The following is a 144,179-nucleotide window of genomic DNA, read 5'->3' as shown; positions in this document are numbered from 1 at the left end:
CATTCCGGCTCCAATCACAGCACTGCAAAGGCCTTGCCTTCCTGACCCCCCAAATTACGCGTGAAAATAATATCAAAGCGTCCTCCCTTTGTGTCCGTCTGCGTGTGAGTGAGCAGAGAGGAATGGGTCACTCCACTCTGTGATACACATTGCATAAGGCTGGACAAGGAGTTCACAATGAGCTGAGAGTAAGCATGTCACCTTACTGTTTTAAAAAAACATAATTTAAACGTACTATGCAAATCACAAATGAAAAATATACTTCGTAAATGTAACCCCAATGCCAAACCCTCTTTTTTGGTGATAAATCGGTTTTTATAGCAAAAGTTGTATTGCATACAACTGTTTTTTTTTTTTTAAGGCATATTGTTTTCTTGATGAGGGCATTACTTTCTCAGTAAACACAACTACTAAAGTACTATACACAATATTTCCCTGGAAGTGAAGAACATGCTTTATTTTAATGGCTGAAAACATAAAAACAATCTCTGTCAATTATCAGTGACAACTGGTTTCTACCTCCCCGATAAATCCCTTATCATGGATAACAAATGAGGGTTGCACTTTTTGAGTCAGTAACAGGAACAAAGAAGACTGAAAGCTCCTGTGGAAAAGACCACGGGAAGTCACCAGAGTGTCCATCTTTCAGGAACCCTTCCAAATGAAAGAGATATGAGTCAGTAAGAGTTGAGTCTCACTCATGAAACGGTAAATGGTTTTGTGCAATTGGACACCTTCCTCAACTGCAGAGGAAGGAGAAAAAAAAACTTTGACCTCGACAGCAAACTTCTGTTACCGCCTTCCACTCTTACCCTGTGCTGTGAGAACACTGAATAAACAAAGCAATTAAAAATAAATCATATCAACTGTACATGAATTTCTGTACATGAGTTGCCATAGGAACACATTAACCTGCACTGATATTTCACCATATGCAAATTGTATTTCATTAGTCGGAAATCAAACCTATGACTGGGTCACGGTAAAAGAAAATATCAAAAGCCATGACATATTGCCTGTACACCAAAGATCATCAGAGAAAGGACACAGTGACATTGTGAACTAAGATAATACACTGTGGTGCAGCCCCAAATTAAAAAGGGAATTCTCTAATTTATTGACACCTAGTGGCTGGGATGTCTAACTGTCCACCTTGGCAGTGAGAGATGAAGAAGTGCATGAGCTCCACCTTGGAGAAAAAGGTAAAGTCCTCCCCCAAAACCATCCCTTCCCTTTGATTATAAAGCCCGTCCTGTGTGCACAGCATCTCTGCTGTAGCTACAGGTAGCTAAGTGACTGTAAGTGGCAAAAATAAATCAATGTGATGTACCTGTTCTGGGAGAGAAGAGGGAGAGAAGGGAGGGATGGAGAGGAAGAGGGGAGGGGGAGAGACAGAGAGAGAGGGAGGGAGGAGGGAAAGACAGAGAAACAAAATGGAGACAGCTCTCAGGTTCCAGCTCACTCTTTCTCACTTTCACATCCCATTATCTAATTACCTTCACATTTCCTCCCCATCAGTGCCATGACCTGGATTTGCACGGAGCACACCAGCGAGACCGGGAGGGGGCCGGCGAGAGGGGTCAGGGTGGGGGGGTGGGAGTGGGGGGGGCCATAAATCAGACGCCCCATTAGCACAAGAAAACTCTCCTCGCTGCTGTGCCAGAGCGGGGATTTATAAAGATGTCTCGACTGGAGAACACACTTGTGGACACCATAATAAATTCATGAGTGCACTGCCAAGGCAAACTACTCCACTACAGTACATGAGGGCCCACTGGTCCTTAATCTCACAGTGGGGCCCGGGGCCTGCCAGTAACGGCCGGGCGTTCAGGCCTACAGTTACACATTTTTCGTCAGCCATTCAATCCATTCAGTCTTTCCATGGCCTGTTCAAAAGGACGGGATTCTCTAACCACCCCCCTGCCACCCCCCACCCCCCCATTTTTTTTTTATTAATTAGGACTATAATGTGAGACTTTGTGAGTGTTTGCTCAACAAAATTTTCCTTCTGGAGTCCTCAGCACTGACATCGCAGCACTGTGCATTATGTATCGCTTAGTATTCTATGAGATTTTCAAATGTAATTTCAGATCTTTATATAATTGGAATTCAGTGTCAAAATTTTATTCTCATACTGGGAGCAAAGAATTTAACTATTACCCATAATTGACAGTAGTCACTGAAATTACCAGCGTATTTTGGTTACTGAAATAGAAAAAGTTAAATTTGACTGAAATGGTTATTCAAAAGGCAAGGCATACGTGCCTCTACACTAAATACCAAATTCCACCCAGCACATTTGTCCCTGTCTGTAAACAGGTCCACTATATAATATTTCTATCAACTAAGCTATTTCCCAGAGGGCTCCTCCAGTTTCAGTGCTTTACAAATAAATAAATAATGACAGCACCAGACTCAATGTAGCAGCAACAGTCAGCTGCCGGAGGTCCCAGAGCAGCCAGAGTCCTTAAACCGAATAATTTGCTTTCGCTCTGGCCTCAGTAAAGCCATTCAGCAAAAGATTATGGGCCTTTAAGTACCATCCAGGCCTGAAATGTGACTCTGGGGCTCGGGGGCTGTCAGAATTGAGAATGACTCTGGAGGGCAGGGGGGGGGGGGAGAGAAAGAGAGAGAGAGGGAGAGAGAGGGGGGAGAGAGAGAGAGAGAAGGAGGGAGAGAGAGACTGAGATTCTCCATCACATCCAGGGAGGGCCGCGAGGATAAATTCTCCACTCGCACATCTTACTGTCTTCCATCCCTCCGCCCTGGCTCCCCTCTTCCCTCCCTCCCGTTCTCTTTCTTCTCCGCTGAGCACAAGCCTTAGATGCTCCATCATCTCTGGAGTGGACCTCGGGGACCGCCGCTGCCCTCTCATCCCTCGTTCTCCTCCTTCCTTTCTCGCATCCCTCCGCCTCACCCAACTCTCACATTTTTCTTCCCCTGGTCCCCCAGCAGAGAGAAGGGCCCGCGACTCTCTCCGTGACCCAGAGGCAGAGAGGAGCGAACCGCCAATCTCCTCTTATCCTCATCGCCTCCCCCTTTCTCAACAACGCCACGGACAACGTTTTCAATAAGAGCATCTCATCTGATCCCATCGTTTCATTTCACGGGTTTGACAGACAGATTGACAGATCCTTCGTCGCGAGTCAGACTCGCAAAAGATAATCACTTCCGAGCGCTTCAAAAGACCACCTTTGAAATGACGATGATTGACAGGTTAAAAAGCCCTCGGTGTATAAACAAAGCGTGCCAAAAATGATTTTAATTCAACCGCTGCCTGTTTTTTTTTGCTAACAAGCCAAAGCATTACCTACCGCACTGCGCTTGACAATATCTGGTAATTATCCCACCATCTCTTGTGGGAAAGACCAAAAGATGAAACCCTCCTGAAATGACATCTGAACATCAATACACGTTACAAACCATCCGATGTGACAGTAAAAGCTGTATTGATTTTTTTTTTAGAAATACTCAAGGGGGCAATTTAAACTTACTACTTGAAACTTCTTCAGCCATTATGAATGACACATTTCACGACACATCCACATCAGCGTTTTAGTAGCCTGTCTCGGCTGCGTTAGGAACAATCACCGAGCCAGAATGAGAGAAGAAGAGAGACCTTCGCAGGGAAGGATCCTGTAACAACACCGCGAGAAACGTTTTCCTTTCCAGAGAAATCAGGATTATTCCTTTTGCTACAGCACGATTACGTGGCCCAAAGCAGGAACGTAATAAAATTAACTTTCTTAAACGTCGCAATGCTTATGTAATGTACAATCTGCTGTGCAGCTGTAACAGCCGACAGCGTGTTGTTCTTCCTCCCATGATTCCACTGTGAGGGAACGGCTCGCTGACCAAGCAGATACTTCAGGAGATATGTCAGCTAAGAGCAGGAAGGTCCTCGGCCTTTTTGAAGGTCAAAATTTACCTCTCAAACGACTGAAGGCTCCCGTTCATAAATGGGCCAGTTAAGCAGAAAGCAGCTAGCCTTTTTATTTCAATGCCAGGTCAGGTGCGGAGCCGAAAAACAAGGCCTGTACCCCCACTATAGCTCCCCCCCCGTATACTGGGATACTCAGCACTGAGAGAGAGTATCGATTAATCTATTGAGTTCCTTTATCGACCCTGCAGGGGGGAAAAGGGGCAGATTTTTCACTCTGTGCTGTAACTACCTCACATTATGCAAATGAGGTCGGGAGTGCTCAAATGGGCAAAAGTACATCGGCTAGGCGTGTCCTTCATCCGAACTCAGCGCGTTCCCGTACGCGCTTTCACTCTTCCCCCTTTCCAACAATATTCCTGAACGGCCTCTTTTTACTGTAACGGAATAACTGCAAAAGTTTGAAGTAAATATTTGTCTCAAATACTGATTTTCTTTCTTCAGTTCAATAAAATTAGGAACAATGTAGTCATATAGGCCTACCTTTAATGCCACAGGCTGAGAATCTTTTTCCAATCAGAAATACTTCATGTGGTGAAAGAATCAGGAATGTTTAGGAGGCAGAACATGATTTAATATAAATAAATGAAATATTCAATGTTATAAGTTACATTTTAAATACAGTACATAATTCCCATACATAAATAGTGGCAACATAGATTACTGAGGTAGCGCAAATAAGATAATAAGATAATTGTTTGAGAACGTGCTTGGCAAAGAGGCTATCGTGACCTCTAGCTGGTGCAGGACTGAAGTACAATGCAAGAAAAAAGGGGAGACAAATCGGTGACCCTAGTCATAAGTAAATAGCACAAAGACAGACATACTCCAGGAGCTAAGACTACACACGTCTCAATAGATACCATTAGTATAGAAGCTGTCAAGATGCATCCCACTATTAAAGGCAATATATCTCCCTCCTCTTCACAATTAATGACTGGAAACTTAATTTAAAAAATGCCTGCAATCAAAGTAAGACATATTCATCATCATAGTGTAATTGTCAAGCAAGGCAGCACAATTATTTTACAACACTGTGCTCCAGGACTGGTTTTGTGTAAATTTACCAATTTAGGTTTACTGGAGTAATTTCACTTAATATTACCCAAAAAACGATTAAATACAAGGCTTTAGCCTTTCAAATGAATAAGTCATTATTCAGGGGCATGTCAGTTCTACACACTTCAATGGGAACCCACCACTTGCCCAGGAGGGAAGAAGCCTTGGAGAGCTAGACTTCAAACGAAACCGCACCTTTTTTTTCCCCGAAGAGTAATAACACAGGGAAATGAAGGAAGAAGGGAATAACAGCCAGAAGGCATCGTCCAGAAAAATAAGGCAAATTCACTCTTGTTGACTAAATCAACAAACTGCCCACATTCTATTAGGAGACTGAAACAAGCGTTCTGCCTGAGAGAAACACTGCTCCTCCAATTAAAACCCCTTGGTACAGTACATCACAACACATACAAATCAGCCCTACAACACAATCTGAAAAGGGAAACATGAAAATGTACATGTTTTCATTTGTTTATTTTTATTTATTTTTTTAAGTCGGGACCGTACTAGTTTGCAGTTTAAAAAAATAAAATAAAACAAAAAACTGTGATTTTACAAGTTCAGCAAAGTCTCTCCTCCTGCAATCCCACGTGCAAAGCAGCCGGGAGGTGCTTGTTAAGCAGAGGGCGAAACTCTGGGAGCCACACTGATTCAAGCTTCCCAGGATATTGATTTAGCCCTCCGGATACACAGTGAGGCACACTTTGCTGGTGGGGGCCCTGGACCCCGGAATACCTGCCTGCGTCTGCATGGCATGCAGCAGGTGCCACGGGGCACGAACATCTGGGAGCTGAGCTGAAATGACATGTGACAACATGCGCACCGCGCACCATGCAATCCCACAATGCACCCCGAGTGCCATCTCCGCTCTGATCCAGGCAGCCACTGCTCCCCCAGCCCCTTGCCGCAGACGCGCGGGTCGGACCGACAGCCAGATAGATTCTCACACACTATTCGTGGGAAAGGGAGGGAGGATGGTATACGGTATCGAGAACTAAAAAATCAGACTTTGGCAAATCATGATTGCACAATTTTCATGACATTCGTATTCATAACAGCGTAAGAAGTTGTTTGACCCTCACACGACCCTTACGGCACTATAAACGTGAGCTTGGCAGAATGCAGCTTCTGAACATGTCAGTGTGTCAGAAAACAGCACACAGCACACAGCACACATCTCTGTGGGACAAATATTATATGTCCTTTTAAGTGGCTTAATACATTCCCATGACATCTTTCAAAAAATGTATTTCAATAATACTCACATGAAAAATACACACACACACAGCGTGAGAGAGGCAGAGAGACAAAGAGAGATAGAGAGAGATAGAGAGAGAGAGAGAGAAAGAGAGAGAGAGAGAGAGAGAGAGAGAGAGAGAGAAAGAGAGAGTGAGAGTGAGAGTGAGAGAGAGTGAGAGAGAGGGAGAGAGCAGGAGAGCTCTATATCAAGCTTATTTTTCCGCACTGCCCCTCGGGTTGTAATGGTACGCACACACACACGCACGCACGCACGCACGCACGCACACGCACATCAGCAATATGAATAAGAATATGACATTTTAATTTCCTATTCTGCCATAGGGAGTGAAGATGGAGTCAGAGTATATTGGCTTTCTCAAAACATTTTGACTCTTAAAACCTACGGCAGTTTTCAGGTTGTAAATACAGAGAGAGAAATCAATAGCAGCCAGTGATGAAGAGATAAAAACAGATAAATATGAAATACTGCCTTACAAAATGGTATAGATTTCCAATGAGATAAGACAACAGCCACTGCTTTGAAATACAAATATTAATTTATGAACATTGTCCTTCTTAAGCACAGCCCCCTATTGATTGCCTAAAACAAATTATTGATCATTGAATAGTTAATGCCGATAATGAATTCTTCGAGCCAAGAACTTAAGTACTACAGCAGTTTCAAGGCGTTCCTTTTTACTCAGGACTTTGGTGAGTAGGCATTGACTGACTAGAATTCCCAAATCGAATACAAAATTTTACAATGACAAAGTTAAAGAAGCAAACTTACACAGTGAATCTGCAGTCTGAATGAATAAATAATCTATATATACCCTTCACAGGAAAAAAAAAAGGAAATGCAGCAGACTTTCAATGCACTGAAAAATATGGAACCAGGGCTTCAAACAGGCAGCCCTTCTGGGTCCGGATGAAACACGCTCACAGAACAAATAAGACAGAAAGGAGTATGTTGTGCTTTAAATATGAAGAAACCTTTGTAAACAGAAAATCTGCATTCAGCACAAACTCTGGCAGGAAGAGACTGTTCTCTGTATAATAACCCTGGAGCAGGAAACATCACCTTGGTACTCTTGGTCCTTTTTTTTTCTGTAGGAGATTAAATCTTCACAAGGCAACCTCTTTGGCATGTATAAATGCGTGCTTCTGATAGGAGTCGGATAACTGGATGGAACAGCAGTGGAACAGGGGTTGACATAGTCTGAGCTGTATCTCCCGTGCTCTGGTAAATATCAGATGCACTTGGCACCACACATCTGCATCTGGAGGTGTGCTACAGTATTTGAAGGTTATTTAAATTGATCCTGAAGAAGGAGAGGAAGGAAGAAAAAAAAAAAAAACCTCCCAAAAGGAGTGACATCATTTATCACATTAAAAGGCCCAGAACAGGAAAAGGTTGCTGTTGGAATAGCATTAGAGGGCACCGTGCACAGCACTGGCTGGTGTTAAACAAAGTGCCAATCAATAGCTCATTTATTAGTGGCCCGCAATCAATGTACAGTCAACGGAGTGAGCCAATTAACGACATTGAACTGCTGGGGAAGAGGAGGAGCGGGCGGTGTTCTTTCCCCTGGTTTCTGTCTTCCTTCCTCAGAGTAGGGAAACATGCTTTGAGGGTTTTTTTTTTTCATTTTATCGCTGGATTCCCACAAAAGGCGTTCCCCAGGGGCTCATGCCGGGGGGGGGGGACACCCTGACAGAAAGCAGAGGCTCTCTCTATCTCCCAGCGGGAGCCGTGGGGGTCAGGACGGGACGACCCCCCTCCGCGCCTCCTAATGGTTTAAGGGTGACCCGCGTTGGGAAGGCAGAGAGGCCGAGCTTCTCTCCGCTCTCAGCCCGATGAGAGGGGTAATGAGGTTCCAGCGGCGCGCCCCTCTGGTCAGCGTCGCTACAGTGCGCAGGGGACTGGGGTGGGGGGGGTAGGGGGGACTGGGGGAGGTAAGCATCGGTACAGTGCGCAGTGGACTGGGGGGGCAGGGGGCAGGGGGAGGGGAGAGGGGAAGCATCGGTACAGTGCGCACGGGACTGGGGGGGGCAGGGGGGAGGGTCTGTGGGGGGGTCTGGGAAGAGGGACTGGGGAGGGGGGGACTGGGGGGGGGGGGTCTGGGAAGAGGGACTGGGGAGGGGGGGACTGGGGGGGCAGGGGAAGCAGGGTCTGGCACGCTTCCGTTTCGGAGGCCCGTTCACACCTCTCTCTCCTCGTTATCTTGAGCTCGCCCCTCTCCTCTCTTCCTCCTCTCCTCTCCCTGCTGTGCGAAACGGGGCCGCTCCAGGAGGACCAGGGACGTCTGCTTTGTGTCGCTTCGCTGGGGGCGGGGGGGGGGGGCGGGGGGGGGGGGGAGAACTTATCTGGGGTTATCGGAGCTCCGCGACACGGGAGCGGCTCTGACACAGAACCCACCGGGCCGGTGAAAGCTCACAGACCCCGCCGCAATCAGAAACAGGAAGCGTGATGTGGGACGCCAGGAAGTGACAGCACTTTGTGTGAAACAATAAGCCCTGGAGTGAGGAACCGCCCCGCCCCCCCCCCCCCCCCCCCCCCCCCCCCGCCCCCAGCCCCTCAGGGGGGGCCCAGGGCAGCACATGGCTTCTGTCTGAGCCCCCATCCAGTCGACGGCCCAAAAGCCCCCAAATCACTAGCAGAGACACAAACACAGTGTGGCAGATTCCCACTGGGCACTGCCAAACAAGACTCAGACAGAATTACTGCATCATTCAGGTGATGGGGAACTGCAACTGAAACCTGCACATTTCTTCTTTTTTTTTTGCTTTCTTGGTTCACCATCCCTGTGCATAAATACAAAATATTGAATCAAGGGCATTCCTTCTGCTGAAAGCTTGAAAAATAACTGTAACACCTGAGGCTGACACTGAAGTCTCCAATCAAGCAGCTTTAAACCCACTGAAAGAAAGGGCTCCAAACCTGGCCTATAAAAAGGAAGAATATGGTTTTCTAATCGGGACAAAATACGAAATGTTCTTCCATTCATTCACAGCATCTGATTTTTGTTGTTTATCGTCGCATACCGGATCTGGTAATGCAGCTGTTTTTCAATTCACAGAAAAACTATTTGGAAAGTTTAGCTTAGTTGCTACAGAATTTACCAAAGTTATAGTGGACACAAATTATAATTATAAGAAAGGAGTAACCTCAGGGAATTTGTTTTCTATGCTACAGTTGTTATAGGATTTCTGATTTGCAATAAAACATGTTGTTTTTCAGACAAAGTTACCTTGATTTGAACTCATCCAGCCGATGTCAAAACGCCTAATACTAACTGACATTGAGGTTTTCTGAGATTTACAGCAGTTGCTAACAGAATGAAAACTTGTTCACCATTTCATGAAAGTTTAACAGGGCCCGCCATTTATAGCTATGCTTTGATGAATTAAGAACAAGAATTATCAGGATTCCCATTTATTCTCAGATTTCAAGAAACAAGTCTTACCTTTCTACAGCATTAAAACTTCAACATGCTGCATGCCAATATTGCCAGGGTTGTCAGACACAGAGATGCTATGTATTCCCAAATTTGCCAAATGTAGCTCACCAACAAAACTAACCTTACATCTTTGGAAGAGGATCAGTGTTCACTTATTCATCTGGTGTCCGTCTTTTGGGGTTTTTAGTTCAGTGGTATTCGCCTACATATTAAATAAGACACGGAGTGCGTTCCAGACCAAAATTCAGTAATCTGACTTAACATCGATTCCCCCTTTTGACTGAAAACAACAGCGTTCACTGCCCAGGCTGTGGAGGACCATCACCGTACCAATTGCGGCTTTTTGAATTTCAAATGTAACTAAGTTTTCCATGGGCTGAGGCCATAAAGAACCATATCAGAGAAGCCAGTTTCAATAATCAAACAGGAGCCAGTCTAGACTTTAACACACACACACACACATGCACGCACACATACGCACGCACACACACACACACTGACACTGACACACACACACACACGCGCGCGCGAGCACACTCACAAAAAATAAAAAGGATAAACTCCTTTGGCGTTGGAGTTCTGTTCTCAATCAGCTTTCTTTGAGGCCTGCTAGACTCTCCACACCCAGCGGCCAGGCCGCTTAATCACACCCAGAGCTCGGTCTCTAACTCTACATGCGCACTCCAGGCTGACCAAACAGACACAGGGCCCACGCTGACTCAAGGCCCCGGCATAATGAGGAAGCTTCAGAGCGAATCAGGCACAGCGGGGCCCCAAAACCCCAGCCTAAGTGCTCAGATTAGAGGACAATGTTGTGGTCTAACACGCCACTCAGTTTGCAGTCACGTGAGCTGAGGTCAGGCGACCACAGCGCAGCGCGCCGCAGAACACAGCAAGTACACACAAGCCCCAGTGTGACGAATCAGAGAACCATCTCTCCGCAGTCAAGAGTCCCTCACAGTGCCAAGGGGGGAGAGGGGTTACCACCAGCCTACGTCTGCTCATAAAGTTCTTGTACATGAACTGTAAACTCAAATCAATGTATCGTATCAGCCAAATTAGATAATTATCTTCACAGTTCGTACGTGTAGTTTCAAAGCATTGTAAAGATCTGTTGCAAGAGGCAAGCACCGTTTAAAAAAATATATATATATATTTTTTTAAAACAAGTACCAGCATACCCTGCCTAATTTCCATTTTCTAGTTAAAGGCCAGAAAGAAAATCCTCAGAAATGACACGGAATTAGGCACTTTGAAGGTCATATGAGTATTATCTAAATCCACAATCAAGATAGATAAATCCTGCCCACTATGGATTAGTAATCTTTTGATTGCTTTCAATTATATGTAGCTATCACGGTTCCTTATTACAGAAGAAGAAGAGCTATTCTCACCCATGGGGTACTACCCAGTGCATTTCCATTCCTTAACTATACCCTACACATACCAGACAGATATATAGACAGGTGTCTATACTTATTATTAGCCTTCATTTCTCTACAGTGGAGAACACGAGGACACACTGACCAAAAATAGGCAGACAACTGAAGTAGAGAAAATCCTACTGGCCTGTGATTTGATCACTGTTTTCGCTTGTGCATATCCACCACAGGCACAAACCAGCAGCTCGAGAGCTTCAAATAACACACAAGAAGCCCATGTTTTCTCAAAGGTGTTCATGACACAAGGGACTTTCTCTTCAAAGTTAACATTAGGGCAGCAGTATTATGTCAACAATTTCTAGTAGCAGAGATATTTTGCCACTGGGAATTAAGGTGCAGGCCTGTTCAAAGACGTGTTTGAGTGTCTTTGCCAGTTTATTATCAGTGAGTCCATTTTCTCCTCCTCAGGGTAAACTGGACACTTGTTGAGGGATACTCATTCACGCAGTATCTTAGAGGAATGCGGTGACCCAAACGTTGCCCCCTGTCAATCACCATAAGCCCAGGCTCTAAAGACAAATGGCCACTAACCAGCAGCACTACTTATGTCTGACCTTACCCATGACTAACATCCAGAGCAGTCAAACACAGTATTGTGTTTCAAAGAAAATATGAGCAGACGATTGTTTTGATGTAGCCTTTCTAAATAAAGACCCCTGAGATCTGATTCAGTCTCATGCTTGTAAAAAGTAAAAGCCTGACATTCCCCAAGTGAAAAATTAACGCTAAAAATGTGAAGTTGAAACTGGTTTTCAAATCTGATGATGTCACCGGCAATGTGAATGAGGTCAACGTTCGCAGTGAAGCCATGTTTTCAGCTAGTTTACATTAACCAGCAACCCGAGCAATCAAAGGTCTATGATTTCACCTCTTATATTATTTAAAAAATCTTTGATGTTGGCAGCAATATAACATCTGCTTTTGAGTTTACCAGGTCGAAATGAGCTCGATTTTAGCCAGATCCGTATTTTTGTGAAAGGGCAAAATTACTTTCAGTTAGGCCTTGCAGCAGATAATGCTTGCGCTTTCAATGGAAATAAAAAATGAAACAAAATACCCACGTCAATGTGGCAATCTGTCAGTGAGTAATGCACAGGCTCAAGAGGATGAGAAATGCCTTTCAGGAGAGGGTGACACCAGCGTACTGTTGCATTTCATTACCGTAAACTGACACCCGCGTTTTGATGAGAATGAAATGAGCTGAACGTCTTCCTAAGGTTCAGTCCTCAAAAAGCATTCTATAAGAGGGGCACAGCATAAACTCAAATATTTTATTTTATTTTATGCACAAGAATTTGTGTCTGTCTCAATCCAACACAGGACATTTGGCATGACACCAGTGATAAGGTTCTGAATAGCCCATTTTGGGTCCCGATCCTGACTCTTTACCATCCTGCCAGTGAAGTGAGCAGCATGCCATGATCGGACCCGCCATCTTCTTAATCATCAGAACAAGGAGAATTCAAAAATATATTTTATCAGGTAAAAAAAAAGGTCTTGTTGACCGACATGAGTAAAGCCGAAGCCCATTAGCTTGGGAAAAGAGCAGAAACGTGAGGGTTTTCGTCCAAAGTCTGGCAACATAACATCATTAAGCGCTGGAACCTGACGTGACGGGAGAGGAGGTTTGAGGTCCCACAGCAGCTAAAAGGAGCCCGAACCCAAGGCGAATGCAGCGGGCACATACATACTCACAACCCATCTGGGTCGGATTTGCGGCCCGGCCAATCACAAGACCCCAAGTGTCTGCGCAGCAAATGAGGAACAGGAGCCTCCATAATTTAACTGTCATCGGCATAAATGCTTCAGCCAGCGAAAGGAACGCCAGGCTGCGGGCCTCTCCGAAAATCTACATACGGACAAGTTTTTGTCTGTTGCAAATTAAACTCGGCTGGCTGAGCTGCCCCAGGATCAAAGCGGCCAGGGGGCGGGTTTTCTTAAACCTGGAGAATAACTGCAGCAAAGTAGTCACGACCGCCAATTGGTCACTTTAATTGTCATTTGAAAGCCGGGCACAAACGCCATGGTGTGCCATAATCAAAGGTGAATCATTGTTTTGTTTTCTTTCCGCGGGGACGTGACTCTAATTTAGATCCTGGCACTACTTTTTTTAATTTTCATCAGTTGTGTTTGCCTATAGGAAAACCGGAGGGATTATAAGGGAAGAAAGGATACCAAGCTTTTCTATAAGGAACTTAAGTTTTCACTTTTATTACAGCGCGCAGTACATTACAGAGCAGTTCTTTGAAGTAATACCAGAAGTGCATCGCATTATCAGATCCAGCCCTTTATAGCAGAGGGGGGGAAGAAAATAAATAAATTTAAACCGAGCCTTTGACACATTTACAACACATGGCCAACATTCTGTATACATCACTCATGAATCCAGCACATCCCTCTCTTCTCTTCACCCGGTCAATCGATGAGTTCATGACACGCTCTGCCAAAATCCAAACGCAGAAATAAGAGTAAAAATAGGATAGGGTTTTATAAAAAAAATAAATACTTTTTTTTTTTTTTTTTTTTTTTTTAAAAAGGTCTGTAATTTGCTGCGTCTGATGCTGCTGTCAACCCGGTGAGGATTATTTTCCCCCTGACTGACTCCTGCCCTGGTGAGTAATCTCCCGAAAAGTTCTCATGAAGCCCTTCAAAACAATTTATGCAAACAAACATCAAGCGGAGTTATTTGTATTGGCACCACTTCTCACTTAACCGCCCCGCAACAAGGACCAGATGGGCTCCCCCTCCGCAAGCAGCCCCAGAGAGAGAGAGAGAGAGAGAGAGAGAGCAGGAGGCCTGGGCCCAGCGCAAGCGCTTCTTTCAATTAAGCAGAGATTACAGGCTCTCCCCCTCTTTATTTATTTCATTGTGTCCTTGTTTTATGTCACTACCCGCACCCCCCCTACACCCCACCCCACCCAACCCCACCCCACCCCACTGTACACCCCACACACTTAATTTGAGGACTGCCAATGACACGACAGACGAGGGTCAGACTTCGCAGTTGCCCAAGCTCCCGGCCCCCGTCCTTAAGCGGGACAGCTACCCTCGTTTTGGCAAACAGGAAAGGGGCAGCACGCGGGCTGAGATCGTGCGAAAGCCGTGCTCTGGGACAGCCTCAATTATGTCACCGGTCGTTCCCGCTCAGCACTTTGGGGAGGGCAGCAGTAGCCATGGAGATAAGGAAATCAACAAGATATTTTACACTGCCTTTGTCATTAGTCAATACAGAAATGGGGACACACTGTACATAGTAGTACTACTATTGGTCGGTACAATATTTACAAGAGGTAGTTAATTAGAAATCCACAGCTGGTAATGAGAAACTAGCTTCTATAAAATAGTGCAGTTGGAGGCCAGCAGCACGAGAGTACAAGACAACAGAAGGGATGAGATCTATAAATGTAAGAGCAATGATTTAGAAAAGACTGTCCACAAGCACAATGATTTCAAGAGAGACCGGGCAAAAATAATGAGTAAAATGCCGACACACACACACACACACACATATACACACAGACACACACACAGATGTTGATGGTAACTACATGCAAACAGTAATGCTGCTTATCCTTGCAATGGGTCTGGCAGGAGAGTAAGTCTCTGTGGCTCACTGCATTCCAGTGTGGCCCAGAGAGACTGGTGATGATGTGGGGATGATGGCAGTACTGGCTGCCAGACTCTTGGGAGGTTCAGCCCAGAGTCAACCGCCCTGAGGAGGACACACACACACAGACGCAGGCACACACACAAACACACAGACGCACACGCACACACAAACACACACAGACGCACACGCACACGCACACGCACACGCACACACACAGACGCACACGCACATACAGATGCAGGCGCACACACACACACACACACACACACACAGACACAGGCACACACACAAACACACAGACACACACACACGCAAACACACTTTCATGCACACACACAGACACACACGCACATACAGAAACACACGCACACATGCACGCATGCAGGCACACACACAGACACACAAGCATGCAGACACACACGCATTCACACAAACAGACACAGACACACGCAGACACACACGCACATATACACACACACACCCGCATGTACATACACACAAACACACACGCATGCAGATACACAAACGGACACACGCGGACACACAAGCACGCATACACACACATATACACACACAGCAGCTGTCTCCATCACCAGTGATTTCCCCAGGTTTCTGCCAACCCACTCTGACAAGCTACAAATCCCTGACACCACCACTGATGATAGCTTTACAGCACAGACTCCAAAGACTTCAGCCAGCTAACTTTTCTCAGTCTTATTTGCTCCATATTACCAATGTTCATATTGTGACAAGTAACTTAATACAAACTGTAATAAAAAATGGTGAGATACTGTTGCTGCTAGCGACAGTAGTTTAAAAACTGCTGTAATACCTTTGTTTTTTTTTTGTAAACATCAAATTGTCAATTGCCTGTATATTTTTATCTGCAGTCAGATATGGTTAGATATATTTACATTAATAAAAGTACAGCATTCAAAATGCAGCCGTATACTATGTTGTACCTCAGATTAAATACCTTAATGAGCACGTAACATCAGTCATGCAAACTCAGTGCAGCAGCATGTGAATTAACTCATTTATGCAGCTCCGAGCTAATGCTACCATCACCCCCCCCCCTCCAATTTGAGCTGCTGCATGAAAATGGCCCCCCCGATTCCAGATATCAGGGCCAAAACACAGCCACGCTGCATGTTCCCACACACTCAAATGCCACATCAGGAAATAACGCCTTCTCAGAATCCATGCCAAACAATGGGCGGGTTATCCGTTATACGCGACACGAGGTGGGTTTCTGTCCTCTGGAACGATAGCGCACGCATGTGAGGCGAACTGGCTATCACAGGAAATGTCTGTTTGTGGGTTTCTGGGAGTTAGCGTTACTGGCCCAGGCAAAAAAAGCAATGTCCTGGAAGACGCTCTGAAACTCTTGGTGGTCCCGCAGCACAGGGACACAGAGAGGGAACATCTCCGTGACGGGATCATGATGTCCGACTGGGTCGGAAAAGAGAATAGCCCGGTGGGTCCTGGGGGAAATGGGATTTTGGGAAAGGCCCTGTTGAGCAACTGAGAGGAAAGAAAACATTGTTTTCAGCAGCAAAAAAAGAATGCAAGAAAAAGAAAACCCCCCAGAACAGGAGCAATAACACTACACCTGTTCAGTCTCTCAGCGTTCTTTAGGATCTAGAATTTTCCTACTGCTTCTTGATGGTTATGTGCAGCTAAAAAGTCTAGGAATTATCCATTCTGACATTTTTGCTCTGCAATCTCATTTTAAAATGCTGGCAGACGGGCAGACAGAGAGACAAGCAGGTAGACGGACACTCATTGCCCATCAGTTTCTACCTTGATGGCACAAATCAAATTTGTAAAAAGTGGCTCAAAGACCAATCCAACAGAAGAAAACACCAGATCTGTATGAGCAGACAATAGTAAGTAAGAGTCTTTCTCATAATAGTAACTCATTTAATTTTAGGGGTACATCACTTTGTTGTTACCTACAAGTTACATACTGCAAGTAACCATGTAGCACACAAGCGAAGAAGAAATCATTTTCATTAAACTGAAAGGCGTGTGTTCCTCCCCGTACACAGCTTGGACTTAATACTTCCCAAGTTTCGGTCAATTTATTCACAAACTCGGAGGATTCTGTTTCAGACTTAATTGGGCACCGATGCGACCACCTTCATAATATTCCAGGTATTAAGACGGTTCTCATTAGAATAGTTATTACTTTCTTTCAATTTTGGATAATTTAACATACAGCCAAATCCTCACAAGCAATACGTCTCCCACAATGAATCCTCCGTAATAATTCTGGATCACCAGCACTGCAGATTCATTGGAATATATCAATCCACATTAATGAGATGTTCACCTCCATATTTCTGCACATCCCTTCCCCTCTCTCTCTCTCTTACCCTCTTCCTGTCTGTCTTTATTATTATTTCATAAAAGCCCTCTGATCTACTTTATGAAAAACCAGCAAACCTTCGTGAAATTCATTAAATCAGCATAAAAAATGTATTATATAAGTAAATTGCGCTTGCCACTACTATTCATACACTTGGCCTTTAAGCAAACCAGGGCTTCGTGTTGATTTAACCTTTTCAGAATCTGGGTTTTGGTATTCTTCTGGCTCTTAATGCGAGTGTGACAGAAACAGAGACGCAAGAGAAAAAACAGGAGCCTTTTTGCATGGCTGTGCAGTGCATCCTATATCACAATCAACAAGGCAATAACAGCACAATAGCATACAGGCTGCTTCCCATTACATTCCCAATGTTTCCCATTAAATTTGGAATTCCCATGAATTCCAATGTATACTGATTAATGCAAGTCCACCAATAATTGTCTTTTGGGTTTCCTTACTGTCTAAACCAAGAGAAAAGCAGGACACACTGTATAGCATGCTTTTTATTAGAGATTAAATTTGATCATTATATGAGCATGCAATCTTATGCTGTGGAACTGATTTGTTTGCCTAAGAACACTGCTGCTAATACTAGCCAGTAGAATGATTTTAGGGCCAAAGTAATGCTATTTTTATGATTACGTCCTGGAGTGCTTCAACGTGGTCAGGGGACACTGACAGCCTCGGCCCACATCCCCATGGGCAGTTTTGGGAATGTGGGGTGGGGGTGGGGTGGGGTGGGGGTGACATGTCACATGTCACATGTCACTCCATCAGCACACCGTTAGAATCAGATTGTTTTAACTGGTTTAAGCAGGCAGGGCCATATCATTGTACAGAAAATTAGACATTTTTTTTGGAGAAATCCTTGCTAAATAACATTTAAATCAGTGAATTTTGTTAAACATAAAAGATCTATACTATAACTGCATAAAATTTGTTGTCTGCGTAATTGAATTCTCTCGCTTCAAGTGGGGAGCTGGCTGAGAGCTCATGTTAATCAGCAGGACAGCTACTCTACTACAAGTTAATATATTGATATATTTATCTTCAAATGAATCATTTTGTATAATTTATTGAATAAATTAGTCTAATACTATTCTCATTTGCAGGAAATGATTTTGTAACCCATGTCCATAACATATTAGTTGATTGTGCGGTCAAGTATTTTGGTAATTTGTGCAACTTCTGTTCATTATATAGTGTATTGGCACATGTCTATCCTATTGACTATCTGGACTACTGACTATCTACACCATGAAAAGTTACAAATCATAATATTGAAGGTAAATTTGAAAGCAATCCTGTGCCAGTGGCAATTGGCTGGGAGTCCGTTTGGGACACTTCTAATTGGCTACATTCAGACAGGGTTTCCTCTGCCTCAAGTCTCCCTTGCGCCTCCTCTGGTTGGTTGTGTCCCTGCATTCGGCAGGAGCAACTGACACAGTCCCGCAGTGCACTAGCTGCAGGAGCTCTGCTGGCAAACTGCTGATAGCAAAACAATAAATCTTCTGCTGGTACACGTTGGGTTTTTCCACATTTGTGTGAAAAAAATGTGAACATTTGCCAACAGAAACTGCTGTGGGTGTATGTGGGAAAACATGGTGTACAGCTAATTTTTAGAATATGTAACATGCATGTTTTAGCACATATCGTGCAGAAAAAGACCAGTGAGTTGAACTAATGGTGACAGAGGTGCTCATGAAGTTTTTCCCATGTCAGAATTTCAAACAAGAACGTAGGCTCAAGCAAAGAGATGTGGGTCCTGCTCAATACATAAGCACCATTATGGAGTTTGCCTTTTTTTTTCAAAACACCAACACAGGACTTTCATGCATATGCCCACAATACAACTGACAGCATATCACACAATCAAAAAACACATTAACACACAAGGGTACCTTTGCATAGTTTAATATGCCAAGTTTAATAAATTCAAATCAAAGTTATTTACTTGACTGAACTCAGGATGAAAGTGGGTATTATAATGTTTTAGAGACTGAATGTCTACAGCTGCAACATTCACACAAACGGGAATACTTCATGGATGATACATGCTGTTCACAAGATGGGGCGAAAAGGACAAAAGCTACGCGGTAAAAGATACTCCACTGTAGTGTCACTTTATTAAATGTGAGGATATCACCTTTTAAAAGGAACAGAGAAACAGGTCAGTTAGCAAGGTTTGTCATAACAATTAGTGTTCACGCGAGTTCATGCAGAAAGACCTACAGTGGCTGCGACATATTAATAATACATGATTCTGTCCAGGAAACTTGGGCAGTCAATGCATCCCCTCGTGATAAAACTGTACATTAATATGCGTACAACTGGATATTTGAATCCCATTGTGTACTTAACTCTTATTTTTTTATCATATAATTTATTCTTCCTGAACATTGTACATGTGAAACATTACCTAAATGTTCAACTATAAAAAGTAACTAATGTAGAATATTTTAATAATTTCTTCATTTCAAATTTCATAATTTTGATGAAAATACAATTCAATTTGATTTATATGGAACATACAGGAATAAAATATCCTTCAAAGACACTATTGTGAATTATCTCTACACAAATCTTAATGTAAACACATATTATGCTGTGTCACCAATATGAACACATAATGTTGTTATAAATAAAATGGAACTGAGCTATACCACAATCACATTAGCATTTTATTCATAAGCTCTTTCCAGCACAGATATATACACACCATTTCATAATATTCAGTATCAATTTTCTGTGCATTATTCTGTCATGGGATTATAGAAAAGTGAGCTTTTGCTGCATTAGCCATTAGCATACCATTCATTTTAAACAGTCAGTTGGTAAATCATTTTTAAAACTAAAACAATCACAAAATAGTTATCCTGTGAGGGGAAGAATTAATGTCAGATTTTCAGGTAAATGGTTAAACTCAACCCCCCCTCACCCCGGCCCTCACCACCCGCCCCCCGCAAAAAATAAAAAATAAATACCGACAATATTTAGCAAGTTTTGCAGGGAGAATGGATGTTGAGTCGCAGCTACAGTGAGGCTTGTGGTGGCCATTTTAGGTCATCTTCAGATGTCAACAATCTACCCTCTAACCCCAGACACAAATACATCCACTCAGTCACTCAGTAACCGCAACCATTATTACTTCATGCTCTGGAAACAGTATTGTCCAAAGTTTGAATGTTCATGTGCCCTCCAATGGAATGGATATTTCCCAGGATGCATGAAATGATGTGGATCATAAGGAGAGTTGGGACCAGACAGAAATAAGAGTAAAGTTACTCTTTTTGCTCAAAGTGCTGTAATTTTTTTTTTTTTTTTTTTTTTTGAACCAAGTAGATAAAGACTTTGGTGCATCACTCTACTGATTTGGTACAGTCTTAACACCAGCTACTGAATAAACCATGAACCCACAAAATCAACTTGAAGATTTTTTTTTGTTGTTGTTTTTTTAGCTCACAGACGCCAGGCCCTATCCCCTCCTATGTAGCAGGCACTGTGATAAGGCCCCTCTGAATTAGTAGCAGGACTCGAAATTAAGGCTATGGTGTTGTTTTATTGTATTCACCTTACACTTCCACAGCTCTGATTTAAAAAAAGAAAAATAATAAAATATGTCATCAAACATATTTTTTTCTTAATGTGTTAGTATTTCATGTTTTTTTTTTGTGGTAATTACTCTTTTGGATATATAATTAATGTATCTAATGTATACGATGTTGCCAATGTTGTCACTCCGGGCATTTATGGAGGGGGAATGACGTCATTCGAGCGCAACTATAACTGAGGTATTACCACATACTGTACTGTTTGCTAGCGCCCCCCCCGTGATGGCCTGCAGAGATTTTGCATTCCCCCGCCCACCCCCCAGCCCCCACTCCCCACCCTGGCCCTCTAGTGAGGGAATGAGGCTTTTGAAGGTGGCGAGAGCCTCAGAATCGCACACACAATCTTTTCCTGCGGGATGAAACAAACATGTTCTGGCTTTAACCTGTTTGCTATAGCCTACCGGCGATACTTGGGCATGTCTTACGCCTCACAGCCGAAATCTGATGACTTGTAACTGATCGGATTCTGATCTAGCAGAGCTGTTTCATTGTTGTTTGCCACTGTTTTCCAATGCCAAACTACTACATGCATACATGTATAGACTTTTCTTTTTCTTGATTTGGCTCTGTACTCCACAGTTTTTTTTTTTTCCCAGATTTGTGATCAAACAATTCACATGTGGTTAAAGAGAAGATCCTCAGCTTTTTATTAAAGGGGATTATGAGGCTGAGAAATAAGAAAAAACAGTCAGAGACAGGCCAAATCTTAGGCTTACCAAAATCACCTGTTTGGAACATCATAAAGAAGAAAGAGAGCACTGGTGAGCTCAGTAATCACAAAGGGCATGGTAGGCCAAGGAAGACCTTTACAGTCGATGACAGGAGAATTCCCAACATAATGAAGAAAAACCCCCAAACACCAGTCCGACAGATCAGAAACACTCTTCAGGAGGCAGGCGCGGATGTGTCGGTGACCACTAACCGCAGAAGACTATACAAACAGAACAGCACGGGCTACAATTCAAGATGCAAACCGCCAGTTAGCCGCAAAAACAGGATGGGCAGGTTACAGTATTCTAAGAAGTACCTAAAAGAGCCTGCAGGGTTCTGGGAAAAAAGGTCCTGTGGACAGATGAGACCAAGATTCACTTGTATCAGAGATACTATCGTGGCAAGAAAAAAAAATGTGGAGGCTGAAAAGAAACTGTCCATGGTCCAAAGCTTGTCTTCACTGTTGATGTAACTGCTGGGGATGAGGTGGACCGGGAGGTTTTCAGCATGAATATGTGAAACTGTGTGATGCTATCAAACCAGTATAGGGTAAATTCCCTAAGGAATGTTTCCAGCATCTTGTTAAATCAACGCCAAGAAGAATTCAGGCTGTTCTGGAGACAATGAGGGGTCCTACCCGGTACCAGATAGGCGCACCTACTAGTGGCTTCTGTGTGTATTATATATACACACTTCAATACTGACAGAAAACGGTTCTAATTTTGTAGAGAGCATGGCTTTCTATTTAAATTTAAAAATCGGATTTATTCGACTATCTCTGACGCAGCCCTGCATGTCCCCTTATCCTCTCATCACACAGAGAAATGTTCCAGTACGTAAAAGGTCGTAAATAAGGTAAACCAAATGACAGATATAAAGATTGTGTTTGCGCAAAGTGGCAATTCGGGTGAAATAAAGTAAATATTTATAAAGTTATATGTGGGCGCCTTTCCAACATTCCGCCCACAAAGCACATTCCCGCTCAGAGAAAGAGAGCGATACACCCCTCCAAGTTTTTTTTTTTTTTGCTCTGTTGTACTGTGACCGATTGAGTATCAGCCGCCAAATGACACTGGCCTTCCAGGCATCGTGTAGCTTGCTACGTGTCATTACGTGTCATCAGCTGGAACAGGCACACTCGAGATCGGTGCGCTGCGACCATAGCTCACATTTCTATTACATTTTAATGAGCAACAAGAGGCCCACTGTGCAGTATATGATTGTAATCTCCTTAGTTTATCTTAAAACAGGATTTTATCCCGCAGCTCTCTGGCGCCACTCTAAGAGAAAGGCTGCAATCGCAGATGGGTCTCCAAAGATTTATCAGGCATCTAATCAAGGGTGAAGGCAACGAAACACTGGGCTCATTTCCTCGGTAATGCTAAAAATCTAGCCAAGAGGGGATACGTTCCACGCGGGAAGGGACGGAAACTAGTTGCAGATACTGCATGACAGTATACTCGGTGAATTGTTGTCCATTCCGAATTTATCATGGAGTATTTCATATTTTACTTTACTTTACTATATTTAGTGCTTTGTGTGTGTGTGGATTACACCAAATACATTTGTAGTGAAACTGATGATATCATTGAAAATATTGGAGCATCTTTAATGTCATTTTTGATTATCTGACAAAGTGATTCTCTATGATGCATTCCTGCAAATGCGCACTAAAACGCACCTCTCATTACACCCTTTTGAATAATCGCTCTAAACAACTTTCCATCTGCATTTACTTCTTCACTCATTCCTTGTTCGAATCGTTTCTCAAAATTTAATTCAGGGTGTGTTACTCCATGGTTAAACAAGGACACATTCATTTGTTAATTGATGCAATTACGCATTACTCGTTATGGACACGCCGGTCTCCAGGCAGACATCAATCATTCCTCTATTGACCTGCCAAACCATTTACACGCATTCCTGATGGGACAATTTCTGGCTTTAATAATGAAAAATGGGAACATCGTCATCATTAATTTGGGGCAAAGACCTCTGACCAGAGCGGTAGTCTTCACCACACATCCAGAGACGACGCTTTGGTGCTTTTTGTTGTTTATTCAACTTAGTTACTCTCGTCATCATAAACCCTCTGTGAAAATAGTGGGTCTGTTATTGCCTCACTGTACCTCCGCGTGACAATATAATTGCTGATTTAGACCCCTGCAGCTTTTCAACATTTTCGCCCAAACTAATGTTTGACATAGCCTATTTGCACACCAATTATTATTTTCGAACAACCTAGCTTTACGAACAGCAGATCAATCATAAAGTCTTAGTGAGTGGGTACAGCAGGACAATAGCATGAAATAGTTATTAAAGATGTTCTAAGAGCTGCAGTCGACATTCAGCAAAGCCTCGGGCATTTAGTTGCGATTATCCAGAAAGAAGCCAAGAAGAAAATCACATAAAGCAAACGGGACACGAGTGCGGAGCGCGCGTCTTAAGAAAACGTGATGTTAGATGTGATTGGTAAAGACATTATTCTAGACTTGCTGTCCTGCCATTCTGGGATTACTCTGACGTCACACTGATACCCTCGCATGGATGAATGCTAAAGAACTATAGAGGCACAAATAATAGCACAAGCAGACTCCATATCTTGCAAGACTTACGTTAACATTTAGCCCTCTTCAACTGTAAAGCACAATAACTTTGTGTGTACTTTATTTCCTTTAAAGTTATTTTATCATCATTTTTTTTTTCGAGGATTAAAAAAATAACAATATCTGCTGCCGTATACAGCTTCAAGACTCTCTCTCTCTCTCTCGCTTAAGTAGCCCACGATCATCTATTATTAAGTAAAAGGCCGTACGTTGAAATGTGGGCTAGAAGGTGCACTTGAAGTAGATTCGGTTACAATCGATCAGTGGGAAGAATATTGCTGATGATAACAAAGGAAGCGGTCATGTCATTTTCACAGTTTGGATATCCTTATAACGCAACTTCACAGGTAAGAATATACGCTTCAGTTCACCTGTCGATTTCCCCCCCAAGATGTTCAAGGCATTATCTATTATTTTGAGGAGTTTTATTTATTATTATTTTTTTTTGTAATGCTTCAGAAATTAGAATTTAGGATTGTTGCCAGTTCAAGGCTATTAAAAAAAAAATCAGGTTTGTTCCGTTTTTAAAACTGAACAGGTTCGCTCAATGAGTCATTCTGTGATCACTGTATTCATACAATAATGTGATGACAGAATGTTTATCCAAAACTATAAGATTGTCAGATTTATGCTACACATAACATCATTTAAATTATAGAATACACTTTGAAGAGCTCAGATTAAGTTCAACGTGATATGTAATAGGATAGCCTACACGACATTAATCTACTGAAGTAACGTTTGAAGCATGAGTATTGTCGATTTAAATGTCGTACGTCTATAAAATGTCTAAAATTCAAAACTTGATTATACGAGTCCTGCTGCGCAGATTTCCTTTGAGAATAGTAGTTTGCCGAACTCCATATAGCCTTTGTCAGAAAACTTTCCCGTCAAGTTCAAATCCACGCTTTTCTGTTTTCAGTCTATACTGAGCATATTAAAATATCAACATAATCAGAAAAATGCAAATCGTCACATTTAAAATAAAACGAATAAACAGTTTTCGTTCACTTTGGTTTATTCCACATTATTTTTTGTTACAAATAGAAATGGTATTCTGTATTTTACTTGTGAGTTACTTGGACGTTTAGGCAAATTTTTCCGTATTTATAAATAAGTTACTAATATGCCTACACACATCCTTTAACACACACGTTCATCTGTCCTGCAACTTACCTTCATGTCCTGTTTCTAATCTTTTTTTTTAACAATTTACGAGAACAATATGTGCGAATAACCTGTCTATCCAAAATTCTCTTCATCCAGTTTTTCGTGTCGGCAAACCCCAGTACGACTTGCTGCGATTCGATTTCCAGGTCGGTGTCTGACGCTTCCAGCGGTTCCCAAACTGCAGCCGCATTTTGCTGCCCTCCTTATGAGAACCGTCTCTTTGCGAGCACAAGGACGGAGCTTAATGCGGCTCTCGGCATGTACGGTTCGCCCTACGCAGCCGCGGCCGCCGCCAGCCAGAACTACGCCAACTACTTCCCGTACAGCACCGACCCCTCCGCTCTCTACTCCACACTGGTAAGTGCGCGATTTAATCTGATAAAACAAGCACTCAATCGATCGATCGCTGCTAGCTTGGTGTTTATCGATTCGTACCATTGTATTTGAACAGTTTTGTAGTTTATACAGGGCATGGGCAGAATTATACTTTAAATTAGACTCTTATTAATGACCTTCCCTGAGACGGGTTTTATTAACTTATCAGGCAATAGATAACAATTCAAACTCCACTGTAGTCATCGTTATTGCCTATTAATAAATTAAGAAGTAGCCTACAATATACGTGGAAAAGGAAGAATGGAGAACGTAAATTATAATGGCATTTTCATTGACCAGGGGTACAAAATATGTACATGATAAGAAAAAAGAAAAAAAGCTATTGAGATCCAAACATCAATGGCAACAGGGCTTTCCGAGAAGTTCCATAAAAATACAATGTTTAAATGCAGCAAATGTGAAACTGTTGGTTTGGAAAAAAAACTATATCATCACTTTAATTTACTGTCTGTAACTTCAAAGGCTTAAGACTACTGAATTCACGTTTTTCCACTCCCCTTGTTCTCCAGTCCACCCTAACTGATGGCATTATTGTTTTAGAACCCACAGTATGACATCAAGGATGGCGCTGGCAGTTTACACTCTGGAATCACTCAATCTGCTGCATATTACCCCTACGAACACTCCCTTGGGCAGTATCAATACGACAGGTATGCATCCCGCTACCTACTCACTGCTGAAAGAGGAGCGTATAGCTACTGGAGACAGACAGCTAATAAAACGTACAATGTGGACAATCACGCACGCCAGAAAAATGTAGCGTCATGTAGCTGAGTGTCCGTGATGTCATTTCCTGTTTGCAAAATAACATAAGGTATTAGCTGCACTGTAGAGATGTGTTGAGACTGATCAGTGAAAGGAATACAGTATACATTTTAAGATGCGCTGATGTGGAAAAAAAGGTACATTGTTGAATTTGCCCTCATAGGCATTGCATTCTATAATTCAGGTATGGCACTATGGACTTCAATAACTCAGCCAGGAGAAAAAATGCCACAAGAGAGACTACCAGCACTCTTAAGACATGGCTATACGAGCACCGGAAGAACCCGTACCCCACCAAAGGAGAGAAGATCATGCTGGCCATCATCACCAAAATGACCCTCACTCAAGTGTCCACCTGGTTCGCCAATGCCAGGAGAAGGCTAAAGAAGGAGAACAAGATGACCTGGTCCCCCAAGAACAAAGCAGGAGATGAAACAAAGGATGACATTGAGAAGAGCAACCAAGACAACAAAGGTAAAACAAATTTTACAGTTGTTCATATTTCAATATTCAGTAACATTATTCCATATCTCTCCCCCCCACCCCCCCCCCACCCCGATATATGTCCTTTTTTGGCTGGACCACAACAGCAGGGCCAGCCCTACAAACGTGAATGTCTGTGACTGAGTGAGTGAGTGAGTGAGTGATGAAGTTACACCATTGGGCGGCCAGATCACGTGTGTTAGGTCCAGCCATATACTACGTTTTAACCTGGTCCTGTTTGTCGATTTCTGGCAGATCCCAAAGACTGTAAGGAGGGAAAGGAACTTCAGCTGAGTGACTTGGAGGACATGGAGGATGACGACTGTGACAAACTGGACAGCGACAGTGACAAGGTCTCTCATGGAGAGCTGGCCCCTCACCGGTCCATGGCTGGGGAGCTTCAGAAGGCAGACTGCAACGGCAGGCTCGCCCCCCCTCTCAACAGCTTCCACGCTTTCGCCTGCAATAACAAGAGTGCGGAGGCACTGGCGTCGGACCTCTTGGACCCCGCGGCAACAAAACCTCCCACGGCCGTCGCGACGGGCACGCTGGCCCTGTCGCACTTCGAGGTGTCCGAAAAACCCCGGATCTGGTCGCTGGCACGCACCGCCGCCCCCGACGCCGTCCTGGGGGGCTCTCGTCTCGTCGCTCACGGCGAAGACTTTAGGACCGGGAACGCCAACACGGACTGCCGCCTGCAAGCGGCACGGCTCACGGTGGCCAGCAGGGGGCGGTGTGGCGAGCCGAGGCATTCGCAGGACACCGCGAATGTCCCCGGTGTGGACAACTCCTTCCAAGAGGAAGGCCCGCGGTCGCAAAACAAGGTCTACGGCTCCTCCAGCTTTTCCCACAAGCCTCTGCAACTGCACTGCTCCTCCTACCCCATGTTCTCTAACACGTGCCAGTATTCATCCACTGAAGGTTAGCCTCAGAGTTCAGACATATCAACACAATATCACCCACCACCAGCATTGTGTATTCTGTATTTGCGACTGTACTCATTTAATTTAGAAATTCATATTTTTAATGTACAATATTAGCTAGGACCTTTACGTGTCTCAGGATTTTTTTTAAAATTCTTGTTTCAAGCCAATTCCTTATCCAGAAAAAAAAAATCCATTTGGCTGTTTATATTTTGTTTGCTATTAATTTCATAAACAAACACATACGTTTTCTTTAGGAGATCTGCAAATATTAGGCTGCTGTGCACAAGAGTGTGTTCATTTGTGACTTTATAATGACTGGCATTCCTTTCCCCAGCACACTGTAGACAAAATGCATGCTTTAGATTGAACTGTTCTCCATGAGCACTCATTTACACAAAGATAATTGTTTGTAGTTCACCTGTACACCAGTTCATATATCACCCATTATACAGCACATTGGACGTGTGAAAGCTTAAGAATACAATTATTCACAGGATTCTCAAATGGCAGAAAACCTGAACCAGGCCGACCAGCCCTCAGTGACACATGTCTTACGCAGCAGGAAGACAAGGTCACGACCTTCAGACCAGCCATGGAAAGGTGAAGCAGGTAAGCCACTTACATGTGAACATATAGATACTCTCTCGCTCTCACTCCCTCTCTCACTTTCTCTCTCACTCTCTCATACACACACACTCACACCAGACATGACTGACACCCTGTTCATTTTTGTCCATCAAAGCAAATTCTATCCATTTGTTGTAATCCAATCAATGGGTTAATATAAGATCATTTAAAACATATCTTCATACCCTGTACACATGTAGGCTCAGGATAAAATATGAATGTGAATGTAGAACGAACACTTTATGGCTGACATAAACTGCATACGTCAATTGCCTGTAACTGGTAAAACATTGTGTACATTCAAAGCGATTATCATCCCACCGCAATATGCGAAACAAGAAATCATTCCATATTCATATTGAGTGATAGCGCCCAATAAATTTCGTTATCTTTTTGTTTTTATCAGGTTGGTGGAGGTACAGCCAATGACCACCGGGACATTTCAAACTTTATGCACTAAGGCCCTGAAATAGAGTCGAAGTTCCAACCGTTACGAATTATGCCGTTTTAAAAAAAAAAAGCCGCCTGGACAAACGCTTTCTATAAACTGTGGATACAGCCATACTTTTTGCACAATGTTCTTAACGATGACGATGTCTGTATGCAAGAAATACGAATGCAACGGACTGGGAAAGGGACAGAATTCATACGTATGCACTGGGCAATCCTATTTATTTATTGTTTGCGTGTTGTTCGTTTATTTATTCCTTTAACAACTCTTAAATCATGTGCCCTCTCACTGTAATGCTTTGTATTTTATTTTCACAAATACGTCTACGTGTTATTATAAGTTTTATGTTTGGTTTTAGAGAAGTATAGCTTATTGTATGTCGTTGTGTTTGCAGCAACTGGAATGGAATACTGATATTCCATATGTTGTTTCTGGGCATAAAAAACACGTTTTTCATTTTGGAGTCATTGTCGGTACGAATTTTTTGCTGTATGAAAAATTTTATAAGAATGATTTTTCAAAATTTGGGCTTCTGCTTCGTAATTTCCAGATCAACCAACCAACCCAAACAACAAATGAAAATAAGTTTTAACTCGAAACATAAAACGGGGTATTCGCACGAAGGACCATTATTAGTTTCCATTATTTTGTCAAGATAACTTTTTTGTCAATTAACTTTACAAGACGATGAAGAAAGAATACAGGATATCTCCATTGTCTTTATTTAGATGTTACGTTCTACATTATATTACTGCCCGGGGTAACAACGAGGAATATATGATACATAATAAACATTTCCATTTTGCACCACTGTATCGGCAACTTAATAGCCTAATTGCGGTGACTAAGATGTAGGCCTAATTTATAGATCAAACTGATGCCAATCATGGTGGTGGTTAATATGGGACAGTGTCCGTTATTGTGTGGTCATGCACCGTATATCCTAAATGTATTTATAAGTCTATGGGATTCTGATCAAAAGACTTAAACATAAACACAAAGCGAGTAAGACTAGGGATATTTAACAGCCCTCAAATTTAGAATCGATAGCCAATAAGTTTCGTCTAGGTTACAGGCTGCATGTTGTCTGTTTACAATAGATAGTAAAAGGGTCATGAACCTATCTGGGAAGAATTTTGATTGATATTTGTTTAAAATTGTTTAAAATTTTAAACAAATATCTGTTTAAAATTCCCCAGAAGCTCAGAATCATATTATATATCATCAAAAATTTAAATTAAATATCAGGATTGCGGGGTTCTTATTTTATCAGGTCGATATTGTCTAACCAGCATAAGCGGTTCTTTGAGATGCAATATTACGTAAAATAGCCTACGTCGAGGAGGAAAACGATAGGTAAATTATGCCAGCAAAATATAGGCCTACTTGTCGTTAGGTAGGCTATTATTTTATTTAGACTAGCATATGATCTATAGATGTTGTTCTGCCCTTTACCAAAATTTAGATAGTTTTACATCACAAGCCGTTTTGTTTTATTGTTCCTGTAAAACGTGAGCATTCAATTTGACAGAATAAGTGCATGACAACTTTTTTATTCTTGTTGTCTATAACGTACTATGGCCTACAGGCTGTGGGCATTAATGTGACGTGAATGCGATGTGAATTCTGGATTTCATACCAACATCCCTCTCCGAAAGGAAAGGCTTTCTTGTTTACAAAACATGACACAGTCTGCTGTAGGAGTGACCCCCACGGCTTAGAGGCAAAGAAATTAAGCTACCAAAAGATGAACATTATTTCAGATCGGATTGTCGGGATTAACTCTTGTAATAAGAGTATTATGTCTATTCAAAGGCGTTTCCCGATGGTCATCTTGTGGGATGGACCAGCGGGGGGCTGCAAACAAATACACGATAGAAAATCGGCTACCGTTTTACATCGAAGCAAGTCATTTAAGGATAATCATGACAGAAATGCAATACCGAATTGTGTTTTTATTTTTCGATCGCTTTCCTCTCTCTGGCCTAACACATACATTTTATTCTGCAAAGACGTCAGTTCTCCTGGATGTTTGTCCTTCTTAATAATTTTTTAAACATTAATAATTTACAAAAACACATACGTGCACCTGTGTATAGTCAATACACTAAAGATTGTGGAATAAGAAGGTAGGCCTAAGTCAATGATGTAGAACCTATGCCTAACATATGCCTAAACCCTATTTTTTTATGTGTACACACGGAGGTAATTATTTTATTAAGGTAAATTAAAACTACAAACTTATATTTCGCTGAATTTCACAGTTATGATTGCAAATGGGACTGACACCCACAAACCAGGTATGTGTGACTGGAACAATGTCTTCACATAATATCCTAGCAATTTTAATCAAATGCTTTCTTCCTTCCTGCATCTAGATGTGTAAAAACACATGGCATGTTTCTACATTTGAAATCACAGCATGTTTATAGCCTATAGTCAAGGCTATCTTTCAAATGTTAAAACAATGTAATTAATTTAATTAATTTAACTGAGTCTACATCCAGTTAATTCAGCTAGGCCAATCCTCATTTTAAGGGGAGGAAATGCTAGTAAAATTTCTGTTTGCTCGAGGAAATAAAAAAACAAAACAAATAAGGTCACATGTTGGGCATGTCCTAAAAGCTAATAACGTTTTATTTTATTTAAGTTCAACTGACAAAAATGTACGATTATCTATCTAGACCACTTCTGTGCAATCTGTCATACAAGCGAGATATGTTTTGCAAATCTCCCACAATATAATCTTTTTAGTCATATTTAGAATACAAATTTGATTAAAAACAGGAGCTGGAAATAATGGCAAATAACACTGAGAAGAATGTTATTTAGATCACAAAATTAATATTTAATTAAAATTTGGATTCACCCGGATTTGTAAAGTCATGAAGAATTGCTATTGTGGCACATTTAGCATGCAGCAGTGTTGACAAGCTAGAAACCCTCACTCATGATAATTAAGAAATTCCTAGACTTTTTAATAAATATCCTGTATTTTTTTTATAGACAACAGCTACCACAATATAAAATAAACTTTGCAACCATTCAACTGTGACTTTATCCGATGCTAATGGAACATATCCTCGGTCAGACTCGCAGTAAATCAAGCACTTACTCACAATAGGACATCTGTGTTGCTATCAGGACTCCTTGTCTAAACACGAGGATGTTCAGTCTGAATTAAATATTTAGAGGGAGCTTAATTAAAACTCAGGCTGTAAAGAAAAGCTGCCAAACATTATTGAAGGTAATGATGCATACAGAATGGGATTACCAGAGGAGCACAATACACCTGGGGGGACTGGGAGGAACGGTATGGGAGACGTGCCATCTTTCAGGGCTGCTCTTGGGCGGCTAAAAGATCAATTATAAACCGGCTTCTAGAATCGGCTCGCCAGCCTGCTAAACCAAGACTAAAAGGTGTAGGACTACAGGCTTGTAGCGCCCGACAAGAACCCATACGTTCATGCCTCATTTAAGGCTTGTATTAAACTTGAGGGCTTCTATGACTATCGGCACTGACATCTTACGGCAGGACTCTAAACTAAGACATACAATCCCAGCCATGAGCAACATTATGATGTAAAAACAATCAGTGCACCGTATATGCACAGCAAGCCAGAACATAATACTACCTCGTAATTTGTTTTTTTTAATTTGAAAAGGGGTCCATGCGTGCATAATCCCAAACCGACTTTGCATAATCTCTAATAGAAACATAACAAAGAAACTGCAAAGTAAACAAGCGCGCTGAAAGAGACGAGAGATATAGGGAAAGACTGAAACGCACTCATCAATAAACAGGTTGAGCCAAAGCTTTATTTGGGATTTGGCATTAAGAATAAAAAAAAAAAAGCCACTTGAACTCATCCAGTTTCTTATTAGGCTGAATTATCTTCTGCTGTGTGTGTAGAGAGGAGGCCTGCCCTGATGACCACATTACACAAAACTGATCCCCCAAGTGCGCAGTCAGAACTCCTGCTGTCAGGGCCTCTGTCTGGTCAGGAGAGCAAGCCTGTCTATGCTGGGGCCTTTTAAAGCCAGGATGCGACATCATACAACAGTAATTGCACACACAGAAGTCATTCAGACATACATTCAGCAAGCATGTTCCCTATGTCTGCTGAACTGGACCTTTATACTGAAAATTAGTTTCTTCCAAAATAAGTTATGAATGTGTAAGACATAAAGGAATGTTTATTTTTTCATACAGTGCCGTGAAAAATTATTTCCCAATTTCCTCTATTATTGCATATTTATTGCAATCTCCTCTATTATTGCACACTGATCAAGTTTCAGATCAAGCATGCTATGCCACAATCACAGGAAATACCAGATGAGATGAGAAAAAATGTTGAAATATATCAGTCAGGAAAGGGTTACAAAGCCATTTTTAAGGCTCTGGGACTCCACCGAACCACAGAGACAGCCATTATCTCCAAATGAAGAACACTTGGAACAGTGGTGAATCTTTCCAGGAATGGCCAGCCGGCCAAAACTTCTCCAAAAGCGCAGTGACAGCTTATCCAGGAAGTCACAAAAGATCCCAGAAGAACAACCAAAGAACTTCAGGCCACAGCTAAGGTCAGTATACATGACTCCACAATAAGAAAAAGACGGGGCAAAAATGGAATAATGAAGGAAACCGGGAAGGGGCAAATACTTTTCCATGGCACTGTACCTGTTATGATGTTCAAAAGTCTGTGATGTATAACAAGACAAAGCTCATTCATCAGATAATATATATATATGTATATATATATTCAAAAATATTTAATTCAATGAAAGTGCCACTGTACTGAAATGAATGCAGTGTCCTTGAGATTGCACATAATTCTGTTCCAGATTGATGACACAAAAGTACATTTTGCACTGGGACCATTATTGTGACTAATTACTGCTAATAAGGGCCATTATGAGAAACAACTCCGTACTCAAAGCTTCGCAAATGAGCCAAAATGGAGGTGCCAACTGATGTATCCCATGCTGAGCAAGGAAGTTTCAGAAACAAAGTCTTCACGACAATGGCTCGGAGTTCAAATGTTGACGACGGGGACAAACGTACACACTTCATTACATTTTGTCAAAGGGCACAATGAAATGTGTGTAGGGCATTGTTCCCGGGCTTGTCCCTATCCATGGAATTTCTGGTCACCCATGTCTCAACAAGGTCCTCACTAATGAACTTCCACAAAGATAATTATGGGATCCAAAGAGCAGCCACGGCGTTGATGAAAAGCGGGCTTTGTGTGACGGCTGGAGGGTGTGTGGTGACCCCTGGTACTTTCTGAGGCCTGGCTATGACCTGACCTGTTCATGACTACTGGGTGATGCCCCAGCAGAGGTTCAAAGCACCCAGACTGGCAAACTCCCCAGTCGCCTGGCCTGATCCTTATTTGGTGGATGGCAACAAAACAAAGATGGCTGAACTCATAACGCAAGACTGCCTGCTTCTCTGTTGCCATTGTCCTCAGAAGACCTAGTCCTTTTAAATATATCAGTTGCTACTCTGTAGGTGATAACACTAGTTTGTATTCATATGGTCTTCTGTTCCTATTAGTTACTCTTAAATATAGAGCCAACAAATATATCTATTTTCCAATGTGATCTGCTGATATAAGCCTATTATATAAATATCGATATCGGCATTTATTCCACTGATAAGACACAGATACAACAAATAAATTAAATTAAATTAAATTAAATTAAAACATGTTACAGTAATGTTGGCCACAGCACTTGAGGTTGCTTTCTGAATTTGTTTAGGCGTTGTGGTTTTCCCAGCAGGCGCTCTCTCTCTTAGCACATTTACCCCGAGACTCTTTATACTCTGTGGTTCTGCTGCAACTGCACCACTAGAAATCAAGGAAGTCAGCAGACCCGGTGGTGCCAACTGTCCAGTAAGTTCCTTTCCATGAAATGCTGTGCTTGTAAGCGAATAAAGAACAATTTCAACACTCGCTTGTGCTTCCCTGAAAAAGTAGCATGAAGTCCAGAAATTAGTGTAAATTCATGCAACCCTGACTCAAAGAATGACAACAAAGATGAATAAAAATGGCCGCCTCCATTCTGAATTACTGTGTAAAACACTCTCAGTTTGGTTTTTGACCACAAAAGACCACAAGAAGTCAAAGTGTCAATAACACTGCATGCCCTATATCTCACTTTTCCAAGAAAGCAAGTTAGCTACAACAATGCTAGAAAAGTTTGCTTGCTTGCTAGCTGCCTGTTGCCATTAGCTAACTTGGACACTTAGCTATCATTATTTATACTAATTATTGCTTTCAAGCACAGATAAAATATTGTTATGTCTCTGATTGTATCTGTAAGCTTGTCATATAAACATTGATTACTGGATCAGAAACAACTGGCAAAACCCCGGACAAGGCATTCAGCTTGCTCATGTTCCCATTGAAAAGGATCAAAGACAAATAGCTTAAACGCATTACAGCAACATTTGTCCATTACACTGTTTTCCTATCATGTTCATCTGGGGAAACCATGTGCATAGGCCTGTGACATACACAGTGATTACAATCACCGGTGTCATTTTAATACTCCCAAATAATCAGATTTGATCAGATTTAATGTTTTATTTCTTTCAGTATTTCCCTCGACTTTTTCTCAGTCAGCTCAGTTTCATGGCTGCTGCTCAACTTTAGATTAACTTTCAAGTAAGACATATAATATCACCATCTACCCACCGTCTCCCTGGGTAAAACCGTGCTCCTTTATCCTTACATCAGAATAAAACCCTCTCAGAATTAAATGAGCAAGAAACAGACACGGTACGCAATTCTGATAAGACCAGAGAAAGATGGGGAGGCTGACAGTACTCTTTCCTGCTGTCGGTTAAAAAAAAAAAGACTTTTAAAAAATATCTTAAAACATTTTTTATTCATAATCTAATACATTAATAATATTCATATTGGCTTTGTTTCCCTTTTATGGACCTCTGGTAATACCATGTTTTTTCTTTGGCACAAACTAACTTTTTTTATACTTTTCATCGAAGCATATAATTAAATGACAAAACTGAAATGCCAATCCAAAACAAAGTTAGTGTATCTAGAGTTGTGGTGTTATTTATGGGGATGCAGCACAGGCAACTAAGATTAAAACCTGAAAGGTGTGCTTCAAAATGTTCTAGGCCGCATTAATTCAGTATTAGGTCTGCACACCAAATAGGCTATAATTTGGTAAAGGGAGACAAGTATTTATTCAGTTCCGTGCAAACAAAAAAGGCACATATTAAAACTGCATGTCTTGTTGAGTTACAGGCTGTCAGATTTATCAAGTGGGCTGCAGTAAGCCAATCATATTGCAGCCATAGGATTCATTTCCCTGTTGATCAGTTGTTCAGTCAGGTGTACTGGGCCACCACTTTAGAATATGTATAATATAATCAGCATGGGGAAGTGCTTAACATGAGAGACAGTTCTGTTCCACATATTTAATGTTAGACATCACAAAATGAGGTTTGTTTGACTACGTATGTGGATTCAGATCCCCCCAACCCTCTGCTTAAATTTCACAATTTGGCAGACATCACTTTGGCTGGATTAGAACCCATAATGTGAATGAAATATTATTTATAACAGAAATGCAACTTCAACTTCACATTTAAGTCTATATGTTTATGATAACAAAATGCACTCAAAGCATGGAAAGCATGTTTGCTACTGTTCTGTCTAGACACCTGACAATCACTTACACAGGCCTATGTGTTGATATTTCATTTATGTGGAGCCACACACTACGGTCTACACATACTTCTTCAACGTGTTCCATGTAGGCAGAACACTTAGTCTCATTTCAGATTGTGAAATATACACTTGCAAACAGCATGTTCAGCAAGCCAACACTTTCTGTCTGTACTTCTTATCTACAAGATGAATTGCCATATTTTCACGTTTTCATGCAGTCAGACCGGTTGCACTGCAACACCGTGCTACGTGCTAACACAGCTTACGTACCGCGAAGAAAGAACTGAGAGAAAACGAAGAAGTTTATTAGAAGTAATGTTATGCTTCAGGGGGGTTGCATGCCAGTCACGACTTCTCCATTAAAGCTTCTGCTTGAGCAGAAGAGACATCAAAGTGGGGCAGTTGTGACACGTTCACATTCTGCAGAAGCGAGGCAAACACTGGAATGAAAGCCCCAAGGGTGACATGCAGACCACACATTGTCAGAGCTCGCTCTTAAAAACACAATGTCATAAAGTTCCCATTATTTGCGTGTGGGATTTTTTAAGTGGGGGGTGGGGCGGGCAGGTTGCGTCTAATAATAGAGAATCGTAATTACACGTATTATTGGCTGTCTTATTTCAGCTGTGATTAATTCAACTTAAAGCCTAAGTGTTTGAGTTTGTCGCTTTCATGTGGAAACCACAGTGAAACACACACCTTTCCAGTACCACAGGTGGCCTTACAAATATTTATGTGCTGAAGTTAATGCAATTTCAGTGAGTTTCCATGATGTGCTCCGTAGGAATCTGTTATTGGAAGACATTTTAAATAGTCCTTTGGGGGAATACTCTCATCGTGTGGTTGTCTAAAAAGACAATAAATGCATTTGTTCAGAAACAACTCAGGACTGTTACTGCATATTGGATGATGACTTTTGATAACAGGAGAGGGGTGTTGTATTCCAGAAGCACAACCAACATGACCTTGGTGGATGAAGCTGAAGTACTAAGCTGCAATATTCAAAACACTGGTTGCCACAAAAACCTGCTAGCAGAAACAAAACAATTACAGGCATTGCAACATAAGCCAGCGGTCCACCAATTAACTGCTGGCGATGTACAACTTTGGTCAGATAAACAAAAAAAACAACAACAAAACAAAAAAATCCCCTAAAATCATTTCAGATCCAGAGGATGTGGTAGCAGGAGTAAACAAGTTTACAGTGATATCCATAACAGAACTATTTGCAGAAAGGGGAGATGCCTAGCCAACTGCAGGCAGTATAAGAGACCTGAATTTAATGTTTGAAGGCCAAGACCCTGAGTAAAAGCCCAGTTTGGGTTGCTTTCCTCAGTCTGCAGGTTTCTCTTTTATCATGTGGTCTTTCTTCTTAGATCTCTCTGTCCTTTCTGTTCAAATGAATAAAAAAAAAAAAAAAAGGATTTGTGGGGCTAAATTCTTCCACGGCACTTGCAGCCCTTTGCCTATGGGGAAAGCAGCGGGGAATCGGGCGGTGTGAATTCTCATCGCGGCAACGCTCACAAAACCGTGCGTGTAAGCGCCTGTTTTTCACCCAAGGCAAAGAACTAACACACATTCAAGTCTCTGCACAAAGATATTACACGTGACGGACCGGTCAGGATGGCTTTCAACTGCAATTCACAGCGTAAAGGGCTGACAGTTCAGAAAACAGTACACCTGTCATTCAAAAAAAAAAAAAATGAATAAATCCCACAGTATGTGAAGATATTGTATCCTTGATCACCAGTCTCACAATAGCTCATAATTCGCATCCTCTTTTGCCTCAGACTACTAGAACAAAAAAGAACAAGAGACACAGAAGGAGTAAAAGGTGACATCTAATGGAACACTAAGGCATTGAACTCTTCTCAGGTCTACACTAGTAATGCTATTCAAAGTTAATACAACCCTTCCTGTAGAATTTGGAAGGGGTGGATATTTAAGGGCCCGAAGGCCCCGATGTTAAACTTTAACACAGCGCCAGAATGTTGACAAAACCTACATGCGCAAGGTAATTATGCGTACGTATGTCTGAGCAGCTCACGTGTCTGCAAAAAAAAAAATACATACATATGTTGAGTGGGGATGTGAGCATGGATGAGAAATATAGATAGTTAACAGGCGTAATATAGATAACAAAAGGCGTTAATGAAAAATGACTGGCTTAATATCAAAAGCAGTTTTATATAATCTGAAATTTCACTCTCTCGCAATTTGCCTTCCGTTAATCCCTCAAAATGCTGTGTGCTGTCTTCTCTGAAATGCAGATTTATGGCACCAATATGTCCCATTTGAATGCGTTAACAGACTATATGGTATTCCGGGGAGGGGTACATTATTGCAAACACACATTTTCCCCAGTACAGTATTAGGAGTTATGAGAACAGCCATCCTAAAAATGAAAGCCATAAATCATATAATCCAGCTATTACGCCATTAACAGGAGCACGGTTCTGTCATTTAGGTCATGCTAAGTGTTTGGGCTTGGGTTGTAGCCGTTTACGGCAGACAAGAAGCCTCAAGTGAGGGCCCGTGGTCTTTCATCCCAGCAAAGGGCGCATTGTCTGGGCCTGGCCTGGTGCCGGTGGTCCCTGTGTATACGGTCCCCCCTGTCTGCATGCGGAGCCCCTGGGCATCTGCTCCACATTTTCACTGCTCTCCTGTTCCTGTCTTTCAATTTAAGTTCTCAAAATCAGATGCCTCGTTGTGGTCTGCCAGAGAGGGCCCGTGACAAACCAGAGCCGAATTTCCGCGATCTTTTGCGGCGTTTCGCGGACGGCAGCGCAGTACGTATTAAATTTGTTACTAATTTTAAAACTCGGCAAAGCCGCCCACGTGTTCGCCGCCCGATCTCCCGAACGCGCCACGGTGAGCCCCCCCACCCCCCCACACCCCCCCTTTCCCCCCACCCACTCAACCGCGTCCACAACACAAACACATCGCACAAGAAGAAGCAGGGGCTCCCAGTTCTCCGATGGCTGCAAATATTTAGGAAAAGTTTTCCTTTTAAATGCGAATCGGACGAGATTACCCGGAGATAAGTGGCATAGAAAATAAGCATCTTTGTGTACTTCAGAAAAGGAAAAAATAAAAACTACAAAACAAAAACATGAAAGAGGTTGAGACTCCTGTTGCATTTACATTTATCCAGTTCAGGTTGTACAAATTGCAGGTCACAGCAAAACACAAGTACAATATTCTATATTTTAGATTTGGCACAGGCTTATGGGCTCAGAGGGGGCATTATGATGGTAAAATAGAAGTGTCTGTTAATTTGTAAAAGAAGCAGTATGTTGCAAAACCTAAATGCAGCAACATGAATTCAGGACTTTCCCACAACGAAAACCCCACATGTTATTTTACAAACAGTCATCGTATTAGTCATCTCTCTCCAGTTCAAAAAGAAGAATTTGAACATGATTATTTTCTGTTCGGCCCTACTATTCAGTTCCACCCTGAAACCACAGTGGCTGTGGATGCAGAGTCAGGGCTGTTAAAACACACACAGCAGCCACTTCATTTGAATGCCCTCAGCTTTCCCTCCCTAAGAATTCTTTTTTCTTTTTCTTTTTTTGGTGACAAGGTCAGGGATGTGTTTTTGTTTTTCCTTCCCTGACAGGGTGTTGTGGAGAAACAGTTGATCTTTTTTTTCTCTCTCCCCCCCTCCCTCCCCTCTCCTCCTCTCCTCCTCCCCTCCTCCTCTCCTTTCCTCCCTATTGTCTCAATGGAGTCTCCCGTCTTGGGCTCCAGCTGCGTCTGTCACCCGTGGAACAGCAGTGACCTCTAGAGACCGTTCTATCCACACGCAGTGCAAGTGAGCTCAGTGACACGGCCCTTTGGAACACGGCGTCAGGTGACCACGTGTAATTACGGCTGGCCTGGCGCGCGGCGCGCTTGGACACACAGCACTCTCATCAGACGGGACATAATAACCCCCCCCCCCCCCCCCCCCGACCGCCACGGAGAACCGACACCCCCACAAATCTCCCCAAAGCGCACCACCAAAATCGAAACCCCATCTGATCTAATGTGTCCAGCAAAACATTTTCTTGGTTGTATTTCGTATGTCGTAAAACTGAGCGCGCCGACATGTTATTTACGACTGTTTGTTCTCAGTTCACGTGCAGTTCATTGAAGCAGACGTATTGCATACATTTATGCTTAAAACAGAGACAAATTAAATGCATTAGCAATATATATATATATTTTTGTGTCACTCACGGTGAAGGTGTTGCATACCACTATGGGATCCAGAATTCTGAGGCTCCATCGAGAAACCACAATCCCTAAGGGTGTACCACCTTCTTCAGAGATCCTCATTTTCACAATTCAATAAGAAAAAAAAACTTTTAAATTCCTATTTTCAAATTAATTACACCATTACTGTGTAGGGATCCCCATGGAAATCCACATTATTGTGCTGTAACAGGACTCTTACCAAGCTCTCAAGATTTACTTTGAAATGTTTTATTAAACGGCAGCTGTGTTTTCATAGCTGACTAGATAGACACGTTGTAATTTCCAGCTCATTCCAAGGCATGTACCCTTAACCGCACACAAAGAAATTCAGCGTTAATATCACAGCAGATATGCACGTAGTGACAAACGACATCGCACGCTGAACAAAGCATGAATGTGATCAGAAATTTAACTAAAATAAGTTTCATATGGTGAGCATTTCAAGGCACTGTGACCATAATGCATTGCTTTGGCTCTCTGACAGACAGGGGAGATTTTTACAGGACCGAGTATCAGTTGAACTGAACTTGTTCAGATGCACAGGTGCTGTAGAGTTGTTTTTTCTTTTTTAATGTAGTACTTCTACTCATTTCTATCATTTTTCTATCTTGTGCTGGATTATTGAAGATGATTGACTATGTACCAGGGATTAAGGCTGTAAATAACTCCAGACTGGAGCGGTAAAGCCCTTTGATATCCAGGTGTTGGTCAAAAGTTGGCCAAAGTTGGGCATCCATGGCAGCCATGATGCAGCCTGAGCAGTGGATTTTAGGGCCAATTTTTTGCACAAGGATACACCATTTTCCCTTTCCTCCTTTATATTTTATTTAGCAGTATTTGAAAATGCTTTCAAAATAAATAAATCAAAATAAAGCCTGCAAATCTTCATATATTTTATTTTTATCACAAAACCAGTATATTTTAATATGGCCCAAACCACTGCGTTAGCACCTTCAGCTGTAAACGGGCCTGTTTTCAAAAAAGGAGCATATTCTTTCACAGTATACACAACAGCTATATCAGGGTTACGTGCCTGGCACCACGACATAATTCACTTCATATGCAACTCAGAAATAAATATATAACTGAAGAACCATTTGGTGGTAATAAATTACAACCTTACCATGTTAGCAGTCACAATGCAGTATGTACAGAGGACAAATAATGCAACTGCCAAGTAATTTCACAGCTGAAGTACAATGCATGACTACAGTAAAAGCACGGTACGCACATACCTCATATCCTATTTTGAGCAATCTTATGACAGGAGACATATGTGTTGGGAGTCGTGAGTCCCAGCTCGTCTTCCCTAAGGTTACACTACCTCACAGTGAGGTTTCACTACATCGAATGATGGTTTTTTTGTACATTTTCTGAGACAATCCAGATTTATTTGACTGGACGTTATGCGGGTTGAGTACTTACTGTTTATCATTTATTTGAATGAACGCTGTTAGATTTAATAGATGCCATTGCGGTGTTGAGACTAGGATCCCATGACATAAGCTGCACAGTTCAATGCAAGCACTGTACCGTATTAAACCTTGGCTGTCCTCATATTCGGCGCTGTGGGCTGCGGACGGACTGTAAACAGATGCAGCCGACCACGCAGCTTATTCCTCATTAAAACACACATTTAATACATGAATCAAAGTCAAAGGGAGGAAGCCGTAAATCTGGGTGACGGGTATCCCGAGTGAAGAATGTGGGTGTGGCCTTCACAGCTGTACCCACTCAACCGCATAGCTCACAACGCCCGCACCCCCCCCCCACCCCACCCCCACCCCCCAACCCCCCCTAAAACATACACACGCCCACCCCATCCCCCAAAATGCACGCCATTAATATCCACCAGGCCGCAGGGACGTCTCCATTCAGCGTGGCACTGATGTGGTTGGCGGGACAGAGCTGGAGGACCTCTCACATCACGTGGCTCGGTCCTGTGGCTTTTAATGTCCTGTTTTAAATCCTCACATTTGCTGACCATATTTTCCAACCAGGGAAATTCTTTGGCATGAGTTTCTTGATGTGGAAGACCGTGAATTAAAAAAAAAAAACCCTGAGTGTCTAGGACCAAAAAAAAAATCCTTATATTTACCTAACAAGCATATTTTCATGCAAGTTACGATTATGTGTAAAGAAGACTAGAACACTACAAAGTAAGTTCACTTTGACAGCGAAAAATACTGGATATTTTTGTAATTTCTGGTTATTTTTCAGACTGTACATTATAACAGATACATTTCAACTGACACAAGGGCACAGAATTTTACCCAAAATGCACCATCAGAGCACGATGATCTCTTTTTTCTTAACAGCAAGGCAGCCCTACCACACACACACAGAGGATGCTCATCGACTAGAGTAAAAAGTGATAAACCAAACTGTAAATATATTATCGTGCTAAACACATATTGATTTGAGAGAGGTCAGGGCTTGGTGCACTAGGCAGATGATATTGAGAGCGAGGCCCTGTTACCAAACATGAATCAGACACATCGCAGCCTCTGGTCATATTTTTAAAATTGCTTAGTTGCATAGAAGTCCCTTTAGTGCTGAACAGACTTTCATAAAATTGATTTTCTCAGTATACCCTTTTAGCAGCTATAAGCTTGAAATATGAACCCTTCATTGTCGAAGTGTTTCATTTTTTTTTTTTTTTTTGCCCTGTAACTAATGATCAGAAAAAAAAAGGAGCGTTTGAAATTCTTCACGGGAACCATTTCCATAATTAAACAGCGCTAATAATAGAGCGCTCGCTGACTTTAAACAAACAGGCAGGAGCACGGCTTGCTGCTTTTCATTTGGAAACCTTTTGCAAATGAGCCCTTAATAAGTTCAGGGCTGAAATGGGCACAACCTTTCCTCATATTTCTCATTTATAGGCAAATAAACGGTGGCATTTACCTCAGGGGGATACGGATTGGAGAGGGCCACAATTTCCAGCGCTTTAAAAATTATATGATCATAAAGCAATCATCTTGATTAATATTCTGTTTTCGCAATTAATTCCAGTCAACTGCGTCTCTGTGTGCGCGCATACATGTGTGTCGGGTGTGTACCACCGCTGCATCGTTCAACGCACATATCGAAAATGATCACATTGTTACAATTAGTAATACGACAACCATTTTACGAGAACTTGACAGAACGCTTATTTGTTCGCTGACTAAAACGAGCGCGGCAGGCTTCAGCCGGAAACCGTGTTTGCGTGCGTTCATTCTTCGGTGCGCGTGCGGTGTGAGAAGAGTGGATTTATTCCATGCCCACACCAGACTGCAGAGATTTCTCCTTTGTTGACTTCGGCGCTCAGTGAAGGCTGTTACTTTATCAGCTTCTGACAGCAAGCTGCTGTAAACTGCAGCATTACAGGGGGGAGATGAAAATTATGTATGAAAATAAGCCTCTTAATAAATACGAGAGGAACAGAGAATGGGCAAACAAAACGAACAGCGCTCTCAGTCGGTAATTTACACATTAACAGTGTTTAAATTATTAAACAGATCTAAAAGAATAATTGACCATATATTTTACCCTTTTTTCTCTCCCCCCCCCCCCCCCCCCCCCAACCCCAACAGCTTGCCTGAGGTACTTGACATTCACAAATGATTTGTAATGTAAATGACCTAACTGTATTTTTACATATTTTAACAGCAAATAGAATGATTGACTACAGAATCTACCTACAGGTGAGGGTCAATTATCATTTGAATAATTGAGCTGCCACAGCAGACTGTGTGCTGCCGTGGAGTGTGACACATTTTTATCTCCGCGCATTTCAATGAAGTCAGACTGCTACATAAAAGGTTATCACCTAGGAAACATATTTTCCTAAGCACAAGTTAAACATGCAAGTGAGATCGGCACAGATATTCAATTTAGCCAGTGAACCAGAAACCCATAAATATTTCAACGGAATCCAACGAGATGATTTTTTTCTTTTACCTTCCTTTTTTTGATCCAATTCCATTCGAGCAGCATGAGAAAAAGGGTGTGGGTGGGTGTGTGTGTGTGTGTGTGTGTGTGTGTGTGTGTGTATGCGTGTGTGTAGTATAAAAAATGGCATACAGTAGCCTGTCGTTTAAGTGGCCTTTTTAATGTGCACCATTCCTTTTCCCGGGGGGATTTCCTTGGGGGTTGCATCTAGCGATCAAGTTCTGGCCATCGGTCACTCCAAAGTTCACAAAACGTAGAATAATCCATATTTCTGAACTGGCAAATCTGGACTGACACTCTGTTCAGTCTCACGCACAGACTGCAGCTCAGCATTAATCACATCCTGCATGCTCTAGCACCAGTAGCAACCTGGAGACAGCTGAATGTGAAAGGGTGGTCATGTAGACCAAGAGATTAATCAAAAATGCAGAATAATAGTATCCAATCCAACATTATCTAATAGCATTCACTAGCTGCTCGAGACTCTGGTATTTAAGACACACAGGCAACCCTGCACATGCAATTCTACACATACACACAAGCAAGCGTACACCAAAATACACACAAAGACACATAATAAACACTCACATGCATATAGCCACTGAGAGAATAAATTCACGTCCCATCGAATGTGTGTGCAAAGACACATGTAATTAAAGTGAAGCGCTGTCATTCACATTTTCTATAAAAGCCACATGAATAAAAACCACGAGGACGCCCTCGTTTGTGATGTAATTACTGTTTTTGTCTTCTGAACGTCAAGTCAAGTTTGACACCCAGTCTTTTGTGGGTATTTTTATAGGAGACGCATGCAATCCTAGTTATTCAGAGAAGAAGTGAACATGACACATTCACAGAGTGAAAATGACAATAATATGTTTGTTTTACTATTTATCATTGCGTGGACCACAAGCATTTTATTTCAAGTACGGACAATGAAGTCACAGACTAAAATAGTATTTTTTTTATTTACACACAAACAGCGCCCACAAAAATAGTATAATCTGTCAAATCGTTTGAACTGTAAGCATCTCTTCAGCAATGACCTTATAACAAAAAAAAAGAAATAATGGAAATTTTCTTCATAAGCTTCATAATTTTATCCAGCATCTTCAGTGCATTTCCAAAGGCCTCACTCCCACGATGAGTGAGGATTAACATTTTTTCATATATATATATATATATATATATATATATATATAAGGACATAAGAAAGATCTGAATCTAGCTGTGAGAACAAACCCTTTTCTAATCTGTAGCACAGGAACTGCAGCATTCAGAGCTGCACCTGCCGACCAGCCCTCTCTTCTCTCTCTCTCCCGTTACAAGTCTACAAAGAATATCCAGTGACTCACCTTCTCTTGCACATAGTGTTTATTTATTGGTTTATTGATTTTATCTATTGATTTTTGATCTATTTTATTTACCTATGCTGTCTTTTGCCGTTTCTTATGTACTGTCGTGTTGTACTATACTGTATCTGTACTGTATGTGTCGTTTTGTGTTGACTGTGTTTATTTTACACACTCTTGCGAACACCTCTTGGCCAGGTCATCACTGTAAATGAGAATTGGTTCTCAACTGGATTTTACCCGGTTAAATAAAGGCCAAATAAATAAAATGAAGAGAGTCACAGCGCAGGCGGCGTCGGCCCCCCGCGCAGCCCAGCGGCCGGGGCCCCATACATCAGACTGCAACATCTCCAAATGATGCGCCTGTAACAGCACAACTTGGCTGCGCTGTAATTCAAAAAAAAAAAAAAAAACCCTGCGCCAGGCACATAACTGACAAGTCACTCAGCTGGGAGCTATGTATATACATCTCGCGAGCCGTAGGAACCGGACTGGCCCTCTTTGTCGAAACAAGCCACCCAGAGAGACCTCCATCAGCGCGGCGGGTTCTGACAGAGAGGGTCTGTCACTCCCCCTTTTTTTTTTTTTTTTTTTTTTTGATACGGTAACCGACGGTGATTTAGCGGGGAAACGGGCGGCCGAGGCAGCCCGTGTGGCAGGAGGTGAAAACTCCGGCTATTTGTCAACGCGTTCGCCGTGTCAAAGTGTCAGGCCCTGGGACAGCCTCAGCAGAGCCCGGGCTGTTAGCGGAGGAGACAGGCCGTATGTCTGAACCAGGAACGCGCTGTCAGGACCGAGTCAAGCTGGCTCTTAAGTGTCTGTGTTGGAGAGATCCTCTCGTCAGGCCTACCCGGGAGTTTTTTTTTATTTATTTATCTTTTTTTTTTTTTACTGACAGATCACAGTGCCGTAGAAAATGTACATTTACTGTATAGATACGCGAAATGCATGATGTAGCCATTTCAAGGATAAGGAATTAAAATTCTAGGCAAATCAAACATTGGGCAACGCAAAATAAATTGTTTTGAGGGATGAAACAGAAATAATAAATACTGTAAACTATCCAGTTACTCCAGTCTGTTCTGCATTTGCAGCCCTCCACAGAATCAAGTTGCCAAACCACCAAATTATGTTTTTGTAAACATTTTAGCACATGAACCTGGTCCAAAATATACTGGTTTTCCAAGTCAGCCAAAAAAACATCATTATGCGAAATCTTAAGTGCTGAAAACCAAACATTGAAAATCTTGCGCGAAAAATTCCCGAAACAACTGTTTTGTCAAACGGCTAACGCAAACTATGTTTACTGGGTAGTTATTTCAGCCAAGTCTGATTCAAATACGTCAATAACATTTAAGTGCAAAAAAAAAACCAAAAACGAAAATGAAATTTAAAAAGCATATGAAAACAACAAACATTTTAATATATATTCACAAAGTAATTCATTTTTTTATTTATATGCTATAAGCCTCTTTTGTATCGTATTTACTGGGCGGGGCGTACACCCATTAATGCAAACAGAGTGGCGTGTCTTTATGGGTCAGACACAGCCTAACTGGCTTTATGCAAGATTACAGTCTTTTCCCGGAAAAGAACACATACTTAAGTTTGATAACCAGTTTAATAACAATTTCAGCGAGTTTGAAATAGGATCGTTTTTGGATCATATTGAGGGAGTAATAAAAGATTAGAGGGAGCGGGGGGGGTGGGGGAGGGGATGGGGGGATTGGTCTTCTCTGATGTGGCACAGTTTTTTTTGTTTTTTTTCTTTGCCTCTTCTTTACGTCCATCTTGTTTTGCTGTTTTAACCCCCTCTCTGCGTCCATCTGTTACCTTTGCTCTCCCTCCCAAGACTGATGACTGTGTGGACACGCAGACAGGTTTTAACTCACACGTGTCCCCCCCCAGGTTCTCCCGCGGGGGGGTTTTTTCCCCCACTGAAAAATAAATTGGATTGAATGGCCAGAAATTCAAACACAAGAGCTAGAAAGGGAGAGGGGTAAAAAAAACATATCATATGCTAGCAATAATCTCTAAGTTTTCTCCCCCTTTCTGTTAACTTGAGTGACAAAGCCTGACAAAACAATTTCAAGTCAACTAAGCCATGAAACAGATCTAAACAATAACTCGCCACACATAAAGACCTTAAAATCTGGACATCATGCAAAAGAAAACTGAAAATATATACACACAATTATATATATATATACACACACACACACACACATATATATATATGACACAGTCATGTTCTGTTTGAAATAAAAGAAAACAACAAATAAAAGACTGCTAACGCTATCACAGCTAGTTAAAACTCATCTCCGTATTTTGTCTGCAATTTGTCTGAATATAACTGTAAAGGATTCTGACTGACTGGGAAAAGGGGAGGAAGGGTGAGGGCAAACAGCAAAGAGCGCCCCCTAATGGCAAAGGCTCCAATATCAAAATCACCCAATACAGATGAATGCATAACAATTTCCAGCCTGCCAGCCAGCCATCCATCCATCAATCCATTATTTAACCCACTTATCCTGGTCAGGGTCAGGGGGCATGCTGGAGCCTATCCCAGCATGCACTGGGCAAGAAAATACCACTGTCTCAGTTCAATTAACAAAATAAATAACGGCAAAGATTTCTCCACCCTATCATTTGAACGGTGCGTTCTGCAGAATGGCAGAAAAAAAAATCACTCAAAAAAAACTGATTAGAGAGGAACTCATTCAACTTGTACTATTGAAACAACTGAATGATGTACAGCAACGGTCAAAGACGCAGCCTGGAGCCCGGTGCTCTAACCCCTACACCGAACGCCATTAAACGCGTTCATACATTTTAAAAAAAATGCTTTTAGTCATGCCACAGACGGAACCCGCCCACAGCTGGGCCCCTGAGAGAAGGCAGCGGAGGCTGCTGCAGAGCGGTGGGAGTGCGGTGCCTGTTCCCAGGGGAGGAGGCGGGACTACGCTGCTCCCAAAGTGTCTCAGGAGGGGACGTTTAAGGAGCGCCGGGGGGGGGGCAGCTCTCCCTCGACGGTAACCCAATAAAGCTCAGGCTTTCAGGCTCGCTTGGCCGTGCAAGGAGGCGCTTTCATCATCTCGCGTGTGGAGGTGGCGGTGCCCTCCAGGGTCTGGCAGCCGGGACGCGCGTAAAAAAAAGGGCTGGCCACCCACCCTGCCGTACCTGCTCTCCATCTCTTCTCTCGCTCTCTCTTTCCTGGTCTTACACTCCTCTCTCTGCAGTCTCTCAATCGGTTTCTGTTTGTCTCCTCAGTCGCAAATCTTCTCCTTCTTTTTCCCACCTGACTTCACTCTCTTTCTTCAAATCTCACTCAGCTCCATCCAAGGGTCTGTGTGCAGTGCACCCAACTGCGTGAAACAAACATGCCTGCTCAACTGTGTGAATGTGTGTGTATCAGCATCATAACAGTGTCAATCTACAGCGAAGCAGCACACGCCATTTAAAAACAACAGGCCTTCACACTTCCCCCATTTCCTCAAACGTTGACCTGCGCATGAGTCAGCCAGCCAGGCCTTTTCGGACGCCTGTCAGTACGGAGAGCCAGGCGCTTCCTGTCCCGCAGCTGGGGGAAGAGGAGCCATGTGGCACCCGTGTGTCGCTGCTCCCTGTCCCCTTGTCCTGGCGCCTCTCCCCAAAACGCCAGCGCTTTGATCTGCGCTTCAGTAACAGATCGCTCTGGGCCCGGGGCCTGCCTGCGGAACCGGGGCCTGCCTGCAGACCCGTCCAAACGGCTGCACCGCGAGGCGGGGGTGGGGGAAGGCTGCCAGAGCCAGAGCCGGGGCCACAGGAACAGCCTGAAATATTTAAGGCGCTCCAGCGACCACCGGCGACACGTTTCTGGTTAATAAGGACACCTGCGGGTCCCCCCTGTCCCAGCTCGGGTGTAAAAAGGAAACAGAGGGACTGAGCAGGAGGCTCAGTGGGACGAGCATCTGCGACTGGCACAGGCCAACGGGCCTTTTAATTTCCCTACTTCAGCTGCATGCCGTGTCCTTGCCCAGCAAACCTGGCAAACGCGGAAGAGAAGCACCAGTACTGTTGATCTTCTGCACCTCCTACTCTCTATCTATATCTCTATCTATCCACCTCTCTATCTATCTCTCTATCTATCCACCTCTTTATCTATCTCTCTCTATCTCTCTATCTATCCAGCTCTATCTAGCTATCTATCTCTCTTTTTCTCTCTCTCATAAGACACTGCTGACATTTACAACAGATAAACTGTAGCTAATGGAAACATTGACAGTGCTGAAAACTACCATTAAAAAAACACTTTTTTAATGTCCCATAGGAAAGGCTTTGGCCCAAAACGTTGAGCTGTGTGGTGCTGGCAGCTCTGTTAAACTAATGATTTATTAAATTATGTATTATTTTGCCCAGACACTGCACTCCCTCTTTATACTGTTTACTTTCACACTCACGTTTGATGAGACACACTGGGTTATTAGCACTGCAAACAGCAAGCCGCTATTACACCAGAGCTCACTTACAAGGACCTTCTGCCTTTCAAACACCCATAGGAAGCCATTTATATTCATATATGATTCATTATCAGGCATGCCACACATCGCTAACATTTTACACATGATGTATTTATTTATTGTACTATATATAATATTTATAACATATTTTACTGAAGCACAATTACTCAGCTCAAGGGTAATTCAACACGTATTACCAGAGATTTGAACAGGCAATCTTGTGGTCCGATCTGGGATCATTTCACCACAACACTTATTAAACAGCAGATTAAATTTTCTTACAGTTGAAATGCGTATTTCACATTAAATTTTTGACTATGACGAACATATTCAGTGAATGAAGCAAAATGTTTCCCCTATCACATAAATGATCTGTTTGAAGTATATTATTTTCACCCAATTAAATCAAGCTTCTCGTGCCATGATATTCCCAGTCATGTAAAAATAATTACTGCCTGCGGACGCATAATTGGATAAAAAAAGGCCATTACAAACCAAAATGTGCACTCTTCTATTACCACAGAACATCATGATAAGGACCTTCATCCAACCAATGAGCTAACAGCGTATACTACAGAGGTTATCGCTTCCTCCAATGAAAAGCTTAATAGTTTAAAAAGATGACAGTTAAGGGAAAGAGACACAGCCAGAGAGTGCGATTCCCCAGCCTGAGGGATCTTGAATTTCACGGTGGCACTAGGCTCCTTCCACTGGGGAATATCCATCCTTCAAACATACCCATAATTCCTCAGCCTCTCAAGTCCGCGAGAAGCCTATTTGTATTATTTAGTCTCGTCCCCTTGACAGCCGGAACCACCCGCGAGCGTCCCGCTAACTGACCTCGCGGCGCGATAGTGAGGCACTTATCTCGCGGGGGCAGATTTATATGGACAGGACACTTAGTTAGCCGCGGCCGGAGGAGACGCCAGAGCGCACAGATCACTGGGGGGGGGGGGGGCTGGGTGGGGTAGCGAGTCGCTGCTCCGGGGCCTCCGCGGCTCTGGGCCGCTCACGCGATCTCAGACCCACGACGCCGAGTCGCTCTGATCAGCTCGTCGGCACCGGAGGGCCTGACCGCCGGTGGGCCGGACACGTCCGAGGCGCTCCGGTTTCGCACCTGCGCCCGTACAGGTGCCGGCTGCCGGCGTCTCGATCCCCAGCCAATCGGACCGACTCGTTTGGGTCTGTGCTGCGGGGACCGGCTCGTTTGGGTCTGTGCTGCGGGGACCGGCTCGTTTGGGTCTGTGCTGCAGGGACCGGCTCGTTTGGGTCTGTGCTGCGGGGACCGGCTCGTTTGGGTCTGTGCTGCAGGGACCGGCTCGTTTGGGTCTGTGCTGCGGGGAGCGGCTAGTTTGGGTCTGTGCTGCGGGGAGCGGCTCGTTTGGGTCAGCTGTGCAGACCGGCTCGTTTGGGTCTGTGCTGCAGGGACCGGCTCGTTTGGGTCTGTGCTGCGGGGAGCGGCTAGTTTGGGTCTGTGCTGCGGGGAGCGGCTCGTTTGGGTCAGCTGTGCAGACCGGCTCGTTTGGGTCTGTGCTGCAGGGACCGGTTCGTTTGGGTCTGTGCTGCGGGGACCGGCTCGTTTGAGTCTGTGCTGCGGGGACCGGCTCGTTTGGGTCTGTGCTGCGGGGACCGGCTCGTTTGGGTCAGCTGTGCAAACTGGCTCGTTTGAGTCTGTTACGTGAAACAGCAGCGTTCCCAACAGCCGACATCCAGCACGTGACCGTTTTAATGTTCCCTGACAATGTTAGGCTAACATGCTTTTCAACAAGTTTCTGTAATACACTCCCCCACCCATCACTAAGCTTTCTCTGTGTTCTTCACATCTGAATCCTGTGAAACTTGGAAGACTGACAGGCAGAAAAAAACAAAGCACTTAAGCACTTGTTTTTCTTTGGGAATCAGTGATTCGTAACTTAGGTTACACACACTCAACCCCCACACTATACTGTTGGACAATGTTTTTGTCTTTCATTATTATCTGCGGTTAATAATACATAAGTGGGCCCTCTATAACTTGTTTATGAAAGGCTGATCAATCATTAAATGAAATAAACCAGCTCTCTAACACATTTTAATTACAAGTGAAGCAAAGTTCCAAAATTCAGCTCAAAGACCTTCCCCCAGAACTCCCTAAGCTTCCTACATTAAAAAAAAAAAAAAAAAACATTCCTTCATTTTATAAAGGAAATAAGACTCTGGGCACCAGACAAAGTGAAAAAGGACTTTAAGAGGGAGTTGAACAAAAAGCCACTTGGATTCAAGGGGATCAAATGTTACCTTTATTGCAGGTTGAAGCCCCCTCAATCAGTCAAATGAAAGGCCAATCAGTGCACGGCTACCTGGATCAGGTGAGACACAGACACCAAAGGGCTGTCCCACAGGCAGCACTTAGCCCAGGAGAGAGACTCAATCGAGTCACCGGCTTCACACTGTCACCAAATCACTACACTCAGCCTTTATCTGACCCCTAGTAAGAGCGGGTCATTCCACACGGCTGCTTTGGACTACAATAGGACTACATTTCCCACAGCTGCGGTCAGCAGGAAACAGACCTGCAGAAAGTAAAGCTGAAACGGGAAAGAAATGTAATCCTGCCCACTCTCCCTGTACAGATAAATTTGCACTTTATCCAAGACAGTAGTAAAAACGGTGGTCGCTTTATCAATGAGTGTGATTCTGCAATACTGTGTGTGAGCCTCATTGCCATTCTCTTCCACCATGTTTTACATGCCTTACCGTAATAATCACATTAGAGTTAATAATAGTATTGCTATCGGTTCAGGTTGAAGGTCAGCCGACGTCTGACGAAATGGCATGTGCAGGGGCAATTTTTCAAAAGGGAGCAAAAAAAAAAGGAAAAGAAATATCAGGTCTACACCACAAAGAGGACGGTGATGACTCGCCACCAACCCCTCCTTGCAGAAAGCCAATCCGCACTCCTTGAAAAACACAATAGTATTAATTTCATCGCTTTCCCCTAAAGGCCCCCCCCCCACCCACCTGCCCTCCCACCGGCCCCCCTTCTCCTCTCTTTTGAAAACAAGCCATGCATTAGATTTGAGGCTCAAGGTTATTTTGCTGAAAAACTCCATCTTTTTTTTTTTTTTTTTTGCCAGGATGCCAAGACAAATCATATTAACATGTTACCAAAGATCGCAAAACCTTTTGGCTACCTTTCTCCCTGCTAATGCCAGCAAACTTCATTAGGGGGGCGGGGGAGGGGGGGGGGGGGTTCCGGGGAGAGAGGGGGGGGGGGGCAATGCTTTCGGAAGCCTTGCATCTGTTGCAATTACAAATAAGTTCCTTCATAGGGCCATTTCCATGGGTGGGCTGCTCTCCTCAAGCGGCTGGCATCCTGACAACTGATTACTATTTTGAATGTAAAACAAGCCTGGGAAGGCATCTCAAGTAACCGCTTTGTTATTGAATAAATGTCGCGGGTAACAAAGTTTACAAAGCAGCATTTGTCAACATGTTTACACGATGAAGCCTTATAACTACGGCGACGGAACCGAAGGGGGGGGGGGGGGGAAGAGGGGGAGTGGGGTGTGGAAAAAAACAGAAAAAAGCCCCCCGAACCTGATAAAGAAGCAAAAAAAGAAAGAAAAAAAAGAGGAAAAGCGGATTTTTCTTTGTGTTCTCTGTCCTTACACGCACGAAGACAAACAAGCGGGGACCGGAGGGACCGCGGCGCGGAGACAGAGGCCATTTCAGAACGCGTTCGATGAATATTCAGCGCGCGGCGGCGGCGGCGGCAAACGCAAAAAAACCGAAGCCGGCTGAGATACGCGGTGCGCCGGAGTCGCTCTCTGCCCCCCTCTCCCAGGCACTCCCGGGGCGGCCTCCGTCACCGGGACGTTCTGCCACCTGGACCGTCCCGTCACCCGGGCCGTTCTGCCACCTGGGCCGTTCTGCCACCCGGGCAGTTCCATCACCGGGACCGTTCTGTCGTTCTTATGCCACGCGGCTAACACGCAAACGCTGACTCGCAGTCCTCCAGCTGCACAGCACAGTGCATCACATGGCGGCCAGCAAGCATGCGGCACAGTGCAAGGCACCCACCGAGGCTGAGGAACAAATTAAACACAGGCCACAAAAAAACGCTGTGCCATATATATATATATATATATATTCCACTTTCAGTCAGAGTATGTTCTTTTCTTAATATTTTACCAGCTTCACTTTCATCTGGTTTTGATTAGTCAAATTATGCTCAGAAAAACAGACATTCTACTGTACGACCATTCTGATTTCTCCAACCTTGAACTTTCTGACCACCTCCAGAGGATTTAGAGGGGTTTAGAGCCATTTCTAAGGCACTACAGAATGCAGTGATTCAATGAGACACTCATCCGTGCTGTGTGCTCAGTGTCCATAAGTGCACTGCCAGTTCAAAAGTGTACTTATCAGCACTGAGTTTCCTTTCTTCAATAAGCTGTCAGCATGCATTAACTAAGATATTTTCTCTGCTCTCCATCTTGTGTTATGGACGAGGATGGTGATTTACAGCAGAACACTGTTCCTTCATTCCCAGTTAAAGAGATTACCCTGGATTAAACCAAAACCTCACTTCACTTTCACTCATTGTTTTATGCCTTCAGATGGTTAGGTGAATTCAGTAATTACCCAAATACATTTTTAACATTCCATTTCATTGAAAAGTTTTAATGAATCTTGGCCATTGATAGAAAAGACAGAAATGTAAATGTATATATTTACAAAATATATTGTAAATAGGACATGCGACAGACTGATCTGAAGGAACAGTTTATAATACAGTACAGCTACACCAAGGGCAGATATATCCTAAAAAAATATATAATAATAAATGACTGACACGTTTATCTTGTTTACAATAATATCTTGGGGCAATGGCGGGGTTAAGAGGAATTCATCAACAGCTTGCCCTGAGACGGCTGGATTGATTTCGAAGTGACAGGGGATGCTGAGTTATGAAGGGAGAAGTCCTTGAATGAAAGGTCCTGAAGCGAGTTGGGGGGGGGGGAGAGAGAGAGAGAGAGAAACGGATCAGTCCCTCTTCCTCCCAGTCACATCATTCACCCTCATCTCCCAAAAAACACCATGACGCCCAACGGTGAAAAAAAAAAAAAGTGCAGAGAGGGAAAAAAAGAAAGAAAAATCACTCCCTTTTATCCTGGATGAAACTTAGCAAGTTTGTACACACCTCTCCCTGACGGGCAGGAGGAACGATTAGAGCGAGCCCCCCCCCCCCCCCCCCCCCCCCCCCCCCCCCCCCCCCCCCCCCCCCCCCCCTTTGCCAGAAACGCCATTAATCTTCCCTCTTCATCTCCAGACACATGAGCCGGACCCACCCAGGCCCTGAACCAGCCTTTCTGTGTGTGTGACAGATAGGATCAGAGCCGTGAGCCAGGAGGCCTGTAGCGCACGGTTACCACAGATATCACTGCACTCCCTTCGCCGAGAAAAAAAAAAAAGCAACAGTTTAGGGCCCACTGTGAACTGAAACCCTAACCCCCCCCCCCCCCCCCCCCCCCCCCCCCCCGCCACCGATCGTAGTCAGAATGGGAGACGGGGGGGAAGAGGAGCGCCGCCATCGCTTCAGACGCCCGCCCGCGGGCGAGAGAGAGAGAGAGAGAGAGAGAACAAAGGCGCGTTAACTAGAGGAGCTCGCCCAGAAAGGGGCTCCAGCGCGTCAACAAAAAAAAAAAAAAACTCAAAAAAACCTCCGTCTGAACGTTCCTTAACACGGAAACTAACATGCCTCTTCAGCGCAACCACTGATGTTTAGATTTCACATAAATGTAGAAGAGTGTAGAGGAACTGTCGCAGAATAGAAAGGGGTAACCCCCCCCCCCCCCAACCCCTCTCCCACCGCCCTCCCCCCCCACGATATGATAGCTGATCACAGTAGCGGGACTAAAAGTTTAAATACGCCTCCTACTGCAGTGGCAGGTCTACCGTACATGAATGATATCTGTTTTTACTGATATCTGTCGTCCATTTTGCACTGTTTTGTTACTTGACAGGGCAAACTGTATTGCAGATACGTCTCTGGTCTGGCCTCATCCATGAAACGTACAACGTACAAGAGATTCTGTGGACCATGACTATTAGGCCGCATGGTTTTCGCTTATTTTTTTTATTTTTTAGCCGCTTACAATTTGGAATAATAGTTTGTTTTACTTTGACTTCTTTTCTTCACATTCTGTATCACAAATGACCCAAATATTTGACATGGTATCACAAAATAAGCATCTCCCCAAATGTTCTGGTGAACTCTGTTCTGGTACACTTACAAACAAATAAACAAATCACTGCAAATCACTATCAGACTGAAATCAGACCAGCTCACACAGTGAAAAAAAAAAAAAAACCTGCAATCGTTTCCAATATGCTTCTTAAATGAGAAAGAGCTATTTATTAGGAAACACAAGGACACGGAGCTCAGTGGGATTAGCAGCTCTAAGAAGACGCTGGAACTTTCCATCTGGGCCCAGGGGGCTAAACTATGCAGACAAGATGATGAGGGCAGTGGGAGTGGCAGGGGTATTGAGTCCATTTCTCCAGAGCTTTAGACTGTGCGTGTGTGTGTGTGTGTGTCCCCCTCCCGGTTAATCGAACACATTCATCAGGCCAGATTGCAACGGGGTGAGCAGCACGAACAGACCACAGAGCGGTTAATGCTCCCGATTTGTCTTTGGGAGCGCTCTCTCTCCTCCAAGATTAGCAAAGGCCCTTGTTTTATGAGGTCTGCTCCCTTCACCGCACCAGCGCAGAAGGGCAAGAGCCACAGCGCAGGCGTCTAGCTGACCCCCCAACTGTATCCCTCACTTTAACATCCTGACCTCTGACCTCAGCCATGACTCGAGAAATCCGTCTCACCTCCTCAGAAACAGGAGTGCCTGCCTTTGTCTTCGAAACGTGCGATTTCAACATCGCTCCTTTAAAATGTTCCGACCCCAGCGATCCTGCGGAGATGTTAGCGGTACACAGCGTTACAATCTGTAGCCCTTTCAAGTGCCCTCTGTTAAAAACCCGCGCAGATTTGTCAAAAAAAAAACCCTGCAGTATCTGCGCTGCCATCCAGCAATCGCTACGGTAATCTGGGAGCCTGACTCTGTCTCCTCTGATTTCTCTTTTAAAACCAGGAGCCGAGGGGGGGGTGGGGGGGTGGGGGGGGGCACTTCAAAGGGGAAGCGCCGCGCCGCCGCTAATTCTTCGGGTCGGCGAATATGGCGGAGGGGTCGGATTTTAGGCTCTCTCTCTCTCTCCTCCACTTCAAAGCACGGTGCCTTAAAAAAAAAAGGTCCGGGTTTATTTTGACATGGATTTCCAGAGGTGAATGAGAATCAAGCACCCACAACAGACCCTTAAGAAGTCAGACTCCTTCTCCCCCCCCCCCTCCGCTCGCCCTGACGGAGAGAGAGAAAAAGAAAAACAAGAAAATTCAATAATGCCGTTGAGAGGCGGGATTACCTGAGGAGACTCCACAGACGTCTGCGCTGCGCTGCCAGGAGAGAAATCTCAAGTGTCCCACTCCAGCTAGGCTAAAGGCAGATCTCAGAACACACATCAAAACTTCCCTTTGAAGAAACGCAAGGCAATTAACCCCTTTAGCGCTAAAATTACCAAAAAACTGCCAGGGAGACGACTTATATATATATATATAAAAATATATTTTTCCCCCCCCTCCAATGTTTGTTTTCAGACGAGATACTTTTTCCAGCAAAGAGATACAGCGTGTGTGCATGTGTGCGCTGCGCGTGTGCACGTGTGCAGCGCTTGCGAGACAACCTATTTCTGTCAGTCTGCGAATAAAGTGGGATAAACCTCTAGAGAAGAGCTAGCTGCACCGTTGGAAATGTTTGCTCTACATTATTTGTACTCGAGCTCACTTCTGAGGAACATGCTATCAATGCGGACGGAACAAAGACGCTCGGCTACTGGTGAATTTTAATCAAGCCACGAGCGCGCGAACGCACGCGGAAAAACAATGAGACTCATCCACATTTCTGACGTGTTTTCTTCGCCGATGCGCTCTCGTTGTTTGTATTTAAAAATAATTAGGCGAGAAAAAAGGTATTCGAACCCGTGTTAAATGTTGATTGTGCCTCAAACTGATGCTTCGTATTAGAGGTCATATTACGTATTTAGGGGTATTAACAAGGCCTGGAGAGGCGCAGAAAGATGATTAACGAAATATTTACAGTCGGCAACGACGAAGCGCGATTGCAATTATGCAGCAGATCTAGGACGTCCCTGCCCCACCAGAGGACTACAAAGAGGACGCGCTCCGTCTTAAGAGTCAGCGATGGTGTTCGTGCGCTGGGAGGGGGGATCAGAGAGAGATTAAAACCACCGGAGACTCGGGGAAGACTTCAGCGCCTCTCTTCCGCCAGCGTGGCGTCTCCCGCGGGAACCGCCGCTGCTCCCGTCAACGAGACGTCACCTGACAGGGCCGTCTCCTGCCGTCGTCTCCAGGCCCGTCAGCGTCGACGGAATCGCGGGAAACACGCGCCCCCCCACCCCCGCCCCCCTCCCCGTCAAAAGCCGCTGTGACTCGGTTTAGTCTGCGGAGCCATTACGCGAGAAGACGCATCGCCCAGCCAGCCAGGGCCCCCCCACTTCCGGCGAGCACCCGAGACCCCTGATCCGCACAATTAAGCAGAGAAACGGCCATTTCACAGCCATTCTGTATCTTTTTATTTTTTTTTGCTGAAGACGAATGGTTAATTTCATGCGAGATTTATCGCTTTCTAATCCTGCAGGATGCAGTGAAGATTCTGATCTTTTCAAGATATTGTTTTATGTGTGTGTGTGTGTATGTGTGTTTGGGGTGGGGGGGTTGGGAGGGTTTGGGGGGGGGGGGGGGGATTTTGAACCCGTTCTCCTGTGGCAGACAGCGAGATTACACAGTGATTATAAGCAACTCAATATTGTATGACAGGCCTTCCATGAGAGGGACTTACAATCATGTTTCATTAATTCGGCTTCAATGAAGCCTCATTTCAGGCCTCAAGGAGCTTAAGATTTATGTGAAATTAATAACACAACAGATGTCTTCACAATTTCCCTGTTCTGGTAATAAAAAAAAATAAAAAAAACTGATTACCTCAAAACTTGAATGTGTTAGAATGCCGACAAGTGGAGGCTGATACTCCTGGGCAAAATGTTATTCATTTAAATCATTCATACCCCAGGACAAGGAGGAATTTCAAATGTCAAGCTTCGTATAAAACTGTGATATTCAGCACTGTTGCACTATTAAAAAGAGAGGCACGCCACTGCTTCATATGAATAAGTCAAGAGTTGGATATTTAAGCTAAAAGTGTTGATAAGATAAGATTAGATCCATCTTTGATAATCACTTTAAAAACGTGGAGCTTTGGGGGAAGGGGCATGCAGGCGGCTTTGTTCTCGATAATTTAATAATCGCACTTTTTTTCTTTTTTCGCCTCCTCAAAGGAAAATAAACTGTCTGCTCGCGCGCAAAAATTTTAAAGACTTCCGTAAAAGACGTGGGATCTCTCAATTGCACCGAGCTGCCCCAGGCCAGACGCTCCCCTCTCACTCTTGTGCTGAACGAGGCTCTTCAAACAGCCGCCCAATTCAAAATCCAGTTCCTTTATCTTAGTCACCACAGCGCCAGGCGCTGCGCAAGAAGAGAGTTGAAACACCCGAGCGGGGACCTACAGTACAGAACAATCAGTGAGAGAAAAAAATGATCTTTTTACCATGTTTTTTTCTGTTTATATCATAATCAAATATGGTGACAGGGTCTGGTGGTGTGCCACACTTTCACTCTTAATATTTGAATGCATTCGAAAGGAAAAAGCTCAACGGCACTTTCATTACGCGAATTTGTCTTCTTAATTCTGTGAAATTGAAATGTCATCATTGACAAATGTCTATTTATATAGAGCCGATTACTTTTGGGTGATGAGCTTGCTGGCTACTGTAAAGACAGGGCTGAAAATATAATATTGGGCTTCTTTTTCAAACTCAGAGACAGCTTGTTGGAAGATGTTATTTTTTAATGTTTATGTCTTTAGACATTTCATATTTAGGCTAATTTTCCTGTATAATTATTATATTTAGCTGCTAACTGAACCAAAAAATGAATTAACAATCATTGAAAAAAGGTTCCATTACTTAAGTAATAAGCAACTACAGACAGAATGGACTCCTTGGTCTGTACAAACACCTGTGGCGTCAACAGATGTAATCATAATTTTAAAGTGTGACTTAAATCCTTTTGGTGACAAACTTTGACAAGTGAAGAAAACACAGGGACAAAGACTGTTAAGTCAGTGTAGTGGTGGAAGTGTGTAATCACACAGCTACATTAATTCTCCTTTGTAACAGCTATTCTCATGGTCAACCGATGGAGCTGGGTAGTGGTAATATAATACAAAATGAATAAAGTTAAATGAAAAACAAATTGAAAATAAATGTGTGACATATTAAAAGCCATTTGAGATGGGACCGATATTCTCTCATTACTTGTTTAGTTCAATTGTATTCTCCGCTTCCTCCAGTCAGTTGATCTATGAATTCAATTTTATGCCGCCTTCATTTAACAGGATTGTTAATGCCACCGCAGTCATACCGTGTGCCTTCAAAATTGTGTATGTCTTAGAAAATTTCTCATCTTTGTGACAAAGCAAGCGGGAGAAATCAGCTATTGATGGAAAACAATGAAATCGGAAAAACAATAAGAGAAAATCCTGGTTATTAAAGTGGATGGCAGAGTAATGCATAATTTAACTCCTTTCAATGGCTCCTCTGCAAAGTCTTTGTTCAGCCGGGGAGCTGCAGAGCTGCAATAATCGAAAAACTAGTTCAAACTTTTATTAAAAGCTAAGTCATGGCAAAAGCGAACCAACGGATGGGAAAAAAAGGCGTGCTGGTAATTTAATCTTCACACCATTATTATTGTTTTATTTCATTTTTAAATGAGACCTGTTTCAAGACAGAACACATCCTTCGGAGATAATAGGATCCAAGTTATTAAGCTCATAAAATTTGAGGGAAACAGGCCTTGAAGACTGTCACTCAAAGGGCCTGTAATGGTTTCTAATTCAGTTTAAATCTGAAAACCTTTTTAATGGGCGTGTTGGTTTCTTTCTGCTACTTAACGCTTCAACGGGCCTATTAGCTCGCAAACCCGAGCGCTGCCGTATAAAAGCTGTGCATATGTTAAAATGACATCCAGTTTATTCAGTTTAATTGATGTGGAAATGTTCAAAAATGTCCACGAAATAATTACATCCTCACAACAAGCAGAACACGCTACAATACCAACGCCGATAAATCTTCGCAGCGATTACAAGCCGCCAAAGTTCATGAGCACTTCAAGAGCGCAAGTTTGTTTAAACGAGGCAACCTTTTCCAGTCAAAACATAAAGACATATTAAAACCGAGCCAGGGGAAAGAGAGAGAGAGAGAGACAATGAAGAATCATTTTTCAGTGCGTTTGGAAGTCAAACGGCTTTGATGAAGGCAAACCGATATCCATTTAGGTTCTTCACTAGGAGGCAAAGTTTCAGAGAATAAAAGCGGAGGGGGTGGGCGGCAGTGAAAGCATATCTCCGACAAGGTGTTCATTTACTAATAAATGGTGGCTTAGAAGGGCTTCTCTGAGGGTGATACCGACGATAAGGGCCGGGGGGTTGGGGGGGGGGGTGATCCGGGGCGGGTGGAGCGTGGAGTTTGGCCGCTCGCCAGCATTAACTGTACTTATTACGCTCATCCTGTGGAGAGAGCATCCATCTCCCGCTCTCCGCTGACACTTCATTTATTCCCACATTCATTTGTCATGTCCCCAATCACCAAAATGAATAGAAACTCTCCGCCGTGATGGATAGCGTTTCTAATTAAGACCAAACAAGAGATCCAAACTCGAGCCCCGGCGCCATTTCCTTTTCTTTCTTTTTTTTTTTTTGTTTTGTTCTTCTAATAAAAAGGTCCCCGTTCACACAGCTCTATGAGTAATTCCCTTTGTAGACACTGCTTGTCTGCTGTAGGTCATTTGACTGGAGAGGCGGATTTCTTCCTCCTTTCAGTCTGACCAGCACACTTATTCCCACCGTCCGCTTGCTGCAAAGTTCACAACATGGAATTGACCGTTTCATTCATTTTACACTACATACCTCTAAATTGCACTGTTTTTTGGTTACGTGGAGGTAAACATGAGGTAAACTATTTACGAAATGGTTTACCTCATGGGGATGCTTTGTCAACCCTGTGCTGCAGCCATCTTCAGTTCCTGTTTGCTTCATGTGCTCTCTGCCTACAGCCTTGTCTTCAGCACGAGGAACATATGTTCAATGGGATACAAGTCGGGTGATTGACAACAAATTCCACTTTTGGGCTCTGAAAACCCCCTCGGTTACATTGGCATTATATTTAGGGTCATAGTTCTGCTGTGAGGTGAACGCTGCCCAATGAGTTTTGAGCCATTTGGTTGGATCTGAGCAGAGAAGATATTTCTGTGCACATGAGAATTCATCCTGCTGTCTGCAATCACATCATAAAATAAAGACAAGTGATACATGCCCTAACCAGAACACTACACCCTGTTCCACAGTTCCACAGACGAGGGGGGAAGACTTGGATCATCAGTTCCTCCTTTTCCCCACATTTCCCACACTTTGGTACAGGTTAATACTGGTCTCATCTGTCCATAACACTTTGTTCCAGAACTCTAGTTTTTTTAAATGTACTTTTTTTTTCAAACTGTAACCTGGCTGTTCTGTTCTTAAGACAACCTCGGTGAACCCTCTGAGAATATGCTAATATAGCCTTCTCTTTGTGGTAGTCTTTGACCTACATACATCCCGAATAGTGTTCTTGCCCTGTTTGACAGTTTAAAAGGGGTTTTTCCTCACAACTGAAAGTATTCTTTGGTCATCCACTACAGTGATCAAACCAGGTTGTTTGCTATTGCTGAGCTCAGCAACTCATTCTTGCTTCCTAACAATGTATCAAACACTAGATTTAAGACACCCGATGTTTTTGCTCTATCTTGATTTATTCCGATTTTTTGGCCTTGTGACGGAATACTTTACTGGCATGGCCACTTCTTTTTATTTATTTATTTATTATCCTTTATTTAACCAGGTCCTCATGTTGAGCGACAACCATGACAGACTCCAAAGGCAAACGCCACGCCAACAATCAACTATAGACCTACTGTTAGCTTTCTTTGTTAGCTTATGCATGAACCAATGATGCAAAGATACACAGCAGGCCAAGAAACAGCCAAATAGCCAACGGTCCAATTATTTTTGGTGCCGCAAAATGGGGGAACAAATTTGCCGTTACATTTCTAATCCAATGTGCTGGAGTAAGGAGCCAAAACAACAAAAATTGTGTTAATGGCCAAATAAATACAGACTGTACTGTGTGTGTGTGTTTTTCTCTTTCTCTCCCTCTCCCTTTCTATATATATATATATATATACATACACACACACACAATCATATATATATATATATATATATATATAGAGAGAGAGAGAGAGAGAGAGAGATTACAAAATGGAATGGCGGGATGGCTTTGTCAGTGAAAAAACTCACAACAACTGTGCTTTCATATTTCAGTCTATATAAATAATATTTATTCAAAAAAATCAGTTATGAATGATTTACTAACTTGCGAAAGATTGATTCTATCTGAATAAGTAGATTTTTTATAGTGTTTGTCACTTCCATTTTGGCATTTTGCAGTATCACACGGGCCAGGCATATAAAATAAGGTACTTTTTCAAATTGAATCCATTTTCAATTTTCAAAATAACTTCAAGTCATAAATCCAGAGCCAGAACACTAACATACTGAGAGTAATTAATCTATCCACAGTAATTAGGTACAATCAATATTGGTGGTAAATTCCAATCTCTTTCATCAAAACAGAAATGCGTCATAAAACCGTAGAAACCTGCTGTGTAGAATTTACACAATTACAAGTTACAATCAAATTGTAGTCGCAGGCAAAATCTAAACATATCATCACACAGACGATTCAGCTAAACACTAAACTTGTTCAGATAAACCTTTAACTCTTTCAACTTAATCTTAAATGTAAAGCAAGAAACAACAAGCTAACCAAAATGTTCTTTGTAACCTCTTTATAAACTCAGAATGCTTACACTAAACTTGTAATGCTCTGTATGTGACAAAGCAACGCTTGCTGTAATGTTTGCCTGAAGTTAAGGGGCAAAATTTGTTGCCGTCAGATTAAATCTGGGCCTGATTTTATTTCAAAATGGAGAGCAAAGGAGCCTTATCAGCTCCAAGCAATTCCAAGCAAAGGAAATGCACGTGTGCATCTTATCAAATTCTCCATATGGTAATGTAATGCAAAACAGATCCAGGAAGGCAGTCAAAGAGCTGGGCAGAGCCAGCAGGGCTTACTGTGGGCTGGTAATGTGCAATACAGAGGAGTATGAAGGGATTTCCTTTCAGGGAAAGTTTAGAAGTGCGTACGCGGATTAGCACAGGACGGGAGGGGATGAAAAATCACAGGGCAGAGCACTGACCACGGAAGTAAGGACGGGCAGGTCCACAAACTAGGAAAGTCAATCATTTTCAGGAGGAGTGAAAAGGCTGGATAAACTTACGGGACGGAGGAGAGGCGTATTTACGGAATTAAACAGAGTGTGACGCACGCACGCCCAGCTCTCGCGACGGTGTCAGCGAGAGGTAAAGAGCTCGGCGAAACCTGGACGCGAGAGGCATTGAAAAGAATCAATTACTATAAAGGCGTCGAAATCGCCCATGCATGTAACGCATCACGTATCTTAGCGTTTCAGAAGCCCCGTCTCCCGCATCGTCCCGCAGACTGCTTTCCGTATAATTACGAGGAGCCAGGACGCGACAAAGCCGAGTGTGAGGACATTAGAAACAAACCGTTTTTTTAAAAATAAGCTTTTTGTTAACAGAAAAATGATAAGTGAAATTACCATCACTGAGAACACCTGCTATCCGGCAATAGGCGCTCGGTAGGCTGTGCAGTGCACACCCTAACCTCGTGGGATGATGAGATGGAATCTTGTTGTTATGACTGCGACAAGAAGGTAAAACCCATTTCAGCGACAGTGCAAACAATCCCTCTTTCAAAGTGGGGCCTTATTTGCGTGCTTTTAAAGTAACGGGATATCGCTCAGGAACACACAGGGATTATCGCATTCAGCGAAAGTGGGAGCTCTTTTCAGCCACGAATAACACCACCTTACACTTACTGGTGTGCTATATGATGGGGGGGGGGGGGGGGGGAAGGTGCGCTATAAATTACACCTCAAAAAAATTAAAATGTTTTTACTGGTCGTACACTTGAGTGAAACCTGGCCCATTTAGTTCAATAAAACTAAAATATGAACATTAAATATGAAATAGGAACATTATTAAACTCTAAATTAAACTGCAAATAACATTAAAACACTGGATACCCCCCTCACTCAAAAGCAACAATAAAGTCCGACACTTGAGGCCAACCTGGTGCCTGGAGTCTCCTCCGCGTAATAATTCTTAATATTTTTTAAATATAGCTGCACTGCCAGTAAGGTCCATTCACACTTTTGACCTCAATCAGAGAAAAAGCCTCTGGTAGAGTTATAACATGAAGTAGCCACATTCTTAATCCAATGTCAATCAATGTAAAGACATGAAGAAAAAAAAAGCAACTGAGCATTAACTAAATCTTTTACGCTTCTTTACAGAGCTCAGTTATGGCAGCAAAACAAGACTATGACAGGGATAAGAGCTAAGTATTCGGAGAGCATGTGACTATTCGAACGTCAAATCATCTTTTTTTTCTTTGGCCATACATGTTGCAAGTTCGGTGAGTATCTCTGCTCTTCCTTTGCTTACACACGTTTGCGGGTTATAACCTGGACGGACAGAGCGCAGCTATAGTCCACTGCGCATTTTGTACACTTCCCCTTTTTTCGCCAAAACACAGGCAAAGCCTCTCTGCCTAAAAATGGGAAACAAGATGAAGGGATCCCTCTCCATAGGAGAGCAAAGGAAGAGGCCAGAAACCTGCACAGCAGGGCTGCTCATCTGCAGCTGTGGAGTGCTGAAGGTTTTTCCCGCTCTTTTCGCAGCGTTCAGACCAGTGGAATCTCTAGCAGAATGGCATTCCATTTAAAAATTCAACAAAAAAAAAAGTCTGTTAAAGGCATGGCCTTGAATGAAAGCAGGTATATTCCAATGCCCCCCGTTGAGCTGTAGCACGAGATAAAATGTCCGACGGACGCCGAGAAGAAGCTTCTCACAGGCAGGGCGGCCATTTCTTCCAGGGGCACCGCCTGATCATTCATTATTGGCGTGACTGTGTCACATGAAACAATGAACAGACCGCTCGCACTTGATGGATATACAAGGGTGCATACGAGGAGAAAGGTTCCCATTTAGCGCCCTAGTCTCCATGTTAAAGGTGACAGGCGTGATGGATATGACCGTACACACTGAATCTATCTTCAAAATGGAGTAATTACACACTCAATGCACGGATAGGGGTCTGCTTTCTCACTGATATGACAGGCTAGTAAAACTGAAGATATACAGATGTGTGTGCTTGAACCTTATGCAAGACAACCTCTACCAAAAAAAATAATAATAATAATTTTAAAATGAGGGCACGGATAAGAGAATCTAAGAGGCCTTGAGAGAAACATTTCATCTTCTGCCGATAAGAAGGAAGCTTATCCTGGTCAAGGTCATGACCCTGAAGCCAGATGCAAAAAGCATTTCTGCTCATTATTTTGGTTATTATTACCCTGTAACTGTGTGTGCGCATATACAGTACAGTATATACATATATATATATATATATATATATATATAGTATAAATACGCACACACAGTTGTGTGCCTACTGAGAGACAACAGACAACACCAACAGACTCCAAATGCAAATGCCACACCCAGAATAAATTATACGTTTTTTTTTAGCTTTCTTGTGAATGAATTAATGATGCAAGGACAAAGATGACCAAAAAACAGCTGAGCAGCCAATTGTCTGATTACTTTTGGTCCCACCTTTTTGGGCTGCAATTCCTACATGGCTCACTCAATATGGATGTAAATGGATGTAAATATTAACAGAATTAAATCTGACAGCCTGCACTTTAACCTCATATCCATCGTCTTATGTGCTGGAGCACAGAACAAAAATGACAAACATTGCGGCACTGTCCACATACTTAAGGACTGCACTCTATACAGAAAAGGGTTATGAAACTGAAGGTTGTGTTAAGTGTTTATTACTTTATTTACGAAGTTAGGAAGTAACTATTAAGTATAGAATAAATGAAATCTGAGAAATGTGATTAATGAATTGTTTGAGAAAAGCATAGCTGCTGATGGAACACTGTGCTGTCCCCTGTAAGTCATTTACGTACAGCACAAACTGTTTCACAAGCAATTACTGTACATCCTTATTCTTACAAGGACACACTTTTACATACTGTTAAAGGAGAAAGGATTTGGATCACAGGTTATCAATTCTGCTATTTCCGTTCTAGCAACAGCCCCGTGTGCATGTCTTTATAATTGAGCAAACGACATTTAATAAATATAACCAGAAATACAATGCAAGAACGCTGCATGGTTCAGATCATTACAATCGCAGACAGAAAAGTTCAATTTCAGCAGTGTTGTGATGCAGAAGACAACACACCTCAGCGTCGCTGTTGATTAGACTTGTGTTCTGTGTATTATTTTAGTTCATCCTGGTCCTGGAGCAGTCAATGCAATTTACACGTGTCCTTCATACCACTGTCACAACCTGCCGGGAGATTTCACAGTTCACTGATGCTTGCATACTTTCACACTTTCATCTCCGGGATTGCATTTACCTAGAATCCGCATTGCGGACCGAATCCAATTCCAATAACATCTAAAATATCTCATGCAAGTACGTGCGCGACCCATCGAGAGAGAGAGAGAGAGAGAGAGACTGAGATAGACTGAGAGAGAGAGAGAGAGACTGAGAGAGAGAGAGAGAGAGAGAAAACATTTACTAATAAACTGCGGAAGCCGTTCGTGTGATGTGTGAGGGTCTGTGTTCGTCGCCCTGCGTTTCCTGCTGAAGGCTGACATTCTGTTCTGGAAATTGCTCACGCATGTATTAGGCATTGTGTGTCACGGAAAACAGCACCCGGCAAATCTACGGTTTGGACGGGAGGAAAAAAGGCCGGAGTCTGCTGGGGGGGGGGACTCGATGCGAAGGAAACACAAACACCAAAGGCTTGAATTAAGAGAAAAACAACTGAGCCGTGTCTGAAAATCACCTGAACCCAAAGCACTTTTTCCATCTTTGATTTTTAAACAGCAGTAGGAAACAACGTGTCTTTTTTTCTCGCATGCACGCAGGTCATGCGGCTCCAACCAACGCCCGTCTCCAGGCATCCCGCGCGATTTCTCTACGGGATTCACATTTCCCCCCCATCTGCCCACCAGCACTCGCGATCTACACGGCACTTTCACGTCCGATTTTGTATGAAAATACGGATGGGGTGACCTGTCCCTACCCGTGTTATCCCAGCGCGCTGATGTGACCTAACACGAAAGCCAATCCTTGAGCAGGAGAGGGCCTCCTCTCAATGACTCCCTTCTTGTAGCTCGTTTAATTCTCTGAAGAACACAGAGTGCAAGGGACTCCTCCAGGGAACAGAAAGGAATTCAGAGCAGATTAATATTATGAACAGTAATATTCCCTGGGCGGTATTCCGCGTGCTCCGGGGATTACAGGGCTTCTGGGCGATTACCGAAAGGGAAGGGGAAAGGGGTACACGTCCCAAAAAAACTTTCATCTTCACCCAAGCCCGAAAGCACACGCGTGCAAGTGCGTGCACGCACACGCACACATACACGCATACTAATCCCAAAACCTGCTCGTCATCACAACACGCGACAGACGCAATGAGTGAGTCGGGGCTTAGAAACAAAGAAGCGAGTATCGATTGGCGCTCAGAGCAAGACAGTGAGGAAATCGTTCCTTGAACCTAAGACTGACACGAGGACTCATCAAATGTCATCGCTGTGTGCTCAGCCTAATTCAGCAAGATATCAAAAACAGGGTCCTTAGTGGGAGCAAATCCCACAAGAGGCAGCTCGGCACACGAGAAGAATCTCGACAGTTATGCATTTACCTCTCAATTTAAGTCGCACAAACCAACCGTGGATAATTTTTAAATCGATTCCCTTTGGTGCTTTCGGGAATCGATTTGGGTATTTCTGGGCACATCGCTGCCCATTTGCTCGAATAACTGAGGTTAAAAGCCAGTGCTTTGGCATACTCTGCATTTGAGGGGCGACATAGCTCAGGAGGTAAGACCGATTGTCTGGCAGTCGGAGGGTTGCAGGTTCAAACCCCGCCCTGAGCATGTCGAAGTGTCCTTGAGCAAGACACCTAACCCCTAACTGCTCTGGCGAATGAGAGGCATCAGTTGTAAAGCGCTTTGGATAAAAGCGCTATATAAATGCAGTCCATTTACCATTTATTTACAGCTTACGGAAGATGGATCCGGCCCATTATGACATGGAGACCCCTCCTGCCCTCTTTGAGCTCTATCCCGGGCGTCTGTGGGCTTGAGGCTGACACGTGGGGGTTCAGTACACATTTGGAGTCTGGCACCAGGCAGACGCCGGGGCACGCGTTGCCGAGTTAGGACAGGAAGTCACCCACAGGAGCTCTCTCACGATGCAGGGCTTAGCCACTTCCTCGCCACCTTTCACAGGAGGGGAGACACACCGTCGGCCCTGTCAGCACGTGGTGCCAATAAGCCCTGATAATTAAGGACAGGCCTCAAACGGCAGGCCAGAGAGAGCCGCTTTATCACCAAGAGAGACCGGCTGAGCAGGCTCCTTGAGTCTATAACCCATCTAAAGAAAACTGCAAGGATATTTTGGGCTGTTGCCTTTTCTGATAACATTAAAAAAATAACCTAATTCCTTTTTTTTGTTTTTTCATAATTACCTAGAAAGATAAAGGTTGTTTGCAGGAGGAAGGGGGGGGGGGGAACTTTACATACAAGTGCGGCCTATGCGGATGGCAAGATCTCCGGGATCATGCAGAGGAAGGAAGGAGAAGGGGCGCGAGAGGACACCCCCATGCAGAGTTTAAAACAGAAACGGCACCTCCTCATCCTGCCACCCCGCTCCACACGCGGGGCGAGCGGTGGGGACGGGCTCCCCGAAGGGTTCCGCTAATGAATTTTCCGCTCAGCTGCTTCCGAAGCGCGTCCCCCCTAATCGTCATGATTTGGGGCTCTGGGCAGGGGGGGGGGGGGTGGGGAAGGGAGCAGCGCGCGCACAAAAGCGGCCACTGTTCCCTCGTGGCGAATGGCAGCGGCGCTCTGCAGAACCGACGGCGCCTCCGCGCGCAGACAGGACGCCGTGCCGCTCATCTAAACTGCACGATGGGAGGCCTTACCGCGAAGAGGCGTCAAAAACGCACGCTTCGTTCGCTCTGCGCGTTTCGTGCGAAGCTCGCCGCTGAAATCATTTACCTGGCTGAACGTGCGCGTTTCATAAGGAACGTTAGCGACCCTTTCTGTGCAATTATGTCACTTAGAGCCACTCGTTGACTTATGCAGCGCAGTGTGAATGAACTAATAGTATTAATCGAAGGATAAATTGGGGGGGGGGGGGCACAAATTATAAAAGGAAAAAAAATCTGCTTTTCACATCAACTCTGTATAGTAGGAAATATCAAATTTATAGGCACATAATAAACTGACATTCTGTTTTGGAAGTATCTAATTCCAACTGGGAAACACAGCAGTAAATCTTCTGCTAAGATGATTCAAATACATGCTATTTGAATGCTGAAAAAGAAAATACATTTATTTTCCCTGGATCCCCGGTGTAGCAGTGAATGGCAGAAATATTACAATGTTCTTTAAAAGCATGCCGATGGATCAAATTATTCTTATACTTTCATCACCCCCCCCCCCCCCCTTCCCCCCCTTTCAAATATTCTTCACATAAACCTTATTCCATTTTACCTCCTGCTAAAGTAATAGCCTTCTCCGTTAAACGCCGGAGTGTGTGATTGGGAGACTGCCCATTTTCCCTTTGTAAATCACCTTGGTGATTATACATTACAAATTGCTCTTTACGATTAGAAAAAGATTTCATGCAGGTGGTGAGACCCCCCCCCCCACCGCCTTGGGGATTAAAGGGCACAGTCATCTGAATCACTTTTCTAAATAACACTGAAAGCGCCATCTGAGGAAACATCCCAATTTATAATCCTTGAAATATATCATTATTGGGATAATGCTACGGATGAATTACTTTGCATACGCCAGCCGCAGAAGAGGCTGACCCGCCGCCATCCGAGATGGCATCCCCGCGCAGCCTGAAGAATTCATTTTCATTTTCCGACTCAGCCGCCCTAATCAACACGCTTTATTGTGACAAAGAGTTCATTGTTGCTGTTCAAATTGCTCTCGCCGCCACGCGCGCCCATTCACAGGCAAGCAGACGCAGTCAGTGAACAGGAACTCTCAGCCGGCGAAACACAAAGTGTAAAAAACGGACTACATAAATTAAATCTATCATTACGCGGCGGGGAAATTAATAACTTTGACAAATCACAATGTCATCTTTACACCTATTAAAGCAGAAGGGTGGCAGGAGCCTGGAAAATGTGGGGAACGAGTTAATTGCGAATTTTGTTGCTTTTTTTTTCCCCCCCGCTTCAGGACATTGTACATCCCACGCACGGTGCACATTTGCGCGATGTAAAAATGTGATTAAATCCAAATTCCAATCCTCGACAATACATTATTTTAACAATGCAACAATGTAAACCTGTGTTTACCTGATGTTTTAACCAAACACATTAAAGCTGTTTTTTTTAGGCTACACTTATACAGCAGATTCTAACTAGATTGACTGTAAATTGAAAACATCTTCGCATACATTCTAACCCAAGTGTCAGGCCTGACCTAAATGTTTTGCTGCAAATATATTTTTTTCCCAATAATTCAGCACAATATAATACAAAGCATTAGTATTAGCATTAGCTGCGAACAGAAGGACCCTGAGATGAATTAAGGCAAGCCCTGGCTCGATAGCTGGAGCATTAACGCAGTAAACCTGTAACATCCGAACAGACACGGAGATCCAGCGGGTACAGTATGCCTCGCAAAACCCCCCGGTCAGCTGGACACCCGAGCACACGTGTGACCTACCCAGTTTTAGGGGTGAAAAGAGGATCAAATATGGCAAGTTCCTGGAAAAATAATCACCGGGGGCCTTGTCACGGGGGTGGGAATGTGGGTCAACAGCTGCATTTTGGAACGGCGAACAACTTCTTAAATGATTTAGCACTCGGATCCGCGGACACAAAAAGCAATTTCATACGTCGGTGACATTCGCAATGCAGTACCTGGTGCAATTTTCAGGGCGACCCCCTTGACATGCGTTGCTGTAATCACACGAGCAAGACCAACATTACTGCTGCGAGGGGGTGGGGGGGGGGGGGGTAAACATTGCCCCCTGATATCTCACTGAAACATAATGATAATGCATGGGATTATGCCTTGATACTGGCTTTTATTTACTTATTTATATACTTGTGTAACAGAAAACACCTGCCTCTCGATCCAATACTGCAAGTTCACGGGATTTATCTTAGTAAGGCTTAATGCATACAGATGGTCAGACAAGACAAATTAGAAAAATATGAAATATTAATATATTTGTCTTGTATAATATGAAATATGATTCATCTACGGTACAGATTATTGCTTGATGTATTATCGTACTTAGAAATGAGACAAAGTTAATTTCTTCATAGGCCAAATGTTGCCGGCAATATCCAAGGGATAATAATAATTCTTCTGGGAACCACATAAATTAAACTTAAAGACGTCTACTCTGCTTGCATTCTAATGGTGCAGGTTAGTCCAGGCGTTGATTTATAACCCCATCCAGTCCCTGCACTGCAACCACAATGAAAAACTCCAATACACTTTGCACAGAGCTGAATTGACCGGCATCACACATTTACATCACAACAAAAATAATCACGCTGCAGATAAAATAAACAAGCAGATGCCACACATATACCACTCAGTGTGCTTGCTGTCATTACAGTCTTTAACAAACTGTAGCAATATGAAAGAAACCCTACTTTGAAAGTGAACTCATATTGGAACAGAACAGAGCAACGTAGGATCTGAACATTTATCAGCATGCCAAAGCAAAGAGCTTGGCATGCCCTCTTGCAAAAAATGTCTTTGTTATATACCCTGGAAAGGCGGATTGTTTGAAGAAATACACTCTAACGTGATCTTGTTGATATATTGTAAGATTATTGGGATTCTCTACAACAACCCCATGATTACAAGTAGACCGAAGACAAAAGAAGTGCTTTCATAACTAGGAATAACATCTCGAGCTACTTGCTTTTACAAGAAGCAAGCCACTACAAACAGCTCTGAACACAGAGAGAATCTGATGGACAGAACATGCCCAAAGAAAGAAGACCTGTGGCTGCACTTTCACCGAAAACACCCAAAGAAACACCCGCTGAAACAATAAACCCTTTCATATCTGTACGCGGGTATTTCAGCGGGCTAATCAACAGCGTTTATCCCATCAGCTTTGCTCGCGATCCTACAGAGAGAAGGCACTCTCAGGATGGCACTGCTCCATGGTGTGGAAAAAGCAGCCAAATACAGGCTGAACACTGCCTGCCTTCATGAAAGTAACTGCTGAGTTGAGTAACGAGAATGGAACGACAACGCAGCCAGTATAATCTGTAACCAATCATCACGTTGGATCATCACATAATACATATAAAAGCATTCTACTTAAAAAGTATATTTTAAATAACATATAATCCTATTTTAAATCCTATTTCTCACAGTAAGATTCACAATGTCTGTTTCTCACAATAAGATACGTATTGTAAGTCACCCATAATATTTGCTGTGACTTGAAGTTGAAATAAAAATGCGTCTGCTAAGCTTACAGTCGATAGCAAGTTTTCAACCGTATTGTTGTTTTGAATAAATAGGGCGTCTTGCTACGCATTATCATTGCACATTCTTTTTCTATTGCCAACAAGTTTCAAATTTATGACATTTTTGTAAAAACTTAGTAAAACTTTGTTGTAAGTTTGTAAATTTCCAATCCCCAATAACTAAAATGAGGACGCAGCCATCTCCTAAACTGTTAGTATGGAGGCTGTTATCATAAGATCCAGCCACGGTTTCTGCTCTTCCAGGGCGTAAAACTGACTAGGTTATTTTTCTGCAATTATGGCCCGACGTGAGTAGAAATATGCGGTAAAAATCTAAAAAAATTCCCGCATCCAGCGCAGTGTGAACCAGGCCTTATGCACAGCACACCGTCAGGGCAGTTTCACTCTCCTCTCCTCCACCACGCAATAAAGCTGCTGTTTATATTACACGCGGTGCCGCGCGACTCCAGCTAAAATGAGGCCACCTCTTTCAGAGTTATGACTCTGAAAGTGTACTCGTTCCCTGTACGAATGCGAAATCACTGCGGCGTATTCTCAACGGACTCCAGGCGGGCTGCGCGAAAATATTCTCATTCCAACTTTTCTTATGGGTTTACAATCTACAATGTAACTGAAATGCAACTCCTTCACTCTCTCTCTCTCACTCTCTCTCTCGCATAAAAAATGATACGGAATCCACGGCTCAAGAAAAACATAACAGCTTTACTGAATCATACACTTTCCTTCCGGGGGGTGATGCACAGCACAGTTGTGACCGAAAGAGACTGGGTAATAAGGCTCTATAAAGAATTTGCTTCAATATAAGCCATGATGCTGCCATATTGTGACTGCAGGGATTTGTTTGAACTGTTTGAATGTATAGAGATCTGAGTTGTTTTTTTTTTTTTTTTTATGAAAAAGGAAACCTTGTGAAAACTCATATTGAACCCAGCTGTTGAGCTCTGTGGTTCGACGTGTTGCAGACAAGGTGAAGCGCATGGAACTGAGATCGCATTCCACGCATGGAACTGACATGGCATTCCGCGTATGTCTCAAGCAGATTAAACGCACTTACCTGAATGCATTAAATGGGTGAAGGACAGCGAAGCCCGGACGCCCACTTCTGAAAGAGAACATAAATAATTTTCACGCAGGTGTCAGGTGAACAGGGTCCCCCCAAAACACAACACACTGAGGAATTCTGCAGCCAGACAACAGGTTTTTACGAGGCTATATTATGATTTGAATAAATTACTCCTTTTCAGTAAAACACATTTTTAAAAAAGAATAAAAACTTTGGCTGCAGGATTGTCCCCTCGTGATCACTACAAAACCACAACACAAAAAAAAAAATTCTACTCACAGGTTAGCGTTGCCAACTCCTGTTTCAGTTTATATCTATGCCAATCTAGGGCGTATTTTATTTATGAATAATAAAACTAAGACACGGGCAGGAAATTTATATTTCCATGGTCTGTACAAGAATTTTTTTTCAAATATTAATGACCCTAAAAATCAGAAAGTATGGAAATACCATAAGGGGCCCCAAAACATGCAATACAATCCAGTATTAAAATATCAAATAAACATTATTCATTAACTGGTACAGAAGCCTTGGTGCAATTCTAAGTAAACAAAGAGTGTGGAGTAAACAGAGAGAACCTGCACTCCCACTAGTGTTATTTTATTTAAAACAGTATTATAGAAAAGAGAGCCCATATTCCATTTCTTCTTTGTGCCAGGCTCAAAGCGCCATCATTAGATTCTGCATCCATGCTCTGGTGCTTTAAAGTCACCCATATAATTACCTGATATTATGACTGTACGGCAAATCTTATGGGAACTTGAACAATTTTCTTTCCTCCCGAACCTCAATTTTTTTTCCCGACAAAAAAATATTACAACCGACACAATGAACAGAAATTTGAGAAATACTACGAACAGATTTTGTTTTTCTTAACATTGCTTGAAAGAAATTTTCAAAATTTTCCAGCATGGATTGAAATCCTTGTATGAATAATCAAGACTCAGCAATAATGTAATAGACATATTAAGGGTAGAAAGATTACTGGAGTAATTATCCTATATACACATAAAAAAAGATTTTCCTGTGTACCAGAAAGAAATTCCATAAAGCCCTGCTTGAATTTTAAAAAATATATAAATGCATTTTAATGTATCAATGCATATTTAAACAGAAAGGTAAATACATCTTCCACTATCTCTGGGTTGCAATGTGTACAGTAACATAAATGTAGGAATATTTAAATTTGCAAAGCACTAGGTTTATCCCACAGTTAATTCAGTAATTTTGTTGCATTCAGTAATCTATATTGGCAGTTGACTCTGATTTCTTGGCAAAATTTCGAACTCAGGTCTGCTATTGCCAGCTTGCCAAAATATTTTGAATGGTTACACGGTTCTTCCACTTACATAGTTGTCAAGAGTTAGAAGATTTGATACTTAAAATTCAACGTCAGTCTCTAACATTTGCACTTCCCAAGTGTACCCACTGGGTGGCGCCGGTGACACGGTACGTACAAAGGGCCCTCTCTCACAAACACACTCAAATCATTTACATGCCGTTCTCATCAAAAGCATTTCTTCTCCTTTCCTTAGAGATTTTCCACTGATCTGAGTTTCCAATTGCCTTTCGGAGTGTTACAGCTAACCTTTGCAACTGCCAAGAATGTGATTAATTTTTTAAAGACAGCTGTTGACCTATTATTGAAAGGGAAGACAGACACCAGAGACATCCATCTATTCATAGTGTATAATAGAACTAGTTATATCATCTGTGTTTACAAGCTTCTGTTAAAAGAGAAGCAAAAAATACATGAAATAATATAATTCTGCTAATCTTGTTCAGACCCAATTGAAACACGGATGTCAATCAAAAATTCTGAATGCATTAAGCTAAGATTTTTGTCCCTCGATTCAGTAGATGTGCGTGCCACACAACACACAACTGCAACCGTAATTACACTGCGTAACATAAAAGTCACCAGCTCCTGTCCCTAACGCACTCATTAATAAAACATGCGCAACACTGTTGGTTTATGTTCCACAATCATTATGCACTATTTATGTCAGGCAATAAAATATGCATCATCGCGATGAGCAGTAACAAACTACATGGCAAAACGATCATTTTTAAAGAAATTATTCATCGTCCAGGATAATGCAGTTAGCTTTTACTTAGCATACTGTTTGCGTCGCGTTCTTGCAGTAAACGGCAGCAACGCTCTCTTCCACCCACGCAACACAGACCCATGCATGCAGCACTGTCGCTAATTACGGTAAATGGCGGTTTGATTTCCCCGTGGCTGTGGGTGACCTCTGATCTTCTCACCAAACCCTTTGGTTTTTTTCTTATAGTAAGCACACGTCAACACATCGATGAAATTAGTCCTCCACAAGAGGGGAAAAATAATTCAAGTGGAGCTAAAAAAAAATAAATAAAAAAAAGTAAAGTTCCTGGTTGCATGCCTCTTTCTTACCTCTGCATGTGCTATTCAGAAGAATCATTTCATTTTCTTATTCTCCCACCAGAGGGCAGCATAATAGACGATTCCAGGGGGTTTTCAACATTTTCTGATCCAGGCACAAAGGTATCCAGGACAACCCCATTACAAGTTAAAACATTTTATTTTTAAAAAAATATATATTGAAATATTTGCCCAAACCTATACAGTTACTGCATATCAAGTCTGACCAGGGACCCCCTACAATACCCTCAAGCACAGCCAGCAATCCACAGACCCCCTATTGAAAACTCAGGGACTGGTCTTATTAGACGCAAAGAATAAATAAATATAAATATGCAAAAACACCTAGTAAGATCTAAAATGACAACTAATGCTGCATACCTTACAAATCAAATCACAAACCCTCACAAATTAATTACATATTACCCTAACAAACAAAGATGATCATATGTGTACCCCATGCACTAACATACAGATCTTGTGAAAGTTTCTTTATACACTGAGATAATTTAAGATCTGATAATCAAGCATCACAGCTGAGGATATTCAAAAATATCCAACTAAAAGAAATATTAAGCCTGACAAACATACCTGAAGGGATAATAACTTAATTACACTACGCACACCCCCTAAATTAACTTCATTCATAATGATATAGGTGTAGACCTCTAAAGCAACACTAAGGTGTCAGGAGCAGTCAGCAGTCATGAACAATATAAAAATCCTCACAATTACTCCCTAATTAACCTATGACACCACACTTTACAACAGCTGTACATGCATCTGGCACATACATTAGGCAAATATAAAATAATGTTGATTCCCACCTTGAGATCAATAAATATTAGTGATTAGAGGTTACCACACCACATATATTGCAACGAGAATCGTTCTAAACCAGGAAGTGGTAAACCTTTGTTAATTCATGTAATCTCATAGAAGTTGCTGATGTATAACAACACTGAGACCATGTTGGCATGCATTCAGCAGAAGTTTAGTTTCACATTTCTTAAGTTAAATTTTTGACTTAATATATGCTAAATTGTATCATATATATTGCTATTGTCCAGTAATAATGCTGCAGAGGTAATCAACAGGATATTCATATCAATCAACACCAGATTTCTTCAACTACTCAACTATATGGGAGCCAGATTCTTTTTTTTTTTTAATGGTACATAAAGGCCTAACATTTTCCTCATACTATTTATTAAACTACACATGAATAGGATGTGCAGCATGGTAATGATTTATTAAAATGTGCATAGTTATTACATGTCATTCTAATATTAGTGTGAATGTGGCAGTTTGTTTAAAGTTTCTTAAGTTTAAGTCCGTTTCTGATTAATTTGGAAGTTTATTCTTTTTTTTTTTTTCCCTTTCATTTACCAAAGCGTCATGAGTACAAGAGAACATTGGGCTCCGTTAAGCAGTCCATCTGGCGATTGCACAACTCTGGCCCTGGTTTCGGTCCCATGAACGGAAGCCCTATGATTATATCCCATGTGTAATGACAAAATATGTCCAGCAGATGTCCTCATTTCTTTAAAAAAAATGTTCCTCTCGATACCAAATTATAAGCAGATCGAATAACTCCACCAATTGGAATGACAGCACTCCAGTCAGGCACATTAAAGGTCAGTACAGTAAAGGTCTTTAGTTTGAAAAGGAACTGTGGGATTTAAACTCGGATTTAAATCAACACTTTTTGATTAGCACATTTAATATAACAACCATTGCTACTAGAAGCACATTTCCAATAACCCTGCACCACGATAAATGATAAACTCCTCCTTAGAAACCATGGGAGATTCTATTTAATTTCACAGATCATGAGCTTACCGCTGGAGTGATTTTCATCCCACACAGTTCAAATGGAACTTGGAGAAAATCAGCAGATCTGCAAAAACAGAAAAAGAGAACTAAGTGGATTCTAAAAGAGACTTGGACTACAAAATTTCACCATTAAAATAAACAATTAGCCTACATATAGCAGTTGCAGAAAAGTTTATATTGCACACAATCTCATAAAAGAAGGTAGTGTTGCGGTCCTCGCTGTCGACTAATGATTTTTTCAGATCCAGTCACTTTCCCACCAACTTGAATTATAATGGCTCACATTATGGCACAGGTGCACTATGAACTAGTGCTTTTTTTTGAGCTTGTTCATAAACCTTTATGTACTTATTTTTTGGAGAGCTAACACTGAATTTGGATTTGACGGAGGTGTTAACTGAAAGTATGTTTCTCTGCTGAAAAGGTGAAAGTGAAGGTATTCCTTATGCGAATAATTTTTATTTATTACATTCTCCTGTAGATCCAGTCATTTGAATCTATGTTACAGTTCTACCAGTAACTGGTCTTACAATCTAGGACTATCAATTGATATATTCCATGTGGAGACAGCTGCTCCAAATGTAATATACTTCCAAAAATTCTGGGGATTTTACAGTATTTGGCCCTTCTACTTTATATTAGTGCGAACACACTTTTAACAGTAAATTCCTTTAAAAACAGACAATAATCGCGTAAAAGCTTCGTCAAGCCTGATTCTTTTAAGACATCAGTCAAGGATCAAGCAAAGCCAACACTGAACTGTAGGTACACAAGGCCCTGAACTGAGAAAACACTCGGCGTACCTTGTCCTATGCCGTCTAATAACTTTCAACATTTAAAAAAAGTTATGTTCTGTGCAATCTTAAGAGGCGTGCTAACAAACAATCTATATTTCACACACAGAAGGACCATACATTTTAAATGTGTTCCATACAACCATGAAAGCATAAACAATAGGCTTAAATGTTATTCTACTTTGGCGCGGGCCTATGGCCTACGTGATTCGTGTTTGACAAGCAAACAGACTAAAAACAATCTCGCGAAATGCATCGGTCGCACTTTGATGTTTATTTTTGTGTTTAAAACACAAAACACTAGAACAAAATAATAATAAAGAAGCCAGTTTAGACATAGCTCTGTCAAATCTGCTGGCTACTACCGAGCCCCACCTGCTGCGGTTTCTCAAATCGCAGAATTGCAAGTCCCAGGATGCCATGCGCGGTGTAGACCTTTTCTCTTACTGTCATTCAGAGCGTTCTTTTTCCTAAGGTAGCACGTTATACGCAACATATAGAAAGCAATTTAATGCTGTCTTTATTATTTTTTTTAATATACTAGTGAGGTGTTTTTCTTTTAGCATAGTCACAAATAAGATAAGAACATATCAATAACACACAAATAAAATATATTCAATGACATGTATCTAAAAGGAGACGTGCCAGTTATGTTGTCATGTTCATTTTCAACATAGAATCATCATCTGAAACATTACCCTGTTTAGAATGGGAGTTGCTAGTAAATAAGTAGTTAATTGGTTTGCTGCCAATTCTTGCCTGCGGATATATGTTTTATTATTGTTAATTATTTTCCTTGATATGGAGTCCGGAGACGACGCAAATCGTGTATTATTGTGCACATGAAAGCAACGTTCGGAAATTGCAAGAGCTAGCAGATTCTGGTCCATCTCGCACGAAGGCACGATGAACAGATAAGGGAGGAAGAACAGCGGCATAGAAGCTGCCTAAAAAGCGCACTACACGCAACGACCCTGGTTATCGTCGCCGTCACACTCCGCCGAACAATGAAGTGCTATACATTGTTCAGTGCTCGACATCTACTGAAAGCGTTTTTGCTACATTTTATTATTTCTCAGCTAACTCTGGCTGCACCTTCGCCAATAATCAAGTTTCCTGGGGATGATACCCCGCAAACGGACAAAGAAATAGCGCTGGTAAGTTACTTCTCCCAAAATGTGTTTATGTAGAAATGGGCTTAAGATTGTTCATACTAGAAAATGTAGATTCAGAAATGGAAAGATGTGAATGAAGATCGACGCATTTTATCCAAAGTATGTTTCTTTTTATGTTCTTGAGTATTATTGTTTCCGTCCCAGTTACTTTGTGACTATGAAGCGCGTTGTACTTGAGGGATATGTGAGTGTGCGATCTTAAAAGTTACAGTTACAAGACATTTATATAGAAAAGCCAAAAGAACGCTTAAAGTACGTGGTTATCTTATCGACTAGAATCGCTTCCGTATCAAACTAAAACGCCACTGCGATTACAGTCAGCATGAAGGGCTTTTGGATTGTTAAACAGAAAATAATTTAACGTGGAATAGCATGGAAGAAATGTGCGTTGTACAGTTAGATAGCAGCAGCCAAAATTCACGAGAGGTTGAACTTGTTTACGAGTGTGCACGTCTGGGGGGATCTAAGTTGGATCTCCACTTTTTGTATTTCTGTGTATCTGTTCTTTCTCAACACAAACTCAAAAATGTTTTTTTTTTCTGTCTTGAAAGCATTATCTGAACAAATTCTATGGGTGTCCACAAGAGAGCTGCAGCCTCATGGTACTCAAAGACACCCTGAAGAAGATGCAGAAGTTTTTTTTACTGAAAGAAACCGGGGAGCTTGATCAGGAAACGGTGGAGATCATGAAGAAATCCCGTTGCGGGGTTCCAGACATGGCTAATTACAGCTTTTTCCCCAATAAGCCTAAGTGGAAAAAGAGGGGAATTACGTACAGGTAGGCACCTTTTGCGAGGAGATCTTTTGTCAAGTGGAGAAAAGACATTCGGAAACACACAGATATACTTGCCTCCAAGGGCCCGATAGACCAGCACTAATATATATATATATATATAAATGCATTAGGATATGAAGGACAGAATATCCCACATTTGGCACTTGACTATTCAAAAGACTGTACTGTAACCAAAGGCAATCACAGTTGCAATCACATCCCCTTTTTTGTATTCAGGCCAAAGCCACAACCACAGCCACAATAATCTTAAAAATTGTGTTCATGTTTCTCTAATAGTGTGTGTCCTAAGAAATAAAAATAAAAAAAACGTATTATTTGTACTTGAAAAAAATTTGTAAAAAAAATTTGTAGCAATAAATACACTAAGGCCAAAGAAAACATCAGCCTAAGAGTAACGAGTGATGGTACAGTGGTCAAACCCATGTCCAAACATTTCCTGAGCTGTTCATTAGTCTGGCCTACAGCCATTTGCTCCACTGTCTGTTACAGAAAAGTGCTTTCTTTGCAGACGTGAATTTGTCTTGGATTCCTGTGTAAAATCATGTCTCTGTTTCTATTAAGACATTTTCATTTGTCATAAAGGTCTGGTCAGTCTACCAATAGCTGTTTAAATTACATAGAATAAACACTGAAATAACCTCAGTGTATATGGTCCACCTTGGATTCAAGGTTTGTATACCAATATCCACCATTCAATGGCTATGCAGGTTGACATACTGTACAGTATAATCATACAATAATAATTTATGATCTCTTATTAACTCTGAGATAGTACTGGCTGCTAAACTCTGGCATTCCCCTTTGCAGGATTTTAGGGTATTCTCCTGATCTGGACGAGGGAACCATAGACGATGCTTTCCATCGGGCCTTTAAAGTTTGGAGCGAAGTCACCCCACTCACGTTCACCCGCGTCATGGAAGGAGAGGCTGACATCTTTATTAACTTTGGGCGTAAAGGTATTAAATTCCACACCTTTTCCCCCCACATTATAAACCTGTGGCAATAGAACCTCAGGTTCAGTTGGTCAGAAATGTGAAAACAGCAATTACCCAATCAGCATTCATCATGCCTGTCAATTCACAGTTCAGTTGCTACCTTGTTGAACACCCAAAATGAATCTAGGTGCAGAAAGATGGTCGAAGAAAGTGTCTGCTGGATTCATGTGTTAGAATGACCACATTGGTTAAAAAAAAAAAAAAAAAACCAGCCCCAACTTATTAAAGCCTTATTGAAATATGCTCACGGATGTCTTTATTACTGCCTGACTGTATTGTATAAAGTCCCATGAATTCCTTCCAGTACAGAAGTGTCAAATTGTAAAGGTTTTCAAGGTCATACCAAGGTGTATTTTGGCGGATCCAGCTACAGTGCTAGTCTTCGGAGCCGTAGTGAACCGCACGGTTCTGAATTTTAAAAAAAAGTGAAAGTCCACAGGCCGAAGTATAACCCGAGGAGGGAGGGTTTCAGTTGGCAGGCCCCCCCTCACCACAGGAAGGACTCCTCTGGTTGATCAGGCCCCTGTAGTCTGCCGATGAGAAGCAGGTGATGGGGCAGGTGTGAATGATTCTGATGACCTTGCCCTCAGAGCACGGCGATGGGTACCCCTTCGACGGGAAGGACGGCCTGCTGGCCCACGCGTTTGCCCCTGGCCCAGGAATTGGGGGCGACTCCCACTTTGATGACGACGAGCAGTGGACTCTTGGAGAGGGACAAGGTAAGGAGACCTGCTGTTTTAGCATCGTTTTAAAAACATATGCATGATTGCTTTTCTCTACGGAGCAGTGTGTAAATTCTATTTTCGGACATACTTTGATTTGGGCATGATTTTGTGTTGTCTTTTTGGCATAAGACATATGCACTAAGAGTAGAAGTAAAAAGAACTTGGCATCTCATACTTTTTGCTTTTGTATACTAGGGGTGGAGGGCGGTAGAGTAGGAATATGACAGGAGGGTAAACTTCAGGGGTTTCAGAAATGTTTGTTCAACTCAAGCTGTTGTTCCATGAAACTTTTTGGTTACGAAAAGCTTTATGGTATAATCATCTTGTAACCATGGTAAAGATTTATGAATTTCTCACTGGTGATCGCATGCCCTCCTCCTGAACAAACAAGGCCAGACACGACTGTTTTGATGACAGTTACTGTGTCGCAGTTGCTCTTGCTGCTCATGCTGTCAATGCTAGGATGTTTTGTTTTCATGATTACGCCAGTTGTTCTAAACATAGAATTTTATTCCACATGATTTGCTGTTTACACTTTCACTGGTTTATTTGGGAAATAATTCCACACTGTGCTCGAATGATTTAGTTTGATTTTTGGCCTGCTGACAAGCTAACGTAAACATTAGCAGCAGCTGCCTAGCTTTGCTCACATGGACTTTGTCAATGTCAGATCAGTCTATGGAAACATCCTGTATTCAAAAGTTACACATTCTTCCATGTAATTCTATCAACAATTTAAACAAAGTCTACACCATTATTTGCAAAAAGGTAATTAGGAGTAAATAAGTTAGTTAAATATTTTTTGTTATTGTTCCTATTTTTAATATATCCATATAAGAGAAAAGGTCAGTCTGAGGTGTGAACATGGGAGCTTAATGAAAGCTGATTGAAGAGGGTGAGTAACCTTTGTTGATTCTGTCTCTGTCTCTGCCAGTGGTAAAGGTAAAGTTCGGGAATGCAGAGGGGGAGTTCTGTAAATTCCCCTTCCTTTTCATGGGGACGGAATACAAGACCTGCACTACGCAGGGCCGGGACGATGGCTTCCTGTGGTGCTCAACCACCTACAACTTCGACGACGACGGAAAGTATGGTTTCTGCCCCCATGAATGTGAGTTATCCCACGGTCCAAGTTGTGGTTGCGTTGGACCGTGTGGCCAGCACTAAAAAGAAGTCCAGGACTGAGGCATAGGTATGTGCCACTGGATAAGATCAGAGGCTTTCAGATAACCAGTAACAATAAGCAAGGTGTCTTTGAATTTCAGCCGGTTCCATACGCCCCAGTCACTTTGTTTTTTTTCCCCACTTGCTTTCAAAGTCTCTTACCTGAAGTGAAAGAAATAAACCCCAAACAATCTTACAGTAAAGCGGATTAACATCAAGCCAGTGTTTGCCCAATGCTGGTATCCATATGAATGCCTGTTATTATGATTATGTAGAATGACTCAGAGCTGTTTATCCTTTTACGGGACAATCAAAGGCCGTACATTTGCTTCTGAGGCTGAAAACAAAGTGAGGATCGTGATTCTTGTGATATTTCATTGGGGGTGGGTGGGGGGGGGGGGGGGGGGTGGAGCAACCACAGGCATTTCCTGAAAGAGTCCGATCACAAAAAAAGGTTCCCGTTTGCTCTCAAAATGGAAAACTTATTTATCCCTGATGCACAGATGAACCTGCCATTTTAACAAGGGTGACCGGGTTCTCCGGAAGATTCCGTGTACGTAATACAAGGAGAACCTAAAATAATGCCAGTGGCAGCCAGAAAGCCCATTGGAATGTGCTATGACTGAAATATGGCACAAATCAAGATTTCCTCAGTGTGAGTCAGAACATGTGAAAGGGGGTCGAATTACAGGGCTGTCCTGGGAAAAAAAGGGGGCTTCTGGTCAGCGTAGTTTTAATGTCTCTCAAAATGTACTGGAGTATTCTGAATCCTGATTCACCTAAGAAAACCTGTAGTTTTAGCTGATATAACATTGGTACATAAAGGAAACCCCTGTCATCTACAGGGTAGCTTTAAAACATTTTTGAAACTGGTCTTAAAAGTGACAGATATAATGTCATTAATTCAGACCCCTGCAGATTAAAGGAGCAATGTATCACACGACTGCTCACAGGTTGAGTTCTTTGAAAGATTTTTACATGAAAAGAAATGGCTTTGAGTGAAGTCACTAGAGAGTTGTGACATAAATGCAGATTGTAGTAAAATAATCGCTCACAAATCAAGATAGATGTCAACCCAGGGCAAGTACATAATCACTATTACACAGGAAATTACAAGATTCAGGTTTGGAGTCTTTCATGTTCAGCTTGAATCAAAAGGGAAATATGTAAATACCAAAAACAAAATAACAGCTCCTAAGATTTGCTCTTCAAAGTCAAGGCCAAAACCACCAAGGACAATGATAGATTTCCACCCTCAAGTTTCTAGAATATCAAGTAATTCCCAGAATGCAAGTTTTTGTTTCGGGAGCGAATAATTTGTGACAATAAGCGATGCTTGGCTAAATGACAACATGAACCATAACTGAACTGCATCTCTATAATCCAGTGCTTATTCATTCAGCAGACGCCTCTCTGGGCGGTGAGGTTAACACTGAGGTGCGCTGTACACTGTTCTGCGTTTCAGTGCTCTTCACCTTCGGGGGCAACGCCGACGGCGCCGCCTGCAAGTTCCCCTTCACCTTCCAAAGCGAGAAGTACGACGGCTGCACCACGGTCGGCCGCACCGACGGTTACCGCTGGTGCGCCACCACCGACGACTATGACCGCGACAGGACCTACGGCTTCTGTCCCGAGACCGGTAGGCTTTCAGGCTGCTGCGTTCCGACCGCCTTCAGATCCTTCTCATATGGAGTCTGTATAAGTGATTTACTTCATAATGTCAAGTAGCCTATATACTGTAGATAATGATATGTAATGGTATTGCCGGAAATCATAAAGTTTTCAGGAAGAATTTTAATAATGTTGAAAAATGAATGCTTGGGTAAATGTCTCTGTGGGGTTTTTTTTTTTTTATTATTAAATGTGCCGAGTTATTGACCCTTATACTATGTCTGACTTAAACCTCTCCCTCAGTTATATTTACTCACAGAATCATCATCTTAAATATAAATGAATACTGGAGAGAGCGATATGGAGAGAACCTCACAAACAGCTTAACTTGAAATTGGGTCACTTCTATTGAAAATTCCAAACCGAAGACATCACAGTCTGTGCTCTCATTGTGAAAATCTGGATAGCGCAATCCCCCTGTGCACGATGCTTGCCTGAACATCCTGAGAATGAGCGCTCTCCTTTTTTCTTTTTTCTTTTTTTTTTTCTGGAAAAAACGGTAAAAGAAAATGTTCTACTGTGCGTTCGGCCGGTGTTACGTTCACAAGGATGAGCCCGAGTTGCTTTAGGGCCAGGCGCTAGCGCTGGATAACGGGGTGTGGAGCTGTCATCTGTTTCACATAGGCCCGAGAACGCAGCGCTGCAGCTGGGTTGCATGTTAACTATGTGCGGTTCTCAGAAAAGTGATAAATGCTTGTTTTATGGAGCTAATGCAGTGCAGGAAGGCTCCCTGGCCTGGGTAGCTTGTGAAAAACTCAGTCTTCGTACAAGTGGAGAGTGTGCTTTCCAACTTCAAATAGAAGAGTAGGTGAAAAATAAAATGTAAAAAAGAAATCCCACCAATTTAATAAATATTTTGCTTTCCCAATCAATCAACAAACACTTAATGTAATCTCTTAACACACACTGGAATATGCATCTTTCATTCTGTTTTTTTCTTTTTTAAATGACTTACAGATTATTAAGGTCAAACAGTATTGATTTATCATGCTCTACAGGGATAAACTACTGTGTAGGATACAGTATACTGCATCTGTTGTCGATAGTGAATGCTTTGGAGGATACAGTATACTGCATCTGTTGCCAATAGTGTGATGGAGGATACAGTATACTGCATCTGTTGTCAATAGTGTGATGGAGGACACAGTATACTGCATCTGTTGTCAATAGTGTGATGGAGGACACAGTATACTGCATCTGTTGTAATTTTAGTTTTTTCTTCCGTTCAGCCATGTCCACGATTGGGGGGAACTCTGAGGGAGCGCCCTGCACTTTCCCCTTCACCTTCCTGGGTAACGACTACGACGCCTGCACCACTTCCGGGCGCCTTGACGGGAAAATGTGGTGTGCCACCACCAAGAGTTACGATGACGACAGCAAATGGGGCTTCTGTCCAGCTGAAGGTAGGCACGCTCCCTAAATTAAAGTAATTAACTCACTCACTCGTTAGCATGTGTATTAAGCGCAATGATGACTGCCTGTGTGTGTGTTTGTGTCTGTTGTGTGTGCGCGTGTGTGTGTGTGTGTGTGTGTGTGTGTTCTTGTTCCCGATTCCAGGCTACAGCCTGTTTCTGGTGGCGGCTCATGAGTTCGGTCACGCTTTGGGGTTGGAACATTCCCAGGATACAACTTCTCTGATGGCTCCAGTCTATACCTTCACCAAGGAGCTCAGGCTCGCCAGAGACGACATAATAGGCATTCAGGAGCTCTATGGTACAGCAAGGGTGTATCTTTCACCATATACAATAGTAGAGCACCGTAATCATAGCTCAGTTGAGGCTGAATAGAATTAAGCTAGTAGTGTGGTGGTAAATAAACAGTTTTTCTGTTGGCAGCTTGCCTGTTTTGGTCCTAGTTGTGGCGCAGCTTTTTGTGCCTCTGTGCAAAGTAAATAGCTTCAGTAAACACCCACATGCATAACCGAGGTCCTGACTCACTGTGGTCATTAGAGATCCCATGACACTTATCGCTAAGAGTAGGGGGTTCCCCGGTGTCCTGGCCAATTCCCAGATCTGGCTCTCCCAAAAAAAACTTGCCACCAAAAATCATCCCCAGATTTAACTGGCTAAAAAATGTTCTCTCCCTCTCATTACATTACATTACATTACATTACAGGCATTTGGCAGACGCTCTTATCCAGAGCGACGTACAACAAAGTGTATAACCATAACCAGGAACAAGTATGACGAAACCCCTAGAGAGAAGTACCGGTCCAAGTACAGCGAACAACCGCATAGTTCAACTTGGACCCTGATGGTTAAACTGATTAACACTAACAACGAGAACGGCAACAACGCAATCTATGGAAAAATAAAAATAAATAAAAATACAAGTAGTCGTTAAGACAGTTGATGCGCCTAAGTCACCTATGAAACAGCTGCCTAGTTACAACCCTAAGTTTAGTCATTTACAGGGGGAAAGGGAGGGATGGGGAGAGGTGCAGCCTGAAGAGGTGGGTCTTCAGTCGTCGTTTGAAATGGGTCACAGTCTCAGCTGTTCTGACCTCCACAGGGAGGTCATTCCACCATCGTGGGGCCAGAACAGACAGGAGACGTGTTCTGGAAGTGCAGGTGCGAAGAGGGGGAGGTGCTAGGCGTCCTGAGGTAGCAGAACGGAGGGATCTGGCTGGCATGTAGGGTTTGAATATCTTGTGAAGGTATGCTGGGGCTGATCCCTTGACTGCCTGGTATGCTAGGACCAATGTTTTGAATTTGATGCGAGCTATAACAGGCAGCCAGTGGAGGGTAGTGAGCAGGGGAGTTACGTGGGAGTGTCTGGGGAGGTTGAAGACCAGACGAGCCGCAGCATTCTGAATGAGCTGCAGGGGTCTGGTGGCAGATGCCGGTAGTCCAGCCAGAAGAGAGTTGCAGTAGTCCAGGCGGGATAGAACCATTGCTTGGACCAGGAGCTGGGTTGAGTAGGTGGTGAGAAAGGGGCGGATTCTGCGGATGTTGTATAGGAAAAATCTGCATGCCCGGGTTACTGCTGCAATGTTGTTGGAGAGGGACAGCCTGTTGTCCATCATCACTCCGAGATTCTTGGCACAGGGTGATGATGTCACTACGGTGTCCCCTAAGGAAATGGAAAAGTCGAGGAGGGGAGAGGTTAGAGCAGGAATAAAGATTAGCTCCGTCTTTCCCGGGTTGAGCTTCAGGTGGTGATTGTCCATCCAGCTCTGCATGTCCCTCAGGCAAGCGGAGATGCGGGCAGGGACCTGTGTGTCCGATGGGGAGAAGGAGAGAAAGAGTTGCGTGTCGTCGGCATAGGAATGATAGGACAAGCCATGGGCAGATATTACAGGGCCAAGGGATCTGGTGTACATGGAGAAGAGAAGGGGACCAAGGACTGAGCCCTGGGGAACTCCGGTGGTGAGGGGACGGGGTGGTGATACCTTACCCGCCCAGGCAACCTGGAAGGAGCGGTCAGAGAGGTAGGACTCAATCCAGTCAAGGACTGTGCCGCGGATCCCTGTTGCTGCCAGGGAGGACAGGAGGGTAGAGTGGTCCACAGTGTCAAATGCAGCGGAGAGGTCTAGAAGAATCAGGACAGAGGAGAGGGAGGCTGCTCGTGCGGCATGGAGTGACTCACTGACCGAGAGGAGTGCAGTCTCAGTCGAGTGGCCAGGCCTGAAGCCAGACTGGTGGGGATCAAGCAGGTTGTTCTCAGAGAAGAAAGCAATGTGTGGTGAGCTTTCTGGCGCAAAATGGCTGCCGTGCATCACCCAGGTGAGTGCTACACATTGGTGGTGGGTGAGGTGAGTTCCCCTTCATCACTGTAAAGCACTTTGAGCATTCAAAAAAGTGCTATATAAATGCAAGGATATATATATATATAAGCTTTGTGAGTTCTTAAGGAGCACCTCCAAGCAAATAAGTACATAATGTGGTAACAGTAATATGTAGTTACAGGTTACCTCACCACCTATTACCGAGAAAACTCCCCACATATTTTTTTAAATCAAAGCCATGCGTCGGTATGAAAGTGTTTGTTGGCCTGTTTATGCATAGCAACAGAAGGGCTTTTTGCTCTATTTCAGGTGCTCCAACCGACAGGCCCCTGCCACCAACTCAAGGCCCAGTTTCTCCACTGGATGTTTGCAGTGAGAATATTGTCTTTGACGCTGTGGCTCAGATAAGAGGAGAGACGTTCTTCTTCAAAGACAGGTAACACTAAGTGAAACTTTTGGACTGAGTGTACCAGGGATGAAAGGACAACAATGAAGAACTTTGGGAGAATCTTGGGCCACTGTGCCAATGCAGCAGTATTGCAGACGTCAGACAAACGTTTCCATTCTTAAAGAATTCTGTGCATATACTGTATTCAGCCATAGATGTGAATCAATGGTTGGAGCAGTAGGCTCCAAACTGAGTGAGATTTTATTAATCATTCTCTCCCTACAAGGTTATACAAGGCAAACAGTGTCTTTCCAGTAAACTCAGGTGTACAGTATAAATGGACGACAGAATCTGTGTTTTTAATGTTGCTTTAAAACAGGATATCTGTCAAACTGTACATGACAAATTCAAGATTACATTGGATATTGCACCCAGTTACAGCCTTGCTCTCTATATCAGAGCTGGCTCAGTGAAACACTGTTTTTTAGGAGGGAGCAGGAACCACAGGTGCTGAGGAGCTATCAGAGGGGTCTATCTGGGTTCTTTGACATACTGCCCTTGATTTATACAGTTTAAGTTTCAGGTCTACCTGTAAGAACTCTGAGGCTTCTGGGAGAGCTTGTCATAAAGACCGACTGAACTGCTAATTCCTCTTCGTCCTGTGATTTAGCCCAAAGCAGTCGACTGTAATTTGTGATTGGTATCAGCAATAACAAGCCGTAGTACCCGTGCCGGCATGGTGTCAGCTGAAAGCAATAACAGTATAAATCATTCAATAAGCGGTGATATGATTGCTTTATTATAACTCGTATAATATAATTAAGCCCATTTTTGAAGAAATTACTGTGAGTCACCATGTAAAAAAAAAAATTATAGTCATAAACGCTTAACCAGAGCAAACCCTTTTCCCCACTTACAGTAGCCTACTTGTATATTGAGTTTCAGACACCGGATGTGTCAGTTGTTTACAGCTGGTCCTGAACTCGCTGCTGATTTACACAGACGTTCTCGCAATGGAGAGGAGTGGCTCTGCAGACCTGAGTCTTCCTCAGTGCGGCCAAGTGAAGCACAGCTGTGTGTCTGCAGGCTCACCCTGTTGATACGCAGGGCGAGACACAGCACAGGTTTAACCGCTTCAGGTTTGGTCTCATTTCAGTTCAAAAGACAGTGACACACACATCTGTCCTCCTGTCTGGTGCTAGGGGGAAAACAAAAAGGCCTGGAGAATCAAACTCTCAAACACAGGCTCCGTGCACCTGACGAAGACCATCCAGATAAAAATGTTGTTAAATGTTATGTTAAATAAACAGAAAAAAACTAAAATTAACCTCATGAGTTTTAGGTAAAAATTAAAAATTAAAACAACAAAGGCAAAATAAATTAACAAACACTGAAGGCTTTTCAGCCAACCTCCATTTCAGTCTCGCTCTCCTTCTCTCTGAAGGATCTGCAATCCCCGGTCTCAGACACCGACTGAGAAAAGAACGCACACTTTTAAACCCTGGACTGATTCGTAATGTTATCCAGGTGTGCGCGACCTACCTAACCAGAAGGTGTGGTCCTCAGATTGCCCCGATTCTCCCTCACAAACTGTGTCCTGCCACAGGGTCAACAGAATGAGGGTTCAAATCCCAGACAGGGCCTCTGTGTTGTACCCTTGAGCAAATGACTAAAGTTGAAACACTTGGGTGGGTACCCAACTGTATGAATTCATAATGTGTTAAAAGGGTAAGTCATTTCTGTCTCCCTGGCATTTCTGTCTCCCTAGGGCTAGGCACTTGAGTAATGTGCTGCAACATTTAGCTTGCTCTCCTTTCACACTGTCCTACCCTGGCCTCAAGCTGGTCAAAAGAACATCATGAAATGAACAGGTCGTTCCAGAGGCTCTGAAGTGCTTGAACTTTTGCGCGTGGTTTCTTTAAGAGATTATACCTCTTCATATACAAATGATCCTGCTCTCCATATGAGCTCTGTTGTTCTCAGGTTTCATTAGTGAACTACTTGTCACATTAGTTGTGTAAGATTTCTAATTTCTGGATTTATAGTTGCATAGATGCTCCTTTTTATTTGAAAGAGCTTCCTTTTTGAATTCCTGTCCTCGGTACTGATTTAAAGTTGCGTATCATTTTGCTCTACTAAAAACATTCGGGCCTTCAAAAAATAGGTCAGTGGAAAAAAAAGAGTGGAGAAATCGGTATTGTTTCACAGCTGCACGTTGGAAATCCAGGCGAGCGCAAGCTTGCATTGCTGGCCCAATTCTCGCCCCAACAAGAAGCAGATGTTTCCCCAAACGAGGCCATCTCAGGCCTCCTGCTGAGGGTTTTCCTTTCCGTCCCTCTCTTGTTTACAGATTCGTCTTTAGGTCATCCAACTTCAGGGCCAAACCCACTGGGCCCATGTGGATAAGCACCTTCTGGAGGGAGCTGCCAGAGAGGGTCGATGCCGCGTACGAGACCCCACTGGACGAAAAAACGGTGTTCTTCGCAGGTAGAGTATCTAAAGGGAGCAAGTACCCCATGTGGATACTGCTCAGAGATAGCTAGCGTCGTTATGAAGTTATATGGGGGTGACATAGCTCAGGAGGTAAGAGCGATTGTCTGGCAGTCGGAAGGTTGCCGGTTCAAACCCCGCCCTGGGCGTGTCGAAGTGTCCTTGAGCGAGACACCTAACCCCTAACTGCTCTGGCGAATGAGAGGCATCAATTGTAAAGTGCTTTGGATAAAAGCGCTATATAAATGCAGTCCATTTACCATTTACCAGATCGTGAAACAACCTCAGAACAGTACACCACAAACCGACATTTAGGTGAGGATTTTGGTTTACAGAAAACACTGGGATGCGATTCGCTAAATAATTAAAAATGAGAGTCTGAAGTCTGAAGATCAGTCTGAAGTTATTAATGTTTAATTTTTTCAAAAAAAAAGTCCGCACACAATAAGGAGCAGCAGCTTGGTCTGTCTCAAAGCACATAGCTTTTAAGCAGGACATTGGCAATGAGACCGATAGCCAGTTAAGGCCTGTCAGACTAATCCATACCTGGCACAGCGTGAGTAACATACTTCTGGCGGAAATGTTGGACTCCCACTGTTTTCTACAAAATGATGCCGTCACCAGGGAAGGAGATGTGGATATACTCCGCCAGCGTGCTGGAGAGTGGCTATCCCCAACGGATTTCCTCCATGGGCCTGCCTGAGGATCTGGATCACATTGACGCTGCCTTGTCCTTCAGCAAGAGCCAAAAGACCTACTTGTTCTCTGGAGACAACTTCTGGAGGTGAAGGTCCTCATGTTCACTATTTCGAAACATCAACACTGCTGGCCCTTATTTGATAACTCCGTGAGATGGGTGGCCTTTTCGCATGTTTTCAAAATGAGAATGACGGGCTGTGGTTAGGTTTTAAGAACGCCTCAGCATGTTTTTAGTGTTTTTTTTTTCCCAAGAATGTCTGTAAGAGGAACACCCTCTTGTGCTCAACAATAAAAAGTTGTTTATTTCGATATGGGCACACGCTCTGGAGGCGTGGCTGTGTATAAATGTGTTGCCGACGTCTTTGGTTTTCAATTTCACGCACTGTATAAACATGCTGCGACGCATTCAGGTACAATGAAGTTAAGAAGCAGATGGACCCTGGCTTCCCCAAGCTGATCGCGGATGCATGGACCGGCATCCCAGACAACCTAGATGCTGCCTTCAGCGTGAATGAAGACGGTAAGCCTGGGCGTCTGGCTGGGTGACTAATAAGACCTGTATATGCAAGATTGCTGCTGTCTGCTGAAGCTGTGACTGGAGACACTGTGCATTCCTGGTGGTTATTGAGAAAACAGCCAACCTCTCATTATGTCTGGCACCTTTCCTCCAGCAATAACAAAAGCCCAGATATCGCAGGCCCGCAACTCAGGAGTTGACTCAACTCAACCCAACGCCCAACCCCCCCCTCACCCCCCCGCCCCCCCGCCCCCCCCCAACAACCCCCACTCGGTTTCTGTTCAGCAAAGTAACATCTTTTTGACATACTTATGAAAGCATAATTTAAATTGAGCGTGTGTGCTCCCGCACAAAGATATTTCTGTCTGCTTTGTAATTAACTTGCTTGGAGCGGGCTGAGTTTGGGGCTGCTCCACTCGCGCCGTGTGACCGAGTCTCTTTGCTCGAGAAGCAAACGGGTGTGACAGTCCCCCTCTCCAGCCTCTACCATGTCACTGCTCCTGATAATGATGTGTTACACTCAATCAACAACTCAGAGCTAGGGAGCATATGTCACTAAAATGGACCTCGCTGTAGGAAGTATTACAGGCGAACGTTGTGGCAGTGTGGAGAATTGGCTGGACGGCATCCATTTTCTTCAAAACCAGATTGCATACTGTGGGATTTGTTTCTGTAGCTTCTGTGTCTCCATGAATTGATTGTAGCTCCTCATTGCGTTTTTTGCAGGTCACAGCTACTTCTTCAAGGGGGTTCACTATCTCAAGCTGGACGACAACACCCTGAAGGTCATGAAATTTGGTGACGTGAAAACGGACTGGCTGGGTTGCCGAGCAACACAGTGAAAGAGAAGATGGTGGCAGCTCCCTCTCTCACCACCCCGCCAACCGCACACGTGTATACGCGCATGCCCACCCACGTGACCGCTCTTTCGTTGGGCTGTTGTCCGCGGCCAAGATCGCCACAGCTGTTGAATCCAAGATTGTCATGTTATATGCACTTACTCCCACATACCACACTGATCTCCCCGTCAGGTGAGCGAAGCCAGGCCTTGGCTTATCGGAGGCCCAATGCAAGATTAACAGATCTCATTCGCTTGCAGAATATAGTAACCTGGGTGAAACATACATGTTGTTTTTATATTATATATTTGTGTAATATAGACAGATTAGTTGTAATGCATGTACAGACTTACTCTCTCCAAAGCCCTTGTTATAAAAAGTACTCCCTACTTTGGTAGGGATACACTGTTACTAGTTACTGGTTACTAAACTGTGTAAGTCCCTCTACATTCCATGGGCATCAGGTATGTCCACACTGCACACTGACTCGGGTGGTGTTGTACTGTAATGGATTTTTTACTCTGATCATATTCATGCAGAGTTTTGAAGCACTTTTATTTCTTAATAAATGTGTTCTGAAGAAACGTGACCAAATAACTGTTGTAAGCCTTGTATTGCATCTGTTTATCTTGTCTTTCTAACAATACCAAATGGTTAATGGCACAGGTCTGCCTGAAAAGTTCTGATGTCTGTTGCAAGATGAAGACGTGTTAAAACATGTAAAGACGTGTCCAGAAAGTATTGTTTATAATCATTTATAATCATTAATTATTATTATTTTTTGGTTGTTTTTACATTTGTATTTGACCATGAGTACATTTGTAATGTATTTTGTGCACTGTCGTACATTTTTGGAAAAAGATTTGTAATAAAAATGATCTGATTCTTTTTTATATTAAAAGTCAGTTGGTTTTTTTTCATCTACTGTTTTCAGATTTTAAACCCAACACTAATAGATCTCATCACATCCTGCTCATGGATTTGAGAGACTCAAAGCCGAAGTTCAACAAGCCCAAACAAATTTCTGCAGAAAAATAATGTGGAGAATGAGGTCAGTTTAGAACACGTTGCTGCGGCAGAAATAAAGCCGCACATTCTGTACTACGTCCTTCACGCGTGACGCGCTTGTGAAATAATGTTTCGACATGCACACGTTCAGAAATGAAACTTGCTCATTTTTATATGACATTTGGGAGTGCCATCCTCTTATCTCTATCTAACCCTAACCCCTAACCCTATCTCAGTCGAGAGGATGCAAACCTAACTCACAAACGCCCTAAATAAAGTGCATTGCATTAACTTTATTGATAATTTCATCCAGAGTAAGTGTGGAGAACATCAATGTTACTCTTACAACTACAAAAGTGCAGTACCACCAATATGACACAAATACTGTACATCAATAAGTATAAAATTCTCTCAACAAACCAACAATTAGTGCAGTGACAGGAACAATTTTATGCTGTCAAGTATTTTGATTCTACAGCATTGATTCAGTGTAAGAATGACCAAATGTATATTGTATATGTACGGTCAACACTGTTGCTCAGTCTACAATTATATCAATATCCTGTGCACATGACACAATGTTGAAATAAATGCTGACATCTAGTGGTATATGATCAATACTACAGCAATACAAACAATTTAATTTCCCAAACTTTTTTTTTGTGAAAAAAAAGATGTCTAACGTACATTACATGGCCAAAAGTATGTCGCCACCCAACATCCAACATCTCATCCAAAATTCTGAGAATTAATATGGAGTTGGTCCACCCATTACTGCTATAACAACCTCCACTCTTCTGGAAAGGTTTCATACAAGATGTTGGAGCATTGCTGCAGGGATTTGCTTCCATTCAGCTAGAAGGGCATTAGTGAGGTCGGGCACTGATTCGGAGATTAGGCCCGGATCGCAGTTGTCTTTCAAACCGGTTCCAAAGGTGTTGGTTAAGGTCAGGGCTCTGTGTAGGTCAATCAAGTTCTTCCACACCATTCTCGACAAAACAATTTCTATACGTACCGCGCCGTGAGCCCGGAGGCATTGTCATGCTGTCAAACTGTTGTTGAGGCACAGAATCGTCTAGAATGTGATTGTATGCTGTAGCATCAAGATTTGCCCTCACTGGAACTGAGGGGCCTAGCCCAAACCAGGAAAAACAGCCCAGACCAAGGGGTGTTCAGATACTTTTGGTCATATAGTGTACCATTAATGTTCTTAACCCTCTCATTCTGCTCAAAACCAGGTTTTGCTTTAGTGCTATGACAAACAGGGGTGGAATTCAGCCGGGATTGTTGTTTTATAGAATAAATACCACCCCTATTCTCAAGAGTGGCTAGTTAACATGGAAGTGTACTGCTGTTGTTTTTCAGAGTGTTTTAAGGTGAAGTTTTCGTTATATGTTGACTGAAACAAGCATATAACAGATCAGATGTTCTGTTTCATGTGCCTTTGCTATTTTATTTGAAGCATTTTCTATTTTATGTAAATTTCCTGGACATAATTAGTAGCCAACATCTATCCTATTGTATTACAAGCTGGTCCCAAGCAGGAAAAACACTCTCAGACTTCTATATACTTTATAAAAGCAAACTTGGAAAGTTTTAAACAAGAAACTTTTGATAACTTTGTGAACTTAGTGCATTGTTGCTTGATGTATAAGATAACTCACAATATTGCTCTTCCTCCAATGAAAGAATTCATTTTACAGTGTTCACATATGTCAAGGAAAACTAGAACAACCACCAGAGGTGATTGTGTAGTACATCACAGATCAACTGAATTAGGTCGATCAGCACTGTCAATCAAAGCAAAAAATTATTGGAATGCAACACCTACCAGTATAAGAAAATGTGTCCTTTTTAAATGTTTTAAATCACAACTGAAATCATGGCTGAAATCAAATCAGTCATGTGAACATTAATCAACTATGGAACTTTATGTCTTCCTTTAGATTTATTATTATTATTATTATTATTTTACTAATAATGGTGATATGTTTGTATTTTTTCTGTCTTTTAACATTGACATTCATAAGTCGGCCATATTCCTTCAGACGGAATACAATTCAAACATTCAAAAATCCAAACAACTGAAATAAAAACTGATCACTGTGTGTGTACGTGTGTATGGGCACGTGCGTAAAGAGGTCATAATCCGAAATGAGCTGTATCATGGAAATTTTGAGTAAACTGAATTGCTTCATTTAAGACATGACCACCAGGTGGCAGTAGTCTCCCACATACAGAATTCCATTAATAAGCACATTCTATCTAGCTTGTGTGACTGGGGGATTCTAGTCTCACCTCCATCTCTACACGGAGTTCGATTGGGACACACTCTAGCAGGGCAAAGCTGTACTCCCCACCTCTTCCCCATGGAATTGACCGGAGGGCCTCAGCACACATCCACACACAGGTGTCATCTGGGAACTTTAACTCCTGGAAAAAATCCAGCAAAGTAAGTAAGCGATGGTGCTGTCGCCCTACTTGAGCAAACAAGACAAAGTCTGCCAAGGGCTAACCACTTTTCGTGTTTGACTAACTATTAGTGTTTGAGTCTAGGTTCTTCTCCGTGCTGAACACTGCAACTGACAGGGCGTGTAATATAGCTTATGCAGATTTACATTAAAAAATAGCCTGTGTTGACTGCTTTCAATATGATGGGCAAACAATAATGGCTTTCATACCAAATATAAATATATCCAGATATATCAATATATCTGGTAGCAGTAATATCTACAATATAGTCTTCCATTACATTGTCTGGAAGATAAATGTTAACTTCTTAAATTTTGTAACATTATACAATAACAGATGATGATAAAGTAAGTCAACAGTAAGGAAATATGCATGCATCTCTGTTCACCACAGAGACCATGATTGACACAAAATTAATCTGAAAATTTTAATAACGCTCGAAGAGAGAAAGTATTTACTGGAAATACAATTCTATTATTATAAACAGGATTCTACAAAGACCGGTTTCCTTAATTTATTTTTCCCCACATATAGTAACTTGTTGCTCTGACGTTGCTTTGAGCATCAAATTCTAAGAAACCATATATGCTGCATGCAAGCGGACAAAGAATCAAAGAATAATTCAGAATGTCAAATTATAATTCTATGGTTTTCATATAAACATGAAAACAAATCCAAGCAGGCAATATACAAGAAATTATGCATTTAAAAAATGATTGGTCTTAATTTTACTTTATCATGATATTCAGACTTTTGTGCAATATGATATGTACAACATTATAAAATATTTCTTCCATACATTGAAAAAGAGCTCACAAATGCTGGAAATGAGTGGATGTAGGTTAATTAAAACCCTGCTGTTAGACAGACTGTGACTACCAACTGTGATCTCTACCTTCAGTTTGTTTTAACCTTTTCAAATGAGAAAAGTCCATTTCATTTTAATCAGAATTGATAAGGTTACAGGAAATCAATTAATTCGGGTTGCTGTTTATTTCAGTTTTTTTTTCTTTTTTTTTTTTTTTTAGTTTGCAATGATCTCCGTATTGCAGTATCCATTTCAGAACAGCCTGGAGAAAGCCTGTCTAGTTAAATTGCACACAGTCAGAGCTGCTAATCTCATTTTATTTCACTGCCAACAATAAGAAGCCAATGGCTCCCTGCCCAACAAACCCTCTTAAAACCGATAAGAGGCTTCATCCGCAACTCGTATAAAAAGGTCAGCGGTACCTAATTGATGTCCCACAATGCAACTACAATTGCAATGGCTGCACGTCGCGTTTTCCTGCTCAAGGCCGAATGGGCTAACATAGACAGTGCATACAATGCTCTTTTTTCCCCCGAATACACCACTAATGGCCCAATGCACACCAATCTTCATTCAAACAAACGAGAACGGCCTTGGGGCCGGCCATAGCTCCAAGCCTTCGACGAACGCGGCCGACGTGTCGGCCCGTTTTCGCATTCCGAGAGCCTCCCCCCAACGCCCCCAGCCCCGCGGCTCCTACACCGGACGGTTTCGGCAGGCAATCTGCACCCACGCATGCAGGTGACACGTTCGCGCTACGCTTCACACAGTCCTACCACAGCCTGAGGACTGTCACTCACAGCAATAGCGCTGCGCTCTGCTCAGCGCACACAGCCCTTCAGCAGCCAACAGCTTTCCACTTACTGTGTCATGTGACCAACTTCTCTCTCTCTCTCTCTCTCTCTCTTTGCCCACGTTTTGTCATTATTCACCTGAAAGCACCTGACGGGCGTTCAAGATGACTAACGTTCGTGCCGAACTACGTTTTTGTAGCGAACAGTTAATGCTGAACGAATTTAAATGAACATTCCATTTATTTAGCCACCAAAAGCATTTAAATAAAAATGGATGCGAATGAACGTAGGGCTATTTTCGCAGTGGCTTCCGCGAGATCCTGACATGACCGATATTATAAGAGTATAGCCTACACTCTGCAGTCGTGTAGCGCAACTAATGAAGAGATCTGCAGAATTAAGCGATATGCCGAGGACGTAATCCCTCAATACGATGATTTCACTTTTCGCTCACATTTCAGGATGAGACGGGCAACCTTTGTTCTCTCGGTGTCTTTCCTGTCAGCAGTCTTTTTTTTCAGACTGTTAGGTATAGAATACAGAATAGAATAGAAAACAGTTTGAATATGTTCCCGAACTTTAGGTAACGCTCGCCGTCTTGAACGCACGTCTGCTGCTGCGAAGAAGGTAATATTTATCTAAAATATATTTATCAGTGGGCCAGATTTTTTTTTGCACAAATTAATTTGTTGCAGTCTTAACACGCCTTGAATGGGCACCACTTTATGTAGTTGTGCTGATTATTTCTTTTAAGTTATTTCTTATATCATTATCCGAGTAATGAATCAAGGGGCTCCCCAGTCGGCATAACGGAGCACTAGTTAAAGAATTAGGATGATAAATGTGTAGTAGTTTTAAGAGGAAGACATCTTTACCTTTTGAGTTCACTTTAAACAGTACAGCCTTCTTATTAGAATACTGATACTATCGCAAGTATTAGTGTGAAGAGAAACTTGCCTTGATTCAAAGGGGAGTCCCCAGCCTACCAGAAAATGTCTCTTATGATGTAGCTATAGTTGATCAGAAGGATGAGGCCTGGCTTTTTCCAGGGATTAGTCTGCTCTTGTCAGGAACAGATGCTAGAGTTTCAGAGCTCAGAGCAAGCAGACACGGCACCAAAAACACCAACATCTCACAAAAAAAAAAAAAAAAAAAGTGCTGTTCTGCTCAAGGTGAAAAGAAAGTCCATCTCACATTCTGAGTTGTTGGTCAGCTCTGCCATCGCACAGGGTAGTCTTGATCTGGTTGGCCTTGTTGTCTATTCTTTGGAGGGGGGGGGGGGTGTCACTTACCCCCCGCTGTGCTAACGGAAGAGATAGTTCTCATTTGAAAAGGAAAAAAGTGAGAGTACATTTTCAAAACCGGTTCAAAAGTTAATGTAACAAGTGTGTGCTACACCATCATATGGGACTGAATTTAGACGAAACGTTTTTCATGTGAAAATGCACCTTAAATTTCAGCAGACAAGAAAAATGTCATTATAATCTCTATAGAGAAGAGAGCCTCTTTCAGGCTATGAAGCATTTTGGTTAGTAAAAGGCACTGAACACAAGTGAAGGCCTATAGTTAGTCCTACAGTTTCATGTTTGAACCTTGTTTGAACCCTGCCTATGATCTGAGTCAGCAGTGGGACGGTGCTGACCTCCTCCCAGCGAGGGTAGAGCGGATTTAAATCAGGAATGAAGGGTTCCTCAGATTGCTGGTCCTCCCAATGGCACATTAGAGGTCAAAATTTAGCCATTTCTTTTCAGTGAGAGATACAGCATATAACGTCATATCAGCACCAGCTGTCCTGTAGAGCTGGGGCTGGACTGGGAGCAAAACTGGGTTTCTTTTCAACTTGACTGGCCCACCTTGGCCTGCTCTACACACAAAGGCTAATATCGGCACTAGGGTGAGCAGAAGAGAAGGAAATGAAGGACAGACAACCATGTGAGGTGGTTGGAGATTGTAACTGTAAACGGGAGGGCGGGGGTGGGGGGGGGGTAAGTGGGGTTGAGTCATTCATTTGCTGATGGGGTGATAAAAACAATTAAGTGACTGTAAAAAGGGGAAAATTATTAAAGAAAACTGATACACATCACAGTGATAAGGTACATTTCCAGTTTTAAACTGTTTTTTCGGGGCGACATAGCTCAGGAGGTAAGAGCGGTTGTCTGGCAGTCGGAGGGTTGCCGGTTCGAGGGTTGCCCTGTGCGTGTCAAAGTGTCCCTGAGCAAGACACCTAACCCCTAATTGCTCCCAACGAGCTGATTGGTACCTTGCATGGCAGCTTTCACTGTTGATGTGTGTGTGAGTGTGAATGTGAATTGGTGAATGAGAGGCATCAATTGTAAAGCGCTTTGGATAAAAGCGCTATATAAATGCAGTCCATTTACCATTTACCATGTTTTAGCTGACACAGTAGAGCTGAAGAGTTCACTTGCCTATAAAAGTAAAGCAAGTGCGTCTACACTGTTCAGGAAGATTAGTCTGCACAGTACAGTACAGACACCTACCTGAGCCTCTGACCTCTGTCAGATGTAGGAACGTGCACACACACGCGCACACACACACACACAGACACGCGCACATGCACATACACACACACATACACGCACACACATACACACACCATTCAGACAGTTCAGTTCTGGGTGTAGGACCATTGCGCGAGGGAGTAACTTGACTTTGGAACAGCTCTCTGGAAGTTTCTAAAAATGTGCATGTAAACATGCGATACTATAAACTTACAGGAACATGCGGCATTTGAGTAATATTCTTTAAAAGTGGAGCAAGGAAAGGGTACTTCTGCGGTTCCATTCTCTTTAGTGAACTGGCCTGCAGCTAGCACACACGCTATACCCATGCAGCAGTTTTATAGGTTAAATGGAAATGGTAACGTGTCAAATGGACCAGCGGCATAAGGAGGAAATCAAATCCGATGCGGAACAAAAGGGGGGGATCATCTCTGACCCCTAACCAGGGTGACCCTTTCAAACCGGCTGTGAAATACGGTTGCTTTCATGTCTCGTTAAGCTCACGTCTCAGGATCGAGGGCAGGTCAAACGTGAGAAGGGCCCTGGGTGCAGGAGGAGAGCTAAATGGACGGAGTGCAGCACAGAGTGTAGCACAGTGGGTAAGGAACTGGGCTTGTAACCGAAAGGTCGCAGGTTCGATTCCCGGGTAAGGACAGTGCCGTTGTACCCTTGAGCAAGGTACTTAACCTGCATTGCTTCAGTATATTTCCAGCTGTATAAATGGATACAATGTTAAAAAAAAAAAAAAAAAGTTGTGTAAGTCGCTCTGGATAAGAGCGTCTGCTAAATGCCTCTAATGTAAATGATAAATGGACTGCATTTATATAGCACTTTTATCCAAAGCACTTTACAATTGATGCCTCTCATTCACCCATCCACACACACACCAACGGCGAAAGGCTGCCATGCAAGGTACCAATCAGCTCGTTGGGAGCAATTAGGGGTTAGGTGTCTTGCTCAGGGACGCTTCGACACGCCCAGGGCGGGGGAATCGAACCGGCAACCTTCCGACTGCCAGACAACCGCTCTTACCTCCTGAGCCATGTCGCCCCCGTGTGTGTCAGCGGATGCCACGGCCCTGCCCGTCTCTGCCCATAAGGAAAGGACAGACGCAGGGAAGGGGGTATGGCAAAACACTGGGCTGCTACCACAGCCATCACACCCAGAAAAAGGCCGTGGAAATGTGTGGCTATATGGTTAGAAGTCCTGATGTTACTTAAATTGTTAGCAAACAGTAGCGAGAGGAATTTTCCTCTGGCTTGACACTTATTTCCTCCACTGCAATGCTGTGATTAGTCTACCAATGATGGTCACACCATTACTCAAGTACCAGGGGTCTCCTGGGGTCAGAAGTTTGGTATTTTCTGGGGATGAAAATAATCTGAAAGTAAAAGTCTTCTGGGTACTACAGCAGTCTATGGAGAAGGGCTTTACCCAAATCCTTTAATCTTGTTAAATGATTCTGGGGGCTACAACAATAGACACAATTTTAAAGGTATTTTGCATAATGGGATTGGGTATGAGACCTTCAAGATAAGATTAGTTTAGCCAACTCATCCAGACACCGAAAACGGTGGTGAATTGTGTATCGAGTTCCAACTCCTAAAGGATGCTTTATTCCTTGAGAGAAGTTTTTTGACCGAGACAACAAGGTTAAAACATTTTCGCTTCGTGGTGAGTATGATAGTAGATCTCGCGTGACGTCACTTTTTATCAACAAATTCCAAGAACAGTCGTTTTATGGCTGCCTATAAATAGACACTAGGGCGCTTTAAACGGACATTGGCATTAATGGGTTGACCCAGTCAAACATATCTAATAGAAATCTTAGCCTGTGGCTAAAACTGATGGAGGATTCGATTACACATAGAGAACAGTGCTTTTACTGCGTCTTAGAAAGCTGTAACTTAATATATTTAGAACAAGATAAACGGCACTGATCAAGTAAGTATATAATAAACTTTTTTCTAAAACGTTTTCATCGCAATACAAACATGTTCTTTACTCTCTACACAATATGTTACTAAAATGAAATATGTTGCATTTGTTCGCAACGTATTCACGCACTATAGCCGCGTTTCCACCAAAATTACCCGGAACTTTCAGTCCCAGGAACTACTTTACCAGGAACTAAAAGGTTCCTTCAGCCAATGGTTGTCTGCGTTTCCACCGGGGTCTAAAGTACCGCGAAGATTAGGCAAATTAGCCCACTGACGTTGTCGTCGGTCCATCTGTCATATGATTTCTTCTGTAACCCCATACTACCACCGAAGTAGCCTATATTATTTTCTAATAACCGGGACAGCCCGGAGGGGTTTATTCCACTTATATACAACGGGTTACCAACAATGACTATAGGCTATATGGTTACTTTTGTATTTATTGATTTTCATATATCCTCTCAAACACATTCATTAACAGCAGAAAACATGCACACGTTGTAAACAATTTGCTGTTTTATTACTTTCTCGTCGTCAATTCCATATAGGCTAATCGCAAAATGACAAGAATAGAACGAAAACTCGGACTTGCGTGAAAATGTAAATTAGTAGTGGTACAGCCACCGTTTGCTTTCCTTCGAAGTTACTGCTAGCCGAGCAGCGAAGTGTGCCCTCCAGATGCGAACCATGCACCATAAATGAGTCAATAGTCTTCCTGGTCTTTTCGCGGAATTGAAAAATGGCAGTAAAATTGAGTAAAATTACGGCAGTCTGAAAAAGCTAAAGGGAAGATTACTAGAATTAACCTGTTATTTTACCCGGATAAAAAGTGCGGAAGGTGATTTCCAGTTTGCTTGTACTGTATCACCAATGTTAATTATGCAGAACTACCGCATACCTCACATAACTGTATCAAACGTTTTGAGTCAATTACAACGGGCTAACAAAGAAAATCCGGAAGAAAATATTCAGCAACCGAATTAATCCGTTTGAATGTTTTGGTAGCCTACGTAATATGCTGTCCCAGCACGAATGCTTAGCATTTTATAAAACGAATACTAAAGCAAGAAAAGAACAGAAGAGCACACGTTATAATTCCAAGACGTTGACAGACTATAACCAAAAGTAGGCTACTGCGCCGCATAACATACAAGTTTGATTTGAAGTTATTATGAAAATACATTGGTTTGCCGCGGCATATTTTCAAACATGGCGGGTAATGGCGGAAAATAAATACAACACAAATGCTACGAGTACTCGACCAATCAGAAATGTTCAGCGCTGCAAGCTCCACCCAAAAGGTTCCTGTACTTTCGGAAAGTACTACCCCCCGAGCAGGAACGTTTTGGGGGGTAAAACAAAGCCCCCAGAACTAAATTTAGACCCTAGTTCCTGCGGTGGAAACGCACTGAGTTCCTCAAAAGGTTCCTAGTTCCGGGGTATAGTTCCTGCGGTGGAAACGCGGCTTATGTGTCTTGTAGCCTACTCACCGTACAAGCAAAAAAGTCATTCATGTGTTAAACCAAGTGTATGTGGTTGTGATTCTACCAGAAGGAAGGCAAAATTATGTTAAACAGTAGAGCTGCGAAAGAATAACCTCAGTCATTCCGTTTAATGTATGAATGATGATGGTTTTTACAATGGTGACATCTACGAACCAGCGACGAGAGAGAGAGAGAGAGAGAGAGAGAGAGAGAGAGAGAGAGAGAGAGAGATGAGCAACTATACAATCTCACGTATAAATAAAGGATCCCCATTTAAAAGCTCAAAATTTAAATCGCCTCATGCTCCTCAGAAGGCGAGTGTTCTTGAAGTTTCTCCAGAATGGGCAGTAACTCCTCAGAAGCATCAAGACAACAGAGGCAGAAGGTCATGGAGTCTTACCTTCAGCTTTTCAAGTATGGGTAGTTATTTTCTGCCATTGTCAGCGTCTTGGTAGTGCGCATACATATTGATGACTATTGTCAGAATAAGCGTACCCTCAGACCATCGTCTTTTTTTTTTGTAGATATGATTAAAGACCGCTATTCAAACATCAGGTTGGCATAGCACGTAGTTACAGCTGGGTACCATCAGAACGACTGTCATCGAAAGTTGACAAGGGTATTCTGATGTTTTTATTTTACCGCTTAACAGTTTAAAATTATCCTACGTTATTTTATTGCTTATATACGTATTGCTCTTTAAAATGTTAATTGTTTATAATTGGATATCATTAAATTGACAGTCGTTCATTGATTCGGGTTAACCAGTTGTTAGCCTATTTAAAGTAATGAAGTAGCTGTGGTGAGATGAGATGTGGTATTCTGGGTTCCAGTGCTGAAGTTTTCACCTACTACCGTATCATCACTTACATGTAATCATTTTAAGTTTTCTCCAGGAATGAATGAGCAAATGTCGCTGAAATTATATAAAGACATATTTAATTAGGCTACGAATAAATAATGGTAAGGCTACTTTTTCATATACCGTTATTTAATTTTTGTTCATTTGTTTATGTTGTGGCCATTGTGTTGAAATTGTATTTACTTGTTTATTTATCGGTGTGTTTGTTTTTTATTCAGCTGATGAGAGCGCCGGACACCACTCCAGCTCGCGAGGAGAAACATTGCTTGGAACGAGACGGTGTTTCTTCGGCATCACCGCGAGCTGCCGCACAAGCATCATCTTTGCCAACACCTCGGACTGTGCAAGCACGAGGCCGGTGGGCTTCAAGTTGCCAAGAACATGAACATCCAAGTCCTGCCAGATCACAAGCTCTCATCTGTTGCCCCTCTGAAACCGTACAACAATGCGGAAAAGAAAGACGTGGAATTAATTCTGGTGAAGGAACGGAATGGGGCCCAGTATATAAACTCCTCAGTTGTCCCGTCCCCAAGCTCCAACGCTTGCCCACCAGCATCCAGTGAGGTCGAGGAGAGAGAAACTTGGAGCAAGAAAATTGACTTTCTCCTATCAGTCATTGGATTTGCAGTGGACCTGGCCAACGTGTGGAGGTTCCCTTATCTATGTTACAAAAATGGGGGAGGTAGGTGTATCTTGGTAAATGGACTGCATTCATATAGCGCTTTTATCCAAAGCACTTTACAATTGATGCCTCGCATTCATCAGAGCAGTTAGGGGTTAGGTGTCTTGCTCAGGGACACTTTTACGCGCCCAGGGCGGGGAATCGAACCGGCAACCCTCCGACTGCCAAACAACCGCTCTTACCTCCTGAGCCATGTCGCCCCTAATCTTAAAACAAGTTCAATATAAAATGCATTGTTTAGTTGATAATTCGGTAACTTACTCTTAAAATGTTTAACACAGTATTGCATAAATAATCAAATCCTAAATTTGAGAGGATAATACCAACTTCATTTCACATTTTTAAACATTTCCACAAAGCGTGTCAGTAGTGTTGATCTGAATAAAGAAGATTTGTTTACAGAAAAAACTGCAGTCTCACAATGCTAAAACTTAATTAGCTCAGTGTATGGACAACCCCTGTTGATTTTAAATAGCATTTGTTTGAGAAAGTTCTTTGCAGTTTGGTATACTCCGTGACCCTCAATGCATTAAAATCAATCATTCTATCAGATTAACTTTTCCAAAGTACTCTTTGTGCAGTTTGTTCCATGGATTTATCCCAAAAGAAGGCTACTAACTCAACTAAAGTATATTTGTAATTTCATAAAAACGAAAGTCTCTAGTTCCTTCTCTTAAAAGTGGAAGTTCTATCAAAGCATTTATCTAACTATATGTTGGTCAATTAACAGATTTGGTACAGCTATGGTTTTGTATCTGTAATGCTACCGCCTACATGAAGCCATTGAGCCCTATTTAAACACAGATATAAAGCAGTTTTTTTTTGTTTGGTACAACAATGATGAAAGAATAGCCTTACGCTAAGGAAGGCTATTTATTTGCAATACAGACCATTTCTCCACTAAAGAAATCCACAAATGCTACCTGCATGCACTCTCAGAAATAAAGGCACAGTGGAGGTACATTTTTGTTCTTCAATGGACAAATTTCCCAAATGTACCCTGAAAGGTACAGTAATGTTCTTTGGGTACTAATAAGTATCTTTCACAAGGGAAAAAATTCTTAAACCCATGGCTTGGGGTACAATTTTATGTACCTATAGGGTACCACTCGGGTTACAGCACAAGCATTGTCCCTTTTTTTTTTTTGGAGGGTGACAGGGGTACAGGGGTAGGAGCTATGCAGAGCTAAACCTATATCGGACAGGATACATATTATAGAGAGAACTAGAGCAGTGAATGATGCGTGGAAGAACCTGCCAGTATATGTCTCAATCCAAATCATAAATAAATAAATAAAAGATGCTCAACAAACCAAGCCTTGAATTTTAAGATCTTTGTCATATGCCAAAATAAGAGTGAATGTTTTACTTGTGTATGTTATGAAGACCGTAATGAGACTGTTTGAGACTTTGAAATGAATGAAGCTGCCTTGTAATGTCCTTTGCCACCGCAGGTGCCTTTTTGATTCCTTATATCCTATTTCTGGTGATTGCTGGGATGCCTCTCTTTTACATGGAGCTGGCCTTGGGCCAGTACAACAGAGAAGGGGCTGCCACTGTGTGGAAGATTTGCCCCATTTTTAAAGGTAGGTCATCAAACTGTCCACCTTAACAGGGCCAGGCATCGAGGGACCTCAAAAGTTATATAAAAATGTAAAAAATATATACTGATGTAAGATCTACCATGTTGGCTTTTTTGAGGTTTTAATTAAACTTCTAGCCACTGAAATATATATATATATATTTTTTAAGAGAACTATTTCAGTAGGAATGGTAATGGACTTAATTTGCCTAAGCTGGTTAGACTACATTAAATCTTTACAAAGCTGAAGCAGTTCTTAGGTATCCAAGACTATGTTTGGTAATGCTGCACATTTACATTGGCATCATTCATGTCACACTGAATCTAAATTCCGTTTTTTTTTGTTCTTTGTTTTTTTTTTACAGGTGTAGGTTACACCGTGATCATCATAGCTTTGTACGTCGGCTTCTACTACAACGTCATCATCGCCTGGTCCCTTTACTACCTGTTCTCCTCGTTCACGAGCGAACTGCCCTGGCTGAAGTGCGGCAACAGCTGGAACAGCATCAACTGCACGGACCCGAAGCTCATCAACGGCTCCGTCCTGGGGAACGGAATGTCGTACTCCAAGTACAAGTTCACGCCGGCCGCCGAGTTTTACGAGTGAGTACCGAGGGTCCTGTCCGCGCATTTTGTTCCGCCTGCCCTGCGTCGTTACGCAGGGCTCAAGATGAACAGCGATATCACTCGGGAAAGGTACATCGCGAAAATAGTGGAGATAACTTCAATCCAATTAAAAAAGTATTTAAAAGAAGTGTGTTTACGTGGCATTGCATTATATTATTATTTAGCAGATGCCCTCTCCCAGAGCAACTTATACAAGTGACAAGTTAATATACGACCCATGTATACAGCTGGATATTTACTTAAGAAATTCAGGTAAAGTAAATTCCTATAGGCATGGTCAGTTCACAAACCATTATATTACACTGCCATGCAGAGAAATGATACAAATTTCTCATGAGATGCATTTCAATTTTGATTTGTTATATTATGTAATTATACCACTTTTCAATGCTTTCTTTCAAATGTCACCACTCAGGATGTCACCATTTCCCCACTGAATCTTTTGGCCCAACAGGGCATTAAGTTTTGGGGAAAAATATGCAGACAATTGTATGTTTTGGTGGAGAAATTAGCAAATACATTATTTTGGAAGTGAATTTGCAGGCTTGCATGGTTTTAAATGTTAACGTCAAAAGAGTCAAAACCCACACCCACCCCTGCCAGCACACACAAAGCATCTCTGAGCCAAAAAGCATGTAAGTTACAGTACAGTACCAACCCAAATTCCTCCATTTTGTATGAATCCATTCATATCATGAGCTTCAGAGCTCCCATGTAGCGTACTCATCACAGAGAAGAACCTGTGCTTTGATCTTAAAAACTGTCCCCTACCTATCTGATTAGCTTGTCTGATGTCTAGTCAGGACTGATTGTCTGATTCCTTACAGATCTGGCATGGCCTCACTTTGTCTCACTCAAAAAATGACATTATGAGGTGGGGATGGTGAATGAGGGTTTACTTCAAACCCTGTAATCTAGTTCATTTTCATACTAGTCAGCTCTCAAAGGCAATAATCACATCAACAGCATTAAATAGGTGTGAATACAGAATTTTACAAAGATATTGAAACCAAATGCTTCTGATAACAGAAAACTGTGTTTGATAGTCAGACATTATCCACATTGTTATGGCCTGATTCCAGGGTCAAATGAATATTAATCTGCGATGATGAATGTGTTGAAAAATGAGTATCACTTCCATGTACTTCCAATGGCCTTCACGTTCAAGGCAACTACTCAGAAAACTTCAGCTCTGCGAAAACGATGTGTCCTTTTCCAGGAATATGTTAACGCGAGGATCTGATACGCTTATAGCACTGAAGAAGACTAAGTGAGCATGGAAAGTTAGCCAATCACCAGCCGCTTTTCATCCAGCATCCTTTGCTTTCTTTCTCTGTGAGAGGGAGTCTCACACAGACAAACCACATTAATTCCCAGTTTATAAATGTTACATAGACAGGCGAAGTGGTGATTAGATGCAGTGATGGCATATAGCTCATATTCGGGGCTGTAAAATGCGCGTATTAGAAGACGAGGACTATTCTGGCTCGTGGAAGTGGGTCACTGTCATCGAAAAACATTGCGCAACGTATCCAAATTCTGAGCAACTCCTATCGCTATAGTTCTACGGCACGGCATATGAAACAGCTTACTTTCAGCGTTTGAAGTCCACAAGGAAGCGAACCATCTGCACTTCAAAGAAAGCTAATTTTGCCATTACCCATGTGAAGATTGGTTCTGTACCCTGGAGGAAGCTGGTGAAATGTTCGGGACAATGTACGGCCTTATCACTCAGCTGATGTGCAAATTGTTTTGCACAAACAAACGTACTGTGGCTACGTCAGAGAGAACCGCGGGGATGATAAAAAGCCCTTCTTCTGCGCTCTTTTTCCCTATGAAGTTGCCTATGTTTATATTATTAATGTTGGTGCTCTTTCAAGAATTTCCTCTTAACCTTCTTTTTTTTCCCCCCTCGTAGATTTGAGCTTATTTTAAACTTGCGCTGTGAAGCTAAAGCAAGGAGGCTCACATTGTACTCTGCTGTTCCTCCCCAGCTCTTGGCTGTCACAGATAACACCGGTCAGAGCCACATTTTCCACACTGGCCTCTTAATCATTGAGAACCTGTTTGACAGAGCAAAGCCCCTCATACTGCTATTGGCCCCAAAGGCCTGTTGTATCTTACCTTACTGCGTAATGCTATTCTGCACATTGAAATTAATATTCATTTTCATTCACCGTTTTCACTGAATTTTCAAAGTCCCCAACTGCATCATCGCGGACGTGATTGACAGTCCAGGACGATCCCGTGCACAAGATCGTGTGCTTTCAAACGATTCTGTCCAGAGGACATTTTTTCTCCCATAATACACAGTGAAAGACGGAAGCAGGCAGCGTGGCATGGGCATTAGAGTATGGGAGTGCCTGCCAATCGCCTGACTTCAGAACATGCTAGTATCATGTATCAAGCAACGGGCTCAGTCTGCGTCCATAAATATTGTCGTTCACTCCTGGGATGATAAGATGCAGTCACACGCGGGGGGTGCAGAGAGCAGATGCGCTTCTCCGAGTTGCTCTTAAAAATGAGTTACGGGTTTTTAAAGATCTGGTAATTCTGTCTCATTGTACACGAGCACTTTGACCACAATGCTCTCGTACAATAACAGGAATCTTCCCTGCTTGCCTTGGCTATGCGTATTAACTCAAAAGTCAGTACATTGAGCTTCTACGACTTCTGCACAAGTAGAACCTTTTAGCCCTGTATGAGAACGCCATTATTACAAATGGAGTTTATAGCAAGCCTTGCTCTTGTCACTTTTACGAAGTGTTCGGGGGGGAAATCCAGACCTCCACAGAGATAATGGAAATGTTTTTGGGATGAAAGTTCAGGTTGCCCCGCTCCAGAACTCTCTAGAATGTCTATCGAGATGTGACGAGATTACGTTTATGGTCAAACCTGAGACACAGGTGAAAGTAGCGACAAGCAGCACCGATGTCCTACGCATCTTAAATCTGAGAGAATATCTTTGCGGTGTTCAGTTAAAGTGAATCCAGCGTGAAAGTGTGGAAAAATTCAAATCTAAGATACCAAATATCAGGAAAGAACTAGAGAGGCTGACAGATGCAAGACAACTTGGAATCCCACACATCAGTGCTGCGGCATTGCACGTCGTTAAACTGTAACAACCCCTGTTTGTTTAGACACAGGAGGTGCGAGTAAGTCACTGACTTGGGCATTCTCCCAACACCTTTGGCCTTGGTTTAGCAATAGACTTTGTTTCTCACTGGCAGGGTCTTGTTCACAAACAATAAGACATGGCCCCTTCTTGGCTGTCACTACGGTGCTGGGGGATGTGCTAACCCTTCGTTGCCTCTCTGGATTTTCACAGAACTGTGTGCTATTGTCCTCACTGATAGTGTCTGTTCTACAGAATGTACAGTGTTGTTGGTCGAACACAGAAAAACTTCACTCTAATGAAAACCGAAGTGTAATTATCAGTACGTTAGTAGTGTTGGATGTGTTAAGAGACATAAGGCGCTTATGAGTTAAACATATAAAGCGTATGTGGTGCAATAATAGTGGTCCAAATAATAAGCCTATAATTCTCGGTGTCAGTCTATGAATGATCTAAGATTGAGCTCTGATTAAGTGAGATCCCTGATGATTCTAACAGGACCCATGTGTGCTATCTATCTACTCAGTGTCATGCATTTTATGTATTTTATTTCATAAGAGCATTTAGCATTAGACTCTGTGTTAGTACAGCTGCATAAAACATAATCATTGCATAACATAATCACACAATCACTATACCCCAAAAAAACAGAAAGTAGCTATTGAAAGCCAGACCAAACATTGTGTGTGTGTGTGTGTGTGTGTTTAGTCATTTAATTGTTTTTTTGAAATTTAGTAATCATATTAAATAAGTTTAGCATCATACGGTATTATTAATTTGTCCAATTCTTATTAGTGAACAGAAGTAAGCTGCATAAATACCTTTTTAATTGAAACATATTGTAAAATATTTTGCTTGCATTTCTGATTTCTTAAAATATAAACCTGGTTTACCGGATTCGTCTGATATACTTATCAATAATTTTCACTGTAAATATTTAGCCATCTATATTGTACTACACTTCTGGCCTGGATCCATAGTAAATCACATCCTGTTGTAGACGCACCTTCATGCGTGCCAGATAGCCACTGAGATACAATCTGTAGCCAGTTGAATAAAAGAGGCAAAGGCTAAATATCTGAGCGATATCAGCCATTGGATTGGCCGGCTATTTTCGGTTGCCTTGAGATTACATTTTCTGGAAATGACTGGCTTAGATGTCTCAAGAAAAAAAGAAAAAAAGGAACTGAAAAAACCTAAAGAAGCCCAGGACCTTCAGATGAAAGAGACAGCAAGGATAACTGTATTAGAAGAAGCTGTGGACAAACTTACTTGCGTTCTGTAGCAATACACAAGACGTCAGATAGACTGCAAAGCACAATACCTTACCGTAGGCTTTTGCTTATTTACATAACTTATGTCTATCAAAGCTGAACCATCTGACAACAACATTACCTCTCTCAACCTAACTCTGAATTGATCAGCAGCAGCAGAGGGAATGCATGCTAGACATTTTAAATGGCTCTCTGTACATCTTCAGATTTACTCTGGGATTTTCAATGTTCAGATTAATTTTTTTCAATGTTGTAATTTATTCAAGTTTATGGAGCCAGGAGCATTGTGTAACCCGTTTAGCAAATCCAGATGTGATGTAGTCATCACACCAAGAGGTCACTAATCGCATTATCCCAGTCACACAAATGCACCACCAACGGTCCAGGACGAAAATCAATCACTTTGAATTATTACCACTTCACAGGCCCATATTTCATTCATTCACTGGAGTTTGGCTCACCAGGATGGCCACTACACTCCCTCGGTAGCAGATTTTCTTATATACTAGTTAAAACTAGTATATAATAACCATGTTTCTCGAGATTACCATGGCTTTAGAGATGCATAGTCTTCACGACCTACCGACTATTTGCTTTGATGGCACTTTGGGGGGAAAGTCACGGGCGCGGTCTTCATTTCTACTGACACGCTCATTATTTCAGTCAGTGGTACTAAACTCAACATCAGTAACCTCATTTGGACAGGAATATTTGAGGTAATAAATTCAATAAACTAAGTTTTGGTTACAAAGGATACAAGTCGTTAATCAGAATCATGAGCTGCCTTCATGAACAGCCAGCATGACCTGGCAGTCATCTCTGTTAGCCTCTGTTACCATTTTTTGTAGATTACGCATTAAGCAGAACCCTTTGAATACTTTCTGTGTTGATATGAAGCCACCAGCCTCAAGTAACATCCCCGGCAGCGAGAATACAATGAAAGTACAGATGTGGTTGCTGGAACATAAAAAAAGCACTTTCTCTTTTATATTTATTCCCCGCAAAAGCTAAAAAAAAAGAGTTAATCCTATGTATTTTAGTCATATATTTATACTTGAAATCTTATTTCAATTACTTTTTTTTCTGGTAAATAAAACAAAAAGATTGCCAATGAGGTGAAAGTCTTACTCAATTTTAAATTTGGCAATGGGATAAGACAATTTCACTCGTAACTTAAAACAAGCCAATATTTTCTACTTAAAGAAACAATAAGATATTTTAAACCTCAATACAAGACAGACACTTGTCAATGAACCTTTGAACACAAATAGCGCCCCAGTCTGGACCCTGGAGACTTAGCTAGTGGGGTCAATTTTAATCAGTTACCAGCCAAGGCTGCAGAATTAAGGACAGACTGAGGGGCTACACATTGTGACAAAGACTTTCTTCCCTCATCATTGGCCATTTTCCTGAATTGCACACCACAAGATACAAGTTCACAATGTAAACATATAAACCATATGATTTACTCCTAAGGCATTCTTAAAATTATTGCATACATTCCATTTTGTATCTGGCCAAGAGGACAGATTATTTTTTAAATAAATATTCTGCTGAACGTTTGTATGTTGATGCAGGGCTTCAGTGATCTGCTGAGTGTTATTTGATTTTAAGCCCTGTAGGGCCAGCCTGGAGGGCATCTTTCTGAAACAGTTTATACGCCTCTGCTGATGCTTATAGGAAATGGCACATGTCAGAGCTATTACAGATCCCATTGAATCAAACTAATAACAGGTATAGCTCAGGAATGTATGTGTGTCTAAACGAGGGGTTAATGAATCTGTGTGTGTAATTAACTGCACTTGTCACATTCCTGCTGTTTACTTAGCATTCCATGCCTTGCATATCTTTGTTTTATCTTGGATTTCACTCGCATGCACACAGTAGTTCCTGCTTATCAGTTACAGCAGGCCGGAGTCAAAGAGCATAATTGTCGGTCACTGTTTGTTATTTTTATGCCAATCCTCTAAAAATGCAATGGAGAATAACTCACTGAAAAGTATTATCTGCTGAAGGGAAATGGATCTTGTTATCATAATTTCCTGCTAAAGTTACACACACCATTTGTATTATAGAACTAGAAGTCCTGGAGTGTTAAGCCACATATCATAGTGTATATCAGAATATATGCAATATATGAGCGTCAAATGTAATGTCCTAGGTTGTTCTCTGAAAAGGCAAGTTCAGACCAACACATTTACAGCAGAGAAGATGATTTCTATAAGTTCTCAGAAAAAAATCTTCAGAAATAGCCAATTGACAAGAATAAGCTTGCATGGGAAGTGCACTATTTATAACAGCTAGCACTGCTAGCCAGCTTGTCACCAGTCACATTACATCATATCACATCAGCTGCTTTCAAGGCTTATATACTGGGTTTCGTCTAACTCCACTCAAAAATGTCTTCACTTTCATTATCTGTCTGTCTTAATACCAAATTCAGAGTAAAAATATAGTTCAGAAACTTTTAAACGCAAGATGACAAGGTAGTTCTGCATCATTTTGGAGGTCTGCTCTGCTCTGTTCTCATCTGTGTAGCCCTAGCCCCGCCCACCCTGTGTTCTCTGTCCGCACTGTGAACGTGCAACAGGAGGCAGGGCAGACAGCCGTCCTGATTGGTTGTTAAAATTTAGGCACAGTGAAATGAAGAGTGGCTGATTTCAGAGCCTGGGGCAGTCAGAGAGACTGGTTTTCTTTCTTAAGACCTTTCAACTTATTGATGTCTGTTGGGATGTTTAACCATATATGAACAAAAGTGTACTTACAATAAACTTACATACTGCGCCTTTAAATGAGACCATGTATTTTGTTTCTTGAGCACCCCTACAAGGGTATTTTGAATAGAATACAATAGGCAACCCTTCCAAATTATTATCCAAACAAATCTTTTTAAGCATCATTTACCTGTCCCGTTTGAGTGAGTTTCATGTCATGCTTTACATTTATAAAAGCACTCACTGAACTTTATTTAGAACATGTGCTGTTTGCTTACAGTGTAAAAATATATGGGGACATTTGGTGATGTCAGGCATTTAAGCTGTAAAAACTGCTTTGGTCAATTTGCAATGACCATTTCTGGAGGCATGTGAGCTTGGTGGTTAATAAAAAAAAAAAAAATGAAAAAAAAAAACAGTTTCAAAGATTTTTTTTTTTTTTTTTAAATGGCTGACCTCACGCTAACCTCTGTCCTGTTTGTGTGTGCCCCCCCACCCCCACCCCCGGCCCAGGCGAGGCGTTCTGCACCTCCACGAAAGTAAAGGCATACAGGACCTGGGTCTGCCCCGCTGGCAGCTGACTCTCTGCCTGATGGTGGTGGTCTTCATACTCTACTTCAGCCTGTGGAAAGGGGTCAAATCCTCCGGCAAGGTACCCGCGCCACGCCACAGCAGCTGTGCCCTGGAGCCAGCGCATTCGCCGGCGCACACGCACGCACACGCATGCATGCATGCACACGGCCGCGGCACACGGGCATCACACCAGCATCGCTCACGGGCACGCTCTTCAGCTCGCCCACGCACACACACACACACGCACACACACACACACACACACACCAGCACACACACACACCAGCACACGCACACATACGCACACACACACACACCAGCACACACACACACACACCAGCACACACACACACACACGCGCACACACACACACACCAGCACACGCACACGCACACACCAACACACACACACACACCAGCACACGCACACACACACACACACCAGCACACACACACACACGCGCACACACACACACACGCACACACACCAGCACACACACACACACACGCACACACACACCAGCACACGTGTGCAGTGACAGGCACTAGCATGATGTAGGGTGAATGGGTGGAAATGTTCAGTGCTCTCCGAGAGGTGGAAAGAAAGGTCTTGTGCCAGCGGTACATTACATTGCATTACAAGCGCTCTTACCCAGCTTATCCATAGCATTTACAACGTATCCTTTTATATAGCTGGATATGTACTGAAGCAATGCAGGCTAAGTACCTTAAGGCTGAAGGGCACAACGGCAGTGTCCTACCTGGGAATCGAACCTGCGACCTTCAGGTTACAAGACCGGTTCCTTACCCATTATACTACACTGTCGCCCCGTGCAGTAATGCCCCTCCCTGCTGGTTTGCTCCCCGTCTGTGTGCAGGTGGTGTACATCACAGCCACCATGCCCTACGTGGTGCTGTTCGTGCTCCTGATTCGGGGCATCACCCTCCCTGGTGCCATGGATGGCATCAAAGCCTACCTCCACATCGACTTCAAACAGCTCAACAATCCCACGGTGTGACACTGGCTACTTGTCTGTCGGCTGTTCATGTAAAAATGTTTGAACTAATCTGCTGCAATGCAAATACTGCCCTTTTTTGTGAGGTTAAATATTAGGCTGAGAGTCTCATGTAAACAGAAAATAGGCTCGTGCAGGCAATTTTGATCATGTAGATCCTTTTCGTTTAACATGAATCATATTGTCCCTACAGTTCATATCAATGAACACATTCTTACGCAAACCAGAGGTTATTTTATTTCTTATCTATAATGAATTATGAATTACTATTAGATACAATATTTAGAGAAGGTAAAAAAAAAAAAGAATTCCAAGCAAGAAGGTAATTTAAATGAAAAAAGAACAACTTGTAAAAATGGCCAACCCGACAGGTGATAGTTGTAATTAAAAGATAATTATACTGCTTGTGTTGCTAATATAGCAGTTAAACTGAGTGTTGCTAACAAGCTACTAACTAATAAGCTGTTTTTATTTTTTATTTAGGTCTGGATTGATGCAGCCACTCAAATATTCTACTCCTTGGGTGCAGGATTTGGAGTTTTAATCGCATTTGCCAGCTATAATAAATTTGACAATAACTGCTACAGGTAAGACTGAACTGAATTAATGCATTTTGAACACCGTTATTTTGTGCATGACTGCCAATATGCCAATGGACAGGATCCCAGCAATTATAATATGATCTTTATCAATTATATTAGTTTTTTTTTTTTTTTTTTAATATATTTTTAATCATTTTAATATTTAAAAAAAAGTTTTTAAATTCTAAAAGACCTCACTTCTTAGGCCTCCACTTTGAGCTTTTGGCAACGTTAGTCATGACAGCTGAAGGTGATCCAAGAAACACAAGTTTTATTCTATAAAATTGTGAAATGAAAACATGTTTTTCATGCGTGCACATTTTTATGACTTTTCCTTTAACGTAGAAAACCTCAAACACTCTTTGCAGGAGAAACCAAAACATTTATTCTGGATGATGTAAGACAATGGCTTGTAAGCATCTCATTGACCAGTTAAATCCTCATGAGGTCTCACTGATACCATTGGGTTTTAAACCTTACTACATATCAACAAACAACAGGGCCAGTGTTTACGAATGAGTGTTCTACAGTTCCAACAGTTCCGCCAACGATTCCACGATAAAACACTTGCACATATTTTTTTCTCGTCAGCTGACGGACGTAAAAAATAGACGAAGATAATGTTGCTTGGCCATTAGTCTGCGTTAGCTAGAAACACCCAAGATTGCCTGGAGAGGAAAGTTCCTGTTTTTCTTTCATCATCACAACAATGCTGCAGACTGGCAGAGAGGTCCTACAGACCTAAATACTCCATTAAATCAAATATATAGATGGGCACAGACAGGTTAAAGACCTGTTAAAAGTGGAGCGTGTTGCGGTTACTGTTGCCCTAACAGAAACTATGAATGAACGAACAAACAAACAGACGAACAAATGAACGAGCAAATCTGTTCGTTTCCCTGAAGGGAATTGATTTTACACAAGAACCCGAGTGTAAACATAAAACATGATGCATCATATTATTGGTACCTTTGGTACATACGAGGAACAAAATAAATCACTGTTTTGAATGTCTTGCCTTTCGTGTTTAATAACAACGTGAAAGAGTACAGTGGGAAAGAGCGAGTCTGTGGCCTGTCTTCTTGTAGGGACGCTCTCCTGACCAGCACCGTCAACTGCGTCACCAGTTTCTTCTCTGGGTTTGCCATCTTCTCCGTGCTGGGATACTTGGCCTTCAAACACGGAGTGAACATTGAGGATGTAGCAACCGAAGGTCTGTTCCCACAAATCTTTCATCGTTCAGTGATGTGCTACGTGGCATTTCAGAGATATTCATGTAGAGTGGTTGGATAGAGATTTGCAGTCCGGTCATTTTGGAGTTAGGTCAGGTGTGATTTCAAATATATTCTATTACACTACAAGGAGGAGCAAAGACTTTGCTAAAACAGGTTCTAAGGAAAATGTCACTTTGCTCAAAAAACCGGGAAAAAGACCAGGACATTTCCGTTCTCAGAAAAGATTTAGAGATTTAAATTTCTCTCTTTTTTCTACACCCTTTATACCCTCTTTTCACCTCTCCTGTCTTTCCTTGTCTACTCCTCTATTCCCTCATTCTCTCTCTCCTCTAATTGTCTTTCTCCAGTCTTCTGATTGAAGAGATGCAGAGAAATCCAGGCCCTCTCAGCTGTTTAATTCTGCATACAGCAACCTTTTCAAGTCTTTAAGCCTGATGATTAAAAAAAAAAACTTATTTCCTTCTTTGATCTCATGTTTTTTTTAATTTTTTTTTTATCTGCATGGATGTAGGGGCAGGCCTAGTGTTCATCATCTACCCTGAGGCCATCTCAACTCTCCCAGGATCGACCTTCTGGGCCATAGTCTTCTTCATCATGCTCCTGACCCTTGGCATTGACAGCTCGGTCAGCACAACGCTGTTTTTCAGTTTATTTGATCATCTCAATTTACAGGTTATGGCTCTTGCCAGGCAATGTCATCTCTATTTAAACTTCTCATAATATTTAATCAACGTATGTGGTTTTATAACAGTTGCCATACGTGATAAGTCAGAAATTTCAAACAAAGATTCACGATAATGATCATGAACATGGTGCTGCTCATTTATATTCAAGGTAATAAAAATAGGCAACTTACAGCAGTTTTTGAATAAAAATAGCTCTAAGAACTGTATATAGATACCCATGATAATTCACAAAGCGCTGGCTTCAATATCTTTTTTTCTTTTTTTAAATTTCCCCCAGGACCTTTAGAATCACATTTAGGCAAGCAGCTGATGTACTGTAGATGAAATTTTCTCAAATGAGAAAAAGTTCCATACGTCCAGACACCGTTTTAATGCTACATTTTCCAATGATGCACTGCTTTAATTCTAGTATTGAATTTTTACCAATAAAAAAGTTATATTATATTTGTATTTTTTAATACGAGTCACTCTTAAGGTCACACTGCAATATCTCAGTATTTCTAAAATAACAGAATTACACTTAGAAGATGGTTTTAAAGCATTCAATTGCGGTGTCTGTACAAGACATCCCTCAATGGACACCCCCAAGCTTGCTCTCTTGCTCCCTCATCAGCTCCTGTAGTCAGTGTCCTGTCCTCCGTTCCCGCCTCCTCCTGCGCTCTTCTCCTTATTTCCCCCGCCTCTCGTTCCAGATGGGCGGCATGGAGGCGGTCATCACGGGCCTCACGGACGACTTCAAAGTCCTGAAGAGGAACAGGAAGCTGTTCACGTTCGCCACGGCGTTCGGAACGTTCCTGATGGCCTTGCTTTGCATCACAAACGTGAGTCCCCCCCCCCCCCCATTTTTAACATGCCCAGGACTTCTCTGTGCCCCTTTGCAGGTTAGAGATAAAGGCGGGACCCCTTTGGCTCCTCAGCAAAGTGCACAGCGACATATCCAGCGTTAACTGAACGTGAACAGAGCACACATTTGAGCAGATTTAATACAGAATATTTTCTGGTGTGCAGATGGATGCCATAATGGCCTTTTTATTGGACTGCTGCAATTACCCGTTGGGAAAGAAACAGCCTGCAGGGCACACACACGGTGTAAATCATATGATCAGAGAAAATGGAGGGCTTGGACAGAATAAACAGTTCAGGAACGCAATGGCTGGAGGTTGTAGGGCAACTTGTTGCTAACAGGGACTGGTATACAAGTAACGCTGATCACGTTAGACGTGAGAACTGAAGGATGAAGCAGTTTCGCACAGTGAAGACCAACGTGTCTCTAGATAGAACATCACCGAAGAGGCTTAGTTTTTGCTTGAACTACGAGTTCATGGTTGTAAGAGACAATGAAAGGACTATCAGTGGGTCCAAATAGAAGACAGGTGCTTTTCAAAATGGATGGCCAATGCTTTTTGATTTTTGACTTGTATTCAGCTTTCACACAAATGTTGACAAGAGGAATTCAGGGTTCGAATGTCTAAAATACCTATCTTTACAACAACAAAAAAAAGGGAAGATTTAGTTGCAAGTTAAAATTACAAACTTGAATGTCAAGTCTTCCTGATTATTAAAACCGTTAAAGCAGTTTTACTATGTTAAGAGATACTCTGCAGTCCATCCTTTGAAATGTAAAACATCAGGTTTGGGGGGTGATGATTAAGCCTGAAGATTCTCTGAACTTATGCCATGACATACACAAGCACTGCGACTCTTTCGTGTTTCAAGCTGCACTGTTATTCTTTTTTCTCCTGTAGGGGGGGATCTACGTCCTGACCCTGCTGGACACCTACGCTGCAGGAACTTCCATTCTGTTTGGGGTGTTGGTCGAGGCCATAGGAGTGTCCTGGTTTTATGGTAAGTTCTTTTCACCTGAATTGGCACACTCGCTAATTAAAGGTGTCACAAATCATTTGACCTTTGACCCTTGTCACGTTTAACCTGGTTACTTTCCCGTCACTGCACTGTAGTTATACCGTAATTTCCCCCAGTGCTAGCATAGCCTTGGGCCTCTTTCCCAGCGTAGTCCATTTTGTGGGTCCTATGTGAACACAATGGGGGGACGGACCTGGTGGCTAACACGACAGACTGCAGGCTATGAGCTAGTACGGCCCAGCATCCCCTCTGTCCTCCGCTGGGACACCACGAGCCACACGCCCCCGGTGTCTCCGCCACCGAGCCCTGCGGCACCTGCTGACATTTCTGCTGGAGCTCTCCTCTCCCCTCCTCTCCTCCCTGTCTGTGCCTCTTTTACCTCCTCTCCTCTACGTTTATACTCTCTGACAGAAAGAGGTTCTCTCACTGAGGGTAAGCACACACGATTTCTGCTTTGATCGCAAGAAAGAACCGGGCGGTTTGAAGCAACGCAACTCTTACAGAAAAGCTGTGATTTTAGCAACGCGGTGAAATTGCATCTAATGGAAACAGAAAATTTATTAACACCTGGATTGGATTTATCATGTTGGAGTTAAATATATAATACTCAATGTGTATTTTACATGGGATGTCTTTTACCCTGTTGCATCAGCATGTTTGGCCTGGTACTCAGTTAGCTGTGTTTGCTTGTCTCCCAGGTGTGGACAGATTCAGTGAGGATATCGAGCGTATGATGGGCTTTAAGCCTGGCCTCTACTGGAGGCTGTGCTGGAAGTTTGTCAGTCCCGCCTTCCTCCTGGTAAGATTTTTGAGTGGGGGGGGTCTTATTTATAGAGCTACCCCCCCGGCTTCCTCTGTGTGAACCAGTGGCAATTCATCTACATCACGTAGTTCATGTAGCCCTAGCTTCCGCCCAGCCACTGCTTGACTGAACATTGAGCATTATCACATGCTGTTCTACAGCTCATTTCCAAACATCATGCCTTTGACCTTACAAATGATTTAAGGTGAGTGGGTTTGATTTAAAAATGGCCATTTTAGTGAAAGTAAGGAGCTGTCGGCAGTCTGGGTTTAACTCATGTTAAAGAAGCAGCAGGGGTTAAGACTATACTGCCTATGTATTTCAATCACCGGCTTGTCGTGACTGTAGTGTAGTGTAATTACTGTAAAGGACACCTATAAATAGGCCACCCTAGAAGAAGAGACAATCTCACCGGGCTCTGACCTGGATAAACAAAGAATAAATGAATCGATATAAGAACATGTCGGTCGACACATGCACATAGCTTTCGATGGAACACATTCATTACTGTTATTAACGCTTTTTATTTAGCCAAACTTCTCCTATAGGTTTGGCATTTGCAAATACGGACTTGCATGTTTAAATGTAGGCTTGTTATTAGAAAAAAAGGTGGTCATTGCTTGATTATTGGGTACACTGAAAGTATAACCTTTAAATATAAAAAAGTCGGGGGCAAAAATAAAAAGGTGTCTATGTGGTGACGTCTCCTTTTGTCTCTTTAAATTTGATGTGCCGCCATTTCCATAGACTTATTCCATTTACTTTTTTCTCACTAATGTCAGAAATGTATGATGAAGGAAACCCACGCCTTTTTTGGTTCAACTTTCTTGATATTTGCAAGGACACAGTTATGGCAGTGGGATGTTAGGGAGCCTCTTTGACACTTACTTTGAAGTTAACAAAGGGCAAGTCCACGTGCATTCTGTTCTGCAAGGTCACGTTGAGTCAGAATGAAAGCCCTGCTAAAATAAGCAGTGCGTGAATCAATGTATAAATATTCTGAAAGCCATTGTTTGTGTTCAGAGTAAGACAATTGTGCTGTATTTTTGCACCGCGATGAAACATACATATTCACGCAAGTGTTTCGATGAAAGAATCCATTTTTGTCCTTTCAGTTTGTGGTAATTGCCAGCATTGTGACGTCCACTGGTGCCAGGTATGATGACTACATCTTTCCTCGATGGTCCAATGTGGTTGGCTGGGGAATAGCACTTTCATCTATGCTTTTTGTACCATTCTATGCCATCTACAAGTTCACCAGTGCCCCAGGAACATTTAAAGAGGTCAGTAGAAATGCTTTTGTAATGTAAGAGCATTACAGGTTTGTTGTAGAATTTGAGGCAAAACTAAAATAACAAAAAAATAATAATAATTGGTTCAATATTAGTGGGAATATCCATAGTGAAACATTTTGACTCAGATGTTGCATCAACCTCAACTTCACTTGAGTTCAGCTTTTGAGTTCAATGCCTTTGTAGAGATGGGTTTGCATCATGCTGCACAGAAGACTTTTTAGTGCTGCATATTCAAACTATTTGAAAAACCTTCCCTTGTCTCCGGTGATGGGTATTATAAATAGGTCTGTAATATAAACACAAGTTGACGGACTGCCGGATTGCCAACTTTTTATGAACCTAAGGCCAAAAAAATGAAAGAAAGTTTTGTCAAAACATTTTAGTTCTTTCACTCTGCACAGGCAAAATTATCAGTGCAGAGTGCTCCTAGGACTGAATGCTAGCCATGAAAGAAAATTTACTGAGAGCAATATGCTGTAAGAGCCATTTTCAGTTTGCTTCACACCTTATGTATAATATCCCCGAGGATATAATTTGTGCTTTGGAAAAAAAATATAATGGCTGCTTTGATGCTTTACATTTCAGAAGATAGCTTACTGCATCACACCTGAGCATGAACATCACCTTGTGGCTGAGGGCAATATCAGGCAGTTCAAGGTGAGTCTACGAATTGCATTTACAGCAATATACGGCAAACATTTAAAGTCAATGGTCAAACCAAATGCGCAGAACTATAGTTATGGACGATAATTGTGTTTTTTCCATTGCAGCTGAAGCACTGGCTGGCCATCTGAAGTAGAGACCTCCCGGTCACTGTGCAAAAGGTCAGAGAATGCTGGAGAAATTCAGCTCCAGTGCAGAGCAGCCTGCTCGCTCTGCCAAAGATCAGCGGCATTCCTTGGAGAAGAATCTTCTAGTTTGTGTTTTAGAATGATGTGCTATCTGTGCTGTCTATTTGTCTTGGACATTTTTTATCTTACTTGTTTTCTTTTTTTTTTTGTAAACATTTTATAATATTTAGTTTTGTCGTTTTTCTTTTTATAGATTTCTCAAACCTCCTATTGTTTGAAACAGAGATACGGCTAGCTAAAAATATAATATTTATCTAATGCAGCTATATATTTGCAGCTAGCTAGCAAAGAAGCTTTAGCTTTAGAGCTTCAGGTCAAGCCAGTGCTGTGTAAGCACTGGACCCTGGACTGTTTTTTTTTCAGTCCAGTCCGCTTTACTGAAATAAAAGTTAGCGTTGCCTTCTAAAACAAAATGTGACACTGACAACAGCAAGTTTCAGGAAGTTTATGTAGCTGAAGAGATAGAACTTGGAATAGTATGCCATAAGTATGAACCAAGTACTGTTCCACTGCCTGCATGGCATAGTCACAAACCCTTATCTAATGCCAACTTCATTTTGCATTGTGCTATCAATCGTATCTATAATCTATAGGGATTTACCATATGTGTATGTGCACACAGGCAGGTTTTTCAGATGTATAAATGCAAAAAGATCCAGATGCACTCAGGGTGGATGTTGGTAATCTGTAAGATGTCAGAGGGGTCAGAATTTTGGTGTATCCGTGCAGTGACGGACCGAAAGGACACCTTACACCGAATTCCTTGCATTATCTCTCCCTTCTGTCTCCGTCACAGGGATACCCAGCATTCCCTGTATACTTGCATATCCCAGCGAGCATTCTGGGAGCACTGGCAATCAGTAGGGAGTGAGTGACACACTGCAGCCAATCACTACATAAGGCTTCTAAATACCGCCAGCATATGGAGTCATATATATTCCTTACCCTGCAATTCCCTGGCAAATTGTCAGTATGCATTCCTGTCACACACGGATGTGCATATTTAAATTACTGCCTCTTACCCACCTTTGAAATAGCTTTATTTTGTTTTTTTGTTTTTTAAGGAGAACAAGTCAAGTGTGTCAGTGCCTTATCAAGCAGAGCACTAAAACCCATCCCAACTGTTTGCGGCTTCGTTGTGTCTTTTTATTGGGCGGTTTGTGGTGGTTTAGGCGTTATTCGTCGCAGACTTGTAGACTGTTCGGAGGTTTCTCCTGAGGCAGCTGGATGTTCGTTTCTTTTGGGCCGAACTTCTTGTGAAAGGTCTGAAGCCATCGCCTCTGATCAGCAAAACCAAATGCTGCTCTAATTTCAAATGACTTCAGCGAGTGCAAATCAGCGGCTATATTCAGGAGCACTGGCAATCATTTTTACCAAGAGCTGTGCAATCAATGTTCTTTAAAGACACCTGTAAATGCAACAAAAAGGAATTCCAGCAAGTTTATAGTTCACGTGAGAATTCAAACTGCGCCGCAGTAGATCGTACAAAACTGCTGACAAAAAAATGTTCCTCTGAATTATCATTAAATAGTGATGTTAGCTGCACATCTGTAACTGTACATCAGTGCGTACCTTGGGACCATTTTACCAATAGCTGCCATACAGTATAAGCTGCCAGCCTAATTGTGAATGAAGACTGTTCTTATTGAGGTCACTTTCAGTGTATATGAAAGATTTCTGGTCACACATTGATACAGACTATTTACCCAGTGTACTGTAAATGCTAAAACATTGCACACAGCTAGCAGAGTATATTTATGATGAGTTTGCGTTGTTGAAATCAAGTGCTTTTCTTACAGTGCATCAGTTCTGTCTACTTTACCACTCTGACAAAGATCAGTCTCTATTTTTGTGTGCTGCTGTTTTTATATATTGTGACTACTTATGTGCAAAACTTCATAACTTTTAAGGAATTGTTATATTTAGAAGTGTCTGATAAGGTCCATATGGATGCAGTAACATAATGATAAAGATTTTTCAGTTTATTGGCATTATGCTAATTCCAGGTTCAGCATTTATTGTCACATGATAGTCTGCACTGCCTTGATTTGTTCTCAGTTTTCTTCCAAAGACAGTATGTTTTGCATGCGTGCGTGTGTGTGTGTGTGTGTGCGTGTGCGCGTGCATGAGTGTGGAGGGGCGTATGTATGTTGAAGTGGCCTAGAAGTATTTTTTTTTTACTATTATACGTGAGAAAATAGCTCAGTCACAAATTATGCCTGTATTATCCAAAATCCGAAATGTTTATGAACTACACACTGATCAGTCAACAGTCTTATATGTTTTGTATGATAGTTTGCATTTTAGATTTTTACAGAAGTAAAATTTTGCAACAAGAAAAGTGCCAGAATTCCCATTCATAAACCTAGATTTAATCCACATTTGTTTGGATTCAGTTTAACTCAGTTAAATCTGCTTTTGTTTATTGTTGTTTTTTTTTTCAGAAAGAATTTGGAATGTTCAACAATCACAATACTTTACTAGTCAAATTATATTTGCAAAGAAAAAAAACCTACACTAGTATTTATTTGTTATTCCAAATTAAGAACAAATGTTGATTGAATCCAGGCCATAATCTCTAGTTCTTATTTTTTAATTAATTAAAATTACATTTATCTAAAATTCAACTTCTTTTTAAGATCCAAATAGGCAGTGAATAAGCAACTCATACACATACAGTATGAAATGAAAATATATTATGATGTATAAATATATTCTTTTGTTATGTATAATCTTGTATTTATCAAATTGTTTATAACAGAAAGTGAATGTAAATATTTTCTGCATAGCTGTTGACTGTTATATCATGGCATTTGATGTACAAGAGGAAAAATATTTTAAAAATGTATACTTCACTGTAACCTGGGGCAACGTTGCCAAATGAATGTTGACAAATAACCTTGGAATCAACAAACTGTGTTTACAGAATACTATGTACAAGGCAATGTCCTCCTGAACGTTACAGACTGTAAAGATAAATACGTCAAAATGTTCACATAAGTAAAATAAAACACCAGTGGATTCGACCAGGGATTTTGTGTAGAATTCTTGTTTCTCAGAGAATATATTGCATTCCCAATGCTTCAAAGATTTTATTTTTTGGATGTAGACCAACCAAAAATGTAAAAATAATTTTTCAGCAAAAGATTTGTGACTAATTACAGGTTCCAATTGGGTGTTTGTATTAAACAATAACTGAACGAGTGATTGTCATGGGGAAATAACCTCCTAAATCTCTTTCATAAATGACAAGGTCAGAGAAGCATGAGGAGACCTTCAGAAAGGGAAGTTTTGTTTTGCACTTTCAACAGAAGGCTGGACAAGGTCATTTCAATCTAAATTTAAAACAGAATATGTAAAATAATAATAACATTGTCAGTGTAAATAACCAAGAATGTAAGATTTAATTAGATATTCATGTTTTCCTGGTTTACCATGTTACCACCATACAAAGACCAGAATGCACTTATCAATATGCCCACCCTTTCTAGAACCAAAGGCACATTATACATACTGTAAGGTTCTTGTTACACATTCTTTCAAAATCATTTCTTGTCAATTAAATGTGAGACAACCCCTTAAATGCATTTCTGAGGCAATGAATTGTTACTAGGCACAGATTTGGGGTTCATTAATTAAAACATCCAGTTCAGTAATGCTCCTGCGCTGTGTTATTGCTGTGCCAGTGCCCCATGCCCTCACAGATTACTATATGACAGGGTGATGAGGGAAGACATATGACAAGCTTCAACTAAAACTGAATGAAATATCAATCATTTTCATAATGGAGAAGTGGCTCCAGGATCAACTCTGCATACATCAATATTTCAGAGGGTCACAAGATCCTCTTGTGCTGCTGCTCAAAAGGTATAGGCTAGTTACGCATACAACACAGCCAGAAATGCCCTTTGATGAGACAGCATGACTTCCCTCAGTGTCTGTTCACACCTTCAAGCATTCCAACAGGGAGTAGGCAACCGGAAGCATCTACTGTATGCTTTGACTGCACTTTCCTCAGAGATACACTGAACCAAATGACAAAATAGCTGCTCACTCATAGCAGACGGAAAACGTGAACCTAGAACTCCTTTTATTTCTGTGGCCCCATAGAAGTCTTCCCTCTATTGTATCGATCACCAGGCCTGCCTCCCCATCGCGACCACTTCCCTCCCCCCACTCCCCACCCCCCACCCCCCTTTTCCCGGCCTTCATCGTAGACAATTGATTTTTTCCCTCTTTTCGCTGAGTGAGGGCTTCTCGTTCCCCCGCCTGTCAGAACCTTTCTGCAGTCTGTCATTTTCATTATGGTCCCTAATCTCTCCTCACACCCCACCGCACAGGGCCTCTTTGACAGCTTTTTGTACTGTTGTTGTTTACAGGCAGCATGCTTTGCCATTGCTGCTGCGTCTCTCCCTGCAATATTCCGCATTTGCATAGTGCTTACCGGGTCAACTTTGCAGGCCCGCTAATAATGTCAATCAACCCAGAGGCTTCTCTCTAGCTACATGGGAGTCAATGGACCGCCATCAGTCACCCGTGAACCGACAGAACAGCGATATCCTTGTATTTAGGTCCACGCGTGCCGTTGAGCCAAGTCCTAAGAGATTCCACAAACTGTGGAAATCACAAAGAAAAACAGTGTGTTCATACAGTAGTGATCAAGGGTAATGGAGCGGTTTCTCCTGTTAAGCTGAAAGACATTTCACCTGGGCAAGGCATTATGGGACGAGACTTTCTGCTAAGGGCAAAAAAGAACGATATTGCACTCACACGATTGAATGTGCACTTCCCGCAGTACCCCAGATATTTAGTTGGCACTGAGTGTACCACAGAAAGGCAAGGTGAAGAAGGAGAAATAATGTAAATGTGAGCATTTATACGCAGGCAGAACATGTGCACCTGAGGGAGCCAATATTGTAATAATAAAAATAAATCTCTCGGAGCCTGGAGTCAGAGACTGTACATCTACGGAACAAACGAGCACAATGAAATCATGGACGATGGAGCCAATCCGCAAGACATTCCTTTAGATATGACTGCAAATCTTACTGGATGTTGTCCCAATGGTCAAGCTCGATAAAACAGAACAAACAGCTTCAAACCGCCACAGCAGACTGTTCTCCTGACTTAAGACGGTGCTGCCGTTTCGTTCACCGACCTAAAAAATTTACTGAACACAAACGGATAAACTGTCAGCGTTAAAAGAAAAGTATCACAGAATTATTCCAAATAACATTTCAAACTATACATAGCCTATATCATTGGGAGCCAGTTTCCTTTTTTTGGGGGCGGCTGTTACCCAGAATGCCTCACAAACACAAACAGGTTCTATACAGGAGCCTGTCAGGTAGGGTGTCAGTAATCGCGTTGCCGCCTGTTTTCTCATCTTTAGCCTCTTGGAAAAGGAGGACTGAACGCGGGTCTCACGTGACAGACAGTTGTGATCCAAATGGCATTACACAACACACCTCTCGCTGTGGCAGAAGCCCCTTAAACCACTCGAGTGCCCCGCAGAGTGATGTGAATGACATTCAGGCTCAAATTGGAAAGCCGGAGGTCAGCGTGAAATATTCCTGGTCCGGCCTACAATTTCGTTTTCTGTAGTTGAATTAGCGGAGATAATTATTTGTGCTGACAGCTGGTGGTTTAACCCTTCCCTGCCCAGAATCTAGTGAAAACAGCATGCTGAATATAAGATTTTAGTCAATTCGGTTTCAACATTGAAGGAATCTTGGAGCCTTTTATATTAAGTAAATGCGACTGAAATTACAGCATATTAAAGTTTTATAAAAATGTGCATTTATAAGGTCCACGTGTAAAGCACAAGGAAGATATTTTACGTAGAAACTTAGCATCATGTAAAACTATGCTTGCTGATGATTCAATGACAAAGTTGAATGGCAAACACAAATACAACAAACAAATATGTGACACACAATGACGTTCTTTTTTACCATGTGTTCATGACTTTTACAGTATTTCAGACTATGAAATGTGAGCATGAACTGTGGAGCGATATTCCATGGCGGCAAAAGAGAATTATTCTTCAGCATTTCCATTTTGTGCATATGTCTGCTTACTGAACAGTGATGTGCGTGCAGCATTCTTACGCAGTGTTTACCAGTGTAGAGCTCATATACACGCTTGTGTTTGTGTATATAATACGACATCTGCTGTGTATTCATGCTATAGGCATTCAGCAGTGTGCACAGAAAACAAATATCCCAGTAACCTCATTGTGGGGGTATGAACTGCAATACTCAGCCACAACATTCAATGCATTTTATCCTGGTCCACAGAGAATGATTTTGTAAAAATCCATACACTTCATCAATGATATTGTACTAGGTTGAGACCAGAGTTATTCTTCGCTATAGGCCCCCGTATTTGTTTCAGGAGAAAGCACGCGTACTCCGGGTCGGAAAAGGACAAACAGAGGTACAAAAGACAACGCTGAAGCACCTGCCAATCACCCCGAGAACCCCAAATAATCAATCGCCGCTTCGTTTGTGTGTCAGAGAAAGGCCCTGAAAGGCTGCTCCAGGCCTCTCCCGAAAACCTGCAGGATCACCCCCTTTGCCTCGTTTCTGTCGTCGTGCGAAAGCTCGCAGTGACTCTTCCTCCCTGTTTACTCAGCCTTCCCAGCGTGCAGCGTATCGCACGTGTGCATATCGGCCCGATGACGCACGGAGACCGGAGCCAAGAGCATCACACACTCTCAGTCAAAGCCGGCAGTTTTTTTATCGTTATTAGTTTGCTGCGTTCTGAACTCCACCCAAGCTTTTATTTTCTTGGGGAGCGAGTCTCCAGAGAGAGAGAGAGAGAGAGAGAGAGAGGGCGGCTGTGGATTCTGAAAGAAGGAGCAGACAGTCTGCCACCATCTGCAGCAGAGTTTCCCCACCTTCCCCGCGACTCGCATCCACAGCCCCCGAGAATTGAGCCGGGTCCTTTCTTTCCACCGCGCGTGCGCAACGCTAGCGCGTTTGCAAGATGACTACACTGCATGCGCTGTTCTCGTGTCTTTGAATGAACCTCTCAGCGATAGGTTTACTGTAGCTCTCCGAGTTTTGGCTTCATCAAACTCAAATTTATTCGAACATCATAGACCGATCAAGAAATCTCCAGAGTCAAACAATTCTCAAAAAAAAATTTATATAGATTATCATCTTCTATGAACATATTTGAAGTGCATAATACGCTCAATTCCATTAATTGTCATTATCATTAATGTTGTTATTATTAGTGGCCATTTGCATTTGTGACTGACAGGAAAACCAATGGCAGGCAGCCTCAGTCTGAACTGAGCTTTAGATGATGTTCACTTGTGAGCAGCCTCTCCCACTGTCCCCTGTCATTTCAGCAACACTTACCTGGTTCCTTGCTTTTGCCTCTTAATGCAATAAAAAGATTAAAACCATAAAATTTCAACAACTTTGTCTGGCCAATAAGACGAGCTGGGAACCCAGAGACAGACGGCTAATTGCAGATCTCTCTGATAATGCGATTGTGAGAAGAAAGACCTTTTGGGCTTACCTCTTCATTTCGAGAGCTTGTTTTCCGCTCATAATCCAGTTATGGCCAGAGAATCCATGTGACCATAAAGATAGAAATCTCTGCTTAGTTTTCGTGAACAGGACCTCTTCATGAAGCTGTGGCCAGAACAGAAGAGTTGTTGTTATTAAAAAGTTAATGTTGAGGTCATTTGTGCTGAAAAAGCATTAATAAGACGCATTCATATTCCATCAAAGCACATATCTCAACATTTCCTAGAACAGTGGTTCTCAAACTCGGTCCTGGGGTACCACTGTGTATCCAAAATTGCAATCCCAGTATTTTAACAAAGCTATTATTATTTTTCCTTAATTAGGTGCTTTCCATGTTCAGAGGGATTAGCCTATTTACCCTCTTATTTACCCTCTGTCAGATATAGCTATGCATGCCATAAAGAATAAAGTTAGGTGTTCACATTGTGCTTATTGTTCTGTATTGCAAACAATTACATAAAAAGAGGTAACAAAACATTTAACAAATTATAGACTGAAATGAATCAATAGGCTCCTAATTAGGATCCTGGACACACGTGTTTAAGTTCTTTGATATATTCTTCCCTTAAATTAAATAACACATTTCAAGTTTGGATTTTTATCATTTGTTTTGCCTTTGAATTTTTCATCATATACCAAATGGTTCAGTGGCCATGCGTCCACACTTTCATCAATTAGGAGTCTAATTATTCAACCCCAGTCTTTAATTTGATCAGTTAAAACCAGTTTTTTTTTTTTTACTTACTTCTCTTTATGCTGTCATTTGCAATATACCATAATGTGAATATGGGACTTTATTCTTTATGGCATGCGTTGCTATTTCTGACATGATGTGGCTTTAAGAAGGTCCTAATCCCCCTAAACATGAAAAGCACCGAATTAAGGAAAATTAATAACTTGTCAAAATTCTGGAATTGCAATTGTGGTTGCGACGAAAACCAGCACACACACAAGTACCCAAGGTCCAAATTTGATAACCACTGTCCAAGAATATATAATCCATGCTTCACATCACATAAGTAAATACACCATTTCCGAGAAGAGTTTGATGTCTGATATTGTGCTTGATAAGTAGACCACTCTTTTGCCAGCTGAATGGAGTTTATTTAATTTAATGTGGCTCTGGAGAATGAGAAGATGTTGTTTGAAAAAGAGTAATATTTTGGTCAAATAACCTTTTCTTTGTTGATTTTGAGGCATGAGATCATTGTTTTAGCTCCCAGAGAGGGGATACTAGGTTGTCAGCCAAAGTGTCTTCGTATTTGCTAAAGTTCATGACTCCACTGACCATAACAAGAGTCCCAGAGCTAATAGATAATTCCATAACATCAAAGATTCTCCTAAATATTTAGCCTAACAGTAGGTATGACGTCCTTTTCAACAGAATGCATCTGTCTTCCGACGCCAACCCCTCCACTGTTGTGCGGGGCGTGGAAAAAAGAGCTCAATTTTGGTGTCACCTGACCACGGCACCAGGTTCCAGTTGTAGTTCCAAAGGGCTGAACTTCGATTGGAAGCGGGTGTTATGGTCTGATGAGACCAAAATTGACCTCTTTTGTGTTTTTTAAATGCCTTTTTTTGCTCATCTTGATCAAGGGTGCCATAAATTTTGGAGAGCACTGCATCTGGATAAACAGCATTCTTTTTTATAAGCTAGCCAATGGAAGCCTTTGGGCCCTCTCTCACGCTCTCTTTAAATCGTGTATATTCAAGCTGAGCCATGATTTTTGATATGCTAACCTAAAACGGCGATGGTAGTTTTAGATAAACAATGAGTAGATCTACAGAATTAAGTTACCGCCGTCGCCTAAGAAGATTAATTGAATGGCATCACAAGGACGAATCTGCCGCAGAGCGTGATTTCCGTAGGGTTAGGGGAGAAAAGGCATCAGAGATGCTCCCGCAGTGCACTGCAGAGGCTGAACGGACGAGGATCAGCGAGTGGGTCACAGCAAGACAGCACCGCCCAAGATGCCGACTGTTTGGGACAGAGGAAGTCCGACTTCAACTGTATTTTTTTAATTCAGGAAATATTCTCAGAGGTTTGTTTTTCTGTACAAGCGAAAACAGAATGAAGAATGATATTTTTCCACTGTATTTTCCAGTAGAGATCAGTTGGTGACTGCGAGAGATGACACGGTCCGATAATGAACTGTGCTGTTTTTGTTGTTTGATGTATGGCAATGTCCCGCTCTCTTTCCACAGGTCCGTGCCAAACATGCATGTAAAAGTGTGTCTCCAGAGGACTGGTGGAAAGTACATGGAACAGTGTTGTTGTACTGAGATTGGAAAAGGTCATAACGAACCAATAAACTGACAGAGAGCAAACATTCTTGAACCAGACTCAGCTGATGTGTGGCATACTACACGTGAAACAACTGAAAATCAGCAAAAGTAATCCATTAATGTGCCAAATATTCACCATTCGTACATGTAAGGGTCATCCACTGGGTACATTTCACTATGCAGTACAAACAGGCAGCGTTGAGCCCTCTCCTACTGAGCAAAAGGCACATCAAAAAAGGCTGCAGTGGCAGTTACGACAACAGTTACAAAACCTTAATAAAACATGACCTTCTTGGCAACATGTGTGGGGGGGGAACTTCATGGGGTTTCAAAAACATTTTTTTTCTACTTCAAGAGGCAGGCCAGCTGAAAAAAAAACAACTTTTTGTTTGTACAGCTCTGTACATGGGCTCTGTTTTATTCTGTTCTACAGTACCCCCTATATGCAAGTTTCCCTGTACATAAAACTGCCCCAGTACAGGCCATAGATCAGGTAGGCCTAATCCATACTTCCTGGGCTAAAAGACTGACTGTTCCTACCTCTGCTGTTAGGGACATTATCTAAACTACACCTCAGGGCACTCCACACCACATGACACAGTCCCTCTAACATCGTCAGCGATTGCATTACAGGCCTTCTATAGCAGACGCTCTTATCCAGAGCAACTTGCACAACTTTTTACAACATCCATTTATACAGCTGGATATATACTGCAGCAATGCAGGTTAAGTACCTTGCTTAAGGGTACAACAGCAGTGTCCTACCTGGGAATCAATCCTGTGACCTTTAGGTTACAAGACCAGGTCCTTGCCCATTATACTACACTGCCAACTAGGCTACATCAAGCTTTTATCTACTTTCATTCATCCCTGTGCATGTAATAACTCAGTTATTAAATACACACACAAGCCACGTCCATACAGAGTTGGGTAATTCATGTATTCTGCTCCCTCTACTGGGAATATGCAACAAAAAGATTTTAAACTTTCTAAACTGGTTTCTCTTGGTGTTTTTAAATCCATGATTTAGGATCTAGAGATAGTCTCCTTGCCATGTCGATGTTCTGGCTATATTTAGTGCCATGTAGGCTACTATATTTATGATTGTGATTTTAAATCAATTTATGGTGCATATATGGTGTCTGTGTCTAACATTGTGTAATTGACTGTTGCAGCCAGGGCACTCCTGTAAAAGAGATGTTTAATCCGAATTAGCTTATAATGATTAAATAAAGGATAAATTAATTATGTTAATTTAACATAATAATGCTGCTGTCAGTCTATTCATTAGATTTGGAAAAAATTATTTGGTTGTTTTATCCCCCAAATCTCTATTACGTGATAGTGTTGGATGCCCTGTTGCTGTTGGCAATGATGACACTGACAGCACTGAAACCTGATGACTTCAATGCTTTTTGGAGAAACACATTTATGGATTTGAAACTGCAAAAACGCAACAGAGGTTATTGGGACAGTGTGATTACACAACCCCTGGGATCCAGTTTTCATGACCCGAGGTGGACAATTGTTTTTTAAATTCTTAAAATTAGTCCGTAGAGCAAATTAATCACTCCAATTACGGAATATATCAGTCTGGAAAGGGCTACAGAGCCATTTCTGAAGCTCTGGGACTCCAAGGAACCACATAAGGAGCCAAATGGAGAAATGAATCTTCCCAGGAGCAAGCTGGCCTGCCAAGATTTCTCCAAAGGCACAGAGACAACTCATCCAGGAAGTCATAAAAGATCCCAGAAGTAGGCCTACGTCCAAAGAACAGCAGCCCTCTCTAGCCTCAGCTAAGGTCAATGTTCATGACTCCACAGTGCGAAGGACACTGGGCAAAAATGGGATTCATCAGACAGTAGCAAGGCAGAAAGCACAGCTAACCAAAAGAAACATCAATGCTCGTCTCACATATGAAAAAAAATGGATGACCCCCCAATCCTTTTGGGATAATGTTCTATGGATAGATGAGTCAAATGTATAGCCTAACTTTTTTCACAACATGGGTCCCATTATGTCTGGCATAAAGCAAATATAGTATTTCACAGTAAGAACATCATACCAAAAGTCATACATGGTACTGATAGTGTGATGGTGTGGGGAATCTCTATAATCTAGGCCTAATTATAATGAGGAAACATTGATCGGGAATTGACAGTGTAATACTTTAATCTTCAATGACAGTAAAAACAACACCAAAGCAATTAGCTACAAGTAGAAGAAAACAGCTATTGTAATGAGGAATTTGAACATAGAAACCCCACATTGCATTGCAAGCCAAAATTAACTGGTGAAAATAAAATTTAGAACATTATGAAAACGTCAATCATCACACAAAGTAGGCTCTATTCTATCCAACAGTACTCTTACAAGTATTGGGTGGTATTTAACATCAAATGCCTAATGTTTTGTCCAATATATTTCGTTATATGTCCACTAAAGTCCCAAGCCGGATGCAGTTATAAGAGAAGATGAAATAAGAAAATAAGATAAATCGATCTGGTGTGCGGCCTGTACTGTAACATTAGGCAATTCCCTCTGGACAAGAGCGTATGTTTGCTAATTGAATGCACTAGCATTTAGATTTAACCTGCAAAACAAACGTAATAGCCTACATTCAGAATCAGTGTCACATTTTAACAATGTGATTGTGGAACTGATGGTCAACTAGTTGTGAAACTAAAGAGATAATATAAAAAAACTAGCGTTTTGGCTACCTGGTTTCTTCATGTTTAGTGATGTGTAACGCAGATTGTTCGCTACTTATCTATGATAACTACACATCATGGACAGGGACGACAACGATGATTATTATCAATACCACGTCAGCTAACGTTAGTTCACGTTACCTAGCTAGGTAAAATTTTCAGCAAGAACTTATTAATGTTTATCCCGAGCGCTTTTAAGAATGAATCCATCACCAGTCGTCTGGAGCACGTGTAATGTGTGGAAGGCATGAACTGTGCTCACTCACCACCGGTCCGACTTGCTCCTGCGGCCACATCTCAATCTCGTGCTGATCCCCTTTTCCTTCTCGGCTGTTACATGGCACGAAATTGAGTTGTAGGCTACCTATTGCGCTTTTTACAGAGTAGCCGTGAAAGAGCAAAAACCAGGCCCGAACCCCCAAAAAATAAATCAATTAAAATCCCCCCGTGGGGAGAAGAGCCCACAAACGTTGGCAAGAAAAAAAAACTTCTCAATGGGAAAAAATCTCGGGAGGAACCCGGCAATAGGGGGGAGCCTATCCTACGCTGACCGGCCTGTTTTAAAGTATGGGTAGAATGGAGGTAACATGAATGTAAAGAAGGATCTTGAGCAGGCTAATGTGTTGAGATATAGGCTGGTAAGCTGTAGCATATAGTTTAGAGGGACAGGTGCGTCAAGGCGAGGGCAGGAAAGAGGGCGAGGAACAAGACTGGAGCGATCCCAGAACTCAGGGAAAGGGAGGGCATGTTGTCCCAGGGAAAAAGAGAAAAGAGGATTCTACATAATTACTAGTACATTGGTTCACATGTGATTTCACCTCACCAGCCAAACCGCGCAAACGCTCAGTGAACTCCATGAACGCTATATGAACATGCGGCGCAGCAGCAAGCTCACTCCAGTACGTCACTTCCGGGTGTTAATCGCTACAGGTGGGCAGACAAGATAGATGTGTTTTTGGCGTTGCCAATGATATTATAAAATCGAGCCCAGTTGTAATTTTATGGGTTGTTTTCTTAGAACCTAAAAGTTGTACTGTAAAATTAATATTTATTTTTCTTTTATTCAAATTTGATTATTTGTCATGTTTTAATCAGTCTCAACTGAGTGAAATTGGCGCAGCAAGTCCTGTGGGTAGCACTGTCACCTCACTGCAAGAGGTTCCTGAACTTGAATCCCGGCCCGGGCCTTCCTGTGTGGAGTTTGCATGTTCTCCCTGTATCTGCGTGGGTACCCTCTGGGTATTCCGAGTTCAAACACAGTTCAAAGACATTTTCCAGGGCATATTCCTACCTCTCGCGCAATGCACACTGGGATAGCCTCCAGCAGGTATAGATAATGGATGGATGAGGGCAATTGTAGCCTAGACCTACTTTGTCCTTATACTATTTGTTTTTCCTCTTTTCATTAGTGCAGTCCTATGATGCATTATATAGGCTAACTATATATGACTATATTTTAAATCTCATGAAGCTGACTTTGATATAACAAATCTGACTTTGGTACTACAGAATGATAAATGATAGGCCATGCCAACCATTCTGAAAGTTTCTCAAGAGTGTCAAGATTCACAGAATCAACAAAAGAACAATGTTGAATGTTGTCGTAAGGACAAGGGTCTTCAAACCTGGTACTGCAGAGCCACAGATTTTAATGACTTTCATTGTTGTTTGGAACAAGACAATAGTTAACTCACCTCACCTGGCGTCTGGGCCTGAAATGGTTGCTGATTTTAAGGTGAAAACACAATTCACAAGACCTTGAGTTATGCCCAGCTCCTGTAATAATAGCTGGACAAACATCATAGAGCTGGAAATATCATGAGAGAAAACAATCAACACAAGCTGTTAAATTAGAGCATCATTTCCAAAGAATTGGTCCCCTGGCTATATCAGTTAATCATACTTTAGTTAGACAATTGTATTACACAATCTCTGAAATGGAAGTGGCAACCACAACACCATAAACATTTCCTGTGCGTCTGTGTGTATCTATGACAACATCTGTGACAGCATCGCAAACATCAAACAAGCAGAATGTGAGAGCAAGTATCTGGATGTCCAGTTTTTCTGCGCCGATTTATTCGGCGTGATGGCAATCTTGCTATTGCCTCAAGCTGAAGGGCATGAAAATAAACAGTGACAAAACAGAGTGTTTGTTCCCCCGGAGTTGGGGACTCAGGAGATCCCCATCTCCTGTAATCCTGTTTAGACTAGTTTGTGCCCTTCTGCGATGCGTCAGACGAGGAAGTTGCGATTGATGTTATCCTATACATCTGTAGCACATTTCCTGGGAGGCTGCTTACATGTGTCCGATGACCAAATCAGCCTTTCAAAGTCACAGACAAATGAGGTGACACATTGCCGTGAATACTTCGTAATTTCCATGTCTGGCGGCGCTGTTTAAAATAGCTAAAGCATACATGTAAAATGCGAAACATTAAAATCTACATTAAAAGAACAATCAAATGCTATTGCAGTATTAGGCAATGCCGCAGTCTTCTCAGCATTCTGATCCAACAGACCTTCCCTGTCTTTCTACATACAATGCTATCAAATGACGGTTTTCACAGTAATATGACTTCAACACACGGGCATGTTGTTCCAAGTTGTCGGTTAGCATCCAATCCCAGAGCAAAAGTCATAAATACATTACAAGGGTGACGCGTAACAATGGGCTAGTTACTCCAAAGTCAGTGTGTGTTATATTGGCACCCAGACTAAGGTCAAATACATATAATTTACTGAAACAATCACAATTATCAAAATGTGTTGCACTTCAAGAGAAAAACAGTATTTTCAAATAAAAGCTAAAAAAAAAAACGGAATATGCTAGTTCTTCTGCCTGGTGTAGGCCTTTGGTACTTTGAGATAGGCCTCCTTTGCACTACATTTTTTGACCTTGTATTACGCTTCATGCTCTGCTTTGTGCAGCTTTGCATAACATGCAGTATTACTTGGGATACTTTGAAGGTCTTTGTTGAATGCGTTGATGTAGTCTGTGCTCCTCCCTGGCGCTAAGGAATACTATGTGATTGCTGCAACATTATTTTATGGCACTTGGACATCATCTGTGGTAGGCTACACCATGTGGTATTTTGTGGTACATAAGGGATGCATTCCCATTGCAGTTATTACTTCAGTTATTAGTTTTTTGGGACTTTACAAGGCACAGCGAATACAAACTAAGGCACAAACATTTCATTTTGAAGCAAACTGCCAGCTCTACAAAGCACTGCAGTTTAAGATGTGTTCAGTGTGTTTGAGCCTGTGGCAGTGGCTAACTGGCAAGCATTGGGACTAGGCGGTCTGAAATTCAGGGACTGATGGGACAGTAAAATGTTCAAACTGTTTTTGTAACTTGGGAGCTTGTTATGAAGGAGATTTATGAAGCATGAATAAGGACAATGTAGTATTGCTTGTCAGTACAGTTGACTTTTTTCCATATAAAAAATTAGAAACTTTGTTTTTGATGGAGTCAGCAGTAGTTGTATATGTATGTACGTATGTATGTATGTATAAGAGAACATGTTGAAGGATATGAACTTCAAAACCAAAAACATTGCATGATACTAAACTGTTATTCTCAATACATTAAGTGAATAGCAGTTAGTCTCAGGTGAAAATATATTCATTGTACCTTTTAGCTCTGCATTGATTGAAGAGACTACCCTTGATTGATTTAAGGAGTGTCTAAGCGGTATTAAACAATTATTTATCATTATTTAAAATTCTATCATTTGTCGGACATTCTTGTCTAGAACAATGTATAAAGGTCATACATCCATTATCATAAAGGACTAAATGACATTGAATTAAGTACAACAATAACATTTCCCCCCATCTAGTATTTTAAAATGATTTGTTAACTTACATGTATAGTAACAGAGATTTCAAGACATGGGGAAAAAGAGCTTTTTGTTTTTCAGTAGAAACATTAGGAGCAGGACATCCATCATCTTATCTTTGAAATTGCTCAGTCCGTTACTCTACATCCGGAACAAAAAGTTTTCAGCAAAGGAATCATGCCAGTAAAAGTTGTCAAAAGCACAAGATGCACACTCTTAAATCAGAGGTGGCTGGCCTTTAAAACCACGAGGCACACTGAAGCTCGCACAGTTCGAAACTGCACCCGAACCTGAACTAGCAGATCAGATCACATGACATCTTTATTTTTTTGAAAGCAATATAACAAAGGCAATGACATGGGAGAGTACACATCAACCAGAAAAATAAAATAACCTTATAGAAAACAGCAGACACACACCTAAACTTTAAGGACTGAAAAGTAGCAGAACTTGTTCTGAAATTTTATTTTTGACCACTCCAAAATGTAAACATCTCCAAAACATGAAGAAAATAATTCAACCAAACTTGTTTCACATTAGCAGCAGGCTCCATGAAGCCCTGCAGAGTGGATTTATTTCAAGATGTCAAGGCTGCAAACTAAAGCCATTATTTGTGTTTAAATGAATTTTGGTGTCAAGCATAAAGGTGAAGATGGAAATGTAGAAGATAAAGAAATATCTTGCAAAATAGCATCGCAATCTAAATCCACATTGGAGACATGGAGCACCTTCTTCTCAAACAGGACATGCATCGGGAACAGTGTCTTTAGCAATTATAAATGTTTTTCAAGAAAAGTAGTCAAAGGGGGTTCCCAAATTAAATATATTTCTATTTAAGGTACAGAAATTATTTCTCCACCAGGAAGAGAAAATAGATTTGAAACTTTTAAACAAAGATAGCTGAGCCATATGTGGAACAAACTCTGGAAGATATTGTAATTGTCTACTGTTTACTTGCATACCTACATATCTGAAGCAAATTAGTATTGATAGTCCCAAAACCAAGAATAAGGTGTCATTTATCTTATACTAGAGAAAGGTAGATCTTGCCTTGTTGCATTTAATAGGGCTTAATAGGGCTTGATAGGACTTCTAGTATAGCATGCTAGGCATCTTGGAAAGTCAAGTCTAAACATG

General features: G+C 42.2%; 3 protein-coding genes and 2 long non-coding RNA genes across 8 annotated transcripts; 3 read left to right on the top strand and 2 right to left on the bottom strand.

Moving 5' to 3' along the window:
* The first annotated feature begins 24,033 nt into the window (after positions 1 to 24,033).
* Positions 24,034 to 28,925, top strand: LOC118215605 (iroquois-class homeodomain protein IRX-6-like). 2 transcript variants are annotated; one of them, XM_035396504.1, is made up of 7 exons: positions 24,034 to 24,397; positions 25,317 to 25,577; positions 26,157 to 26,266; positions 26,566 to 26,855; positions 27,120 to 27,785; positions 28,285 to 28,399; positions 28,824 to 28,925. In XM_035396504.1, exons 1-6 carry the CDS (start codon positions 24,332 to 24,334, stop codon positions 28,392 to 28,394), a joined length of 1,503 nt encoding a protein of 500 aa, XP_035252395.1. In that variant the 5' UTR covers positions 24,034 to 24,331; the 3' UTR covers positions 28,395 to 28,399; positions 28,824 to 28,925. The 2 variants fall into 2 exon arrangements, with proteins under 2 accessions (XP_035252395.1, XP_035252396.1); XM_035396505.1 differs by having other exon boundaries at positions 24,309 to 24,397; positions 25,367 to 25,577.
* A 20,219-nt stretch (positions 28,926 to 49,144) lies between these two features.
* On the bottom strand, positions 49,145 to 81,179 carry LOC118215606. Its single transcript, XR_004762856.1, has 4 exons — positions 81,067 to 81,179; positions 79,904 to 79,961; positions 75,649 to 75,696; positions 49,145 to 49,469 (listed from the first exon to the last, which is right to left on the bottom strand). It is a non-coding gene; the product is annotated as an uncharacterized LOC118215606 (long non-coding RNA).
* Positions 81,180 to 81,183: 4 nt separating this feature from the next.
* LOC118215604 (72 kDa type IV collagenase-like) lies at positions 81,184 to 96,471 on the top strand. The gene is made up of 13 exons (XM_035396503.1): positions 81,184 to 81,848; positions 82,418 to 82,644; positions 83,470 to 83,618; positions 84,248 to 84,376; positions 85,317 to 85,490; positions 87,009 to 87,182; positions 88,444 to 88,617; positions 88,772 to 88,927; positions 91,251 to 91,377; positions 93,680 to 93,816; positions 94,444 to 94,603; positions 94,929 to 95,038; positions 95,762 to 96,471. The coding sequence occupies exons 1-13, from the start codon at positions 81,699 to 81,701 to the stop codon at positions 95,875 to 95,877; spliced, it is 1,983 nt and encodes a 660-aa protein (XP_035252394.1). The 5' UTR covers positions 81,184 to 81,698; the 3' UTR covers positions 95,878 to 96,471.
* Positions 96,472 to 99,186: 2,715 nt separating this feature from the next.
* Positions 99,187 to 127,326, top strand: LOC118214787 (sodium-dependent noradrenaline transporter-like). Of its 3 annotated transcripts, none has more exons than XM_035395014.1 (15): positions 99,187 to 99,334; positions 107,980 to 108,443; positions 109,898 to 110,029; positions 110,391 to 110,628; positions 118,269 to 118,407; positions 119,206 to 119,340; positions 119,827 to 119,930; positions 121,013 to 121,137; positions 121,671 to 121,783; positions 122,538 to 122,666; positions 123,591 to 123,690; positions 124,407 to 124,507; positions 125,626 to 125,793; positions 126,391 to 126,462; positions 126,576 to 127,326. In XM_035395014.1, exons 2-15 carry the CDS (start codon positions 108,143 to 108,145, stop codon positions 126,597 to 126,599), a joined length of 1,881 nt encoding a protein of 626 aa, XP_035250905.1. In that variant the 5' UTR covers positions 99,187 to 99,334; positions 107,980 to 108,142; the 3' UTR covers positions 126,600 to 127,326. The 3 variants fall into 3 exon arrangements, with proteins under 3 accessions (XP_035250905.1, XP_035250904.1, XP_035250906.1); XM_035395013.1 differs by lacking the exon at positions 99,187 to 99,334 and adding an exon at positions 107,195 to 107,313; XM_035395015.1 differs by lacking the exon at positions 99,187 to 99,334 and adding an exon at positions 107,793 to 107,862.
* LOC118214788 lies at positions 121,795 to 140,068 on the bottom strand. Its single transcript, XR_004762682.1, has 3 exons — positions 139,464 to 140,068; positions 134,190 to 134,305; positions 121,795 to 122,588 (listed from the first exon to the last, which is right to left on the bottom strand). It is a non-coding gene; the product is annotated as an uncharacterized LOC118214788 (long non-coding RNA).
* Positions 140,069 to 144,179: the final 4,111 nt, after the last annotated feature.

Source organism: Anguilla anguilla, chromosome 16 (genome assembly GCF_013347855.1).
Source record: "Anguilla anguilla isolate fAngAng1 chromosome 16, fAngAng1.pri, whole genome shotgun sequence".
Lineage (NCBI taxonomy): Eukaryota > Metazoa > Chordata > Actinopteri > Anguilliformes > Anguillidae > Anguilla > Anguilla anguilla.
This window is presented reverse-complemented; position numbering and strand designations above follow the sequence as displayed.

What these genes read in the sequence shown, in the direction of transcription:
- LOC118215604 (XM_035396503.1), top strand. Translation starts at nt 81,699, where the DNA reads ATGAAGTGCTATACATTGTTCAGTGCTCGACATCTACTGAAAGCGTTT. An exon ending in TGGTTTCTGCCCCCATGAAT is followed by an intron (nt 85,491 to 87,008) that starts GTGAGTTATCCC and finishes TCTGCGTTTCAG; the next exon opens with TGCTCTTCACCTTCGGGGGC. An exon ending in CTTCAGCGTGAATGAAGACG is followed by an intron (nt 95,039 to 95,761) that starts GTAAGCCTGGGC and finishes CGTTTTTTGCAG; the next exon opens with GTCACAGCTACTTCTTCAAG.
- LOC118215605 (XM_035396504.1), top strand. Translation starts at nt 24,332, where the DNA reads ATGATAACAAAGGAAGCGGTCATGTCATTTTCACAGTTTGGATATCCT. An exon ending in GGGCAGTATCAATACGACAG is followed by an intron (nt 26,267 to 26,565) that starts GTATGCATCCCG and finishes TCTATAATTCAG; the next exon opens with GTATGGCACTATGGACTTCA. An exon ending in CCAGTATTCATCCACTGAAG is followed by an intron (nt 27,786 to 28,284) that starts GTTAGCCTCAGA and finishes AATTATTCACAG; the next exon opens with GATTCTCAAATGGCAGAAAA.
- LOC118214787 (XM_035395014.1), top strand. Translation starts at nt 108,143, where the DNA reads ATGAACATCCAAGTCCTGCCAGATCACAAGCTCTCATCTGTTGCCCCT. An exon ending in GGGTCAAATCCTCCGGCAAG is followed by an intron (nt 118,408 to 119,205) that starts GTACCCGCGCCA and finishes GTCTGTGTGCAG; the next exon opens with GTGGTGTACATCACAGCCAC. An exon ending in AGGAGTGTCCTGGTTTTATG is followed by an intron (nt 123,691 to 124,406) that starts GTAAGTTCTTTT and finishes CTTGTCTCCCAG; the next exon opens with GTGTGGACAGATTCAGTGAG.